Raw genomic sequence first — 144,179 nt, 5'->3', positions numbered from 1 at the left:
AGTCCACTGAATAGCATCTATCTATGACTCTTTTTGTTGCTGCATTTTGGTCTACTGTTTGTTATGAAATAAGAATCCATTGCACACCTTCTGTCTGAGCTGAATACCAGAAGTCAGTTTCCAGGAGCATCAGTCAACTTCTTTGGTTTATTCCAGGAGATGCATAGGCCCCTCTAGCAACCACCTTTGAGATCCTTAGGTCGAGAACCAGTTCAAGACTGTGTGTGATTCACACTGCTAAATATGTTTTCATCATTCCGTGTTCAGTTGAAGACACCTTGAATTGCCTCCTATGTCCTTTTGATATTAACATTATCATTCTATTCTGAACATTTACCTTGCAGGATTCTTGCCTTGATTTCTGCATTGTCAACAGTTACTCTTTTTCACTTGCAAACATTATGTTGACTTCTCAGAACATGATACTCCATGGCAGATGAACCTGAGCTAATATACTGATTGTCATTATCCTAGTACAGTAAGTAATAGTATTTTTGCTTAACCTCAAATAAAACTTGAGAGGCAGATTCTATGTATCACTTCCTTGTGCTTAAAACTGCTGACAAACAAATCAACTGAGAGTCATTTGGCTGTGAAATAGGTACTTATTTTTTCCCTTGCATTGATGTGCTTTATTATAAAGAGGTGGAATAGAGCCAAAAGAAGGGAGAATGCTGTTTCCCTGAGTCACACTATGTAATGTGTTTCAGATAGGGAGATAGGAAATCTTGTATCAAAGTAAGTGACAGATAAGTGAGAAATAATGGAAGATATATTAGATATCTATAGACAGACAGACCAACAGACAGGCAAACAAATAATGAATATATGAGTATAAAAATGCAGTTAACACTTATTTCTCATAGCAACATTAGGAGAGAATCTTGTCTCTAGTTTTACAAAAGAGGAAAATGAAATTATATAATATTTAGAAAGCGGACACTGCAGGATCTATTGTTATCTACACTATTGCATCCAAAGTTCAAACATAAACTAGTTTTCATTTTACAGAGAAGGAAGCTGTGCTTCAGGTGCACTCATGTTTGCCTGAAGCCTATCATTTTACTATACTGCTTTCATTAATTCACTGAAATTTTCATATCACGTATTTTGTTCATATTCCAAGATCTATCTCTTCTCCTTATGACCCTCCACTTCACACTCTCAGATTTTTGTGAAAGGTTTATTTATTGTATGTATGTGAGTACACTGTAGCTGTCTTCAGGCACACCAGAAAGGGGCATCAGATCTCATTACAGATGGTTTTGAGCCACCATGTGGTTGCCGGGATTTGAACTCAGGACCTCTCAAGAGCAGTCAGTGCTCTAACTGCTGAGCCATCTCTCCAGCCCTCATTCTCAGATTTTTATCTGAGATACCACTTTCACCCCCCTTCTCGAGGTTCTGTGACTTACACTATCAGATACAGTTTTCTTTCTTAAATTATACATTGTTTTGAAATGCTCCTTAATAAATCTCTTCTTTCTTGTAGATTACATATTCTTGACTTTATTTCTGGATATTAGAATTTTATAATAACTTCTCTAATTATTTTTTATCTTTGAATGCTGTCTTATTTATTCATTTTGAGCTTTCATTTTTAATATGTTGCTTTCTCCTAAACTTTAATAATTGACTTTGTATGTAATGGGATATCAACTTTTTTCTGATGATCTGTTATACATGATGAAGACAAGCTAATAATGTTACTAATGTGAGTTTTCTTTGTACCAACAGTTCTCCAGTGTTCACTGAGAGTGGCAGGAACACAGTAGCTTGTGCTTACATGAGAAAAGTCCTCTTAAGGTTAAATGAGGTAGTTTTCAAAGTCTTTCACTAGAAGTCCCAGATTTTCCTGGACAGATGGCCCAGTTTCTTTTGAGAACAGTTGTCCAGCTCCTGCCCGGGGGTAAATGCAGGACAGTCAGTTGCTCTGGGGAAAGGGTGAGAGAGAGGATAGGGGGATGACAGAAGCAGCTGCTCTGGAAATGGTCCTTCAATAAATCACTTTGCTTTCTTCGCTCTGCCCACCCCTTATCTCTGTGTTTGTGGAAGAAAACCCTCAGTCCTCTTGGAGGTTTTATTGGACAGCTTTGCTGTGCTTATGTGGAAAGACTTAGGACTTCAGCATCCTCCATTTTTATTACACGGTGACTCATTCGCATCCGTTTGACTTTGGAGAGGGAACTTTCCCACCCTACTTGTAGCTGTGGTTTCTACCCCAGATTTATCTATTTTCCTAATGTATTTCCTTCTGAATTTCTTACCACTGTTTCTGTGGTTCTTTCGAAGGAGAGGAGTAAGACCTTGAGATTATCTTCATCTTTATTTTAAACTAAGGTAAAATTGGGAGATTAGGATGGATGAAATGTATTAATCATTAAGAGGAAAAAGGCTCATCTTCCGTGTGTGTGTGTGTGTGTGTGTGTGTGTGTGTGTGTGTGTGTGTGTGTTGTCATGTCCTCTTTTGACATAAGTTCTCATTGTTACCCCAGGTTAGCTTGGAATTTAGTGTAGCCTAGGCTGCCCTCACCCTTGTGTCAAACCTTATGTCAATCCTCATGGCTCAGCTCTTAAATACTAGGATTACTGGTATGAGCTATTAGATCAGGCTATTATAAATCAAGTTAAAATACAAAAAAATTCGCAGAATTTGTTGTGTATCTCCTAAGGTTATATTTGAATATTAAAATAAAAAAAAATCACTGACTTTGGAATAAGACATTTAAATGTGATAACATTTCAAGTTAATTTATATTATTAGAATATTTTTTCATCCAAGATGTTTGAAAATTATTAAAAGATATAGTTTAATTAATATCTTCTTCCTAAATTTGTTGTGTCTTTTATCTCATTTGTTGCATCTCCTTTGGAAACATCAATATCCCTCAAGACAGACATGAATGCTATATATTGCTACATAACCATTCACAAGACCCCTGAGCACTGAACCACCTGTGCCTGGGAATGCTCTAGCTGGTGAGTCTGTAGCACTTGACTAGAGAAAGTCCCAATAAACACCCAGTCTGCACTGTGGGAGGAGCACATACAATAATTGTATGGTCTCCATATCTTAATACTACATGGAACACATGCTGGGAAGACAAATAGAAAGAAAATAGAAAAATACATGAACTTCTTCATTGTTTTCTTTCTACCAATTGGTCAAAGTCAGCTTCTATTTCTCAAAATGTGCTATGTTTTTTCATTGTATTTTATATGCCTTTGCTAATATTTAAAAAGTGCATTTAACATGAAAACTAGTCCCTTTCAGTTTCCTGTGTGAATTCCTCAGTTCATTTCACATTAAACAAAGGGTCTCGTCTCCTTACCATGATGTGCCAACTCTCCACAGCTTTGATACTACTCACTGCAGTTCATGGTCCGTATTTCTATCATGAACACAACTTTCTAGCCACTACCTAAGCTTCTATTGTAAATATGCATTGGCTTTTCATAACTTTGATCATGTTGAATTAAAATATGAGCTAATAACACTCTTTACTTTAATCACTATGGAGATTACCCTGACCCTTTAATCTACCTGATGCTTCTTCAACTTTTTTTTCCTCCACGAAGCCTTCTGTGGCCTCCCCACCATACAGTGGTCATTTTCTAATACAATATACATCAATATTATAGGCTTCCATCTTACTCGATGATATTTTCTGTCACTCCATTTGTCATATTACATGACAGCAATTACTTTTGAGATTCATTTACTCCTAAGGTGAACTTTCTATGACCTGGGGCATTGTTTCTTTTGTTATGTTTTTCAGTGCCTTGCCCAGTATACCTGGCCTATATTAGGTGTGCAAGGTATATTCATTAAGTGAATGAATGTATGAGTGAATGAATCAGTAACATCCTAAGGATTTATTGTTCTTATATTATATGAATAATGAATACATATACTATAATGTAATAACACACAAATAAACAAACACAAACACACACACATATATATGTGTATATATATATATATATGTATTCTTTCTATACTATAGGCTGTTGTCCAAGAAAGAGCATAGGAAGACTGAAAAATGAAAATAAACAACAACAATAAACCACTCAGAAATCCTGAGAAGCCATAAATAATAAGTGTCTACAGATAATAGGTAGGAAGTATGAATTAAGGAAAATTGATGCCAAGCACGGGTATTTCAACTACTGAATGCCAAATATACATTTCAATTAAAGTTATGGAACAGCATATGTATAGAGGATTTTTAACATAATGCAAATGTTAGGAGATATAGCCCACCTAAGGCTAGAATGAGAGATGGAAACTGAGTAGGGTTAGTGACAACCAAACATAGTGGGGCTGTGATAGAAGGATGTTCTACTTGAGAACAAGCACAGTGGCAAGGGCTGAAGGAAGGAATTCTATAGCATAACAGTAAACCTGTTGAGCAGGTATTACTGTAGTAAGATACTTTGGGTGGATGCCCATGCATGGTATTGCTGGACCAATTTCTAGAAATATTTCTTTGAGGAATTTCCATGCTGATTTTCCTAGTGTATCTACCAGTTTACACTTCTGTCAGCAGAGAATGAACTTTTTTTCTCAAACAACCATGCCAACATTTCTCATCAAGCCTTAGCCCATCTGACAAGGTTAAGATGACATTTTAAATCAGTTTCAATTTTCACTTTTCCTGTTGGTTAAATATGTTTAAGATTTATTTAGACTGTTCTCAGACATTTTTATTTTATCTTTTGAGAGCTGTATTTAGTTGCATGCCCAATTTTCTCCTTAGGTTGTTTGTTTCCTTGAATTTTTCATATACTTGTTATGAATATTCTATCAGATGTATAGCATGAAAATATTTCCCCCAGTTTTATGGGCTTTTAAGAAATGGTAACAATGTACACCAACAGACAAAAATAGAAATGTTGTATATTTGCACAAAGGAATATCTCTCAAATGTTAATAAAAATTAAAATTCAAAATTCACAGATAAATGTATAACAACAGAAATAATCTGGAGAGCTAACTCAACTTATAAAATCATATACTGTGTGGATGTCAGTTTTGAAACTGATGATATGTGTGTAGGTCAATGTCAAGGTGATACATGATTGGACAGTAGAGAGGTAGGTGGGAAAGGGTTTAGAAAAATAGAAGAGGAGGTGGCAGGCAGAAATTCACAGAGAAAGAAGAAGAAAGCAGATGTGGATGTATCTCTTGGCAAATCTTTATAAGAATAAGCTTGTTATAAATGTTTTATAAGGGATGGAATTGTACATGATCATTTGACTTATCTAGGTGGGCAAATTGTATCCTTTTTCACTGGTTGTATGGGTATTGTGAAAAGGGTTTGTAGATAGCGTTTAACATATAAACCTGTTTTGTAAGTTAATGGTTGTGGAGTCATGACTGTAGCAGGCGGTGGAGTGAAAACAACACGCAGGAGTAATGGAATGAGCCATACCTGAGTTCTTAGAGGTGGTATAGAATTACTAAGTTAGAGATACTCTGTGGGCATGTGGGAACAGGCCATAGCATGGGATAAAAGGTGCCTTCTTTCTCATATTTTCCACATATGTGTGTTTCATATGGAATGTCCAAAGAGGTTCCTAAATTACCAAGGTGCTGTAGGAATTGGATTTCAAGTGAGGGGAGCTAGAACATATTAACATGCATGATTTTAAATGATTAATGGAGCTACTATGTTTAATGGGGGTGGTGAAGGGAGGTTAGGTAGAAGATGGAGTACTAGGGTATATAAATAACACTAAATTTATTAGTAGAAGTACCTAAAGCTATGTGTGCATGTATACACACATAAGCATGCATGTACATGTGCACACACAGAGATGCAAGGGTTATATTCAAGTTACCCTATAATGAGTCAACAATTCTCCTCCTGAACTCTAGAGACTAATTAATTAAAAGACGTCAATAATATGTAAGGTTCCATATTTTTGAGGTCTCATAACCACAAACATTACAGATTACTGTCCATGATCTTGGTTACCCTCTAAAACTTGACACGAAGATCCTATCACTGAAGATCTCACATACTCTAATCATAAAACACTGAGAAATAAAACTGGTATGAACCTGAAGGCTTCATCCCTACTGGCGAGCTTTCACAGGGATGTAAGTTATTATGTATACTATCAGAGGAGAAAAGTAATCAATGGACTTGTTTAATTGGCCACCCTAAAAGCTGCAGTATCTCTCCTACAAAGACATGCACAATGGTGCAATAATTGTGTGAACAGTATGAGAATAACTGATCATTTTCTCATTATGTAAGACCTATTCCACAAGATGAACCCACATCTGATACCTGTTAAGCCAAGTACTTTTGAATAGACAGGTCATAGGCCCTAGGTTTGACCTGCTAACATCATTTTGCTAAGTGGACATAGTGTTAAACCAAAGCCTAATGGTCTGTTATTATATCCATGATTTAATGCATAGTTAAGCCCTCATTTATGGAATTTGTATTTTAAGTAGATGGTGATTGACATAGAGACCCACAACTGCTCAAGACATAGAATAAAAGATAGTGAAGACTGCTCAACTCTAGATGAAACATATATAACACACTCTTTTCTACGAAGTCTGAGGAATAAAAATGGGAAAAAGCTCTGAAATATGGTAAGACCCAGAGAGCAATGGATGACTATAAGTTTCTTCTGGAAATATCAATGTTGTTAGTTTGTATGAACTATGAACATATGAATCCATAGTAGATGTTGACAGTATGCACAAGACATATGCAAGTTCAAGAAGACCAAATCCCATTATGGAGAAGAGGATTGGACACCAAGTTCAGGCCCAAGAATAAAATGTATAGGCAATTGTTAGCTACTGGAAGTTGGAGACACAGTTTTCTTTAGGAATACGACAGCACTCCTTTGGAAAACCAAACGTCAAAGAATATTTGGGAAGTACAAATTGTTCGTGATGCATTTTGTTTTGAAAAAAAGAAACCAAGAAACCAATTTGGGAGGGGTAAAAAAAGTTGATCTGGAAACATATAGAAGATGATGGGTAAGTATGATCAAAACATTTACAAACTTCCCAATTAAAAATTTTTTAAAGAAGTTTAATAAGTTGTAGCAAAAACCAAATAAATCACACAAAGCAAAATAACCAAGAAGAAAGAAATTATTATGTAGAAATAGAAAAAGGTACAAACTAAAAAATATTTTTTCATTAATTATTATTACACACACACATACACACATGTCTGTGCAGTGTCACTTGTGCGTGGTTTTCTTAGCTCATCATTTGATTTGGCTAAACAACTGAAGTTCTTCACTGTCGGAGAGTATTCCTCACACCCTCAGTGGTCCTTTGTTGCCTGGAGTACTTTGTGTTATGAAAAGGCTTTTTCAACTTTTATTATTATTATTATTATTATTATTATTATTATTATTATTATTATTACCCTTGTTAAGCACCTGTTTAGTTAGTCATGTTTCTGAAACTTTATTGGATTAGTTTCTGTCTTTACCAAGTGAAAAATTTGCAAGAGAGGAAAGAGGGATGTATCATGGGAGATTTGAGGGAGGAAAATAAAGGGAGAAATTATGTAATTGTACTAAAATCTCAAAAATAAGAGAAAATGGACAAACATTTTAAAAAACTATTTTGACTCATTTCATAATTTTAAAATATCTAAAATTTTACACTGAAACTGTTTACAAATAAAAATTCCACAGTAATATACCAAGAAAAATATTTAGAAACTAAGCATTTTTCCCAAGACAACCAAGTCAGTACCTCCATAAACAACTATCAGAAACAATGACTTTATGAAATTCTTTTTTATTGAAGAACTTTATTTTAAAAGACAAAGATAAATGTACAAATTTTAAGTATTTTTGCATAAAAGTATAAGAATACATTTTTGTCAATGATTGGCTTTTTTTTAAGGTTTGATAGTGTGCATTAAGATCTTACTAGTTACACTGATCATAAAGTACATGTAAAACAGGATGTAACCTAGAATTAGTCAAAGTTTTCTTGGTGTGTAAGGAATAAACATAATGGGTTTTTCTTTTCTTTTTTCTTGAACTTCACACAGTCTGTGAGTTGTTTCTGGGGTGTTCAGAGCTTTCTGGGGTTAGCATCCAATTCTCAGTGACTGCATTTTATGTCTGTTCTTTTGTGAATGGGTTATCTCAGAATGATATTCTCTAGATGCATCCATTTTCTTAAGAATTTCATAAAGTCATTGTTTCTGATAGCTGAGTAGTACTCCATTGTGTAAATATACCACAATTTTTTTATCCATTCATCTACTGAAGGACATTTGTGTTCTTTCCAGTTTCTGGCTATTATAAATACAGCTGCAATGAACATTGAGGTGCATGTATCTTTGCTGAATATTGGAGCATCTCTGGGGTATATGCCCAGAAATGGAATAACTGGGTCTTCAGGTAGTACTACGTCAAATTATCTGAGGAATAACCAGGCTGATTTCCAGAGTGGTTGTACCAGTTTACAACCCCACCAAGAGTGGAGACTTTATGAAATTCTTAAGAAAATGGATGCATCTAGAGAATATCATCCTGAGTGAGGTAACCCAGTCACAAAAGAACAGACATAATATGCAGTCACTGAGAATTGGATACTAACCCCAGAAAGCTCTGAACACCCCAGAAACCACTCACAGACTATATGAAGTTCAGGAAAAACAAAGGCCAAAAAAAAAGAAAGTAAATGAAAAAGCACTATGCTTAATCTTTACACACCAAGAAAACTTTGACCATTTCCAAGTTACATCTTGTTTTACATGTACTTTAAGCTCATTGTAACTAGTAAGATTTTAATGCACACTATCAAACCTTTAAAACAAATCAAGTACTGATAAAAATGTATTCATATACTTTTTTGCAAAAATGCTTAAAATCTGTACATTTATCTTTGTTTTTTAAAATAAAGTTGTTCGATATAAAAAATAAATAAAGAAAGAAGAAACCAACAAATCCCTTAAAGAAATAGAGGAAAACATAGTAAATACGTAAATGAAAGCTGGAGTAGCTATTCTAATTTCTAATGAAATAGTCTTTCAACCAACTTTAATAAAAAAAAGAGCAAAAGAACACTTAATATTCATTAAAGGAACAATACACCAAGATGATGGCTCAATTTTATTGTTTTTTCCTTTTTTATTGAGTATATTTTATTTACATTTCAAATGATTTCCTTTCTCCTGGTTTCCCCTTTATAAACCCCTATCCCATCCTCCTTCACCCTGCTTCTATGAAGGTGCTCACCCACCTACCCAGCCCCCTGCCTCCCCTCTCTGACATTCTCTTACACTGGAGCATCTAGCCTTGGCAGGAACAAGGGCCTCTCCTCCCACTGATACCCAACAAGGCCATTCTGCTACATATGCAGTTGGAGCCATGGGTCTGTTCACGTGTACTCTTTGGATATTGGTTTAGTTCCTGGGAGCTCTGGTTGGTTGGTATTTTAGCTCTTATGGGGTTGCAAAATGCTTCAGCTCTTTAGTCCTTTCTCTAACTCCTTCATTGGGAATCCTATTCTCAGTTCAATGGTTAGCTGAGGCATTTACATTTGTGAAAGAAACATTACTAAAACTTAAATCACATATCAAAGCCCATACATTCATAGCAGGAGCTTTCAGTACCCCACTCTTACCAATGGACAGGTTATTGAGACAGAACTAGAAAGAGGAACAATTAAATAAACAGATGTTAGGAATCAAATGAATCTAACGAATATCTATAGAATATTTCACTCTAACACTAAAGAATATATCTTCTTCTCTTTGTTTCACTGAACCCTCTCCAAAACTGACCATGTAGTTGGTCACAAAGCAAACCTCAAGAGACACAACAAAACTGAAATCTCACTTTGTATTGCATCAGACCACCATAGATTAAAGCTGGATTCAACAACAGAAACAACAGAAAGCCTACAAACTCATGGAAACTGCACAATTTTCTTAACAATGATCAGTGGGTCGGGAAGAAATTAAAGATTTTCTAGAATTTGATGAAAATAAAGGCACAACATACCTAAAACTTACGGGAAAGCAGTGTTGAGGAGGATCGCAGTGCTAAGTGGCTTCATAATGAAATTAGAATGTTCTTATACTAGCAAGTTAAAACTATCCCTGAAAGCACCAGGAAAAAATAAATCAAACACATCCAAAGGAAGTAAATAGGAAGTTCAGCTTCCACACCCACATTTCATGGCTCACAATTTCCCATAACTCCAGCTTGAGAGAACCCGGTATCTTATCTGTGTGGGTACTCCCATACATACAGAAACACATACACATACACACACACACACACACACACACACACACACACACACACACACATATATATATACACACACACACAAACACACAAATAAATAGTGGAAACAAATTATCCTGGTTACACTGTATCATTAGCTTGTAAGGAAAAAATGGATATTTATATTTAACTATACTATATCTACACATTTTTATTTCAATATATAAAAATCTTTACATTTGTAATACAAATTTCACAATTCCTTTTATGAAGTAATGCTTTTCACCTAAGAAACAATTCTATTTTCATTGGTACTTTTATGAATCAAGAGTTTGAAAATGCATGTTAAATTCTCTAAGTCCTGCCAGCACCTGCCAGCCCAGCAAATGGTTAGAAAGCTGAGTGTTATTGCAGCCGCCTGGCAATTGATACCAATCATCACAGCTGACTTTTCCACCTAGCAATCTGTGCCAATTGTTAACATGGGTGAAGTGAGCCAATTGCTTGAGACCAGGTCTTATTAATTTATATTAAAATTTAGCCTTAAACAGACGTATTGGGAAATTAAGAAAAGAGAAAGGACCAACTAAAAATGCCCGAAGGAATTTAGAATATTTTCAAGCCAGAGCTTTCATTTCAAAATATAATCCTTTATTCTGAGTGATTGGAAATCAAAAGCCTATTGAGAGAACATCATTTCTGGCAATTGTATAATTCATAAATAGACAAATGGCTTAAGAAACATGGTGAAAAAATGTACTCACAAGGAGGTATCATCTATGCCAAGTTTACTGCTGAGATCATAAACCAGTGACAATAGGGGTTAATAATAGAAATGTTGGTAGTCCTCTACTTACAATAGAGAGAACAGTGCTGCTGTAATTACAATTTTCTTTTTATCCCTGTTATATAAAAATGAATCAATATCCAAGTAGAGAGAGGATGAAAATGTCTTCGATAATTTGCTCTGCTCTTCAAAAGAATTGGCTTCTTAGGTCTGCATGTCAATTGGATCATTCAAAATTATTACAAGGCCATTTATCAAATAGTTTAAATTAAAATTTGTTTGGACTTATTGAAGGCTATTTTGTGTTATTTTCATGCACTATTTTCTCTTCTGTACCAAGTTATGTCAGAAAAAAATCAATATGTTATTTCAGTGGATGTTTAGAAAAATCAACTCTTGGGTAATTTCTTGCTAGTTATGGCAATATCAAGACTATTATATATGAATTTCCCTTGCCTTAGCTTGCTATTAATTAAGTCTAAGGAAACATTTAATCAGCAGCTAAAGCAAAATCTAATGTATCTTAAATGGATCATTATTATTCTTAAGAAGAGCAATAGTCAATTTGATTGGTCTTTAGTAAAGTAGTGGATAAGAAAAGTAAATACATTAAACTGTGGTCCTAGGCAGTGAAAAATGAGTCCACATATCCAAGACTTTTATTTGTTTGAAAAAAAAATGGCTCATGAGTCGAATCCCAGCACTCAGGACGGTAAAGTAAAGAGAGCTCTGTGAGTTCAATGTCAGCCAAGTCTACATAGTGAGATTTTTCAGGATAGCCTATAGAAATGTCCTGTTTCAATCAATCAATCAATCAATCAATCAATCAATAAATATTAAAAAACAAAAGAACAAACATTTGCCTGTTTCATATAAAATTGAAACATACAATCTATCTTAAGTCAAGAGTGACTCTATAATTTTATGTAGTCTTTTGTTTTTATTCTTATTTATTTCATCGAGAATCTATATGTAAAAGATATAGCTAGAAGAAATGTTACTGACTTTTTGTACCCAGCAAGTCTTTTTCAGAGGTGAAACTGAATTTTCAAGGTTAGTTAAACTAATTAGATCAAATAAAGATGAAATACAGTTAAAAAGGGAAGCAAATCAGAATTTTTATAGCAATACATTTTGAAGATTGTTGTTCAATGATGACATGCTTTGCTCTGTGGGTTTTGTCCTTCCCTTATTGCTCTATTGGGCTGAGGTCCTTGGCTGTCAATCTTTATTCACCCTACCCTCTATTCCTCCCACTTTCTGACCACAAATTACTTGTATAAGAGCTTTACCCCTGACTTCTAACAGCTTCATCATTATAGGCATGGAATTTCATCTGTGTGGTATTTATAAGACCCTAACAATAATGGTGTTTCTCAAATAAATATAAAAAAAATCTCAAAATACTATAAAGTTCGGCTTTGCTTGCCAGTAATATCATAACTCTGTGGCTGATAAGACAAAAGGTAAAGTAAAGAATGCTGGTGGCGCCGTGTTCTCTTGTGTTTCATCTGCCTCCATTCCCTTGAACTTCACATAGTCTTATGAAGCAAGTGCAATCTCTATTTGTATTTTAGGGATGCATAAACTGTGATCATCAAAGGCTAAGCACTGTATTAAAGTGTTTGTATTCTTTGAAGTTCACCTACTTATCTCTATGTAGAAACTTGTTTTCCAGTTTACTCATTCAACAAAATGAATGCAGAGTTGACACACTTTTCAGTGTTGGGAATAACTGGCTTTTTGTTCTTTTCAAGAACCTACCTATATAGAATAATTAATGCATGCATTGTCTACTTCTTCATGGTATAAATGTTTTTTTTTAAAGCTTTAGGTTTTATTCTCTTGTGGAAGGCATTCAACTTTCCCAAGTTGACCTTGGCATCTCTCTAAGTGACATGTTCTATTTATGGTCTCATGCAAAATATACTGTTTTGCTAATTCTCAAGTTAGACTCTGGAAAATATCATTCTAGCATTCTCTCCTAGCTTCTCTTTAAATATGTTTGAACGGCTGAAAGAGTGTCTGACCTTTGGAATGTACCCCACTGATTCTCACTACTAAGCTATAGGCGTGAGTTTCTTCTTTCATGGTATCCTGCACCAAATTCTTATAGGTGCTTCTTGAAATTGCTAGTATTTATTTATTGGACTCCACATTTAATCTGTTTTTATATTGCTTGTATACTTAACAACTTCCACTCTTCTACATGTTGATAAAAACTCTTGAGACTGATGTTTTGACACCTACTTATTTCATTAAGACCCAATACCATAAGTATTGGACTTTTCAAGTGGGTGTTGTTGTACTTAATATTTTGTACTTTATTTCCATGAAGCTGCTTTACATTTTAGGATCCTTTGGGCATGTTTTCATGTTTTCATTGTAAGTCATAGTAGCTAATATTGACTTCTGGAGAAGTTAGGTAGTAAGGCCTGAAGAGTTATTATTAATTCTTTAATTCAATGTCTTTATATAAACTGAGTGGGAGTTGCATGTGTATGTGGATGGAATGATAACAATCGTTTAGTCATTGTATATATGTGATTTCTAAACTACATACTCCAGCTACTTAAAAATATCATCTTAATTCTTTATCTGTCAGTAGAGTGCTTGTGCCCTGTTATTAACAGATAAAAGAGCTGGAGTAGGGTCTCGTGGATTTCCCTTAATGACTGCAGTTAGTGGTGTGAGGTGGATTCAAATTCATTTTGCCTGGCCCTAAATCCTATCATGCTCCATTACATCACGTTGGTGATATACATTATACCTTTTCCTAGCAAGTTTAAGGCCAGGCCACAGTATTTGAAGCGGTCAGTTCTTTCAAGTCATTCCATCAATATCAAATGAGAGATTAATCTTCCAGCTGAAAGAAGGAGATGAAACTCTTAAGACTATATTGCCATGTCTAGATGCAAATCATCAACATTTTGGATCTAAGTGATTCAAATATTCTACTTATATGTTCTTTGAATCTTGGTAGATGAGTCAATGCATAATGGGAACTTGCCATCATGCCTGATGACCTGAATTTGATATCAAGAACACACACACACACACACACACACACACACACACACACACCCTTTGATTTCTACAGGCTGTACACTGTATATGCATAAGCACACACATACACATACACACACACACACACGCATACACACAAATACTGTAATTAGAATGTATTTATTATATATATAAAATATATAATTGAAATATATATATAATTGAAATTTGTTTTTGTTTGACTGGCTTGGGAGGACATTACATGCTTCAGGAAATAAAAACATTCTGGGACAGTTGCTGTACAGGTATATTGAATAAAGAATTTGAGAATTAAATCTGGACATATCTCTAACTGTTAGTTATGAAAACATCTTGGCGTTGATGTTAAATTTTTTTCAACTTTTTATGTATAAAAAATGTTCTGAGCAGAGATTTACCAGGATAATTTTTCCAAAACAATTTACCATGTGCCTTTTCTTTTTGTTTCTAAGAATGAGGGTCAGAATGTATTTGTTCCATTAGTTAATAATTAATTCACATTACTACCCTTTTATAATCCCATCTTTGTTCTCATTCTCCTCTCACAGGCATTTTTCCCTTCCCCACTGCTTTACCTCTGAGAAGGAGGAAGTTCCCCTGGGTACCAACCCACCCTGGCACTTCCAGCAGGAATAGTTACATCCTCTCTCCCTTTGAGCCCTGACAAAGCAACACAGAAGAACAGGAACTGCAGGCAGGCAACAAAATCGGGCTAAGTCCCCGTTGCTGTAGTGATTCTCGTTAAAACTACCACAGTTTTCCTCAGAAGACTTCACATTAATTGATATTCTACTAAGTGGAGAATGGATGTTTCTACATATTTAGCAAAGGCAAAAATAATTAGAGATCATGTTTTATTAAGACTTCCAGAGCATTACTGAGGAATCTACACTGACTGCTTATAAATTCTTGTACACAGTTCATTACCCACTCATTACTTTTTTCTTTTGAATCATCTTGTCTTCAAATGCTCCCAGTGTCTGCGTCAAGTGAAGGTCATTCTCAGTGACTTAGAGACATAGAGGTAAATTAACCCATCTCCCTGTCCCTGTCCCTGTCCCTCTCCCTCTCCCTCTCCCTCTCCCTCGCCGTGTCCCTGTTCCTGTCCATCTCCCTCTCTCTCGTCCCCTCTCTGTCTCTTCAACTCTATTTATTTATTTATTTATTTATTTATTTATTTATTTATTTATTTATTTTCTTATTTGCTTTTCCTTTTGGTTTTCTACACGTTGTCATAAATAGACACTTACTCATTGAAAAGAGTATCTCAAATATCTGGATCTTACACTAGGTTCTCAAATCTACTATATCAGGACACCAATGGTTGCACCACATAGTTCAGATTCTCTGCACCCTTACCTTAGTCTAGACCACTTTAAGGTCTATTTTATTAATACAACCTCACAAATACCTGCTTATTTTGATTTGTCTCACAGAACGGAGTGTGTATGACAAAGCCTGCAGTATAAAAAGAACAGCCTTCTCCCTATCTTCACAGAAACAGCTAGGTATGAGAAACTCATTTTCCTCCAAATTGAACTGGCCCTCAATAATGCTCTGATATTTAACACTATAGAGTGGGTTTACTTTTCTTACTCCAAATGTTGCTTCCCAGACCTCCTATTCTTATTCTTCCATTGTATCTGAGCAGACACTGATGACTTCATTTATATTTTATTCAGAAAATAGAAGTAGAAAGTACTTCCCACATCTCCTGTTATGACTATACTGAGATCTATGATACCTGTCTTCCTTACTCCTAGTATTTGTCTAGTATAATTTAGATACTCACCCATGATTTTCTTTGTACTCTTCTATTTTGTAATTCATTCTTTTTCTGAGAACTTCTTATGCTTCTTGTTGGATTTGTTATTTCCCCTCTCCCTTCTAGTAGAGTTTCCCTACCAGTGGAAAAAAACCTTCCAGAGTCTCCCATCATAAATAAGACTGCATCCCTTTTCTTCACCTCCTGCTTCATTTCTGTGTCCTTTCAAACTTAAATGTTCAAAAGAGTTGAATACATGAGCTATTTATGTACTTCAACCTCCCATATCTCAACCCATGACACAGTGATTTCCATCTTAACATTCCACTAAAACAATTCTTATCAAAACCACAACTACTCCTAGTAACCTATTGCAATAGAACATGATCTGATTTATGTCACCGAAACTTCCAGCGATGTACACTGGAGTCAGTGACTCCCTCTTTCTTGAAATACTGTCTTCCTTTAACATCAGCAGCAGCCCTCTCCTGGCTTTCTTCAGCCAGAAGGCATCTACTTTTCTTTTACTTTGGCTTTATTTTTCTTTTCGCTTCTACAGAGTGGAAATCCTCAGTGCTCAGTATTTAATCCTGTTCATGTGTTCCTACTTTGGAGATGTGATCTATCATCAAGAATTTAAATGTTATTTTAGTGCTAGGAAAAATAGCTAAATAAACAAAATATGTTTTATGGGGTGTATATAAGTGATATAAAACAACATAGAGAAGATTGAGGAAGTTTAACAGGAACCGGGATAAGTATGATAGGTGACATTTAGAAGGCCAGTTAGCACCAAAGTGTGTGAGAAATGGGGCACACGCTGGGTACAATGGGAAGAAATCATTGATGGAATAAAAATCAGAGTCAGAGAGGTAAAAAATAAATTTGCTATCTGGAAAAAAAATACCCTAAGAAATTGTCTAGACCAATTTTTCTGTTTTGTGAGAGAACATTGTAGAGCTAGTGTTAATGGATAAAGTTAGTATATTCCCAGTTAAGTTCATAGTTAATGCAAGAGAGAGAGAGAAAGAAAGCAGAGTTGTGCTCAGATTGACTCAAGACATAGAGTAGTAACAGAGAACATGTAAACCATGGATCCAAAGAACAATAATCAAGGTTCAGCAAGTTGTGGTCTGTAGACATAAGGGGTAGTCAAACTTGGTTTAGACAGTGAAGTTGGAAGGCTAGGAATTGGAGGCTCTATTGATCAAAATATTGGGAAAAACAGTGGAATAAATGGGTTTTAGGTTGGTTAACTGGTGGTTTTGATCAGGTACAATTGGCCAATTACTTTTGAGAAACTGTCTATAATAGAATTCATATTGATATATACTTCATGGAGTGAGATGAGGAGAGAGGGCTCGCTTGAATGTAACACACACACAGACACACACACAGAAACACGCAATTTATTTATTCATTTATAAATTTTATATTTATATAGTTTACATATATTTATAAGGTTGCACATTTATATCTTTATTTATTTATAAAATCTTTTTTCATTTGCTGAATACACATTTTGGTCCATGTATATCAGAACTGTCACTTGAAGGAGTCAGATGACAACATGTATATAGCAAACAGGAGAAACCTTAAATTTTCAGATCCATTGATGTGAACTATCACAAATCTAGAACAGTAAAGCTGACGTTTACCTTTCTCCATTTAAATTATATGTTCCTTGGCAAAAATAAATTCACGAAACAGGAAATGTGTGATGCTGTTTTTTCTTTATTTTGATATTTGTCTTTTATTTGGACTTCAAATATGTAAATTTTAATAACTCTGTTATAATTTACTTTGAAATAAAATCCTTTTGCATTAGTAAAGTTATGTCAATTCGTATGCAAGAAATGAAAGAGGAAACAATTAGTAGGAAACATCAGCTGTAGGATTGTCTTATGCTTGTCCTCTTTTCATCACCTTTGCTGTAACAGTAGCAGATTTCTTTAGGTGTTAACAACATGTTCATGACATCCCTTAGAAAGTATGTACTCACTGGTTAGGAATGACAAAATAGTATAAAATGGAAAGAATGTTTGTAATAAAGGCAAAATGAGAACTTGAGTAATGATTCTCATTTGCAAATATACCATTATTTTACTTTATATGATTTATACAAATCATTTCCTTAAAAACCCCAATAAATAAAAACTAATGTCATGGGTTTAGCTTGTTAATCCCTATTTCTACCTTTGTAGCAAAATGGTTTGATTCTCAGAGTCTTGCGCTATTGGCCGTTTGTAACTATTGAATGATACAGTCTCCACCCTTGTGGTCTATGGCCCATCTCTTTCCTGGCATTAGTTAAATACTGAGGTATCAGAGGAAACAGATTTATTTACTTAGATGACAATTATAATAAAACTGTTTTTTAAATAGTCATATGATCATATACATAGGTCAGCTTATCAATGACAATGAAGTCTGCCTTGTGGCATTATTATGTCACCATTTTCAGATACTTTCAAATGAAAGAAAAGTTGTAGTATAATAAAATATTGATTTAAAATTCTAGTTCATTTTTATTTCCAGTTTCACTTTTTGTTTGGTTATTTGGTAAGAGTTTGGCAGATCTGATGTTTTTTTTTTTTTTTTTTTTTTTAAAACAGTAATGTGTAGTTCAATCCATAAAATAGGAACCAGTTGTGAAACACAACCATACTTTTCTGAACTTTTAAACTTTCCTGTTATATAAACAAACCGAATAGAAATTGAAACCATTATGAAATGTCTAACAAAATCCTGAAAACAGAGCAAGCACTTCGATCTTACTCTCTAAGAGTGACACAAAAGAGACCTTGCTAGCAATGGGAGAAGGCACTAGGTGCCCAGATCACTAGCAGCCAGCATCCCACAGGTTTATTTACTGCCTAGTATTTCATCCATAACGATGAAGATGAAATCTCACTAGTAAGGAGTTAAAGATGAATCACCCCTAACATACTCTATTCATTAATAAAAGTATACGGAGTGTAAGAAATATGATTTGTTGCTTAGCTACGGAGGGGATTTGCATTTGAGGAATCTTTATGGTATTACAGTTGGGGAGGATGTGGAACAATACGGGGTTAAAATGAAAGAAGGCATGAAGGACTGGAAATGAGTTCAATTAATTTTCACTTATAAGATCAACAGATATGGATTTAAATTGGCCAGGAACACATGCAATTGCCCAATCAGTCATGCACTTGGTAGCGGCAACCCAGAACACAGCTTTGCTTGTTTGTGTCTAAGAGAAGGACATGAGTGATGTATCTGTCATCATTTCTTTGCTGTTTGTTTAGTCACATTCATAAAAGGCCACAGAGGCTTTATTTATTTATTTAGAATTCACTTATACAGTCATTTTTTCCCATAAGAAATATCTTTATACTAAAATCTAACTAAAATTTGAAAAGACACAAGAAGTACATCACAATTTTAGAAAAATCCCATATATCATATTCTTGTTTCTCTGAAGTGATTGTTATATAAAAAAGAGAACAAAGGCAGAAGATAAACGTTGGTCATAACTATATCGAGCTTGGAGTGATATATTGCTTTATTTTCAGAAACAGATTCAATCTTCTCCTTCTAGATTAAAAATTCATCGTTTTCATCTTCCTGACCTTGGATATTACTGACTTGAAAGTTCTCTAAAATAGTATTCAGTACAGTGAAAGTTTTTATTACTTTTATTTTGAATTTTATTTGCAAGTACATGATGTAGCATTGTTTATTAATGTTTCGTTTATGTTTTATTTTGCAGCTGTTAGTTTTAGGAGCATTAATTCTGAGAGAATAAATTTTGGCAATACCATGTTGGGAAAATTTTAAATAAGACACCTTTTTTGATATCATGCTATTATTGATCAATTAGTTAAAACAGCAAATCCACAAATATATAAAAAAAAAAAACAATTACAGAGAATGTAAGTTCAGGGCAAATTATGCAATTGATTTTTTTTTTTGATATGACAAAAATTTCAAAATAGTAAATGTCATTTACAGGAATCGAGAATGGGCCTTGTCTCTTTATGCAACCCTCATTCTTGCCAGTGGTGAAATGTGGAATCATTATCTAGTATAAAAGATTACCCTACACCTAAATACATACCACTCAGCAAAGAGACTTACCAGGCATTGTTTCTCCTATCAGAGTGCCTGCATGGTCACCACTGTTCAGCTTAGCTATAGCTGTGAATTTGCAAATAGAGAAAAGAAGATGTTTAGATTGAGTCAATGTCTCTTTTTATAAAGTCATGGTGATCTAGTATGCTTTTCTTCTGTACTCTGAAATTAGCATATTTAAAGGAGTGATGGGCAGCTATAATGCCAGCACACTTATTTCAAGTGTGTCTTATTTGTGTTCACAGACACCTGCATTTTTGGAGTGTTTGCTATTTGAGTTTCCTGGCTATTACTCTGCCCTCATGTTCCCATCATACATTAGAATATCGTTCTCAGAATTACGAGAATTGAGTTTCTATAATTTCTATGTCTTATAGATATTGCTTATTGATGTCCCTTAAGCAACTTTTGAACTTTGTGACTAAACTTTGATAACTGCTAACTTTTCCCATGAAATGTTAATATGAGGAATGTGGAACAGATACAAAGAAAGAAGGAGGGGAAGATTCTGAGATAAGATTAAAAGAGTAGATGACAGAGTCTACCAAGTCACTTTAAACTATTCTTAAGTCTTCTGCTTTAATTCTCAAATTTAGTACATCATTCTTAAATTCTTTCAGAATAGAAGACACATACTTCAGACCCGTCTGTGATTTTTGCAGTCTTTGAACTTGGGATGAGGAGGCAGTTCAGGAGTAGAACACTTTTAGATCATGTACAGTGTTGGATTTCCAGTGCTTGGAAAATAAACAATGAAAAGATGCAATATTGTGTTTACCACAGGGCTCATGTCTAGCTTAACTTGAGTTTGACTTGGTTTGAATAACAGGTTGGAATAATATGTCCAAATATGGTAAAAAGTCAAGATAATTGTTTTTCAAAATTAGATAACGTTATGTCACAGAAACTGTCAATATAACAATCATACTAATGGTAACTGATACATTTACTCAAAGTCTATTATGAAATATACCATTGATGTCTGTCTCTCACATCTGTCATGTCCTTTCTTTTGATAATACATATATGAGGTCTGCCCATTTCCCCCAGACTCATGGCAACTTCTGACCTCTTTCCTTAAATTCTATACTTCTGGAGTCTTATTTTCTCCTTAGACATCCTTTCTAAGGAGAAAATAATCACCCTGTCTAAGGAGGGTGAAAATAATCATGACAGGATGAAAATAATCATCCTGTCTAAGGAGAAAAGATGACTCTGGAATCAGTCACCCTGATTCCAGAGTCATCTTTTCGCCTCAGAATTCTTATAGGTCAGGAAAGGGTGGTATTTCAAATTAAAATGCAAGGCTAAAATTTAGGTGAGAGGTGGTGAAGAGACTAGTGGTACAACCGCTGTGGGAGCTAAGTTGAAGCACTGAGTCATAAACACTCCTCACCATAAAAATAGATAAAGATGGGACTAAAAATAGAGGCAACATTCTGTGGGTTATCTATATTTATAAGCACATTTCGGCATTTTAGAAAAAGATACTGAAAAAATCTGTGAGAAAGAGACAATAAGCTAGGATTGGTTTTAGGTGATTAAAACATGTTTTAGGACATTTTATTCCTGTGGTTCAACATATATTTAAAAATTATTTAATCACAAGTCCAAAGTGTGTTAAATAATATGTAATATATTAACGTTCACAAAACTCTCCAACTGTTTTATATGTAGTGCACACATGTAGCTCTAGCTGTTGGGGTAGCAGAGATGAAGAATTCTTGAGTTTCAAATATTGGTGTTTGGGCAGAGAAATTAGTAAACATCACTGGAGATTATGTTTCTAAACTAGCCTGTGTGTGCATGTGTGTGTGGTCTTTGTATATTAAATAATGTGTAGAGTTTTTAAGACATATTGCTAATATCAAATTTTCTCCAGTTTACATAAACCCATTTAAAGGTGTTATCATTAAAATATTAATACCAGTATTATTTTAAAAAGCCACAAACAATCTAGAATTACAAAATAAGAAAACAGTAACACTATAACAACACATTACAACATAAAATATCAAACAAGCTGATTTGGATGATGTATATATACTTGCAGGAAATTATGGAGTCATACTAGCAGTTGGATCACAAGTTTAATGTCATCCTGAGTGTAAAGCTTAGTGTCAGAGTTTACATGGTGTCCATCCCTAATACTAGTGAAAATCCACAAAAATAATAATAAAGTTTAACAACAAAAAAAACAATACCTCATCTATCCTAGGCTCTTACTGATTTGTTCTGTGAAGTGTGTTTTTTTCTTTTATGTCTGCCGTACCATCATCTGAAGCTGTTCAGAAGGCTCTCAAATTCCTTCCTGACTCTGCCAACTGTCTAGCCCTGCTTCAAGAGCATGTATGTCTTCCATTATGCAAATCATGTGGAAACTTCTGGATCTTCCTTTTTTCAGTATACCGCTCTGGTGTTTTCAGCAGGGATGCCTAATAGCTTCAACTTCTCTATGGCTAGCCCAGGAAACAAGCATTTTCTCTGATCCTCATACTCTGGGCTTAGAAGCCTAACATCTCAGTTTCTTTAACATCTCTTTCTTTTTGTCTTACATCTTTTCTCTAACCTTGTAATCATATCAAGTTTAAGTATTTTTTTTCTCCAAAACTGGAAAACAACAAAAATTATAAAAACAAAGTTTCTATTTCTCATAATAGTATTAGATAAATGTGCCTTTTCCTCCAGTTTCCAGGCCTGCATTCTGGTTCCTGGTCTTTTTCTTACTTCCTAGTTCCTAAGTTTGATGGAGCTGCTATGAATTCCTATGAATTCCTATTTCCTGCTTCTGTAGACACGACATCTTAACTTTGCCTATTCTCTGCTTTTTCCAAGTATCCTCATGCACCTGTTTGTCTATTGGCTGCATGACTGAAAATGGCCTTCATTTTCATGCACTTAAAACTCTGATCTATGTGACTCTTGTGTTTTATATTTTGGACTCTTCCATTGGAATAACTTTATTGGTGATGGTTTCAAGTATAATTTATAAGAGGATGGAGTAAAACTTTAACTCTAGTTTTAATGGGATCTCTCTTCAACATGTAAGCTACATGTCCAGCTGTCTGGTGAATACTTGAAAGAATGTGTTCTTGGAGAACCTCTGCTAAACCCTCACTTTCTAGTCCCTTCTATTTACCCAAACAAAATTTGATGATAGATATATTTAAGTTAGAAGTTGTAGGGATATTTTTCTGTTTGTTCCTTAATCTAACATTCCATTGACCACAATTCCTGCACCTAAATATTTCATCTATATCTCCATCTCATCTGGATTGCTAATACCAGATACAAGCGACATCTTCAGAGCAGTCTTTTCTGCATCTTCTATGGGTGGGAGGTAGAAATGTTTTTAATAAATCATCTCTCCTTAAAAGAAAATAGAAGAAAAACTCAAATTTGTAGCTTTTTCATTTTCATTGTAGGAAGTGCCCACATTATGGCTGATTTTCATCTACCATCCCAATGTCACTTGCCGATCAATAGGTGAAGACAAGTGATGTTGACATGTCACTCTCTTCAGTTTTTGAACTTGTTCCACAATACTACACTTTCTTAGCAAGAATCTCGCCATTTTTTCTGTACTGTACACCAAAGTACTTATGTGTACATACCCTTCAACATGCTGTTTTCAATGTTTAATTTTCCTGGGATGAATATGAGATACTATTATAGTTTTTGAAATTCTCAAATATTTCTAATTTTTAAGAGTGTTGGTGTCAACAGATAGAAGAGAAAAATTTAGGGGCAAGAAGATACCACAGAAAACACTGATAAAACAGTGAAAGAAAATGAAAAATGCAAAAAGATCCTAACCTAAAACATCAAGGAAATCCAGGACACAATGAGAAGACCAAACCTAAAAATAATAGGCATAGAAGAGAGCAAAGATTCTCAACTTAAAGATCCAGTAAATATCTTCAACAAAATTATAGAAAAAAACCTCCTTAACTGAAAGAAAGCGATGCCTTTAAACATACATAAAGCCTATGTAACCCCAAATATGCTGGACAAGAAAAGAATTTCTTCCCATCACATAATAGTCAAAACACCAATTGCACAAAACAAGGAAATAATATTTAGAGCAGCAATAAAAAAAGGTCACATAACATATGAATGCAGACCTATTAGAATTACACCAGACTTTTCAACTAAGACCGTGAAAGTTAGATAATCCTGGATAGATGTCATTTAGACCCTACAAGAACACAAATGCAGTCTAGGCTATTATACCCAGCAAAACTTTCAATTACCACAGATGGAGAAACCAAGATATTCTATTAAAAAAATTACACAATATTGTTCCACAAATCCAGCCCTACAAAGGATGGTAGTTGGCAATCTCCAACATAAAGAAAGAAACTACACCCTAGAAAAATGAGAAAATAATAATCTTCGACAAACTCAGAAGAAGATATACACAAACATAATTTCACCTCTAAAAACAAGAACAACAGGAAAAAAACAATCACTATTCCTTAATATCTCTTAACATCAATTCCCCAATAAAAAGACATAGACTAACAAACTGGATAGGTAAAAATTACCCAGCATTTTGCTACATACAAGAAATGCACCTCATTGACAAAAACAGACACTGTCTCAGAGTAAAAGACTGAAAATCAATTTTTCAAGCAACAAGCTGGAGTAGCCATTCTAATATCGAATAAAATTGACTTTTAACCAAACGTTATCCAAAAAGCAAGGACACTTCAACTCATCAAAGGAAAAGATAAACTCTCAAGTCTTAACATCTATGATGTAAATGCAAGGGCACCCACATTCATAAAAGAAACTTTACTAAAGCTCAAAGCATATATTACAGCACACACAATAATAGTGAGAGACTTCAACATCCCTCTCTCTTCAATAGACAAATTATGGATACAGGACCTGAACAGAGACACAGTTAAAGTAACCAACAATATGAACCAAATGGATTCAACAGGTATCTCTTGAACACTGCATCCTAAAACAGAAGAATCTACCTTCTTCTCAACACTTCATGCTACCTTCCCCAAATTTAACCATATAATTGGTCACAAAACAGCCCTCAACAGATACAGGAAGACTGAAATAATCTCATGCATCCTATCAGATCACCATGGACTAAGGCTTATCTTCAATAAAAGCAAAAACAACAGGAAGGCCACACACACATAGAAGCTGAAAAACGCTCTACTCAATGATAACTTGGTAAAGGAAGAAATAAAAAAGAAATTGAAAAATTTTCAGAATCTAATGAAAATAAAAGCACAACACACCAAAACTTATGAAAAGCCACAAAAGCAGCGCTAACAGGAAAACTTACAGCTCTGAGCGCCTCCAAAAAGAAGATGGAGAAAGCATATGCTAGCAGCTTAACAGAACACTTGAGAGCTCTGGAACAAAAAGAATCAAACACACTCAATAGGAGTAGAAGGTAGGAAATAATCAAACACAGGGCCAAAATCAAACTAATAGAAACAAAAAGAATTATATAAAGAATCAACAAAACCAGGAGCTTTTTATTTTAAATCAAGATAGATAAATTGCTAGCCAACTAATCAGAGTGCACAGGGGCAGTATCCAAATTAACAAAATCAGAATTGAAAAGGGAAACAACAGAAACTGAGGAAATTCGAAAATATCAGATCCTACTACAAAAGCCTATACTTAACAAAACTGAAAAATGTGGATGAAATGGACAATTTTTCAGACAGATACTAGATACCAAATTTAAATCTAGATCAGATAAACCATCTCAACAGTTCCATAACCCCTAAAGAAATAGAAGTCATCAAAATTCTTCCAATCCAAAAAAAAAAAAAAAAAAAAAATCCCAGGACCAGATGGAATTAGTGTAGAATTCTATCATACCTTTATAAACAACCTAATAACAATACTCTCCAAACTATTTCACAAAATATAAACAGAAGAAACACTACCCAATTCATTTTATGAAGCCACAATTACACTTATACATAAACCACAAAAGACACAACAACGAAAAAGAACTTCAGACCAATCTCCCTTATGAACATAGATGCAAAAATATTCAATAAGATTTTCACAAACTGAATCCAAGAATACATCAAAATGATCATCCATCATAATTGAGTAAGCTTTATGTAGAAGACAGGAGACCAAAGTGTGGACGCTTCAGTCCTTCTGAACAAGGGGAACAAAATGTTCATAGGAGGAAATACAGAGTCAAAGTTTGGAGCAGAGAATGAAGGAAAGGTCAGCCAGAAACTGTCCCATCCAGGGATCCATCCCCTATACAGTCAACAAATCCAAACAACATTGTGGATGCCAAGAAGTACATGCTGACAGGACCCTGATATGGCTGTCTCCTGAGAGGTTCTCCCAGAGCTAGAGAAATACAGAGTCAGATGCTCTCAGCTAACCTTTGGACTGAGAATGGGGTCCCCTGTGGAGGATTTAGAAATAGGTCTGAAGAAGCTTAAGGGGTATTCACCAGGCAGAAAGAACCACAATATCAACCATCCAGATCCCCCCTCTCTAAGCTATCAGAGACTAAAACAGCAACCAAAGAGCACACATCGAGGGACCCAATGCTCCAGCAGCATATGTAGCAGAGGATGACCTTATCAGGAATCAAGGAGAGGAGATTGCCCTGTGAAGGCTCAATGGCCCAGTGTAGGAGAATGCCAGGGCAGGGAGATGGGGGGGGGACGGGTGGGTGGGGAACACTCTCATAGAGGCAGGGGGAGGAGAGATAGGATAGGGCATTCCAGAAGGGACACTGGGAAAGGGGATAGCATTTAAAATGTAAGTAAAGAAAATGTCCAATAAAAGCAATAAAACCTATTATTTTAACTAAAAACGGTGTTAGTATCAATTTTTAAGATGATATTTTATTGATTCTTTGAGACTCTTGTAGATATATCCTATGTATTCTGATCATCAAAATATGTTTTACTATCTCTTATAAAGTCAAGTCTGAGCTGGATGTATAGCTCCGCCAAGCCCCACCATTCCCACTCACACTCAAGCCACTAAATTGCCTTCAAAGTAACATCTAACTTCTTGAAAAACTACACTCTTTTTTTTCTCTCTTACAACTTTATTTTTTAAAAAAGAGTGATACATATACAGATTTTTAAAGGCATTTTGGCATAACACTATATGAATATTTTTGTCAGTACTTAATTCTTTTAGAGGTTTTGATAGCATGTATTGAAATCCCACTAGTTACCACAAGCATAAAGTATATGTAGGACAGAATGTAACATGGAAACAGTCAGTTTTCTTGGTGAGTATAGATTAACAATAATGATCTTTGAATACCAAAAATTGCCACAAGGCTATATTCTTAGCTCTTGGATTATTAATGATTTAAGGTCAGTCCAGGTATACCACACTCTGAGAAGGTGCTATACATTTATTTTTTTCCTAAGAAGGACTGAGGTTTTCAGTTTTTGGCCTCTGTTTTTCTTGAGCTTCATATGGCCTGTGAGTTGTTTCTGGGGTGCTCAGAGCTTTCTGGGGTTAGTATCCAGGTATCAGTGACTGCATATGATGTCTGTTCTTTTGTGACTGGGTAACTACACTCTTAAAATTTAGTGTTAAATATATTTTACTCATGAAGTGTGTCAATGCAGTCTTTTAAGATCCTGTTAGATTATGAAGTAAACATAATATATGTAAAAATCAAGCTGAACAGTCTCTCAGTTTGTACAGAAGCCTTAATAAGATGTCTGACTGACTTAAAGGTCAGATTGAGGGTCACGCATGCACATATTATATATTGCCCTTAAAGTATAGGATACTGGGTAGATACAAAGCCTTTTAAGGATAATAAACATTTTTTACTTTAAAACAAATAAAAATTACAATAAATCTAAACTTGCAAAGAAAAAGTTAAGAATCCTTTTAAAGCACTGCTATAGCTTAGTTTCTAATCAGGATCAATGACATTTCCTTTATTTTATACATGTGCCAACATTTATACAATGTTTGATTTCTTTTTTATTTTATTTTATTTTTTAATTGAACAACTTTATTTTAAAAAACAAAGATAAATGTACAGATTTTAAGCATTTTTGCATAAAAGTATGCAAATACATTTTTGTCAGTACTTGTTTTTTTTTAAAGGTTTGATAGTGTGCATTAAGGTCTTACTAGTTACAAGAAACATAAAGTACATGCAAAAGAAGATGTTTGATTTCTTTCCATTATATTGAGCAGATTGAGCAATGATGTGTTCTTATTTCTCTCTTTACAACCCACTGCATAGTTCTGCATACGTTAAAATATACACATGGGCTTTCTGCGCTCTCGCTGAGTCGGTGAACAGAGATGGCCTCAGCATACAGAACGACACCAGCGAGTTTGTGCACCTGTACGTGCAGCGGAATTGCTCCGCGAGCAACTGTATCATTTCATGCCAAAGACCAGGCATCCATCCAGATGAATGTGGCTGAGGTTGACAGGTGCACAGGCCGGTTTAATGTCCAGTTCAAAACCAATAGCATCTGCGGGGCCATTCGCAGGATGGACGAGTCAGATGATTCTACTCTCTGATTGGCTAAGGCTGATGGAATTGTCTCGAAGAACTTTTGAACAGAAGAAATCGGGAATAATTTGTTATAAATAAAAATAAGTACCTATGGGGGATATACATATGGAACTCTTTAGATATTTTAGAAGCTGTGACTTCAAATGACTAGAGAGTTAGACATTTCTTTTCATACATGTCTTATACAGGGAACAAAAGAGAAAGAGGTTTACTTAAATTTTATATCATTTATTGAACAAGGGATCCCTGAGGCAGTGTTCCGAAATTTTTAGTAATCAACCTGTCTGTCACTGATGCACCAGGGTGAGACATTTTGCTCAGAGTTGGTCATGCTTATCTTTGATCTAATCATTACAATATTAGGGCCACATGTTGACATTTTTAGAAATATGCAACATGGGCTGAAATATTAAAAGCCTTATGACGCAGGCTTACTATTGTTATTTTCAATATGTTTTACTTATCTTTTAGAATCTTATAAATATATATGGTGTATTTTGATCATCAAACTACATTTCATTGTTCTTTATGAAGGTAAATCTAATCTGGAGGCATAGCTCAACCTAGCTTGCCCATATCGGTGCTCTTTGTTTCCAACAATACAGTCAACAGAGCCATTTGATTCCTTTAAAAATAACAGGCAAATGTCGGCTGTTATTTGGGGATCACCAAAGATGAACCTGGTTATAGGAGGAATCGGTCTCTTCACAGATGTACCATAGCCCTGTATGTATCTTGAAGCAAATGTCTTGTGTCTTAATTTCTTCAACCCATGGCCAGGATTGTTTGATTTATCTCTGCATCCCAAGAACCTGGAATTTGTAAAATTTCAATGAAAAAAAAAAGAGTAAAGTATAACTAACTCTCATGTCCTTATTGTAAATATTATGTTAAACATAAAACTATAAGAGGATTAGAAAATATGAACAGCAGTCACGTACAGCTTGATTTTCTCCAAAGATAGTCACCTAGAAAAATATTTTGTATAGATTTTCAATATTTTTGAGGCAAAAATAATGAAATATTTTTATATATTACATGTTATAGTCATTATTCCTTATAACTAGCCTGATTATGTGAACTTCTTTATGTAAAGAAAATTACATTAGATTATAAAACATAGAAATTCGTTCTTCTCCAGAAACTGCCCACCTGCGGATCCATCCCAAATGTAGCCACCAAACCTGGTCACTGTTGTTAATGCCAAAATGTGCTTGCTGACAGGAGCCTGATATAAATATCTCTTGAGAGGCTTTGCCAGAGCCTGACAAATTCAGAGGCGGATGCTCCCAGCCAACCATTGGACTGAGAACAGGGTCCCAAATGGAGGAGTTAGATAAAGGACTGAAGGAGCTGAAGGGGTTTGTAATCCCATAGGAAGAACAACAATATCCACCAACCAGACTCCCCAGATCCCCCAGGAACTAAGCCACCAACCCAAGAGTACACATGAAGGTACCCATGGCTCCAGCCACATATGTAGAAGAGGATGGCCTTGACTGGCATCAATGGGAGGAGAAGCCCTTGGTCCTATGAAGGCCAAATGCCCCAGTGTAGGGGAATGCAAGGGTGGTGAGTTTGGAGAGGTTGGGTAAGAGGGGGAGCATCCTCATAGAAGCAAGAGGAGGGGGCATGGGAGAGGTGGGGATCAGAAAGTGGATAACATTTGAAATGTAAATACATAAGATATCCAAAAAGGGAAAAATTAAAATTAACAAAGGAATTTTTTCTCAGTCCCATTCTGCTCTGCCTTGCTTTGAAATTAGTGTGACATTGTATGAAGAACTGAGTTCGAATCTACATCTTCTCAGTTCTTATTTAAAACTTATGCATCTCACTTTTTCTCACTGTAGAGATAATTATGTATCTTTTAGGGAAATACACAGTATAATAATAATAATAATAATAATAATAATAATAACAGTTTAATATAGCCTTGGAATTCAACAACACTTAATGCTACACAGTCTCTAGCATAATCAGACTGAGAAACAACACTGAGCTTTGCAGAAGAAATATCAATCACACAGCCCTTCCAGAGTGTAGCTTCCTAAAAGATGAGGGTGAAAGACAGATTTCAAGGACTTAAAAGAACCTGTAGTCCATAAAAGCTGACTTACTACTCTCAAAACACACACACACACACACACACACACACACACACACACACACACACACAAAGGAGAGAAATATGTGGTATCTGGAGGGGGCAGCAAAGTCAAGCAAATTTCTCAAGTAAGTCAGTAAGGAAGGCAGTGTGTGGGAGAGTTTGGCGGATTCCCAAACTGTGAAGCAAGCTCTAAGAAACTGCAGATCCTTGCCTGACTAGTGTTAGACTTAGTAACAGCACTCTACCATTAGCACAAACCTTTGATTTCGGATTTAGCAAGTCCATATTAACTGAGTACTATTTGTGTTTTTAGCCACTGTATTTCTCCCTGAGAACCAAATCCTAAGAAACATATCTAGTAGGAGTAAGAGCTCATGGCAAGGAATGTCAGGGAATGAATGTTAATGTGTCAAGTTGCTGGCAATTAACATCTGTGTTGTCCTTGTATTTTAATCATTCAGGAAGTCTGAGAAAAAGATGGAAACTAGATTGAAAATAACTGAATGTATTTGACTCAAAATCTTTAGATCTTTTTTTGTCAAAAGATGAAGGGAAGTCAAGGCCAAGGCCAAAAGAATTTGAGCAATGAACATTCTTAAAATAGTCCTCATGGCATGAAGATGGATTCATTTCACATACATATAATAAAACATAGATTAATTAAACATTTTTATTTTATTTATGTGTTTGCTCATGTGCATTTTGGTACTGTAGGATGTCAGAGAAGATTGTCACATCCCTTGGACCTGGAGTTCCAAATATTGTGGTCTATGCAAGGTGAGTCCTGGGGAGAATTCAGGTCCTCTGGAGGAGAAAAAAAGAGAGAGAAAGAGAGAGAGAAATTATTTTCTTTATTATGTTTCAAATGTTAGTCTGTTTCCGAGTTTCTCCTCTGGAATCCCCCTATTCCATCCTCTTGCCCATTTCATCCAAGATACTGCTCCCCCACTCCCTCCCTTCCATCTTCCTGCCCTCACATTCCCACACACTGGGGTACTGAGCCCCTACAGGGCCAAGGACCCCTCCTCCTGCCTACGCCTTACAAGGCCATCCTCTTTTATATATGCTGCTAGAACCATGGGTTCTTCCATGTGCACTCCCTGGTTGGTTCAGTCTCTGAGAACTCCAGGGGTCCGGTTTGTTGGCAATGGTGTTTCTCCACTGAGGTTGCAACCCCCCTCAGTTCCTCTAGTCCTTCCTCCAACTCCTCCATCCAGAACTCATTTTTAGTCCTATGGTTGGTTGAGAACATCTGACTCTGTGTTTCTCGGGCTCTGGTAGAGCCTATCAGGAGACAGCTATGACAGGCACCTGCCAGCATCCATAATTTTTCCTGGACTTAGTGGCATCATATGGGATGGATCCCTGTAGTCTCTGGATGACCCCTCACTTAGTCTCCACTCCAAACTCTGCCTCTGCATTTCCTCCTGTGAATTCCATGTTCCCTTCCAAAATAACTGAAGCATCTCCCCCTTTGGTCTTCCAACTTCTTGAGCTTCATGTAGTCTGTGTAGCTGGAGCTATTGGTCCTTCCATTTGTACTCTTTGGATAGTGGTTTAGTTCTTGGGAGCTCTGGTTGGTTGGTATTGTTGTGCTTATGGAGTTGCAAACCCCTTAAGCTTCTTCAGTTCTTTCTCTAATTCTTTCATTGGGGACCTCATTCTTAGTTCAATGAGTGGCTGTGAGTTTTGTGTCATGATCAATGCCATTTTTCTGAAATCGATATTAAAGGATAGGTAGTCAGGATAGCCAGGTGACTATTCTACAAGTAATAAACCTTATTATACAAATTGTATTACAGCTGTGTGACTTAAAACTGAGGAACATAGAAAGCCAAAGTAAACTAGAGTCCAAGACCAAAGTGAAGAGTGACCAGAACTTGTCCAATGAAGTAGTACAGAGCATGCCATGATAACAAACAATGTTGGAGCCAATGGTTTTCTGTAAGGAACGAATAATTATCATCTCCCTAAAAACCCACAAGATGAAATAAGTTCAGGTGCTCATTTTTGAGTTATGAGAAAGAACTTTAAAAACATAAGATGACAACATAGAAGAACGCCTTTATTTTTAGTAAGACAGAATTCCATAAGAAATATACAACAGGATGACTTATATTTATTCATATCAAAATAAAAATAACACCATAAACAAAGTTTAGTGGTGGTTTCTATGCTGTAATTGATGGGACTAAGGTCCCCACAAAATCACACCATGTGACAGGTCTCCATTAGGTAGGTTTTTATTGCAGGGGAGAGAGAGAGCACAGAGGCAGCTCTGGGAAACATGAAAGAAGAGTGGATGAAGGGAGGGCAACTTTTATTGGGGCCTTGACACGTGCACAAGGAGACATGCAACAGGGGCAACTGAAAATAATGATGTTTCTTGCTGGTCCCTCAAAAGCTGGCTCTAAAGATGCCTGATTGTCACTACCAGCTGTCCATGGATGTGCCTGACCAATAACATAAAGACATTTATAAAGGGTATAGTTGACATTCAGGAAAGAGAAAGAAAGAAAAGCTGGAGAGAGAGAGAGAGAGAGAGAGAGAGAGAGAGAGAGAGAGAGAGAGAGAGAGAGAGAGAGAGAGGGAGAGGGAGAGGGAGGGAGGGAGGAAGGAGGAGGAGGGAGGGAGGGAGGGAGGGAGGGAGGGAGAGGAGAGAGGGAGGGAGAGAGTGAGAGGAGAGAGGAGGGAAGGAGGGAGGTGGGGGAAGAGGAAAAAGGAGGAGAGGAGAGGAGGAGGAGAAAAAGAAAGTAGAGGAGAAAAAATACTTAAGCTAAAGAGTAAATTGTTGAAGTTTAATAGAAGTCACTTCAGATTTAAAAAAAAAAAAAATGCCTGAATGGCCAACAAGAAATTGAAGCATCTCATCAAAATTCAGAAGATGTTAGATGAAACCATGCTGTTCCTTCACAACCATCATATTACCAACTAAAAGAATTAAGTTCTACAAAACTAGCCTTTGTGAAGGTGTGCAGTAATGGTGGCATGCAAGCTTTGCAAGCCATGCGTTGATGCAACGACTCCAGAAAAAACTGTCAGTCTACTGCTGGTGATTGTATGGCAAGCATTTATGATCCAGAAAGTAGAAACCATGAAAGATTCACAGCAACAAACCCTTAGGTGTGTATTTGTAATAAAGAAACAAAATTGAGCATCAATATGAAAGCGTGTCAAAGCCTATAGCACGAGCAACAGTTGTAAGCTAACTGCTGTGTGTGTGTTTGTGTGTTCCCACTTATTTCCATAGATGTGTGCATATATATGCATACACACATATATCTATGAAATTAAAAATATTGTCAGGTAGCTTACTGCCTGGCACATACATACAAACCTATACAAAACAGCAGCAATATATTTCTATTAAGTTATATTTTCTAAACTGTTTCATTTTGTGGCCCAGGGAGCATTGAATTCATAATCTTCCTGCTTTAGCCTCTTGAGTACTGGGATATAGTCATGAGCAAACATGTTTGCGATATATCATATACGTGTGTGTGTGCGTACTTGTGTGTGTATGTACATGAGTGTGTATGTCTGTGTAATTTGAACACAAAACAATATAACATATTGCCAGTATATTCCTATACATATGTGTGTAGAGTAGACTGACTTGGAGGCAGCATGCCACCATCTTACATCACTATCTTGTCATATTTATGGTTAGGATGAAAGTGCATAGCAAACGTGAAGACATGACTAAAGAGGATCTTTGTTTCCTGTAATTCTGCATTAAACAACACAGGATGTACATATATGTTAATGCCCATGCCTCTCTGTATGTATTTTTCTTTTAAATCTGAGTTTGAAAGTACAAAGCGTATGACATTTACTATTCTGTGGTATTAACTTCTGTATATATTTCCTTCTTGGTGTTAAGTATCTCAAACCATAAGAGTGAACCAGCCTGCTGTTTATGATAATCTGAGGCCAAAAGTCTAACAGAGGCATTAGAATCCTAAGGAGAAGGCCTGAAAAAACAAAGTATATCAAAAATGGTAATTTACCTGCCCCTTTCAAGAGGCAGCCAAAGGCAGTGTGAAGTCCCTGCTGTGTTGCTAGTTAACAGTGCGGCTCCAGCTGGCTCTGGAGTGTTGCTTTGAGAACACAGAGGCAGGGGAGCAGCCAAGGTCTTCTAGGGAAATGAGGCTGAGCATAAGGTAAGGTGCAGAAGTGACTTCTCCTGGGGATGGGGTAGGGGGAGGGTCAGCAAAGCAAAACAAACAAAAACCTGAAAAGCTGTGGACAGAAGACACACTTCCCACTTGAGGACTCCTGAGGCTGCTGAGGGTTTTTATTTAGATCATTCTCTGCCCTGCTTGCTTTGTCTCAGGCCTGCCTTTCCCCTCCTGGTCCCTCACCACCCCACCTATCAAGAGACGTTACACGCCACTTTAAAGATCAATACGAGGCTACATTTCCTATTTTTGTGAACTTTCAGGAGTTTTACATGCCCTTTCTTTTTTGCCCTAAACAAATGCAAATTACCAACCACCTCTCAAACATAAAATAGGAACACACAGTAAACTTGGTTATATGCCTTACATGTAAATAGCATGTTGTAATCACTATGTGCCCTGTGTGTTCAGTGTAAAACTCACAGGTAACCTACTAATATTTACTTTTAATGTACTAATAAAAAAATAGTATAAAATGACTTATATAAAACGTTGAATTAAAGGGCTGTCCTTCCTTATTTCTTTTCATTTTGTGCATTTTATTGAATATTTATGTATTTACATTTCAAATCTTATCCCCTTTCCTGTTTCCCCCCTCTCCCATTCCTATTATTCTAACTGTAACCTGGTACTAGGTTGAGCTATGTCTGTTTCTACAATGAGAAATGACATTGAAATAGGATGTGTCACTTAGATGCTGGGAAGCTACATTAGAGACCAATAATAATGTGTACCCAAGGAAGATAAAAGTATTTCTATTTACAAACTTCTGTATTGTTCATTTATGAACATTTAAATAAGTTTTGTTCTATTGTGTAGTTATTGAAAAAAACCATGATGTAACTGGATATAAATAAAATGGCTTAAAACACTTGTAATCTACCCAATCACACAGAAGTTAATTCTAGATAAATTATCTCACTTTAGTTTGTGGCTTATAAACAAAGGGCTGAAATAAAGCCAAATCTAAATCTACTGTGAAATTTGTGTTACCAAGTTATCTGGCTACCTCTCATTCTATCTTGTTATCACTCTGGGTGAGAAAATCTTATAATTTTTGTTTAATTGAGAATTGTTCCTCTTTATGAAGATCAAATTTGCTAGCTAAAATGGACAAAGGGAGCTCTCTGGTTTGCAGCTGGAGGCTCCTGGGCTGACCTAAAATCATTTTGTCTTTCTGATTCTTTTTGTCTTATGTCTCCATACCTGGTTTATGCCAATGTCCTCTATTTCCATCGTAATCTTTTCTCCTTCTAACAATACCAGAAGCAATTGTTCTGCAGTTGGGATGTCTCTGAGTGTTGAAGCACGTGGTTGAAGCTCTAGAGAAAGTACAGTGTGAGAACCAGCTGCCTTTAAGAATACAACAGTGCTTCTATTTACAACTGAAAATGTGTACAAGCTGGTGTACATTGATAAATCTGCCAGTGGACTTAAGCTAAACATACACACATCCCTGCTGCCATTTTATGATGCTGAGAATAAGTAAATGTGACTTATTAATATACTCTCCTGAAAGATTATATTTAATTCATTTGGAGTATGGGTTGTTCATACCCTTACCTGAAAGAACATATTTAGTTCCTTGGGTAGTGTGTATTTTAAATTATTAAGGTAAAGCAACAGCATCACAATTTATTTAGCAGGTAATAACCAATTAAAAAACTCCCACAGTTTATCAAATCTATCATTCTATATCATTATCTATAAAGATAGGCTTGACCCAATGGCAAAGTCAGATATTCAGTTCAGCTTAAAAATTCTACTTTAAGTAGAATATGATTTTCTCTCTCTTGCTTTCGTCTTTTTCTTTCTTTTTTCATTTTTTTTTAAAAACAATTAACAAGCATGGCATAGTAATGGTTCTCAATGAAAGATCTATTAGTCATGGTTCAACCCATTCCCTTTGAACTCATCCAGTTTTAGGGACATCAAGTATTGGGACTGTAACCATAATTGAGACATCTACAACCTTAATATCTGTGTTTGCCCCATTACTTGAATGGTTGAAAAGGGGGAATAAAGATTCTTCAGGCAGACACTGCTGCCAATCTTGGAGACTTCAAACAACCTATTGTGTAAGAGGCATGTAGTTACTGCCATTACTGTGGGTTCAGTTTTCAGGTAGAGAAATGGAGCAAGCAAAAACCATACACACCATGTAAGGATCCAGAAGGAATCTCAGGAGCAGAAGAGAGCCAATGCTGTTTAAGCAGATATGACACATGACCATATTTGCATATTAAACATCAACAGTCAAAAGGAGTTGGGTTGTTTGGTTGAGATGGTATTATCAAAATTGTCATATCTCTCCAGAGGGAGTAAGCAGTTGAATGATTTGTAAGAAGTTGAGAAGTGTCCAGAAGCTAAGATCAAGAGTGGTTGGAGACCTGCCATTAAACAGAAATGTAAGAGAGGATGATGAGGTTCTAATTGTACCCAGACTTCTAGCGTGAGGGATAAGAAAGTGCAAATAACCATGAGAGGAAGAAATTTAAGAGAATCTATTCCTTTGGAGATTGCTGGCATGGAGAGTAATGGGTTTAGTTTGAGAAACTGCTATAATGGTGTAGATGGTCCTGTATGGGAGGGGTGGGCATGCGGTTGGAAATTAGGAAAAGGGGGCTGTAATTTTGTATATAAAGCCATAAACAGAAAGAAAATTGATTGGAGAGAGACAGTGGAATAAGCTCAAATGTGGTTATTGGAAGAAGTTCACAACGAAGCCAAGAAATGAACATGCAAATTAAACTACAGAAGTCAGAAAACAGAAGACTGCTTTGTCAACAAATAGTTTTGTTTCACAAATAGGACTATTGTGATTTCTTATGGAAAAGATATGTCTATGACTTTGTAGAATTCCATCATATGTGTGAATATACTCATATGAATGTATATATTATGATAAAAAACCTAATGCACATATTTAAATCATATAATATATAGATATATAAACATTTATATATGACAAAATGATTATATAAACATTAATTTGCATTATATTTATGTATATATATACATATATACACATATATACATATATACATATATATATATATACACCATACATGCATGTGTGTATACATGCAGTGAGTCTATTCTTAGTATTTTTTACACGTGGAAATAAAAACACCTATCTTCTATAATTCTCTCCCCCCTTTTCTCTCTCTGCCTCTCTCTCTCTCTCTCTCTCACACACACACAGAAACAATAATTTACACATGCTATAATTATAGAATGAAAATAGCCGAGAGAGGTATATGTCCAGTGTAAATGACATATGTGTAAACACAAATAAATTATAAAATTCATTAACAGAATATACACAGTGTCTGGTAAGAATGAAAAATTGAATTTCTTAGTCAATGTTAATAATAAATTACTATTGATCATTTTAAAAGTGGATTTAAAGTGGTTTACAGTGTGAAATTAAAAATAATAGAATGAATAAAGGGTAGAAAGTAAGTTCGAGTAAATAATTTATCAATAGAAAATATATGGTCTAGTCCTGGTAGCGCATGTTTGTAATCCTAGTACTCTGAGAGTTTTAGGCAGCAGGAGCGAGAGTTGGAAACAAGCCTGGGTCCCACAGTGAGATCCCATGTTAAACCAATAAGCAAAAGTAGTGGAGAAAGAATACATCCTGTAAAGTCTGAAACATTCTGTAACAGGCTCTGTGCTCATATGCTTTCCAGTTGAAAGGTAAACATGAGAACACAGTCAATTATATTACCTCATTACCTCCAAAGAAAGGCAAAGTGGTGTCATTTGCTGTAATAAAATTAAGTTTTCCTTAGTCGAAAAGGGGAACATTGCACATCTTCAACAATAGTCTGTGATTCTGTGCATTAAGAGGGCTTTATGGGGCTCTTTCTTACAGTAGCTGTTAGCACAGGCCAATATGACATAATGCCAAATCACATTCATTAAAAGCATGTTGCATGAGACCATTTACAAAAGACCACATATGGTCCAGATATGTGGCTTTTTATTCCAAGGAAAGATTTCCTTTGGAAATCTATAAGATATCTATAGGAGCACATGGACTATATTTCCTTCAGTCAATTCTTTGTAGATTTTTGTTGCACAATCAAGTATTTGATTAAGTGTAAGTAGTACTGACTTCAATAACTGAGGCTTTGACAATCACTCAGGGTACAGTTATTTTGGACTAACTGGTTAAATGATAGACATTCACATCTTTCTCTACAAATTTCTATAAAGATACCACAGAATCTTCAAGTCGGAGACATTTTGTTTGCTTTGGGGGTAGCGAGCGCTAAGTGTAGGGAAGTTGTTTAGCTGTGTTGCTCAGCCTAGCCTTGATCCCACAATCCTTCTGCTTGAGCCTACTGAGTAACACAGCACCTCTCCTACCTAGCAGCCATATTTTTACTGTGGTAAAATAACACGTTTTTAAAAATTTGCTAGCATGGTGATTTTTAAATGTGCAATTCAGGCTTTGTCTGACGGTACCTGTCTGCAAGCACCACGTGTTGGGGAATGGAGCCGTATGATCTTGAGTTCATGGTCATCTAGGCTACATGGCATGGCACTCCCCCAAAGAAGAAAAAACAGTGCACATACAGATTGGCAGCTAGTATAATGCTCAGTTGGTAAGATGCTTGTTGCGCAGTGTGCTACAAGAAGACACCATTTCATTTCAAACAAAGATGACTTTTATAAAAGAAGTCACCTTTCTCATGAACTTGATTATTTTGTAAAGACAAAAGCACTCTGTCATTGAAATGATGGGAAAGGCATCTAGAGGGTAAACTGCAGTTAACATTCTAAATTTTGATTATAATGTAGATAATGTGGATATCGTATATACTTATAATTATACATCATAATGCATATAATCAATCCTTATGAGGGGTTGAAGTTTGCTTGAGGATCCCAACACTTCAATTGCAGATTCTATTGACTTGATATCATAGTCACATGACGTACTGAAAGTGATGTGCTTCAAACTAACAGAACACTCATTCATTTTTTGCCAAGTTAGTTTCCATGCTTTGTTATGATGTTTGATTCCCAGGCCTTCAAGCCCGATGCACGTGAACAGAAAAATGTGTGTAAAATACTACAGTGATTCTTCTGTTGGCATTACAGAGTTGTGGAGAGTACGTACCTTTGTATTTTATTTTTACATAGAGTTTCCAAGTTATTATTGAGATCAAGTGTAATGCCAGACTGTCCTGAAACCCTCCTGTTTAGTTTATCAGGCAAGTAAGTATAAGCATAATTTACTTCTGTGTCATTGTCCTTAAATCCCTTTCCAAGTAATTGCGTATCAAAAAATCAGGATCCATGAAAATATTTGCCAAGGAAAGGAAAGCAAGTAAAGAAATTCCAGTGGAAATCTCTTTTTTTTATCCACACATAGTCCTTGAAAAGAATAATGGGTTTTGTCATAACATTTTCACACATATAGACAATATTCTTCAATAGGCCTATTACTTTAAAATACATGCCAGGACAGTTTATCCAAGGGTTCTCACATGATTCCAAAGCGAAAAGGAAGCTGATGGAATGCATAAAAATGTTATAAGCACATAATGAAGAATACAGATCCCAGCTCCTATTTCTCCATGCTGAAAAGTCTCCCCCATCATTTCTCCACTTAACCTGCATTACACAACCTGGTTAGGGACACTTGTACCACTGTAGTCTCAGACTCTTGCTTGTGTTTCCATGGGAAGTGCTGGAAAAGTCTGTTTCTTTTATATCTCTTTTTATATATTTTTTTATTTATGAAGTATGTGAATGTAGTGCCCATGGAGGCCAGAGGAAAACTCAGTTGCCTGATGTGGGTACTTGGAGCTGAACTCAGATCTTCTGAAAGAAGAAAACCTATTTTCGACTACTAAACCATTTCTCTAACCCTGGAATATATTTTACATATATATGGATATATGTAAAATTTGTACACATATGTAAAATACAAGTGAATTTATAATTAACATACATGGGGGAGAAATAGACGTCTAAAACCTTTAGGTGGATGCCGGGGGTCACTGAGCTGGAACCCAGGGTGGAGCAGAAGCTCAGGTTTCGGTCCCTTTTCTCAGGGTTTACTCCATCTCCCACCCCCCTCTGTGCTGTGTCTACAGGTTTCTGATGCTAAGCAGAAATGGGGTTATTTGGGGGAAGGTTAAAGAAACTGCAAAGCTGGGGCTGCAGGCCAGGGGGAGTATAGGCAGACAGCGATGAGCAAGGTACATTGATATATAGTATGTATGAAAAAACGTATAAACATATTATTTTGTATGTTGACTAAAATTAATACCAAAATAATTATTTTGTATTAAAGTAAATATGAGGTTTTGATAGACTTTTAGGACTGTGTTTAGATACACAAAGACTTTCTCATCAAAATTGTATTTAGAAGCTGCAGTATTCTCCTGCTCTCTCTCTGTGGACTAAGCTCTGTGCTCAAACAGTAGCCTCTTACCCCATTTCCCTTATTCCATTGTCTATAGACCTAACTTCCTCTTATCCATGAGTCAAGAAGCATGTTGAGTGTATATGAGACAGAAAAGCAGAAGGAGAAAGTGTGGAAAGAGGAGAGAGAGAGTTGGAGGAGACAAAAGATGGCAAAACGCTTGGTATAAAAAATGTTTTAATCAAACTTGTCATTTCACAACCTCAACATGGTCCAAAAAAAGTAATTTTAAAAGAAACGCTTGGATTGTGTTTCCTCTTCTGCTAACAAACTTAGCTTACAAGTTTTAGCATGTGCTCCATAGATACTAAAAGGAATTATCCTCATTAAGATTGGCCTTCATTTGTTTGTCTTTGTGTCATCATAAAAATTATAACCGCTCTCTATAGAAGTTGACACAGAGTATCAGAGACATGCGAATTTTATTCTTTGGTTCAACTCCCAAGTTTGATTTTCATGCTAAACTTTTATAAATTCGACAAGGAAAATATAATGCTCTAATGGGCTCGAATCAATCTCCAAAATTATAAAAAAATTACGAAATAGAGGAATATTTTATTTTTTAAATTAAGAAGAGCAAAGAGGTTTTTGGTTGTTCAATTTCTCACAAAAGAGCTACCACATTTATTGTAAGTGTAATTAGGTTAAAATGAAATTAACCTAATTGAATCATACAACTATGACCTTTTACCTTTATTTTCATGGTAATTTGCTAAATCAATTAAAATTTTAAAATAAAATTTCCTGATGAAAGGTAGAATAAAACTGAATTTTGCCCAAACTGAGGCCCGTAAGCTTTAAAAGTACTTAGCTTTCATTATCTTAGTGTGTAAGAAGATTAGTGTTAAGATACAATAAAATAGGTCCAAATTTTGTTTATCGAATTGCTGGTGAGACATGTTTTACACTGAATAAACAGTTGTTCCCTAGTACAAAAATATGTATAATAGCTTTACTATACAATAACTCATTCTGCTGGTCATTAATTTCAGAAAAAATAAACAACAACAACAACAACAACAAAAAAAAAAAACAAAAAGAAAACGCTCAAAAGAGTCTTAAAGGGCTTTGGTGATATTTTAAAACCAACTAACATCAAGTAAACACTTGCTGTTGAGGCTGCCCATTTCCGCTACTGAAAAACAAACAAAAAAAAAACAAAAAAAAAAAAAAAAAAAAAAAAGCCGAATTAAATCCAACACACATTGCAAATTACTTCTGCCTCTTCCTTTTAGGATAGCTGTTGAAAGGGAAAATAACCAGTCAGCCTTATCTTAGGTGAGACTGTTTGGGCTCAGAAGGAAACAAAGCTCGCTCTCGATGAGATAGGTTCATTTCATATTTGTGTAATACCCTGGAAGAAACTAGGTTTCAATAAAGTCCATTTTTGTCGCTGCATGGAGCAATGAATATCACACCCAGCAGGGCACAGTGGCACCTGGCAGTCCAGACCCCAGTGTACCACAAACCATCTGGGGGTAATTACAACAAGGTATTCTTTAAGGACCAGATGGGACCAAGGAACAGAAGCGCCTATCCCTCCCCGCCATTCACAACGTAATTCCTTTCAATGATATACTTAATCCTCCCCCCAGCCATGCTTTTCAGCTTGCTGTTGTCAGTGTTCCTTTATGTTAATTCAGTAGCAAGACAGAGAAAAAGAGGGGGAGTGAGAGTACAAGAGAAAAAAAGGGGGCAGGGGGAGGAGAGGGTGCTGGAGAGAGAGCCACCAGCGCCGCTAGGGACCAAAAGAAATTATTCATCCCGAAATTGTTTCCACCACACCAAGTACAGTAACAATTTTTTTTAAAGGGGGGTGAAATTACCCTAAAGGAGGCCAGTGTGACAGCCCTGTGTGGCACCAGCTGAGGTTTCCTCAGCCACCTGTTAGCTAGAAAGCACTCTGCACTCGCTTAGGATGCATTTAACCAGTTTAAAGGGTCTTTATTGACAGGCCGGTCACCTCCATTCAGCAGCCCTAGCCATAGGCCCGCTTTGTGGTCATATGCGGCACACAAGCCCTAATTCAATTACGCTGTAAGCCTATCCAATCTGCACCGCTGCCCTTTCACTTTCGGACTTGTTTGTCTCCTCCGCTCTAAAGAATTTTATTTTAAAGAGGGAAAGGCACCCTACAACCCAGTGGTCTTTATTTTTCATTTAAGGTTTCTGCCGCAGGTGCGCCTCTACCTCTCAGCTCCTGAGAGGCATTCTTCTTGGAGTGATGGTTCAGACACAAGCTCTGGGCATTGTTTGGTAACAATGCTTTCCTCGAGTCCTGAATTATTATTATTATTATTATTATTATTATTATTATTATTATTATTAATTAGGGAGTGTATGCTTAAAATCTCTGTGGACACATCTCCAAATATACATGTTAAACATAGAAAGGAAGAAATACAAAAGGAAAACATGGAAACGGCAGGCGTTAGCTTTGTCCTTCCATCTTTTTTATTTTAAAATGAAAAGGGAGAATATATTTTGTAGAAAATGCAATATTTTTCGTCTTTCTTACATGTACAGAACACGAAATTTGGTTTACATGAATGAGGATCATTCACTACTACAATAGTTGCTGGAAAAACATGAATTTCAGTATGAGTCATTACATACAACGACTCTGGTCATACTGTCTACATTTTTGGAATTTTCAAATTTTCATTGTGTTGAGTCAATGCACACCACTGTCAGCTGTCCGAAGTTTCCCTTGTACTTTGTGGACAGATAAAAAAGATGAAGACGGGTTTCTAGGAGTCAGTGCCAATTTCATTTTCAAAGTCAGAGCTTTGTAAAGTTGAGAGTTCATCTCTTTGAAGAAAGTTGTGAACAATCCATGACCATCCATAACCTACACCCTGGGCCCGGTACATGTTTTAGTGGTGTGGATCATTCCATATCAGTGTTTCTACAAGTTATTAAATGATTTGTCACAGGAATTGAAGAACTTTCAAAGGAAGGAGAGACAAATCTTTGGTAGAATATGCTTATTTTCTGTCCAATCAGGATGCTCCGAGAAAGCTCCGAGACTAACCAGTATTATTTAGCAAATGTTAACTTTTAGTCAATAGTTTCAGGGCATGTTTATATAAAACCCACCATCTCCCTTAAACCATTGACACAAAGGCACGAAGACACAGTAGAAAGAAATGGCATTTTAATTGAGAAGTAAAAAGGTTTGTATATGATTTACAAGATAAATAGGATTTTAATATCTACTTGTATATTCAGGTAAAGTATATCTCTCAGTAAAATTATGTGCATTTTCTTTATACTTTTCTATAAAGTCATTTTTTTGTAAATGAGGAAAAGACAAACTGTGGTCAGCAGTAGAAGCTAAGTGTCTTGCCTGGATACTTGAAATCCTTCTGATTTCTAATAAGACACCTGGAGCTACCACTCTATAACTACTTCATACACTGAGATTTGCACAGTTTAATATGTATACATATGCAGACTACATCCTTATCAACATACTTTAAAATAGGAACAACAACGTAAGTTCTAAAAACCTAGAATCACATTAAACAGTGAGAAAAATGAACCTAGGCTTCTTCCATTAAAGAAATGCTAAGCTAAAAGCGTATATATTTTTTCTTATAACCCCTTTTTACAGACTTAGAAGAAAATAGCCACAGAGACTTGTCATTTCAAACTATGCAACTGACATGTATTTGCATTTTAATCTCTATAATACCAAATGGTTGTGTTTTGTGAAGACATGAGAATCCTGAAAGTTATGTTGAATATCCAAAAGCATTTTTATATGAAATCTAGGAGCCCAACAGTGTATACATTAAAATATTCTAAAAGTATATAAAGCGAGTTTCCTCTTAGAAATGAATCTGTTTCTAGTGTTTTACTATCCTGAGTAGTTACAGTTTTGCAGGGGTAGGATAGAGACAGACAGAACCACTGGCTTGCTGACTAGCCAACCTGGATGAAACACTATGTAGTGTATCTAGTTAGGTCCTCTGTCTCAAAGAATATGGTGCACAGTGATATCAAAAGACACCCAAAGTCAGGCTCTGGCTCTCACATTTACACACATGTAGGGGACTGTGTGTGTGCATACAACCACATACCAGGCATGCACATCAGAGACAGAGTGCAGGGGGAGGGGGAGAGAGAGAGAGAACACGTTGGTTTAAATTTCAAAAGCCACATAGAAGGACAGGAGAAAAATGAACTCATTCACTCTTTTTCTAGACAGTGTAGCCTCATTTTGGCAAGTCCCAAGCCAATGAGAAATTTTATTCAACAGTGGTGGAAAACGTTTCTGAGGATGGTACCTGAGATTCTCCTTCAGCCTTCACAGCCATGCTAAACCCACATAGGGTACAGACCTTACAAAACTAGGGAAGAATAAAGGTTTGCTCATTATTAGAGTGAAAGGTTGTTAACAGATTACAATAAGAACAAATATGTGTAATCATAGAATTATGTGTTTGGGCAAGTGTGCTTGCACACACATTTGTTTGTGTTTGTGTGTGTGTGTGTGTGTGTGTGTGTGTGTTTTGATGCTGGCATTCTGGAGAGTGTTTGAGTGTGTTGATTACATGCATAAAAATAAAATTTGCATGCATCTACATAAGTAGGAGTATACAAGTATACATTACTTCCAGATGTCAGTGATGTTGGTTTAATATATTATTTTCAGACCCAAAGCTTATTGACAGTCATGTAGCCAAAATCATTTTACATTTAATGCCTCTAAAGTATTTTATGAACTTAGAAAATGCACCTAGAAAATTCAGTAATTTACCCAATATCACTTTGACAATAATGTTAAAGATGATTTTTGAATACAAAGGTATCTTGTTTCCTGAAATTATTAACCACCATATTATGCATGCATTAATAACATATAGTTGCTAAGAGTTAATCCTGTGATCAGCAGTCACTATATAGCATTTTTCTTCTGGTGTCTTTTCAAGTTCTTTTTTCTTTCCAGTTATTTTGACCATCATTGGAAGCAGTTGTGAGGTCTGGAAATCATTAGTAGGGTTCTACATGGACAGAAGGGGAGATGATTATCTGTGGCTCTGAATCTCCCAAGCCTCTCCCACATTGTGTGAAATGCTACCTAATATAAATTAACCTGCTCCCACTGCCGCAGTATAAATATCTTTTGTAGTCAGCTTCTTGATTGCAGCCAAGTACACTATACCTGGAACACAAGTAGTCTTTCTACAAATATTTTTTTTAATGTTTACTAAATGGGTGTACGAAATGTTAATGTAATTATATTGTTTCTTTTAATACTTATAAATGAAAAGACTGTTACAAAGATAGAGTTTCAGAGAATAAGAAAGTTGAGGAAGGGTATGCTAAATGGAATATTCACATGATTACTCAAGATGATATTATATATAGACACATGAGAGATGATCAAGGGACGCAGCAAACTGCAGCTTCCTAGGAAACTGGGGATGAACAATGATAGTTCTTTCTTTCCCCTCCCTCCCTCCCTCTCTCCCTCCTCCTCCTCCTGCTCCTCCTCCTCCTCCTCCTCTTCCTCCTCCTCCTCCTCCTCCTCCTCCTCCTCCTCTTCTTCTCTCTCTCTCTCTCTCTCTCTCTCTCTCTCTCTCTCTCTCTCTCTCTCTCTCTTTCTCTCCTCCTTCCTTCTCTCCCTTTGTTCATTTCTACATTCCCAAATGTTTCCTAGCCTATGGTGAAATCTCTGGCAATTGCAGAGATCCTAGAGAGCACATGAACATCTGTAGAATCCTATAAGCAGGCATATCTATTGGAGATGTCAGCAAATATTGCAGAGTGCAGTACGGGCTTAGCTCTTCTTTTTACCAACATTTCTGTCCTTTCTTGATTAAGGGAAAAACCTCCTGTCCTCTGGCTGCAGGCTTTTCTACACACTATTGGTGTTTAGCGTGTTCTCCTCTTGCTTCACTTGGCATCCCGAGTGCTCACTATGTGGCAGGCATTCTGTTAGCACTGTCAGCACTAGAATCCAAGTCATCTGACTCCAGAAGTATACTCAGAACAACTCTGCCAAGTGAGATGTCCATGTGTTTACTCAAAACTCAGTATTTAACAAACCTTTGCAACTTACTAAATCTTTTTATATTTCTCAGAATGACGCTGAGATTATGAAAGTTCCCCCAAATGAATGGCAGCAGTAACTTTAACCACACAGAGAAAACAATTGTTTCTGCCGATGCTTATCTGAACTTCTTTGCAAACAATCTACTCAACCGAGAAGAGTTAGAGCAACAAACAAAATGTGGACTTGAAGAAAACAGTTCTCAGCTGGTGATCCTGGGCACCCAGAGCAGAGAGTCTGAGTCTCCCTCACAATTTCCTTCAACTGAAGCACTTTGTACTTCTTCCAGTGGGAACTATTTACTGTCCAAGACACCTTTAAATCTTCCCTTCAGCAGGTCTCACCACTGACATGGAGTTTTGCCTCCATAGCTTCCTCCCTACACCTAATCTGGTTAATATTATGATTGCTTCTAGACTCATTTCATTCTCTCCCCTTAGTAGCCCAAGCATCATTCCGTCCCTTCCACATTACCCTCCTTGTTACAGGTCCTCAGTTCCATGACTAGTCCTAAACCCCAACTCTTTACTATTTGATAATATACTTCACTCACACCGAGTTCTTTTCATTTTTTCTCTTCAAGTTCTTTTAAGAGATATCACTTCACCATCAGTTGCACCTAGTGGTTCCCAGCATGATATCAGAGCACCCACCTCCTCAAAGTCCCAGTTAAATTCTGTGCCAAGATGACCTGCTGACTTTCCTGTAACTCCAGCTACACCGGAGGCTCAGGTAGAGTAGGTAGTGACAGGGTCTTCCATGGTTTTGTGAAATAGCCTGATTGAACAAATGGTTTGTTGACTTCGGGTGTTCTTCAAGGAAAGAGCCTAGGAATGATGGGTGGGAAATGAGGTGCTATCAGATAAAGGGTTCTGTCAGGCTGAGGAATTCCACTCCCCTCCTATCTTATCTGAGCCACCTCCATTTGGGACCATTTTAACCCTGATATTTAAGGAGGTTAGCCAGGACAGTGACAAACAGGGTATTGCCCAGATACCTTTTAGTACCTGTCAGCATTCCCAGATTGAATTTCCCATCCTAGAGTTTCCGAGTTTGCTGGGAAATGCCTGCATGACATCTTCCAGTCACTGAGAAGTGAGCCCACCCTGGTGTCGTATTCAAACAACTGGTTTCAATCGTCTGTGCTATGTGTATCCTGCAGAATGAGGTCATATCTTTAAGCCTCAAAGCTTATAATCCAGCAGTTACATAAAAATGTCCTCATTCTCTGCAGCCCAATTTTATTATCTTTACAACAGGGGTTACTTGTCATTTTGCCTATTCAATTTCTTCCACTTGCATCACATCCTAATGGAAGGGCCCACTCTCTTCACTAAATTCAGATATAAGTAAGGTAAGTCTCTCTCACACACTCCCACATACAAATCCTTTGAAACACAGTGTCCATAATGCAATCATGAAGACAGCTTATGACTTTGGGCAAGTTACATATTTAATCTCTTTCTCCCTCAGTTTCCTTATCTATAAACATGAGAAGAAAGAGAATACCTACCTTATGGCTCTTCCATGCAGATTAGAGATGCCAGTTTGAGAAGAATGCTCAGAACTAAGCCAGGCACATAAAACATGCCAACCATGTGCTGTGTGTTTCCCAGTACAGCGCTGTTAAGAACTTAAAGTTGCTCTGCTTCTTCCCTGCATGAAGCCATGGCTGGTGACTTTCCCCTTCAGTTGTCAACCTTACTCCAATTTCCTACCACAGGGAAAGAAATCATCTGCAGTCAGTTGAGTCAGCCAGAAACCACCAAATAGCTGGCTCATTCCACACACTGTAGGCTTTTTTCTACCCCAGAGTGTTTATTAGACCACAGAGAGCAATAACTTTTTACTGTGAATGGTGCCATCACCTAGAACAGCAATAGTGGTGCCTTGTATGCAGAAATACAAGTTTGGGGAACTGTACGACCAGCTACATGAGTAATAACATGACTGGCGTCTCTAAGGCTCTACCACAGTTTTTCCTTTATGGAATTCCTATGTGGAATTCGGACGTAAGAATACCAGGATGCCAGCTTACCACCAGACATTCACGTTCCCAGGAAGGAAGCTGCTGCAGGAGGGAGAAGGCTTTGACAAGGACCTGTGCTTTAGTCTCTATCTTACAATGGACCACCCACGGAACCCCCATAGACAGCCCAGTGTTCATGTATTTGGAGAAAAGGGAGGAAGCACTTCTTATGGAGAATTAGAACAAGTTATCTGATCACAGTATACCCTCAGCTACAGAACACATTATGTGACCAGAGTAGACATTCGCTCAGCTAAAGAACAAATTACATGATCGTAGTGGGCACTCCACTCAGATATAGAACAAAGGCATGGTCACAATCAACACTCAGTTACTGGTTTTTATATTTAAAAGCATTCTTTGAAAGTGTTAGTTCCTCAACAGAAGGAAAAGGAAATTAAACTTTCAATAAAAGTAAGTCATTTATATAGGAATATGTAATTTGATCTCACAAGACATGAAAATAAATCCTAGTAGTTAAAGAAAAACTGAAAGTAAAGGAGACAGAAAACATAAAATTTTGGCTTTAACTTTTTGAATGATACTATTTTATTATCATCATATACCTAAATACATTGTAATTTCTCTGTAGTCATTATTGATTCAGTAATGATTACCCAGCATGTATTTCCTTTTACAATTTTTACTGGTTCTTTGTGAATTTCACATCATGAACCCAAATGTCACTCATCTTCTCCTCCCCTTGTACCTGCATACTTGCCACATCACTACTGTACTGGCTGCTTTTCTGTGTCAACTTGACACAAGCTGGAGTTATCACAGAGAAAGGAGCCTCCCTTAAGGAAATGCCTCCATAGATCCAGCTGTGAGGCATTTTCTCATTTAGTGATCAAGTGTCAGAGGGCTCATTGTGGTTGATACCATCCCTGGACTGGTAGACCTGGGTTCTATAAGAAAGAAAGCTGAGCAAGCCAAAAGAATTAAGCCAATAAACAGAATAGATCCACAGCTTCTGCATCAGCTCCTGGCTGTAGGTTCTTACCCTGTGTGAGTTCCTGTCCTGACTTCCTTTGTTGATGAACAGCAATAAGAAAATGTAAGCTGAATAAACCATTTCCTCCCCAACTTGCTTTTTGGTCATGATGTTTTGTGCAGGAATACAGAAACTGACTAAGACACCTGACCACAGAGGGAAAAACATCTCATTTGGAAGATGTGTGGTTTCACAGTATGTCATACAATATACGATATGTCCTTTCTTCATTGCTTGTAAATGTTCATTGCAATGATGTGTTGATCTGGTTTGAGGCCTCTGGCTTCTGCTACTCTGGGACTTCACAAGAATCTTCTCAGATACCATGTTGTTGCCCTGTGTCATGAAGCTCCTGTAGTTTTGGATATGCAAGACTTGTTCCTTTCTATATGACAGCTCAATGATTGGATAGAAGTTGGGATGGACCAGTTTAAAGCCCTAGTTCTGGGCCTGAGAGGTATCTGTGTTAGTAGTCAGCATTCTGGCTTTCTTGATCTCACACCCTCATGCCAGTTCACTAACAATCCCTTCCACCAGGGCCAGTCAAGGTACAGGATCCTTTCTCCTGATTGATGCAGTTAGTGAAGGATATGGTCAGTTCTTCCATCTGCCACTGACTGCAAGCTGAAGAGAAAGAGGAGGACAGCATCTCTCGCTTGTCTCCATCCTGACTCAATAGACAAGAAGTATTGTAATGCTCAGGCCAGATGGGTGCTACAGCAGGTGAGGGGCAGGGCCAGCTCTCCCTTGCTCATGACTGCAGGGCCAGCTCACCCATGACTCTGCAAGCAGATTCAGATCTACTGGGCAATCCTGGTGAGGTGCAGAACCCAGTCTCCTGAGTGCTGAAACAGTTGAGGGGCAGTACCCATTCTTCTGCTTTCTTTACTTCACAGCCAGATCTCCTGCTTGCAGCAGGTAGTAAGAGATGGGAAGATGGTATTTCTTCCTAGTCCAAGCCATAGCAGAGAAGACAAATGGTAGGGCCCGCTCTCCCATGCTAGTAGATGAGCGCTGGCTCACTCATGCATACTGCGTCTCATGCTCCTGGGGCCAGCTCTTCCATGATGTCCATGTGAGAGGTGGAGCCCGTTCTACCCTTAGAAATCAACACATCCCTGGGCAGCAGCTCAGACCAGAAATGTTCACCTGGATTTTTTTTTAACATATTTTACTTGTGTGTTCTGTTATTTTATATTATACTCAATGAGTTGTCTAAGAATGTCTGCAGGAAAACCATTTGTTGAGAACAGCTTATGTCCCATTGCCATTAGGAACATATTTTGTTAATGGAACATATTTTTAATAAATTTTCTCTTATATTTTTGACTTGTTTGAATAGTACTTATACTTGGTTATATTATTGTTAAATGACAGATGTATAACAAACACTTGAGGAAGACTGGGAAACTAATAAATCACAACAATGACGTATAATGTAGATTTAAAAATTCGAATAGTTGGAATTATACACAATTCTATTTTTAATTCTTATTAGTATGTTGCTATCTATTAGTATAAATAAAGGTAGACATGATGACACCTTTTGATTCTAGTATATCATTGCCTTTTAAATTTAAATTAATAAATTATGAACATGTTTAAGTCTCATATTCTAGCAGCAATTTTCAACCTGTATATTTTGCTATTAAATAGATATTGGGGCTGTTTATGGTTTTAGAGTTTGAGGCCTTCATTTAAATTATTTTAAATAACTTAATAGTTTAAATAGCATTAATAAAATAATGCTATTATAAAACCAGTGGTAAAAATTTAGACTGGCGCTTTGTTGGTAAACAGAAATTATTCAGCACTAGACCTACAAAATAGGCCTTAGACATTAGTAGTTATTGCATTATTTATACAGTGGAAATTCTTGGAGATCAAAAGAACGTGGAGTCATAGTAATAGACATGATTCTGATAATCGTAGCCAAACCCAGTTTTAATTCACACGTAAACACAATACATAGATTTGTGTATTTATCATGCTACCTAATATTTCTCAATTTGAGTGAAGTTCTATTGTTGCCATAATACAACTTATTCTGAAAATCAATTTGCAATAACTTACTGATACCCAAAGGCCAAAGCTCACATTACTGCTTATGCTAGAGAAGCACGTACTGTTGGTAATATCTGTGCTCACATACACAGGTTTGAAAGAGAATAGAAGGGATGCTCACCCTACACATTGATGACAGAGAGGACAAAATCCTTCTTTGGGTGCCAAACAATTAGGTAGCATTTGGGTTAGTTATAAGGTGATGGGAAATGAGCACAAAGGGCGTTCTGGAAAAATGTGCAGCAGTAACAAAGGCCTAGAGGTAGATGAGACGTACAAATATCTTCCGGTGTGAAGACTACAGGGTATGTACCGAGATTAAGGACTTCAGTGGATAAGAGCTTTGATGGATTCCATATTTCTTTTACAGTTGGCTTTCAAAATGGCATGGCGCTAAGATGTATTATTCAGAAAAATTTATTCTCCAAGTAGTAATGTAACAAGTATTCAATAATACAAGCATGAGAAGAGTTATGTCTTTGTCAGAAATTACAATTTAGTGTGGAAGACAGATATTTATTTATAGAGAAATGAGAAACAAATGAAATATTACACACGGAGTCTTCTGGATGTGTATGGGGGACTTGAATGTGTTGAGGGTCCAGGACATCTTTTTTAGTTAGATGTGTAAGGATTGTTAATAACAAGGGAGAAGAGCTAAAGCTGCAGAGATAGGAGCAGATCAGAATAACATCATGGAAAACATAGAATATACCAATTTCCTGAACCAAACAGACATGTGAGGAGCTCTAAGCACCATGGTATGATCTGGTTCATGCTTTGTGAGAAACTGATGTGAAGAGTAAAAGAACACTCCCCATAGTAACCTGACAGGGTGTTGGTTATGAGAGGCAGGGATGGAGAACTGATGAGAAGATCATAAACATAAAGCCTGATTGATTATGGATGGAGGTTTAGGAAAAGAAGAAAAGTGGAGATTTTTACTATTTGGCTTCTACATGGCCTCTATATCATAAGATCTTTAGTATATGCTTTCTTACTTTTTAGATATTTGGAATATAAGTGTATACAAAGCTCTCTCTCTCTCTCTTTCTCTCTCTCTGTGTGTGTGTGTGTGTGTGTGTGTGTGTGTGTGTGGGTGTGGGTGTGTGTGTGGGTGTATGTGTGTAATATCACTGAAATAAATCCAACTTTGTGGTTTTTAACAGAAAAAAAATTATTTTACCAAAATAGCCAAATATCATATTCTAATGAACCTGTATGGGAAATAACTTTTAACTCTCCTATTCTTATATTTAAGACAGAGACTTATGTAGCTAGAATGGCCTTGAACTCATTACAAAGCTAAGGATGGTCTTAAACTACTAATTCTCTTGTTTGTACATACCAAGTTTAGCATCAGAGGCATGATCCATCACCTGAAATTGGCTTTTAGATTTTTTATTGCATATTTTCTTGTGTGAAAATATGACTTGTATTTTCCTCAAATTTTTACTAGTCCATATTTGAAATTATAACTATTGCCTGTTAGTGAGTAGCTGCCTCATCTTTCTGAATTTGAATGTGAGGTAGTGAACCCATACTATATTCTGCAAGTAATTACTGACAATTTTTTTTAGTTAGAGAAAGATGCTACTAACTCATTAGAATTTAACTATTTTATCTAAATAATCATTTGAAAATAGGAAAAGCAGGTCTAAACACCATGCAGTACTGTTTCTAAAAGAAAAAAAGTCTATTGAGCATCTTTTAAAGAAGAAAAACTAGCCAGTTTGGCCGAAACTGGGATTTCAATTAACTGAAAATGGAATTGATAAAGTGAGCATACAATTATTAGAATGTAAGGGTAATTCCAAGGACATTTCTTAGTGTCTTATATATTGTTAATTTCAGGTAATCAATTTGTGAATAAATTGTCTGAATTTCCATTGGAGTACATGGATTACAATATTTACAAAGGGTTCTTTAGAATAGAATGTTAAACAGGAGAAATATTTGTAGAGTTATGATTTGGATCTTTTACCACTCAGGTTTTGTAAAGTTTTTTTCATATATTAAATACACACAATTTTTGGATCAAATATATTTGTGTTGAACACTGGACAGCCAATTTACAATAGAAAGAAATTTTAACATGAAAATATGGCTTAAATAGAAAATACTCCAGAATTTGACTTTGATAACTCTGGAATAAGTCCAATAGTGCATTTTGCATCTGCATGCTGTCTGTTGCCTACTAAGAAGACATGTCAAGTGCCATTACAAGGATTTCTTCACAGAAGCAATGACTACAGATATTTCAGCCCATTTGAGAGACACCTTACTGAATTGAACTCAAATAATGAAGAATAACATATAAACTCAAACTCAAAATCTAATTTAAGTTATTTTCTCAAACAAGTAAATTCCATTCATGCTGTTACTCCCCACCCCAAAGTTATTTTTTATGGCAACAGAAGTTCAATTTCTATTAAATTTGGTGCAAATAATTCAGAGAAAATTCTCATATATCTCTTTTCTTCAATATTGTCTAATATGTAACTCATACTTATACTTTCAAAGCTTTTTGTTAGTTGTGTATTTATATGTGTAAATATTAAAGTAGCAAAAGAGATATCATCATGGAATTGTGGTTAATCACTTTTTAAATGATATAAACTTATTTCTGATTTAGTCATTGTGGGCATACTAGTAAAGCATAGCAAGGTAGATACAATTCAAGGAGTCATTCCTTAAATTAAATATAGCTTAATATAAATAAACTAAATATAGCTTAAATTAAATAAACTAAATATAGCTGTAGTTTAGGTCTTCCCTAGTAGTAAATTTTTTTAGAAAACTCAGCTGAGTTACTTTGAGAACCATAGCTTCTCTAAGGTATGCAATAATTCCTTTCTTACTCTCCTAATACCAACAAACTGCATGCCTCTTGTAAGATTATAGCCAACTGTTAAACAGTTTTATTCAAACATTTGAGTTTCTCTGTCATACACTAGGATGCTAATTGATCTGGCTTCATTAGGAGTTAACCTGTCTCCAGATTCTTTATACCCTAGCCTTCATGGCCATGCATTCAGCCACATACTCAACACCCCCATCAGTTAAATCTGGGTGCTCACTGACTTACATGTGTCTGTGTTTGAATTTCTTGTTAGTTCATGTTTTATGTGATTTATTCTTGTTTAATAAATTTTCCCCAATTGTTTCATTTCTATACCTTCTGAAATCATATCTGTAAATCAAGACTCATGCTATAAATAACCTTGATATTTCTAAATAAATGTTGTATCATTTTCCTTTGACTAAAAGCACATTTAGTACCTATATAATGCACTATTGTGTGACATCGTGGTTCAGATACTTGTCTTATCTCATTTCCATATTTGTCTTTGTCCATTAAATCATCTGACAGCATTAAGATCACAATGGCATCCTAAAACATGTATTTGTAAGTATCTACCTGTCAGTTTAAGAAGATCTGACAAGTAATGTTATCATTTAGTTTCAAGATATATAACATTATTGGTATCACACTATACAGAAGTTTTCTAAAAAGATAAAATGTTAGAGTAGCAATAAGAGCCCATTATGAAAAAGACTTCTGGTCAACAAATAGGATGTGGGTTTCCAAGTCTTATTTTCCAGTTTGGTCATGTCAGTTGTCTATCCAAGAGACCACACCTCAGCAGGCTGTTCATGATTAACCATGCTAATATATAGACTAACCACTTTTTAAATAAAACACTGGAGTTTTCATTCACAGACTTCCTGGTTTCTGGAATAGTCCCTATGAGTGACTATATGGTTCAGTTGGGTCTGCCTTCCTTTCTGAGACCTGAGTATAAATGTGTGATGTATAATGTTTTTGGTTCTGTATTTTACTAATGGTTGATGACCAGAAGTTACTTAATGCTTTTTCTGGGTTTTTTTGCTGCTTCTCTAAAATTCTGCTATCCTTCAAGAAGCTGACTTCCATGCCAACTTAACTGGAATGGCTTTTACTTCCATCTTCTCATCTGGGTGGACTTATTGCTGGCCTGTTCTGCAAGTTTCTCTTTTTATCACTAATAATATTATCCCTGAGCTCTCTGTCTGAGTCCATGTTTAAATCTGAGACTAAGAACCCCAAGAGGGGGACCTGCTATTCTGGTATCCAAAACAGAAGTATTCCTATTGAATATCTTATTTTAAAGATGAGATCTTAATTACAGGTACCTAATTATTCATGTTAGATGCACACTTTTATGCTAACGCTTTGAAAACTTACTACAAAGCATTATTTTATTGTGAAAGAATAGATTGGAGTTCTCATTATTTTAGAGTACATCTTTATCAGCTGGGTGTAATTTTTCTCATAGTAAGAACACACATACACAGAGAGATACACATACATGTACACAAAAACCTGAAATCAAGACACTGTTAACCTTAAAATACCACACATATGATAATAAATTATTATAATTAATTTAGTAGTGGTCTAGTGATTAACAGCTATGATTCAAGTGGCTTACTGATTGTGTGGAGCAGAAATTACTCTAAGCATAAAATATAGAAGATAAGTAGTAAATACTGTGGTGAGATGAATATGTAGATATTGCACATAACACCTAAAATTATCTGTATCCTGTGATTTTTTTTCAGTTCCATAAATAATAGGTGTGTGCAGGGTAGTATGATTTCTTGCAGGTTGGGATACATTTTATTGTACTTCTAGAGAAAGAATACAAAGATTAAAACTTTGTTCATTTACATATTCCTTCTCATGCTTCATATATCTGGCACGTAACTTATTTTCAACAGTTCATATTGAGCACTGGTTATATGCTCCATACAGTGTCAGCTAGCAAATGACATAGATCACACACCATCTTGAATACTTAAGATTTGTAGATATGCAACCGAGAACACAGGCTGCTTGAATTGATTCTATACTGACTGACTGTGATTCAAAATGGACCTGAAGCCATAGTCTATAATTTTGCTAGAATGGGATTAAGTAGTTCTATAAGGTTAGATTTTTATAAATCAATAGATGAAGAAGTATTTGCTAAAGACATGGCTCTGTATTTGGGCACATATATGTAAATCAATATTTAGTTACTTGCCGTGGACTACCATAGCAAATAGCTTAAGTGGTTTAAATGTCCCTCTTACAGGAATAGTGTTTAACAATGGCACTTTCAAACTCACCATCTCTGTGATCAGAATATTTATCTCTGTTTATGACAATCCATTCTATGTGTTATGATGAGGTTTTCATTCTAGTTCCGTTGTTTCTGGCTGTCTTAAACAAAATAGGGCATTTCTTACATTCTCTAACGATGCTAAATTTGGCCATCAAGTTCTTTTACTCTGCCTTCTTAGTGTTTTACTTGACAGTGGTTAAGTTTGTAATTTCCAGAAAACTTTCCAGAAATAAATGGTAGAAAACAATAAATATTGCTTTGTTTCCAATCCAGAAAAACTTGTGTGTTCAAAAGTGTTCACAGTAGACCCAAAGAAGTGTCCAAGCTTTTGTGAATGCTTGCAGCTATGGTAATTAAGATTCTGTGGTTTGCCCACATGTGTAATGTTTAGAAAGATGTTGCAACAATGGAACATCTGTTTAAAACAACAGACGTATTAAAAGAAAGTAGGTAGATTATTGAAAGAATATTCAAAAAGAGAAGTCTCAGATATCAATTTCATATGTAAATATGTAAAACTCTAAAAAGAAAATATGCATATGCTTTTTTATATTAAGTCTTATTGGATCTTCTTATTAATACTTGCCTCCTAAGCTTTGAGAGCACCCTTTCTGACATTGGAAAAGTGCTATCTCTACACTAGGGGGAAGAAAACTACAAAGAGGCAATAAATTATTGCTGTAATGACATGCTAATTAAAATTTTGCTTGTAACTCATGTAAGTGTTTGAAGCCCAGCAAATTTCTCTTTTCATTTGTGGAGTGTGGAGGTAAATTGCCCAGTGACAGTGGGACATCGCTAACAAGAACAAATTGAATAACATGCTATCTTGCTCTATTAGCCCTGACTAGCATGTCTGAATTAGATATTCAGCACACTCCCCATTGTAGGGCTGATTGATAAATGCTAAGGAGAATTTGTCAAAACAACAGGGGCTACACCCAGTGGGACATCAATATGCTCCATTTAGTCACCCCCCATAGCACTTCCTACATAGGATTGTCACATAAAATTAAGACTAGCCGCTAACCAGCCATCAAGCTTGCAGAAGACGTCAGGCAGCCTGTGTTCTGTATGCATATTAGTCACATGCTTAACAATTTGGGCTGTCAGGACAGAAGCATGCAGTGACCTCCAGAGCAGAGGTTGAATTTTCCAACTACACTGAAGCATCATGCTCAGCTGTTCAAGATTTTAGACCATTTCCTGCCAGATCTGGGCACAGATGCAGTGCCCTAAGCTATAATCTGTGGCAGCATCCAAATGACAAATGGCACCAGGAAGATTATTGCATTATATATTAAGTACCACAAGTCTGTAAATTATAAGTAAACTACTGTTCAGACTGTCTCCTCCAGCTTTCAAGATATTTTCCCTCTCCATTCTTTCAAAAAAAATAAACCTAATAAATATTGGGTGAACCAGAGATCAAAGCCCAGAGTTTGAATTAGACATCTCCATTGCTAATTAGCTGCTTGAATATCAAACAGTTTTGGACCAGCTGTAATTTAATAAGCCATGATTGAGGTTTGCCTGATTTTATTTCCCCCATTGAAAATTCTTCTCAGGTGCAAGTTTGTATGATTTCTAGGATTCTTGCTGATATTTTGTTTGTGATATTTCCTTTATCAACATAATTAGCCAGAAATGCAGAGTAAAAAAATTATAAAATATCATCCATATCTGACAGATGCTCCATTTAGAATTATTTTTTTCCATTGCATTGTGATAAAGAACTTTATATATGAGGTTATCTACTCATAAAATAAAGCCTCCAGAAGAAACAATGTTGCCATTAGTTTGAAATAAAATGTACTCCCTATGTTATCTCTTTCCATGATATTAGGTTCTACTATACATTGAGCAACTGAAAATGTGACCATTCATAATGTGATCATACCACTTGGTATAAAAATTAGGACTATTTTTGGAAATAAATTGCTTAACTTTTTTGGATATGATAAATGTGTTCTTAGAATGTATCAAAGAGAATATGTCACATTTAAAAAATTTTTAAAACCAGGTATATGAAGAAAACATATTCTAACTTCAACTCATAAACACTTAGCCAGCTTTATTCTACATATGGTGTGAAACGCTTGGTTTTATTCTGAGATTAATAGTAGAATTATTTAAAACTCATAAGGCATACATTTTTCTAGTGCTTTCACAGAATTCAGTTCTTAAAAATACAGTCTTGATTTAAAAAAAAATACACTGTTGAGTAGCACAACATCTCTTTCCCTAACATCAAAATGCCAACATTTAATCAACTACCACTAGTTTACGTTTTTCATTTAAAATAACAACCCAAAAACACTGCATTATCTTTTTTTTCATTTTCTAGAATCCTTACATACAAGAGTTTTAATTTTTTAAGGGTGTTGATAGCTGTGGGTATGGTAGTTTATGTTATAAATTTAAACACTGGATTCCTTTCAGAAAATATTGACATTTCCATGAAAATAAATTACTTTAATGTGTAAAACGGTGAATTTCATAGGAATATTTAATTTTTAAATTGTTGCTCTCTATATATTGATTAGTTCTTGTTGAACTGTAAAGCTGAATGCTACATGCAGAGACTGTAACACACAACTGTCCAAGCAGGGGAGGGAGGGCCACAACAGCACTAAAGGTCACTCAACGTGAGACATTACAGGGAAAGAGTGTAGTTTCATACTTTGTGGGACTAATGACTGCCCCTGTGCAGATACAAACTTTTTCCGTTCAAGTATTTTCTTAACATTTAAAGCTATCCTGGTGAGATGAGCCTAAAGCCTTAGTCCTACATTCAGGCAAAGTTTTTAACCTAAACTTTTAAGTTAAGATGAATTATACAAATTCCCCTTTCTGGGACTCCCTTCCACCAGTCCCTGCAGTTTGAACTAACAAAGGACAGCGGGTCCTGTTGCCTGAGGCAACAGTCTGCTCAGAGATAATATAGCAGCTGAATTGCTCCCCATTCACATTCTAAACCCTCTCTCCTAATTGTCATCAGTATCATCAGTGTCACTTTCTGAGACCACAGCCACAATTCTACAGTCCTTTGGAGCAATATTGCCTTGGCTTTTTCTCCTGGGGCGAGCTTCTTGCCTGGTGCAATCTGTGGAGCCACTTAGCACAGGCTCTTTGCTGACTGATAACAGGTACCAGATGATGCATCCAGACCTCCAGCCTATCTTTATTCTCTTATGGCTGGCGTGCCTGCCACTGGTGTGTGTGTGCACAGATGTCAGATATAGATGATGCTTCTGCTGCCATTTTCATGAAAGAGCTTCAGGTTGGTGGGGGAAAAAGTAATGTTGCTCTTGTTGTTAATATAATATGGTGTTTAAAATATCTAGATCATAATCTCAGCAATCACACTGATATTCCCGTTTCACTATGGTATATGCTGCTTGGAAAAGCTTATGAGATTGCCTACCTATCCCACCAATTTCTTTGTTGTTTTCTTCACAATGTAGAACAAATTTAATTATATATATACATATATGTATATATACATATATACACATGTATATCTGTGTAGGTCTCACTTAAAAGTTCTATATACATAGAAGGGACTACTATGTATTCCATGTTAGTATTTTATATAATAAAAGTTAAAAATAACAGCATTGCTCTTCTGGTACCTAACATATACTTTCTTTTCCCATAAACTTATATGAATGTTTCCTTGGAAGGATGATGTACTAAAATATTGATCCACGAGCAAAGATGTAGAAACACAACTTGAAATTTGTTCTATATAGTAGTAAAATGTGTAATAAATTATATATAATAAATTTAACATTTCACATAATACACATAATTCACAATTTGTCTTCTATCGAAACAAGTATGATTGCTTTTATAAAATAGATTCATATATAATCATCATGCCCATGTTTTCTGTCATTGAAGTTGTATGCTTATGTCTTCTATTTGTGCTTTCCTTTAAGTAATTTTATTAATCATTCTCTTCCTTTCTACTATGCAGTCTTTAAATAATGTCACCCATTTTTGCGAAGTGTCTAACAAAGTTCTCCCATTCACTGTGAGACTGTCACTAACACAGGACAAGCAGGCTAGTACATACTTGAGTGTATAAAATGAGCTAACTGGTGCATAAATAAATATAAAAGTTATTGGAAAATCATTAGCCCATGGAAGGGAAACAACAAATTGGAAGCAAGAATGGGGATAATCCTAAATGACCCACGGTGCCTTTACTCGTTAGTTAGGACATGGTACAGCCTTCGGGAGTGTTAGCATTGTTTCAAGTGCTTCAAAACTTTGGATCCCACCAGGATCAAAAGAATTTTATCTTCTAGTTATGGCGCCTGAACCACAGAATAAATAAGATGATAAATAAAATAAAAACATTCACTCATTCACTGGATGTCTTACTCTTCAGGAGGGAGTCTGGTAACTTCCCCCACTCGTACTGGAAACTGGTAATTTTGGTATAAGAAATAGGTTTTGGTAAATCATTTTTTCTTCTCAAAATATACCAAAAATGACATTGTGAACAGAATTTTTATTATTTGTAAGAAATATAGCAATACTGTCTTGCCCATGTTTGGAAGGAAAGTTAGGAAAAAAACCAACATTTTTCTTTCCTCCTTCCATGATGATTTGCTGAACAGATTGGATTACAGTAATGCTTCTGCCAAAGCCTTCCCCTGAGGACCACCCAAGAGATTTCCTTACTGCAAATGGCATACGCTGCGACTTTAGTGTGTTTTCGCCTAAAGCTTACAGTTCCTATAAAATATAAGGGAGCCCAGGCTTGCAGCTCAAATATCATGAAATAAATCATTTGAAATGATTTCAAAAGCTTTCTCTACAGTGTTGAGTAAGAGGCTTTTGCCTTTTAATCAACTGAACCCGATGTCAGTGGAATCTGTGGCTGTGTGTGCTCACGATATTCACCTTCCCCAATACCTTTCTGTGTCTGATCTTGGTCACTCTGCTCCCTTTTCTATTTAAACAAAACAACTACAACCTTCCCAAAACAAACCCAAACAAACCACACAACTAAAAACTATCAGTTTGTCTCATTGCATTTTCCAAAGACTTGTATTTGCATATGATGAAGAATCCAGATTTAAGCTGGGTGCCGTGATACTACATATTACCTGTGAATTTTGTCTTGTAAATAGGAATTTCAAAATGCTTTTATCTATAAGCTCTTTTAGATGCTTGGTGTAGTTAAAAGTAATGCAATTTATCACCAGATTAATGGATTTTTACATATATTAATATAGTTAACATGTCTCTATATCTATATCTGTGGTTATTGATAGATAGATAGATAGATAGAGAGAGAGAGAGAGAGAGAGAGAGAGAGAGAGAGAGAGAGAGAGAGAGAGAGATGTTTTTTGCATGGCTGGAATTAAAACCTAGGCTCTCCTGAATTAGTACCATCTACTCAGAACTGATGGTTTATGATTTTATATTCAAAATATATTTCTAGAATAATAATTTTATATTATTCTATAGTCTCTATATTTATATAAGGTTTAGCTTTTACATGCAAATATGTTTAAAATGTTAAAAATGTTTTCAGTCTCCTTTTACTGAAAGGGAAGGTAAATATTTTACATACATGCATAAGTACACTGATTTTTCCATGGAAAACGGTAGTGAATAGATAAGAACTATTAATTTCCAACACATAGCCCAAATCCGTAATTCAATTGCAAAATCTAATTGAAACTGGAGGCCATACCATTAAAATTGGAATTCACATCATCTTCACACATTGATCAAAGCAACAAAATAATCATCTCAAGCTAGAATTACCTTGTGTTTTTTTTTTTTAATGTAACTAGGCCAAACAAAATTCTTCTATATAATGTCAATTTCAAATCACTGCCAACAGAATAAAATCTGTAACTAACAAAATTACTCACTGTTTTTACTTTCTTATTTTATTCAGTCACTACTGTGAGAATTCCCATCATCTTGAGAACCTTCAGTAATCTTTGGGAACTCCCTCCTCCCTAACTGCTGCAGAAGTTGAAATAAGACAGACCCTGAGTTAAAAGTACTGAAAATAATTCTATCACAATTCTCTTAAACGCTTTGCCTCTGCTGGTTTCAACCCTTAGCTTCTCTCTCAGGTCCCCACTTCCTCTATCTACCCAGCCTTTCAGCAGCCTCCTCAAAACTCCTGTTATTCCTGTTTACCAATCTCATACCTGTATCCGGAGTGCTCATGTAAATATTTCCCCACTTTATTATTAATTTTGTAAGAAACAGTTCCCTCTTGATTAATTAAATCTAATTCAGTGCCTGAAAGTATGCACATTGAAAGGATACCACATATTTAAAAATGTTTAAATCATGATTATACTATCCATCTCCTCAGCCTTGGTGATTTTGTTGTGGTGATGGATGTCCATGGAAAAGATACTATATCTGAATTGCTGTGTGAGCTTTCTAAGCCCTTAAAATTTTTACATGAAACTCTGATCATCAGGATCCCCTGTGTGCCATTCAAAGTTTCAACTCAACTTGTTATTCTGTGAATACTTCAACGTGGTTTCTTCTACAAACCCTCCGCCACTTCCCACACTCAAAAGAGATACTTCCTTCTAATTGCTAAAGAATCCTGAGCCTCTCAGGGCAGCCTTTCCACTTTCTCTACCCCGTCAGTCCTCCAAGACCTTTTCTTACTCCTCACACCCTTATTTTTAGAAAAGGCTTAGTGCTAGTTCTATGTTACCCTATATTGGTATCGAGTTCATGACTGTGTAGGATTGATGCACATGCTTACACACTCCTCGGAGCTTTAACCTGGGATCTTATTTCCCATTCTCTAAGCACTATATACCCATCAAAAGGCTGGAGTCCACAAATGGCCAATAAGCCAAGTAAGTTTTAAAAATGAAACTCTGCATAAATACGGTCTGTCTTATCAGAAAACAAAATATTTCTTCAAGCACTTATTTTACACTAAATGTTCTTATATTACAATGTGTATTGAAGTTATGAACCCATAACTTCAGAATGAAAATTAATCTAGCAAAATAAAATTTATGTATTTATATGTGTATATATATATATATATATGTATGTATGTATATGTGTGTGTATAAGGAATAAGGAAATTGCCAAAATGTCATTATAGATAGATAAATAAGCTCGTTGCAACATAAAAGATTTTTATTCAAACTTAATAGCCAAGTATTTGGTAAAAAAAACACACCAAAATCAACCGGTCCCCAAATCTATATATCTCAGTGTAATTTCATGTAAGTCAGAATAGCCATTGTGAAGCTGAGACCTTCAAAGAGAGTTTTCATTTCCATTATCTGATATGTATTTCTTGCACTTACCTACCACAAAAGAAGAATGATAAGAAAACTCCATGATAGAGATGAAACTCTCAAAACTCTTTACATCATTTCATGGCTCAAGAGTGCTTTATCTGCACCCTATTCTCGCTCAGCATTCTCCTCAGTTTTATTCTCTATTTTACAAGTTATACTACAATACACATATGTTTGTTTGGTGTGTGTGTGTGTGTGTGTGTGTGTGTGTGTGTGTGTGTGTGTGTGTATTCTTAAAGTAAAAACCAAAGTCAATAATGATGAGTAATTATGAGATATTAAAACTATACAAGGTACATACTGTGTCTGTTCCCATGTGCGAGCACTTTATTTGGAAAGCTCTTTCTTCCTTAAGATCAATAGCTATAGGAAATTTGATTTGTAGGGGATTTTCTTGTTGATTTTGATGACTCTTAAAAGCCTAAAATATCCTTCTTCTTTGCAGATTTGGGCTGAGAAGTACTGAAAGCTGACAGGGAACTTACATGTACAGGAAATACGTTTTGGGTCAGTGCATGATTTTATGCAACTCAAGAAAATTCATTTTATAAATTTCTTGTCCTGGCAAAGCTTGTTGGTCGGTCTGTCTTAACCTTGGAGAGACAAAAGCAGCACATATGTCTTTCCATAATGTAGAGTTGCAACATCACTTTTGATTGAAAGGCACAGAGTGAAAAATTAAGAGAGGAAAATTATGAAAGTAATCTTAACATTATTTTTGGCTTTCTCAAAGAATCTCAAGTATAAGCATTTTTATAATTATATATTCTATTAGATATATTTATATGCCTTGATATATATGATACATAAATATAAAGATATGATTATATAGGTATATAGATATATAGATATATAAACATATATATGTTAGAAGTAAAACATAAATGATTTATTTAATGTTATATAAACATGCATACATATTTATTTACATGTTCGTATATCTATGGATCTATACAGTTGATGATTTTTTCAAGTAAGTGATGGGAGTGAAAACAGATAATCACAGTTAAAATTTTTTAAATTTATAATTCAAATTAATTTTGTTGGTAAGCATAACCTTAACTTTCTGCCACATGAACCCTATAGTTTTAAAATAAAATTTACATGAGAAACACATTTTGTGTCCCAAAGTTCTTGTAAATAGACTACACAATCCTTTAGAATTGGATCAAGAACATGATAGCTGGATTGATTTCTTAAGAGCATTTTGCTGTTATTGACAAGGAAATCCAACCTATAAATATTTGACAAACCATAGGATCATTATTAGAATACATAAAAATAATTTTTTGGCAACTTTATAAAGAGAAACATTTAAAAAATATCTTAAATCATAAGTTCTTTTGCATGTGTGTGTCTGTGAATTTAAAATAAAACTGCTTCATTTTCACAGTACTAAGAACACTGTTGAAATTAAAAGCTACTATGTTGTGACTTGGTGGAAAGCAACACTAGTTCTTGAGCAGGAACTCTAGTTCATGCCAATGAGTCAAAAGATGAATTCCTTGTACAACACAAACATAATGCATATACGTTGTGATCTCTGTCCCATTTTCTAGAGAGTATAAATGACATAGACCAAGATAGAGAGAAAGCCTAACCTTCTATTAGTCCAATGATCTGTTTCATATCACTGAGATACTTAGTTCTTTTGGGGAATGAATAGCAGTCAGATTTTTGAGGGACAAAGTACAAAGTATTTTAGCATATATTAATAAAATTTTTAAAAACTAAATGTAAAGGCTCCATTAAGGAAGACGGAGAGTTATATAAAGGTGTATGATCCAAAGACATAAAGTTCAAGGGCAATTCAAAGCTATAGGAGACATTTTTATTGATAGTGACCATGAACTAGCTGGATGTGGTTATGTGTGCCCTTAATTCCAGTATCCAGTAGGAGAAATAAGTAGGTCTGGGTGAGGTCAAGGCCAGCCTGGTCTATATGGTGAGTCATTATCTTAAAAATAGCAATAAAACAAACAAAAATAAAACAACAAACAAAACACCACACCAAGTCATTAATTTAAAATCCAAATGTTATTTTTAGTTTTAAAGTATGACTGACTGTTGGTTTAGCAAATTACAATACTGTCTATATTGACCTGACACTAATAACTACACAAACACACACTCACAAGTACACACACACACATTGTCTAATTTTCAACCACATAACACGTATGCAAATTATTTATTTTTTAAACGAATATGTATGCAAATTATCTAATTTTTAGCCTACAAATGGTTGATTGTAGTCAAAGGAAAGAAGTACTGAAAGTAGCCAGGAAGTCATATCTTTAGAAAGAAACATTGCTGCTTTTGAAACCATGTGGTTGAACTACAAAATATGGATGACTTTTTCTGTGACTGGGGTTAAAATGTACACCACCAGTGGAGAGCATGAGGGTTAAACACACTGAGTCTCCATTCCAAACACAGTGAGGCAGCTATAAGTCAAACACAATGACAGTGCTGATTAATTAGATACCCCTACTCCCAGCCCTTCAGAGTGATTTATGAAGACACATCTCTAGTCTAATCCAGTGTGCTGACTGGATTAATGGAGTGAGCTAGAAAAATTCACTGGCTGCAGTATCTGACAGCCCAGCAAAACATTAACCCCTGGAGTTTTCTTATCTAGCCTATTGACAAAATATTAATTATGACAAAACATTCATGCCTCACCTAATTATCTCCTGATAGCTTAGTTTATATTTGATAAATAAATACGAAGGTACATATTGTGTTGAATATTTAGATATATTGAAATTCTTTGCATTAGAAAAAAATTGCATATAAACATTTAAGAACAGTGTTAGATTAAGCTGTGTATCCACTCTGGAAAGAAAGCCAACTCAGCACATCTTTTCCTTCTGAACTATCTGCTGGGAAACATAGATTTATTACAGAGTGGGGAAAAGATAAAACTCTTTTGTAAAAAAAGAACAGTTCCAATTGCATTCAGCTATTAGCATAAAGGCAGCATGGTGGTAGTGAATTCTAAAACAAGCAGTGCTTCTGCTTGTAGCAGAAAAAGATACTTACCTTTTATACACTAACAACTAAATTAGAAGTATTTTGGTATTCAGAACAACAAGCAAGAATTTTACTATTTCTAAATATGTATTGTGTACTGGCTGGTTTTGTGTCAACATGACAAAATCTGGAGTCAACACAGAGAAAAGAGCCTCAGTTGAGGAAATGCCTCCATGAGCTCCAGCTGTAAGGCATTTTCTCCATTACTGATCAATAGGGGAGGGCCTAGCCATTGTGGGTGGTGCCATCCCTGGGCTGGTAGACCTGGGTTCTATAAGAAAGTAAGCTGAGCAAGCCAATGGAAGCAAGACAGTAAGCAACATCCCTCCATGGCCTCTAAGCTCCTGCTTCCTGACCTGCTTGAGTTCCTATCCTGACTTCCTTTGGTGATGAACAGCAATGTGGAAGTGTAAGGTGAATAAACCCTTTCCTCCCCAATTTGCTTCTTGGTCATGATGTTTTGTGCAGGAACAGAAACTCTAAGACACAATGCTACATATTTATGTATCAATGTAGAATTAAGCTATCAGGAGATAGGTAAGGCATGAATGTTTCGCTATAACATTTTGTCAATTGGTTAGATAAAAAAACTCATAAAACTACTTTCAAGTGAATAATATACATATATCAGAATTTCAAAATTAATGAACATCACAGAACTATACCTGTACATCTAAAGTGATATAAAATGAATTAGAAACATATCTAAATTATCACTGTCAATACTAAAATATATGATATTAGTTAGGTTTTAATTATTGTTTGATTATGTAGGAACTGGAAAGATATCTCAGTGGATAAAAGCAATGACTGCCCTTCCTGAGGTCTCAAATCTAGTTTAGAGCATCTACATGGAGGTCATGTCTGCCTGTAACTCCAGCTCTAAGGGATCTGACCACCGTCACTTAGTCATACATGAAGGCAAAATACCAATCACATTTTAAATAAATATTAACTTAAAGCTTTAAAATACTGTAAAGCAAAATTCTGTCTATTAATATAGCAAGTATCAACAATTTTGTCTATATCATAATAGTACTGTGAGATTAAACATACAATGGTTACAAAATGGGGATGATTTCACAAACTGTCTCAATATTACTATGACTCAAAGCTTATGTTTTTAAGACAGAAAATTCTTTTGCACCTGTGAATTTTGCTCATTTTAATAATGTTTAGAAAGAAGATAGGAAACAAAAAAGTGAACAAGTCCAAGTCCATAAATTTTAATTGCTTGGGCCATCAGCATGAGAAATTTAATATCAGTCATTAGCGACTATAGCTGTACAACGCACATCTCATGAAACTAATATGTAAGATCAAAGTCGGTACTCACACTTGTGAGGTTGGAACTTCAGCCTGTTCTACAAAACAAAACAAAACAAAACAAAGCAAGAAAACAAACCAAAAAATAGCCTTCAGTCAATTCTAGTCAACTATGCTCTTGAATGTGACGAGCATTATCAAGAGGCAATGTTGATGGTCCAAAGTAGGAGCTTGATAATGGCTGGTTCCACCATGCTGACAAGCATTCTATAATAAAAAACAACCCCCCCTCAAAAAGCAAGCAGTCCCAAATGTCAGTAATTCTAGATGGAAATATATTTAAACAATTTAATATGTTTTCTGGGGAATTTATTAATGTTGCATATCAACTTTGTAACTGAAAATGAATTGATTATTTGATTATTGCAAAAGGCAATATTGTCTACTTAGGAATCTAAGAACACACTATCATCTAGAGAGATGGATAAAACTGTAATACACTCCAAATATATATCCATCGAAATGTTCTTATGATACTAAATGACCATAAACATGAGCACAGTGGGTCAAGTAAATCTGTTAAAATCTCAGCATATCTTGCTAATAGGGTAAATTTTAGGTTGAAGGTTGTGTGGGTGGGTTGGTTCCCACTCCCTTCATTGGAAGTGCTGCCTGGCTGCAGGAGGTGACCATTTCAGGCTACATTTTCCCTCCTGCTGTTAAGAATCTCAGCTAGGGTCATTCTCATTATTCTTTGAGGAGCCCATGTCCCATGCTATCAAACCTTTAAAAGAATTAATTACTGACAAAAAATTCATATAGTCTTTTGCCAAAATGCCTTTAAAAATCTGTATATGTATTCTTCTTTGTAAAAGTAAAGTTGTAAGAGAGATAAATAAATAAATAAAAAGAAAATAAATCATTTTTATGAAATAAAATACAGTAATTGTATACTTGAAAGAAGGATTCTTTAAAGTAATATCTGGGTAAACTATTTCCCATCCTGCAGCTCTATGTTAGCATTTCCCAGAAAGTGAAGTCTAATACTTAAACATCAGCAGGTCTTCCTTCTCTATAGTTTCTTCTTTCTTTCATTCACTAATTCAAACTGGAACTCTAAACTAAACAGAAGAGCATCATTTAGCTAACAAATCCCACTTTGACACTTCCTGCTCATTGCGAAAGCATTGTCACCTTACTGTGTGTAGTACCTGAGCACCAGTGTCTCTACCATGCACACACACAAACGCACACACATTCATACACACAAACACACACACATACACACAAACACACACATACACAAACACACACACAGAGAAACATACTATGTGATTACAATTTCTCACTTATACTCAGGTTATTTATTCCAGTATTTCTGGCTATACATGTTGGCAGTCTCCTCCCTGTCCATGATGAACTCTCAAGTTGGAGTTAAGACTACATGACCCAATTCATCTCTATGGAAGTTCCATGGGGATCTGTTTGGTCTCTTGCTTTCCAGCTATTTCTAGAAGCCAGCAGTGATCCATGTAAGGGAAAGTGGAGTTTTTTTTCATTTATTTGTATGTATGTATGTATGTATGTGTGTATTGGATATTCTCTCTATTTTCATTTCAAAAACTTTCTTCTTTCCCCAATTCCATCCCCACTTTTCCTCTCATAACCTCAATCAACTCAATCAAGATGTTCCCTCTCCCAACCCCTCTTTCCTACCTCAATACTTTGGCATTCCTCTACACTGGAAAAATGAGCCTTCACTGAACCAAAGGCTTCTTCTCCCACTGATGCCAGAGAATGCTGTCCTCAGCTGCATATGCATCTGGAATCATGGATCTCTCCATGTGTACTCATTGGTTGGTGTTTTAGTCTCTGGGAGCTGTGGTGGGATTGGTTAGTTGATAAATAGGAGCTAAAAATATTCAATGAAAAAGGACAGTATCTTCAACAAATGGTACTGGTTCAACTGGCAGTCAGCATGCAGAAGAATACAAATCGATCCTTTCTTATCTCCTTGTACAAAGTTCAAGCCCAAGTGGATCAAAGACCTCCACATAAAACCAGGTAAACTGAAACTAATAGAACAGAAAGTGCAGAAGATCTTAGAACACATAGGCACAGGGGAAATTTTCCTGAACAGAACACCAATGCTTTATGCTCTAAGATCAAGAACTGACACAAGGAATCTCATGAAATTGCAAAGCTTCTGTAAGGCAAAGGACAGTGTCAAAGGACAAAATGGCAACCAACAGGTTGGGAAAAGATCTTTACCAATCCTACATCTGATAGAGGGCAAGTATCCAATATGTACAAAGAACTCAAGAAATTAGACTCTAGAGAATCAAATAATCCTATTAAAATAAGGTATAGAGCTAATCAAAAAATTCTCACCTGAGGAATATTGAATGTCTGCGAAGCTTACCTAAAGAGATGCTTAACATTCCTAGTCATCAGGGAAATGCAAATCAAAACAACCTTACACTTCCACCTTGCACCAGTTCAGAATGCCTAAAGTCAAAACTCAGGTGACAGCAGATGTTGGTGAAGATGTAGAGAAACATTAGCTTCTTTCTGGAACACTCGTCCAATGTTTGTGGTGTTTGTTGTAAGCTGGTACAATCACTCTGGAAATCAGTCTGGCGATTCCTCACAAAATTGCATATAATACTGCCTAAGGACCCAGTTATACCATTCCTGGGCATATATCCAAAAGAAGTTTCAACATCTAACAAGAACACATGCTCCACCATGTTCATAGCAGCTTTACTTATAATAGTCAGAAGCTGGAAAGAAACCAGATGTCCATCAATAGAGGAATGGATGCAAAAAGTGTGGTACCAATAGGGTACTATTCAGCTATTAGAAACATTGACTTCAGGAGATTGCTAGGCAAATGAATGGAACTAGAGACTATCATCCTGAGTGAGGTAACCCAGTCATAAAAGAACACTCATGTACTCACTGAGAAGCGGATACTAGGCCAAAAACTTCCAGATACCCAAAAAACAATTCAGAGATCTAATGAAGCTCAAAGAAAAGGAAGGGCAGAAAGTAGATGTCTCAGTTCTTCTTAGAAGGGAGAACAAAACACACATGGGAGGAAATAATTGGACAAATAGAGGAGCAAAGATTGGAGAAAAGATTATCCAGAGACTACCTCACCTGGGGATCCATCCAATATGCAACCCCTGAACCCATGTAGAATCACTGATGCCAAGTAGTGCTTACAGGCAGGAACATGATATGGATGCCTTCTCAGAGGTTCTGCCAGAGCCATACTGATACAGAGGAGGATGCTTCAGCTAACCATCAGACTGAACAGGGGGACCCCAATGAAGGAGCTACAGAAAAAACTAAAGGAGCTGAAAGGAATTGCAACCCCATGAGAAGAAACTTAAGTTTCTGTAGATGCTTGTCCAACTTCACAAAGCCCAATAGAATTGGAGAAGGTTAAATAATTAAATAGAAATCCATAGCTGGGCTCCCATTTTTTTGTTTTGATCAAAAGGGCTCTTGAGTTTGTTGTTTAAAGTTTTAATATTTGGGCTCAAGTGTCTTTATTGTCTTAATATCTTTCTTCTGCAAGAAAATTTATTTCACACTGCCAGGAATCCTGTTGATTTACAAGTTTTAACAGTAACAGCCTTATAATGCACTATAATCCCACAACAGCTCACATCTTCCTTAGTAGCTTAACTTTATTTCAATCTTTACATTTTACTCTGTTAAATAGTCATGGGCGATTTGGGAAGTATTATCTCCTGGATGAGAAAATAATTTTAGTAATTCACAGCATTCTTCCATCACACTTACTTTCTCTTAGTTATTTCTTTTCTGAAAATTGTCTTTCTAGCTTTTTCATAGAACTTTTTCAGAAATATAAGCAAACAATGATAACGTATAATTCTAAAATTCAGAGACAATCTTATATAACATTCTGTGGAGTTCCCCTCCCTCTGTTTAATTTATAAGTACAAGGTTATCTAGATGCAGTGGTGCACACTTTTAATCCCAGAACTTTGGAGGCAGAGACAGGCAGATTTCTGAACCCGAGGCTAGCATAATCAACAAAGTGATTTCTGGTACAGCCAAGCTGCACAGAGAAACTCTCTCTTGAAACCGTGTGTGTGTGTGTTTGTGTGTGTGTGTGTGCCTGTGTGTATGTGTATGGAGATAGAGAGGAGAGAGAGAGAGAGAGAGAGAGAGAGAGAGAGAGAGAGAGAGAGAGAGAGAGAGAGAGAGAGAGTAAAGAGAGACTTTCCTAACTAAGATCATAAGGGGCCACATTTCAGATATAAAAGGAAATGCTACATGATACATTATTTTCTGTTCAAATACTTTTAAAGGACCATGCACTTCTCTGAGTATATCCCAAATTAATTTCTTGATTTGCTGTTAATGGTCATTTAGTTTACCTACGATGCTTTATAGATGCTTGTACTTTCAGGAAACAGAGGCAATAGAACCTAGAATCCCGTGTGTTCCTGTGCTAGAGTGAGTTTCTCTGTTCCTTGTTTGTGTAATTTGTCACACACAGCAGTCACTTTGGTATAGCAGCACCACTTAGAAAAACACTATGCCCATACATGAATAACATCATTGCATACAGGGTGGGGCTGGGGGTGTCAGAGTCTTGTTGAATCTTGTGTCTCACAGATAATTGCCATCATGATTAATGGAATGGTGGCAACTCACTTCATTAGTTCAGAGTCCTTTGTTAGGTTCAGTGAAATAGCCAGCCTGAAACTGTCCTCAGGTGGAAACGATGCTGCAGATTCTTTCTCTGTGTTAAAAAGAGCATGGGTGCTTTGGGCACTGCCTGCCTGAGAATCATCATTCTAGATGCACAGGAGATATAATGGTTGCATAGCGATAACCTGGTGTGGTGATGAGACCAATGGCCATGTTAAACTAAATAGGATGCGGAGTTGCAAAGGTGAGCAGGCTGTGCCAGCAGGTTTTCCCCACAACCTGGTGATTTATAGGAAAACCCATTAAAATTTTCACATAATGAGCCTCTCTAGATGGACATATTCTTGGCAAAAAAGGTCAGTATCGTGCGTTTAAGAAAAGTCATTTATGCCAACAATTTGCTTGTACTGTTGATGAGGGGGAAGAAACTCACATAACTCGATTAAATGGCTTTTGCAGCTTGACCTCCCGGAAGAGGAAGAAAGGAAACCAAAGTGCTCTAAAGCCCAATTATTATGTGCTTTAAGAATGAAACACCATTCCTCACTCCAGAGACTGTGTCTCCATTAAGAGATGAGACAAACATTTTCTGTATTAAGGGTACTTTTAAAAAAATGATTTTCTGTCTGCCTTCAAGATACTATAGTTCTTTATCTATAGTCAAGAATTCACAAAAGGCTAAGAAAATTCAAACTCCAATTGTTCATTCAGGCTGGGATTCAAGGACTTTATCTCTTTATTTTTTCTTAAATAGAAACAATAGAAAGAACCTTGATTTTCGTGTAAGCATGTAGATATTCCATGCCTGTGCCACGGTAAGAAAAAGAAACCAAAGCCGGGATGTGAGAAGAAGGGAGCACACAAGGTGCATCAATAGCACCTAGGTCCAGAAAACAGGTGTCTCAAAGGCACTAAGGTAGCTGGGCTCCGGGGTGGTATAGACCAAGCCAATGTAGCCCCATTTTCAGTAGCAGATGGTCAAACAGGCAGACAGGTTTCTGAGAGGGTGTGCCTGGGCCTGTGCCCACATTCCTAATGTACCTGGGGTCACAGATGGCAGCAACAGCTGGCAGGTACCAAAGGACAGCGTTTATGTGCTTTGTTCACTATCATCAATTACAAAGACCAAAGTCTGTCTTACATGTATGAAATCAGTTCTTGACGGAGGCAGGTAGCCACTAACTCCGGATGTATTTGCTTACTTATGGTGAGATCATTTCTTTTCAAACGTGTTTTAGAAATTATGATTTTTTTTTATGTTGCTTGCATAGTCTATAGGGTTCCAACTGACATTTTTCAGCCTGGTGATTGAAGGGAATACAAGATAATTCTCCAAGAAATGAAGAAACAAGTACTTATTTTACTCTAATTTTTTAAATAAAGAAGAAACAGTATGAGGTAAAATTCAATATTTGTTGGACATGCAAAAATGTATTTTAATATAGTTCTCAAATACTGATTTAGTAATCTCATTTATTTATTACCTTAAGTATCATTGTCTAAAAAAATTTGTTTGTATTTTTAATTTCTTTTAATACTTTATTACCTTATTGTATTTTAGCTGTATGCACACTGGTTTGTTCATAAGCATATTAATATAAACACTATCACAACCCATTGTGTTCTTTTATTTCTATGATCTTTACAATGTCTGCATTTTAAAATAAATGGTTGTATACAGTTTGCATTTTCTTTGAGAGTTTAAAAATATGAAACACAAATATTGATGTATAGGAGCATATTACAAGGAAATTACATACAGTAAAATAAAGCTTATGCAAAACAATGAGTTTAGAGAGGCTAGAAAGAACTCTCTGTAGGTAAAGTTCTTTCTGCACCAGTGTGAAGGCCTAAAAACTGAGTGGGGTGACATGTCAATTTGTCAGCCTAAAGCTGGAGAAAAAAAGATTAGTTGAGTGTATCCTAAAGGCCAACACCTGATAATGATAGCCTCCAGCCATGGGTTTGAACACATGGTTGATACACACACACACACACACACACACACACACACTCACACACACACACAGTATTTATAAATACACATGTGCCTGAGTATGTGTGCACGAACACACACATCCACTCATGTACATGTGAAGATACACATGCAAGCACACAGATGAGGAACTGGCAAAGGTCGCCAAATTAGCTGATAGTCTTGTGATTAATAACTAGTTGCAAGGATCAAAACTGAGTCACATTCTCGCTTTCCTGGAGATCAGATTTTGTCATCCTAAATTGCATACCAACAGTAGTGTACTTCATGTGTGCCAGGACATCGTTTGTTGTATAGATGCATGCAATGTATCTGAGTTCCAAGAGAGTGATTTTTGCTCATGTGATCATATTTGGAAAAACATTATTTGGCATTAATGACAATTCATGTATACTAAATACTCTAATGAACTGGAACAACTCCTGCAACTAAGCTAGCCACCGCCAAACAGTACCAAACAGTTGAGAAACACACTTTTTATCCCCACGTAGACGTGCGAGTGGTCAAGGCAAACACTGACTGGTGATTTAGAATATAAGTGACCGTACTGTTTCATAATGACATATGTGCTTTAAATTATAGTACTTTAAAAATAAATTCCAAATCCCTCTCACTTGATTGGCAGTGTTTGAATCAACTTTCAAACTCTGCTTCAGAACAGATTGTCCTTCTGGTCAGGTAGGTCTCATTACAGTCTTCCAAATAGGCTGCCTTTTAAAAATCCCAGCATTATATTTTTCAGGTTTAGACTGTAATGATTCTTTCTTTTACACACTTCAGTCTATTATAGTAGTTTATATCTTCTGAACGTTTATTAAGATGCTTTAAAAGGCTAAACCTGTGTGTACTTCTTATCTCACCCATATGAATTAGAATACATTGTTGGCCTTTTGTTGTTCAATGCCTGTTTAACTAGACCTCATGGTTCTGTGAAAAAAGCCATAATTCTTGGTCTATATACCTTTTAAAGACCCACACATACAGTAAGTATTCATTAGACATCACTGTTTCATTCAATTATTTCTTAGAAATGCTAGGACAATGAAGACCTATATAAGGCTAGGAGAAGCATAAAACTAATCAAACAGGACTTGAGGTAAGCTAAAAGATTTTTTAAATTAATGTTTCAGTATTTTACATTTATTTATTTTATTTGATGTATATAAATGTTTTTCCTGCTTATATGTTTGTCCATAATGGGTGTACCTGATGCCTGAAGAGGTCAAAAGAGGTCATTTGGTATCATGGGACTATGGGTGGTCAAGAGCCACTATGTGGGTGCTGGGGACTGAACAGAGGTGCTCTACAAAACCAGCAAAGGTTTTTAACCTTGGGTCATTCACATCCCACCGTTAAAAGTGTTTAGCAAACTTCGCTTGCATTCCTTCCTGAATATAATCCATTTCTATTTTCACCCATCAGTATCTGTTACCTAAGAGTAGGGAAAACTGTTAAAGTTTTCTGAGAATTAATAGTTGAGCAATAAACTCTCATTTTTTTGTACTCTATGTGCCCAGGTCTAGCTGACTTTTCTGGGTCGCCCACTTATTAACTGTGACATTAGGGAAGTTTTCTGGCTCAGAACAGTTCATCTGTTACACAAGGATATTAAAAGTCCTGATTTCGGATAGCCATTACTATGAATAAACGAGATAATCGATGTGACAGGCTTAGTGTAATGCCAGGCAAAAGGGAGAGGGCTCAGCCAATGCTGGATAGGCTCATTACTAAAAGCATATTCTAATCCTGTGATCCCCCCCAGATCGTGTCTGTTAACATGACCTTAGATCTGTAGTCTTCAAATCATCTTAGCATTTCAAACACATACTATAATGTTCTGTAATGAAATTATTTTATTCCTGAATTACTCAGGAAGTAACACTTTAGGGTCTGCTCTTTTCATATTGGGCAGATTCACTGCACTCTCAAATATTTTCCTTTCTTAATACGTGTAACCCTAGAATAGAGAGAAAAAAATGATCTTCCTTTTACATTCTATAAATCTGCATTTGTGTGTTCATAAACACTGGGTTCATGGTGAAATAAATTAGCGCTGTAAAGTACACACATGTCAACAATTACTGAGTGCAGTAATTTAAGGCCCAGAACACTAACCTTTCCTTTGGCCAATACATTACTCTTGCACAAGAAATGTGATTTAAGGGGCAAAAAGGGCAGAATTCTAAATGTTGTACCAACTCCATGTTTTATATCCCAAAGTGCTCTATTATTAATATTATTTCCTACGTTTATGGTATAGCCTTTTAGCTTCCTTCTACAAGCATTTATTAATACCATCAAATTTTTTTCTGGATTAATACTGGTTTATAAATAATTATGCTTGTTGAAAGCTTAGCAGAAGTGCTTGAATGCCAGGTAAGAAAAATGTGTAGATTTTAGTTTATCAAACCTTGTAAGGGGTATTAGTGAGAAAAATTCACCTTCACAACAAGTGGCAAATGCCTTTAGGTTTGGCCTCTTGATTTAGAAGATCAATTAATTAAGAACCCACTCTCTGTTTTTTATGCGTGAGACTTTATTCACAATACTGATGCTCAGTGGTGTGACCTGAAGCTTATCAGCATGAATGAGCACCCTACTTCTTAAAGTTGAACTTTAACTCTTTCATTCTTAATTTGCAGAAACTCCTTTAAACCTATGACTGTAAGAAAAAGCACCTCTGCATCGGGCACAAATAGCACACGAATTTTGCACATTATGAAAGTGAACCGCATCTAGACCATGTAACTACAGTCCAGGCTAACGAGTATTTGGAACAAGCCTTTTTCAACATCCAAGATAATGGATTTTATAGACATTCTTCTTCCTTGCACAAAGTAAACAAGCAAATACATGTACAAAAACAACAGCAGAGAAAAGTCAGGAAATAAAATGGCTAGAAGCATGTGGAACGTGTTTAGTTCTTTACTCCCTGGGAAATTGGAGAGTCTAGTTTAACACTCAAAACAGACCAGCAAATATATATTAATTCATGTCTGCTCTTAATAAGTATAAGCAATTGCAGTGGCCTCTTTATTTGTGGACTTTCCCTGCCTCTAGTCTACGCAATATATTTCTCCTACATTGTTTTCCCTAGAAATGTTCGTTGACTTTCCTTCTTTGTTCTGCTTCTGAGTATTCAGGTTTTTTTTTTTTTTTTTTTTTTTTTTTTCATGGCTTGTTACCTTATATATGTTTGAATTAGTTGCTTTTCCTGATGCTCAGTGTCCTTATTTGAAAAAAGTACTTTAAAGGTCTTTAATGAGATAATGTATGAAACCATAATACAAAATAAGCAAATGTGAGCCTAATATAAATCTGTAGTATTTTGGTCAAGAAATATATTACAGTGACTCAGCAGAAAATTAATTTGGCAAAAATCCAATATCATTTGAATAAAGTAAATTGTGCTGTATCTTAATGGACTTTTGGTGATCTCTTTCTTCAGATTTTTCAATACCTGTGACCTTAGTATTATAGACAGAATTCTTGAGCAATGTTTCAAAAGATGCAACTTTATTCTCTGGCTTGATTTTGCTCAAAAACAAGGTGACACCCATCAGTTTCCCTCCAAATACTACCAGCCATAAATCAAATTTCCCAACCCCTGATTTCTACAGCAACCCATTGCATGGATAAATTAGCAGCTCCCAAATGGTAAATGTTTTCTTATCTTAAATTTGGGGTATTCCCTCTATACTAAGTGGAGTTTCTGAAATTCTATTAAAGAAATACTCCAGCGCTGGAAATAGCTTTTAAATAGATCAACTGAAACTGTAACTTTCAATCAATTGAGACTGAATCAGAAAGAACAGATCAAGTTATCAATGAGCCATTTTGTACTTGTGTAGAACTGTTTCAGACTTTGTTTACTGTCATATACATAAGAAATATGGAAATTATGAAATCTAATTTCATTAAGAATTGCAGTTAGGAAACACACACACATACACAAAACTTTAGCTTTTGAGCAAACTACTAATTTTATTAACATTACTTAAAATATTTAGGTGCTAAAAAGAACTACATAAAAGGAAGCAAACAACAGAAATGTTTTAAAATACAAAATAAAATTTAAAATATAAGAAGTCTGGTACGATTATCCCTTCACCAGGATGCTGTGACACGACTTGTCCACAGTGATCAAATATAAAAACTGAGTTTAAACTGAAAATTAAGCTAAAACGTATTGCTCAAATCAATTACAGAGGGTCTTTCTGGAATCTTCCAGGAGTCTTGCCTTCACAAGAAGTGTGAAGTACTGGAAGTGTGAGTACATTTGGGAGTGGCTGTATGGATGGTCACTCCAGCAGTTCTTACAAAGTCTGCTTTGCTTTCTGTAATTAGCTGCAGAGATCTGTGCCCCTTGGTGAAGGAGCAAGTGAATGCATGAACGATGGTTGCCATTCTGAGAAGCAGTGACTTGATTATTACTCTTACATGTAGCTCACGGGTATTTATAATTAAATCCAGAATTCTTCTTCCCTATGGTAACTTTATTTTCAAGGGCTGGATTTAGTCATCCAGCTTGCACCAAGTGCCAGATATAAAGTTAAGTACCAGAGATGAAAATGAACAAAACAAAGTCCTTGCCTAAGGAGTTCACAGTCAAGTGAAAAAAAAAAAAAAAAAAAAAAAAAAAAAAAAGCAAGGTTTAAGATTTACAAGGGAGTTGTCTGAGGAAGTAATCAATCAGAACAGACATTCTGTTGAAGTTAAGACAATACAGAATGGAGATTTTTGCTAGAAGAAAACTTCAAGATCATGTCGCATTGAAGTACTTCAACTAAGATCTATTGATATTAACATTTTTTCCCTTGTAACTATTTTTTTTCTCTTGCAGGGTTTGGCTAGTTTAACAATTATTATTTTAATATGGTAACTTCTGACAGTCTCCCATCACATGAATTGAAATTTTCCTATTTTCAGTTCATTCATTACTGATCCATAAAAGTGAATCAGGTGTGAATGTTTAAAAAAAAAATCTCTTCTCATGTTTAAGGTACTATATAAAACTGATGATCTAAGGTTGTTATAATTGAGATCTTTAGCTTACTTACATATTGAAAATTATCTTTTATGAAGAATATCTTTAATAATCAATGTGTTCCTGGATAGGTAGAATGCTCAATCATCAGTGTGTTTGCTAAGTCAGTTAAGGACCTGAGTTCAGATCTCCAGTATGTACCTAGTAGCTAGTAAAACTGATAGTGCCTACAATCCTGACACTTGGGAGGCAGAGACAAAAGAATGTCTGGGGCTTATAAACAGTCCCTTTGAATTGGTAAGTTCCATAGTCAGAGAAAAACCTTGTCTCAAAGAATTAGGTGGAGAATGAATAAGGAAGGCACCTCTGTCAACAGCATACATGTGTGCACATAGGCAAGCATCCTGACCACATGAAAACACACACACACACACACACACACACACACACACACACACACACACACACAAAGAGTGAGATGAATTCTCATCTCAGGGGATCTGGAAGAATCAAAAGATGAAAAAAAATTAAGGTTTTTTTTATTCGTTTTTCATTCTGTATTTTAAAATAACAATTACATAATTTTTATAACTCAGTACGAAACTCAACTTCAAATGAATCAAAGACCTCAACATGAAACTAGATACACTTAATCTAATAGAACACAAAGTGTGGAATACTCTTGCTCTACTGGCATAGGAGAAGACTTTCTGGACAGAACATCTTTAGTGCAGGCACTAAGATTGACAATAAATGAAACCTCAAGGAACCGAAAAGCTTCTGCAAGAAAAGGAACCATTAGTAAGACAAAGCAGCAGCCTATAGAATGGGACAAGACTCTTCTCAATAATACATCCAATATGGTGCTAATAGCCAAAATTTATAAAGAACTCAAGAAGCCATAAATCCAAAATTTTTTTTATATATTTAAAATGGAGTACAGATCTAAACAGAATTCTCAACAGGAGAAACTCAAATGGCTGAGAAACATTTTAAAAAATGATATCAGAGAAATGCAAATCAAAACTACTTTGAGATTTCATCTTTTTCCTGTCAGAATGGCTAAGATCAGTAACAAGAGTGGCAGTGTACGCTTGCAAGGACAAAGAGCAAAAGGAATACGCTTCCATTGCTGGTGTGAGTTCAAATGTGTACAGCCAATTTGGAAGTCAGTATGGAAGATTCTCGGGGTGATAAGAATTGATCTACCTAAAGGCAGATATAACACTCCTGAAAATATACCCAAAGGACACTTAATGCTCAACTCTATCCATTGCTGCTCTATTTATAACAGCCAAGAACTGAAAACAAGCTAGATTTCCATCAACAAAAGAAAGGATAAAAAATTATTAAAGTTTACACAATGAAGTCAGTAAGAAAAATGACAGCAGAAAATATGCAGGCAAATGTTCACAACTAGAAAAAAGACTTGAGTGATGTATCACAGACCCAGAAAGACAAAAATGGTGTATATTAACTTACATATAAATATTAGCTGTTTATCAATATTATCAAGCTACAATCCATATTACCATAGAGGTATGTATAGAGTAAGGAACTGCAGGGAACAGATAGATCTCATTAGGAAAAAGTAAATTGAACAGATAATTTTGAAGGGTGCAGAGCATAGGGCTAGAACAAGAGAAACACGTAGGGAGAGAGAGGGAAGAAGGAAATGAGGAGTGAATAAGGGATAGACAGCTAAACCTAAGGGAAATATGAGGGATAATGTGGAAACCCAATGCAGTAGACACTTGCTAAAATAAATACATACATATTTCTATCTGTCTGTCTGTCTGTCTGTCTACATAAAGTGAAATCTCCAAGTAATAAGAGAGAGTCCCAACTGATCATCTTGTAAACAAATAAAGGTTTTAGTAGCAGGACTGCCTTACATCTAATTGAGTTGTTGGCCAAAGTGGTTTCATGGTAATCCCCTCAAAACTCAGGCTGTTGCCAAGACAGTATGGCACTTTCCACAGTCTATCAGAAATGTCTCATAGCTGAAGACACTACACATCTCATTTAAAAAAGAGGTCTAACTGGTGCCTATATAAAGCCTTCACCACTATATTTTATCATCATCGGTATAGGAAGGTACTCAGCATGCTAGAAGATGGGCAAGGTAAATGGAAACAGAGACCTTCGGCTTAAAATGCTGTCCTGTTTGCAAGACAAAGTAGGACAATGGTAGCACAAAACATGTGAAATTAGCTAACCAATAACATATTTGACTTAAGGCCCACTCCAGGAGATTAAACCCATACCCAACACATCTTTGGTGACCAAGAATATGACACTAGATAGCCCACGGACCTAGAATAAAACTAAACACTATTAGTCTTAAACCAAGCCAAACCAAAAGAAAAGTGATAAATGGAGGCAAATACAGAGAGAGAGAGAGAGAGAGAGAGAGAGAGAGAGAGAGAGAGAGAGAGAGAGAGAAGGAGAGAGAGAGGGAGGGAGGGAGGGAAGGAGGGAGGGAGGGAGGGAGGGAGGAAGGGAGGGAGAAAGAGAACTAACAGTAAGAGAAATTTAAATAATAGTATGAAAACCTAATATAGTAGAAACTTCCTAAAATGCATGCATACACACAGATATATGAATACACACACACACACACACACACACACACACACATATATATATATATATATATACTCATAGATCAGTATAATGTTCAGTCATAATCAGAGAAGCATTCTCCTGTAGCAGAGGAAAGAAATACAGACACCCACATTCAGAAATTATGTAGATAGTGAGAGGCTTGGAAAATTCTCCCCTCCCCCAGGGCTCATGGAACCCCAGAGAATAGAATGTGGAAAAAGTGTAAAAGGCAGAAAGGATGGAGGACACCACAGGAGCCAGGTTTTTTAAATCAACATGAGCAAACCTCCAATGAGCTCACAGAGACTGAAGCAGCAAGCACCGGGTCTGCATGAGTGTGCTCCAGGCCCTTTCAGGGATAGTATAGCGTCCAGTTAAGTCATTTATGGGACATATGATATGCAATCATGTGGGTCTGTTTCATGTGTCTCTCATGGGCTCCTATTATTCTATTGGTTTGTGTTTTCCACCTTTGATGTGATAGTTTTTATTCTACCAGATTATATTTTATTTTGTTACATTTTTGTATAACCTCTTAGAAGCACGTTCATGTTTAAAGAGAGAAAGGCAGTGGATCTGGCTGGGAGACAAGGTCGCAATGAGCTGTGACGGGTACAAGGAGGGAAAGCTGTAATCAAGATATATTATGTAAGACAAGAATCTATTTTCAAAGACAAGAAAAACATGATTACCTAAACTTTTGCACTTAAAATATATTAAAAACTGGAAATAGCCCACATGTGAGAGAATGGTTATTGGTTTGAGGTTAAGCTTTGAAACCATGATTGATTAAGACTCTGATATTAACTCTTCTTGTTAGAACACATGGGGACCAAAAATACTTCAGGAATTTTGAACTGATGACATATGAAAGATGAAACAAAAACAATTGTTGAGTCTGTTCCCCAAACCAACCACTACATCTCTCACTAGCCTAATCAGGTGATTGAGTTAATGATTTTTCAATGTTGGCGTATTCCAACACATTTTACAAATGAGTGTGTGAATGCTTTTCCTCTATGATGAAAGCATTTTATGCAATATCCATGAAGCTTTTCTACTTTTAAATATAAGGAGATATTGCAATTTATATTTTCCATTTAGATCTACAATCCACTGCTGCAATGTGCAGTGTGTGTGTGTGTGTGTGTGTGTGTGTGTGTGTGTGTGTGTGTTTTATTGGAAGAGTCAAGATTGATTTTTTTTTCCATTTCCATTTTCCACATGAAAAGCTGAACTTATTGAGAAGACCATCCCTGCCTTGTGGAAATATGACAGTGTCGTTTTCATATATCACTACCCATGTATGTGCCGTTCTGTTTCTGTTAAAGTCTTCTACAGTGATTGTGGGCTTGTCTGTCTTCTCATTTATATGATTGCAGTTTATATGGAGAAGATATTATTAGACATATTCCTATCCATAGTTGATATTACTTCTACCAAAGTAATACATGTCTTAAAAATGATTTTGTCTGAAAGCAGCAAGAACATAGGAGGAAGAAAAGACACTGTCTTAAATAACTGTTGCTAGGAAAACAGTATAATGACATGTATATATTAGACCTCATTCATATGCAAAACTGAAAATAATCAAACAAAATTTTACAAAAGACAGAAGCACAGAAACCCACACTAAAAATTATTACAATAAAATCTAAAGACTTCTTTTTCCCTAGGCCTGATCCTGAAATTCAAGTAACAAAGGCAGAAATTAACAATGGTATAACATCAAACTGAAAAGTTTTTGTTTAGCAGAGAAATTAATCATCAGATTAAAGAACTAATGTAAAAATCAGGAAAGAGCTTTAATAACTGCATATCAGACAATGTATCAATAATAAAAGTATATATCAAGTAACTTCATATTAAAAATAAACTGTCTTTCCAGTTAAAATGACAAGTGATCTTAATTTGAATTTCTCATAAAACACACAAATAGCCACTCATATAAAAACATCACTATCATAAAGCCAATTAGACTCAAGGTAAAAAGAATCACAATTTCATTTCACTCCATTTGGAATATCTATTATTAAAAACTAAAAATAGATTGAACACTGATTAATATGCAGTGAGAGACAAACTCCACTCACTGCTGAAAGATGAAGTGGAAAGCAAAATCAGTTGTGCCACACGATGTTTTTCTGGAAGCTCTCTTGTGAGATATTGGTTTTGTTGAAGCAGACATTTGAGAGGATGTTTTGCTGAAGCAAAGTCATGAAAGGGTGTGTGATGTTTTGGTTTAATTGGTGCTTAAAAGGTGGCATGACATTTGGAGAGAACATAAATGCAACCCCATCAACAGTGAAAGGCCAGTCTTCCATTTCTACACCATACAACACTTTACTGGTCTTCACTAGTCTTCACTGGTCTTCACTGGTCTTCAATGGTCTTCATTAGTCTTCATTTGTTGTTGCTGGTCTTCACTGGTGCTTAATGGTATTCACTGGTCTTCACTTCCTAGAAAGAAATACAATTAAAAAAAAAAACTTCTCATGGTATTCCAGGGCATTAAGCTTTGCAGTTTCTGCTGGATCTAGCACCTGCTACTTATTTAAGTTTACTGTTTGTTATCATAATGGAATGCTGGTATCCTGACAACAAAGAAAGGAATCATCCAGAAGAACTATTCATGGACAGATCTATACCTCCTTTTCTATTAAGCTTCTTTCTCCCCAACCTCTAGTCAGTGGGTTAGTAGAGAGTTTAAATTGCTCAAGAACCCTAAATAAAGTAGGTTTAGAAAAAATCTAAGCCTACAAATGAAGGTGCAAATTAATATTGCAGCAGAAACTGGAATGGACATTGTGTTGCTATATTTTCAGTGTATCTGAGCCCACTGAGATGCTGGATCTGGAAGCTGTGCAGTTCCCGGTCCCTATCTGAGAATCAATCCTGTTTATGTTGTGTCCTCCAAGGCCCCTCATTACAGATGAGTTGGTCCCCCTAACAAACTGACAAAGCACAAAGAATAGCACAATAGCTTGAGTGAACACATTGTGTCTTTAAAACATCCAGAAGGTAAATCATGTTCAATGGATATTGTTAATGTTTATATTATGATAGAAAAAACTACCTAGAGTAGGAATAAAAAGCCAGATGTTCATCAATGTAAAGATTATTCATATTTAGAGAACTCTAGCTGATTCCCTCCACTTTTCCACGGTTGGTTCCTGCTGGAGGGTTAGTCTGTTTCTGTTTAATATTTCACTTGAAAACCTTGTTGAAGGCCCACCCTGTGCTGCTGAAAACCATATTGGGAACTCTAGCTGAATACACTAAGAGACTTCTCCAGTGGATGATGCTAGATTTTGACTAACCCTTTTGATGGTGTTCTCTCTACCACTTACCTATCTGTTGTTTATTATTCTTTGACTTTGACTGGCTGTGTAAAGTGAATGAGCTAATAAACTCACTCAAAACCAAAACTACAGCAATTGTAGATTATTTTTCTATACTGTACAAAACATAAAATTCCCCAAAAACTAAAACCAGAGCTCCTACACAATCCATAAATCCCATTACCAGGAATATGGATCAGAATATGTTAAGAGAGTATGTCAAAGACATACCTGCACTTGCATGTGTTTTTGCAACACTAGCCTCATAATGGCAAAGATATTCAGTCAACACAAATAAAAAACGTGTAATGCATACATCATCGAAAAGCATTTGTCGATGAAGTGAAGAAATTCAGTAATTTGGAGCCTTATCTGCAGTGCAAGAGACTCCATTATTAAAAACAATAGATAAGGTAAAGAAAGATCAGTCCTAGATGTTCTTGGTTTTAATCTTAAAACAAAAAAATAGTTGAAATAGAAAGTAAGGTGGTGTTTAGGGGATAAAGGAAGAAAAGAAAAAATAAGAATACAATTTGGTAGAGGAAGCAGCTGAAAGACTTTGACAGTGACAGTCACATGTCTGAGAGTGACAATAATTGTATATTCCAAAACATCAGTAAAAAAGACACTTTAGTGTTTTTAAACACAAAGCAATGATCAATATTTGTAATGATATGCAAAAAATTGTCATCATACATTGTATAAAAGTATTGAAATATCACATTTGAGCCCATAAACATGAAAGATAATGGGGAGAGTTGGATGGAGGAGGGGAGGAGGGAATGGAAATGAGCAAATATACATATGTATGTATTTATGAAATTTTCAAAGACCAAATTAAATATTATTTAAAAAGTGAAAATCAGCTGCGTGTTGGTAACACAGACCTCTTGTGCCAGCACTTGGGAGGCAGAGGCAGAGAGATTTCTATGTGTTCAAGGACAGCCCTTTTTTACAGAATAAATTTCAGGCTAGACAAGGCTTCACAGAGAGGCTCTGTCTCAAAAACAAAATTAAACCAAACAAAACATGAAAACAAACAAATAAAACAAAGCAAAATCTAGCAAACCAAAAAGGTTAAAACCTTTTAATAAAGAATTTAAGGCAGTACATTGCTATTAAAATAGCTTCAGAAGTTCCTGTCTCATGCTTACCCACGTTATCTTGCTTTTGACACATACCAGGCAATTCCACTCACAGAACGTTCCAATTCTAGGTTATGAACCTTAGTTCACTATATTTCAGTCCAATAAGAATAATTACTAATGTTTCATTTTTTGAATAATAAAGTCATGTTTGCTATGAATATGGTCCTTATTTTATGTTCTGGATATCTGTTCATCTGTGACCATTTTCTTTCTAACTCACAAACACCCTGTTCTGTTGTCTTCTAATGCTCAGGATTTCTGGAAAATCCTGTTGTCAACCTTAGAGACTTTCGGAAAGTCAGATTTTTTTCCTCTGTAATTATTTTTACGATTTCTCTGCAATTTTTATTCATAGTTGTTTGGCAGATGTGCCTATGTTAGTATTCTTTGCATAGTTCTTACTTGGGCCTTGTAGAGGTTTTAAATATATGCTTTTATGAATTCAATTAACTTACAAAGTTTTGTTATATTTCTGTCCTTGCTTCTCTAGAACTCTCACTATATTGTCAAGTAAAAGTTTCAATTGACCTCATATATCTCTTTATCCTTTTCTAAATTTCTCGATATATTTACTCAGGTATTTTGTCCCACATACTCTTAGATAACGCCTTTCAGCCTACTTAGACTATTTTCTGCTCAATCTATTCTATTGCACTACTTGTGAATTCTTAACACTATATATTATTTAAATTAATAACCCTGGTTTTTATAGTTGCTTGTAGTGTACCTGAATTAAGGTTGCTAATCTTGTGTGACCTTATGACTTCTGGAGGTCCTGTTCTGTTCTTTTATTTTTAGAAGTAATTTAATAGTGCAACTCAAAACTTTGGAAGAAAATCTAAACTTGAATCCAATAATGTAGGAAAAATAAAATAAGAACAGAAATTAATAAAGCAGAAACAATAAATAATATGAAGAATCAATAAGTCTTAAAGAGATATATAAGAATGATACTGAATTCTGCTAATCAAAAGAAAAAATGAAACTTTTATTACTAAAATCAAAGGTGGATAAGGAAATATTACAGTAGACACCAAAGAGATTCATAACATTTATTTTTATTGTCAGTGGCTATACTACTGAAGATTGTGATTACGTTTTAAATTTGTGCAGATGAGTGTGAAACTAAGCAACACTTAAATCTAATGATGAGTTCTTCACTTGCAGTATAAGCTTTATTAAACTAGAGATATTTGCTTTTATTATTGAGTTACATTTTAATGGTTAACCAAAATACATCTATGATTTGAAGGATGGAGTTACGTCAAAGTCACAGAAATACAATTTGATGCTGTTTTGAAAATAAGAGTAGGGACCAAACCATAAAGTAAATATTAAAATATGCCCCAGACTATAATAGAACCCAAAATTCTAAAAGTAGACAATTGTACAAATGAACAATAACAATGGTGGAGAATCATATCCCTGGGCATTTCGGCTCTTTTAGGTGTCCCATCTACCTTTCATTTCCATATTTGCTTGGTCTGAAGACTCTGTGACAGTGACAGTGACAGTGGGGTCTCATAAAAGTCGTGCAAACTGTCAAATTTTCGGGAATTTGACTGTTTTATAATATTCAGTTTTCTGGACTCACTCTCCCACATAGATCATAACACCACAGTTCTGTGTTAATATTTAGGAGTTATCAACACATTTAGATCTAATTATTGCTAAGATCATGAAAGAGAAGCAGTAACTTTCAATTTATTGTTGCCTTGCTGAGTGATTATGTGTCAGTGATTGTATATTCTCATCTAAACATGATAAAATTGTTTTGTTACAAGGAAAACCAAGATGCATGTATTTATTTTATATATACATTTCCAAATTTACTTAAGTAGAAATGAGTGAATTTATTTTGAAGTATTTAACCTGAATTTATTCACAGTATCCTACTGAATGTAAAGGGGACAAGAAAAACAATGATTTAATTTTATTTTTAATCTAGAATAGTTTTAGGTGATTTACCTCTAGGTGATGGTCTTTACCTACCTATAATAAGTACACAGCCATTTTCTGCTTTTTCTAAGCCAGACGATGACTAATACTATGGCAGGATTTCTCAAGAGCAGTTACCATTTCGTGAGCTTCAAGCTACATCTCATTGTCTTGCTTCCAGACCTCACTAAAAACGTTTCCCCAGCGCTTTCTTCAGTGGTATGAACACTGGGCAAGCAGCCAGCGGCGTTAGTTCATGAAGGCCAGGTAGCTGTCAGAAGGGCTGTGGCAGCATGTCTAATTTTGCTGTATTAGACCTGTCACACAATGTTAAGTAAGAGATTACGGGAAGTATGCATAGAACGCATGCTTTATAACTTAATAAACGTGTAGTGCTGGGAACAAGCTAAAGCCTCTCTCTTTTATCTTCTCGTCTATTTGGCTTCATCCAGCTTTTTAAGCCACTGCTCAATGAGTGAGTGAAACTGTAAAAAATTTTCATGGGTCCTAGAAAAGTCTCTCTTAAGGACTAGCCATACCAACTGCCTACAAATGCCCAAGAAGCTAATCACAGCTTCCTGTTTAAGTCACACTAATACTTACATTTCGTTCCATAGAATATGGTAAAACATACACACACACACACACACACACACACACACACACACACATACACACACACACACACACACCATGGATACACACACACAGAGAGAGACACACACATATACACACACAGGTACACACACACTTTATTGAGACAGGTAATTCCTGTCACACTCAGGATGCCCATATACTTGTCCTGCATTAGCCTCTAAAGTGCCAGGATTACAGAAATTGAAAATGCTAGCCAGCTGTTGTTGCTTGTGCCCTGGACGACACTGGGGCTGGAGGTGAGATGGTGCAGAGTCAATGACATAGACTCCAGGAGCAGGTGACATACACTGGTTCCAAGAAAGAATCCCTTCTAAACAGCAGACTGTGATTGGCTGGCATTGTCTGTGCCAACAATCCTTGGTCTCTCAGGCAGTCCTCCATCAGGTCCTCCAGAAGGAGATGCTTTGGCTTTGGCTGAGTCCCCTACCCCAGGCATTTACATAGAGGTGGCCATACTGTACCTGCTACAGGTGTTAAAATATATTTTTATATCCAGTAAGTAATGTTGATTTATTATTTAATTCTGAGTTAAGAAGTTTGCACATGCATACAGTGATTTGATCAAATCTGCTTTCCCACGCCGTTCATTCTGATTCCCTCTCTATTCCCCAACTTTCCGCTCTAACTTCATGTGCTCCCTCTCTCTCATTTTTGAGATTATAATTTCGACCTTTATTCCTCCTCTTTCCTACCTCTAAACCCTCCCATATACATTTTCCTTGCTTTCTTTCAAATCTGCGGCCTTATTTATCAGGAATTGCTACAGCATGTATATATGTATATCCATATATATTTCTAAATATAACCCACTCAGTCTGTGTAATTGCAGAATGTATGTTTTCAGTGATTATCATTTGAGTCTGTTTGGTAATAGCTGTGCATGTCTTGGTATGGACCATCTACTAGAGCATGGGTCGGCTTTGAGTGGTCACATTCCTGAAGAAAATAATGGTGTCTCACTTAGAAGTAAAGCCCCGTGAGCTACTCATCTGTCCTTGCTTGGACGTTGCTTGGCTTGAAACATTGCAGGCCTAGTGCATGAACTCATAGCCACGGTGAGTTCAATAGTGAAACAGCCCTGCCATGGCCAGCAAATGCTATTTCACAGCAGACGTTCCCTTCAATTGGCTTTTCTAATTTCTGCCTCATTTTCTTTAAAATCCCTGAACCTTGAAGAGACAGTTTTGGAGCTGAACACTCCACACCCCCTCATTCTCAATTTATTGATTAAGTTTAGCACCAATATGAAAACATAAAAATAGTGTCTCCTTTGGAGAATATGAGTTATCTACCTCCCCTCATTTCCCCTTAAAACAGAATAACCTTATGGTCTGACAGGAGAAGAATGTATCCAAAGGATTCTGTATCCTACTACAGAGATACTTGCTCAGCCTTGTCCAATGCTCATCTATTCACAATAACTAGAAAGAAATGGAAACAAATAACCTTAAGCTTGTGAATAAATAACTTTGGTATGTTTGCACCAAGAAATATGATTCAACTGTTAACAGTATAGAATTTGTTGGCAAAGGAATGAAATTAGAAGTAATCACACTGGAAGAACTTATCTAGACCCAAAAAGACAAAACACTACACATTTTGTCATATGTAGATGCTAGGTTTGAAAACTCTGGGTAAGTGCATTTAAAATGGAGTATAGGAGGATACAGATGTAAGAGTTAGAAAGGCAGTGATGGATTTCTGTATGGACACAGAGAAAGATGGCTAGTAATCAGGTAGTGGGAAGGTAAACAATGAAATGGTAACCTTTGAAAATGCAATGGGAAGCCTGCTAGTGTGTGTGTGTGTGTGTGTGTAAAGCACATTTGAGTGGAGTTAGCCTATAACAAGAATGGTGGGACAGTACTTCACACAAACATCATAAGCTATCAGATAAAAGGCTCCTTGTCGGGCATGGATTATCTTTTTTTATTGCTCAATACACTCTCATATGTACCCTCTTTCTCTCCCACATTGCAGCCCACTGTCCTTGTTCTTGGCTCCTCCTGAACATGATGGCAGGACCTTATTGTTAAAAACAAGATATACTTTTGTAATAAGACATAGACAAATCATATAGTGATATATATTTTGCTAAGACCAAAAGATATTTCAACGTGTATTTTTATGATGGATGATACTAGTGTCTTTAAATCTAGATAATATTTGTTAATATCCCTCCTTTCTCCAGTTGTTTTATCTTTCTGTTTAAGACGTTGTCTCAGGTAACCTAGGCTGGCCTTATACTCCCTGTATAGCTGAGTATCACCTTGAGTTTCTGATCCTCTTGCTTCTGCTGCTGGCAGGTGATTCTGAACCTGGATCACCCTTCTTGGCTCATGCAGTACTGAGAGTAGAACCTAAACATTCTGGGTAAGCACTTTATTATATCCCAAGGTCTTCTAGGATAATTCTTGCAACTCTGTTATCTTGCAATGACACAGAGATAGAGACCAGCTCTGAGCATTAAATTCAGTTCAGTTCACATTTCAGCACAGTTTATCCTTACCATGCTATTGAGTGCCTTTCTTGAGAGATAATATTCTAGTGACTATACTGGGGTGTGTTTCATATTTATACTTTCCAAGTAAATGCAAAGTCCAAGGCTGAAAAAAATTTATCTTTGTGAAATAAGAACTTGGCATTTTGAATGATTTTTTAACTTTTACTTGTCTTGCTTGTGTGTGTATGTTTGCGTGTGTGAGTGTGTGTGTGTGTGTGTGTGTGTGAGAGAGAGAGAGAGAGAGAGAGAGAGAGAGAGAGAGAGAAAGAGAGAGAGAGAGAGAGAGAAGGAGGGGGAGGGAGTGAGAGAGGAAGGGAGGGCGGGAGAGAGAATTGAAGTTTTATGGCAGTATAAAATTTATCACTAAATATCCAGACACAGTGGCACAGAAAGTCCCATTGTAATAACAACTCAGTTTTCTTGCAGTGGCACTGCGATGGAAATTGGGCCACTGAACTATTGAGGAAAGATATTCTCTGTGCTAAAAAGCAAAGCAGACCCTGTGGAACCCATAAATTAACATCCGGAATAAGATCAACGAATCATAATCTCACTCCACTTTAGAAATCCAAACCTCTAGCTCATGTTGAGACAAAATAAAATAACGAAGGCCCAAAAACCCCCACTCTTTCTTGGGCACAGAAGTCTATGGTGCTGTTTGTTATTTTATACAAAAATGTCTTCGTGGTGAGGTTGTGAGCTGTGTGTAAGGGGCAAGAAGTGAATTACATGCTTTGAATACAGTTGGATGTCTTCAAATTATGGGTATCTGCACATTGGAAGTCTTAGCATTTCAAATGTGAACTGTGAGCTCAGATTCCAAGGAATAGTCCTCTTACATTTTTTTTTTCAATCATGTTTAATGGGGGAAAATAATGCAAACCTACAGTGAAAACTGCCCTGGAATTTTTGAAGGAAGATGAGTTTTCTAGTAATCATCAAATATCAAATATTATACTCCTTATGCCTATACATTGTGGGGCTCTAGAAAACAAGGATATGTTTGCAATGTTTTGTTTCTTGGGACCTCAGTGTGGTGTACAAAAGTGCATTGCTTCAGTAAAGGAGGCATGGTGGCTGTCTTGTTAATGATTGTGATGACACCAATTCGTTTGACCATTGGTTATAACTGCTTTTGGGTGAGTTATTTCAGTTACTACAATTCTATAAGAAGATACTTCAACACTTATTACAGAAAGCACACTCTGGCGATTAAAGCATTTATATAGTTTCCAGGAACCCACAAAGTGACCAAGGCAGAATTCAGTCTCAGGCTACAACAATGCATCCATTGTTCATGAATGTCTTAATATCTATCATGTGAATATACATCATCTCTTCTGTCACCTGTTATATGAAGCTAAACTATGATAGCAATAAATGTCCTCAATATACCAATATAGTCATAACTGCTATACATAAAGGCATTTCAGTGATTGGGACAAAATTATAGTTTTTACCAAGATGAATGGAGATCCAGAATATGAAAGTGTATAAACATTTGTGATTAAAATTAAGCAACATAAATGTTTTCCAGGGTTGGAAGATACACAGAGTGCCTACACCTGCTCAGAAAAATAAGGAGGGAGTGTAGTAAGAATCCTGGGAAGGGTTGACTGGGAGGAGGACATTGAGTGGATGTAAAGTGAATGAGTAAAAAGAAAGCCATAATAATGAAAACACTGAAAACGTAAACTGCACTATAACTGGGCAGATCCTGGTGTGTTCTATCCTGACTATGCAGGCTGGCCTGCTTCCCAGCTATTGGCTGTTACCTACCATCTCAGTTTTGCCCTGACTGATCCTGATCCATTCATCTGCCCATGACTACTCTCTCCTAGATTTCTCTCACAGAGACCCAACTCCTTCCTCTCTACTGGACCGATCACAGAGATGGAAAGTCCCATTGATCTCCCCCCCTCAGTTATAGGCTTATCAGCTTTTTATTAACCAGTCAGAGGTGACAGAAAATAATGCTTTACAAAATGATGACATACCAAGGTCAGACTACAACCAGATACAGAACTCAGCATATGAATACACAGTGCACAAAACATTTCCCCATCAACTAATATCTACATAAAAGTGAATACATAACATCTTTTATGTTTTGGATATAGAATACCACTATATGGACTTTTTTTTCTAGTTCTACTCATTTACCTGCAAATTTCACAGTTTAATTTCATTAATGGCTGAGTAATATTTTTTTGTGTAAATATACCATAATTTCCTTATCCTTTCTTTTATTGGAGGTCATGTAGGTTGTTTGCAATTTCGGGATATTATGACTAGAGCAGCAATGAATGTGGTTGAGCAAGTGTCTCTGTGGTAGGAGTAGTGTTCTTTGGCTCTCTGTATATCAGTAATCATTGTATAGCTGGATCTTCAGGTAGATAGATTACCACCTTCCTGAGGAACCACCACACTGACTTTCTCCTTTAAATATTTATTTATTTTAATTGAATATTTTCTTTACTTACATTTGAAATGTTATCCCCTTTCCCAGTTTCCCCTCTGGAATGCCCCTATTTCATCCCTCTCCCTCCAACCCTATGAGAGTGCTCACTCACTCACCCCCCACTCCCTCCCACCTCCCCACCCTGCCATTCCCCTACACTGGTGCATCAAGCCTTCACATTGATGCCTGAGAAGGCCATCCTCTCCTACATATGCAGATATAGCAATGGGTTCCTCCATGTGTACTCCTTGGTTGATGGTTTAGTCTCTGGGAGTTCTGAGGTTTCTGGTTGATTGATATTGTTGTTCTTCCTATAGGGTTGAAAACCCCCACAGCTCCTCAGTTCTTGGTTCCCTGTGCTCAGTCCTATGACTGGTTGAGAGCCTCTACTTCTGTATTTGTCGGGCTCTGGTAGAGCCTCTCAAGAGACAGCTATATCAGGCTCCTGTCAGGATTCACTTCTTGGTATCCACAATATTGTGTAGACTTGGTGACTGTATATGGGATGGAACTAGAAAATATCATCCTGAGTGAGGTAACACAATTACAAAAGAACACACATGGTATGCACTCACTCATAAGTAGATGTTAGCCAAAAAGCTTGGAATACCTAAGATACAATCTACAGACCACATGAAGCTCAAGAAGAATAAGGACCAAAATGTGGGTGCCTTAGTCTTTCTTAGAAGGGAAACAAACAAAATGCAGGAGGAAATATGAAGACGAAGTGTGGAACAGAGACTGAAGAAAAGGCCAACCAGAGACTGCCCCACCTGGGGAACTACACCGATTTTCATAGTGGCTATATAAATTTTCACTTCTGCCAACAATGGAAAAGTGTTACTCCTTTGCCACATTCTTCCCAGCATGAGCTGGCACTTGTTTACTTAATCTTAACTCCTGACAGGTGTGAGATAGAATCTCAAAGTAGTTTTAATTTGCATTTCCATTTTGTCCAACTATGTCTAACATTTTTGAAGTTTCTCTTTAGTCATTCTTTTCATAATTTTTAAGGTTATCTCTTTAGAAGGTGTGTAGTTCGTTGGTAAAGGTCTTGTCACATTGTAGGCTACAGTGGTATTTGAATGTTAAGTCATTTGTCATGCACAAGTTTTTCAGGTTTATGATATCCTAGTAATAATTGTTGATTTTAGTGCCTATGTTAATGGTGTTCTGTCAGAAAGATATTTCCTATAATATTAAGTGTAAAGTTATTTCCTACTTTTTCCTCAATTAGGGTCAGTATATCTGGTATTATGTTGAAGTCTGATTTATTTAGGGTTGAGTTTTGGGCAGGATGCTAAATATGGATCCATTTGGATTCTTCTACATGCAGACATCCAGTTTGACAGGCACTATTTGTGAAAGATGTTGCCTTACTGCCAGTGTGTATTTCTGGTATACATACAAAATCAAGTATCTATGGTTGTGTGTACTTCTAACTGGGTCTTCATTTTAATTCCTCTATTAATATATCCATTTTTATGCCAATACCATCCATTAATTACTATAACTGTAGTGGAACTTGACATCAGGGTGAGTGGTGAAGAATTTCTACAATGTGATATTATGATAATGACAAGTGATGAATTAATATATAATTAATTTTTAAAAATGTAACAAAACAGTCCTTTCAATAAGGAGGTATAGAATTTTGAGAATTCTATTATTATTAATAAAATTAACACAATCAGAAATTAAACTGTTCATTAGAAATTAAATATAATAAGTCTTAAGTTTTTGAAATGACATCTAATTCACGTGTTTAGGAAAATTATATAAATATATTTGTGTTTTAGTTTATATATTTTTAAAAATTGTACTTGTGCTTTGCAGTGAACATTATTAAGTGGTACAAATCTTTCATGCATGAAAAAATTGAAACTCTGTAAATAGTAACGAGCGGCCATGTGACACATTTATCTTTCTCTTGTGGATCAAGCATGGGCCCCCTGTTTCCTTGTAATGTGGATCAGAGCCCGGGCCCATTACTATCTCTGTATGAGGTTACCATTTTCTCACTGAAGACATTTTATTCAATCATGTGTGTTTAATAATTTCATTTCTTACCGTCTCTTCTAATCTTGAGGCCACAGAAGAGTCTTCATTAATATCTGCAATTTAGTTTGATTTCACAGGAGGAATCACCTGACATTTTGTTAACTGTAGCTCATTAGGTTAATATCATTTTCTAATAACAGGTTTTCCAAAATATATAAACCCTGGTAAAACGTGATGAATTTAAATAGCTCTGTTAAGCAATGTTCACACAGTCAAATTATGATGAACACACATGAAAGTTGAAAGGTTTGAAACAAATACAAGGAGAGATTACAGGATAATAGACACTTTTAAATTCCAATACATCTTTACTATCCATGAGTGTGATCCTTTAATCACTTAATGGACAATAATAAACATTGTAAAGTTTGGATTGTTATACATCTAGCTGTGTCTGCTAGAAGACGGCAGTCCTGTCTTCCTTATGTTGCTTTACGGAAACCTGGGGTAGACCCTCAAAACCAATGCTAGTCTTCAGATGAAGTTTTCATTTTGGATAGTTATTAAAGAGTCATTTTTGTTATTTTCTGTGTATGTGTGTATAGCAGTGCATAGGTGTGTTTGCAATAATGCAAGTATTCTTGGGGGTCAGAGGGTCCTTTGAAACTAGAGTTACAACTGCTGAGCCACCTAACTTGGGGATTAAAACTGAACTCAATTCCCCTGGAAGAACAGTAAATTCTCATAACTAATGAAACATCTTTCTTTCTCTGAAGGATATTCTTTCTTTCTTATTACTATTTTCAAAAAAAAGTCTATTTCCAAAAGTTTCATTTGTCTGTAAAAATAAAGAGGAAGTAAATATCTTTTGCTATAACAGAAATGAGCCATAAAGACTCTAATGTTTTCATAGAAAAACTGAACATGTGAGGTGGAATCTCAGAGGTGTTTTGATTTGCATTGCCCTGATGACTAGGGATGTTGAGAATTTCTTTAGGTGCTTCTCAGCCATTTGATATTCCTCAGTTGAGAATTCTTTGTTTAGCTCTGTAAGCCACTTTTTATAGGATTATTTGATTCTCTAGAGTCGAACTTCTTGAGTTCTTTGTATATATTGGATACTAGCCCTCTGTCAGATGTAGGATTGGTAAAGGTCTTTTCCCAATCTGTTGGTTGCCATATTATCTTCTTGACAGTGTCCTTGGCCTTACAGAAGCTTTGCAGTTTCATGAGGTCCCATTTGTTGATTCTTGATCTTATAGCATAAACCACTGGTGTTCTGTTCAGAAAATTTTTCCCTGTGCCTATGTGTTCTAAGCTCTATTCCACTTTCTGTTCTATTATTTTCAGTGTACCTGGTTTTTTGTGGAGGTCTTTGATCCACTTGGACTTGAGCTTTGTACAAAGAGATAAGAAAAGATCAATTTGCACTCTTCTGTATGCTGATTGCCAGTTGAACCAGTATCATTTGTTGAAGGGGCTGTTATTTTTCCATTGAATGTTTGTAGCTCCTTTGTCAAAGATCAAATGGCCATAGGTGTGTGGGTTTATTTCTGGGTCTGAGATACTACTCTATTGATCTACCTGGCTGTCCTGCTTGTCTCAGTATCAATATTATGCAGATATTATCACGATTCATCTGTAATACAGTTTGAGGTCAGTAATGGTGATTTCCCTGGAGGTTTTTTTATTGTTGAGAATGGTTTTTGCTATCCTGGCTTTTTTTTATTATTTCAAATGAATGACTAAGTTAAAAAAATCTCAGGTGTCATCAGATAATGGCAAGGATGTGGAGAAAGAGGAACACTCATACACTGCTGGTAAGACTGTAAACTGATACGACCACTCTGGAAATCAGTCGGGCAGTTCCTCAGAAAATTAGACATGGTATTACCTGAAGACCCAGCTTCACCATTCTTGGGCATACACCCAAAAGAAGGTCCAACATCTAACAAGGACAAATGCACTACCATGTTCATAGCAGCCTTATTTATAATAGCCAGAAGCTGAAAAGAACCCAGGTGTCCTTCAACATAGGAATGGAAACAGAAATTGTGGTACATTTACACAATGGGATACCACTCAGCTATTAGAAACAATGACTTCATCAAATTCCCAGACAATAGGATGGAACTTGAAACTATCATCCTGAGTGAAGTAACCCAGTTACAAAAGAACACACTTATTATGTACTGACTTATAAGTAGATACTAGCCCAAAAAGATTGAAATACCCAAGGAACAGAGAATTTATGAAGCTCAAACAGAAGGAAGGCCAGAAAGTAGATGTCTCAGTCTTTCTTAAATGGAAGAACAAAACATTTATGGGAGGAAATAAATGGACAAATAAAGAAGCAGGAATTGGACAAAAGATCATCCAGAGACTGCCTCACCTGGGGATACACCCCCATATGTGCCCAATAAACCCAAGCATGATTGCTGATTCCATGTTGTGCTTACTGGAAAGAACCTGATATGGATGCCTCCTCAGAGGCTGTGCCAGAGCCATACTGATACAAATGAGGTTGCTTGCAGCTAACCATCAGACTGAACAGGAAGACCCCAATGAAGAAGCTAGAGAAAGAACTGATGGAGCTGCAAAGGTCTACAACCCCATGGGAAGAACAAAATTATCAACTAACCAAACCCACCACATCTCACAGGTACTAAAACAACAACCAATGATTTTGCATGGAAAGACCCATGGCCCGAGGTACATATTCAGCAGAGGATAGTATTTTCTGACATCAATGGGAGGAGAGGCCTTTAGTCCAGCAAAGGCTTGTTTTCCCAGTGTAGAGAAACACCAAGGTGCTGAGGTGGGAGAGGGTGATTGGGAGAGGAAGCACCTTCATGGAGGCAGTGGGAGAGGGAGTGGGGATGGAATTTTGGAAAAGGGATAACATCTGAAATATAAATACAGAAAATTTCCACTCAAAAGTAAAAAAAGAAAAACTGAACATTTTATTGTATTGGTGGGGGGATAGCTCTGTGTTTATAAACATATACAGCACTTGAAAAGGGCATAACTTTGGTTTCCAGCACCTGTGTTGTGAAACTAATAACCACGTACAGTCCAGCTATATAAGTCCTTTACTGTCTTCCGTCTTGCATGGGCAATTATACTTATGTGCATTTAGATTCCCCCCCATGCACACATGATATAACTTAAAATGATATAAAGTAAATTTGTAACTGTGGAATATAAGCACTCAGTAGGTAAGAACTGAAGAAAAGTTTCCTAGGAATAATGAATTAATAATTTTTATTTGTCAATTAAGCAACCAAAAAGTTTATACTTTTAGTGAGCCTACAGTGATGAGCTGCATACTGCCCACTGAATTGTGCTCTACCTTTAACTCTATCCCTGCCATCCTGAGGAGCCCTATGGGATCCCAGGAATATCCGAATTAGACACCTCTGAATCCAATCCCTTGCCTGCCATGTCCACTTGGGCATAGCCCACACTGTTGAGGAGACTGCTCTTTTCTTAGCTCTATTGTCAGGCCCAAGGCTCTGCCTGATTCCCTAAGGTTTTCTACCATCATCAGGAATATCCAGCCAACACCAGGGATAAGCACTTGGCAAAAGGACAGTTTAAGAATATAATGAAAAGAACCAGGTTAATATGGCACTACCAGAGATCAGCTAATGTACTACAGAAAGAACTGATGTCCTAATACAACTGAAGCACAAGAAGGTGACCTTAAATCCAATCTTATGAAGATGATAGAGGCCTTTAAAAATAAATTACTAAATCCCTTAAAGAAATACAAGAAAAGACAAGCAGATGAAGGAAATAAGTAAAACTTTCAAGATTTAAGAGTGTAAATAGAACAATTAAAAAATCCACAAACTGAGGGAATCCTGGAGATGGATAATCTAGGGACGACAGCAGGAACTACAGATGCAAAAATAATCTACAGAATACAAGAGATAAGAGAGAATCTCAGCCTTTGAAAAGAGATTGAGACCAGGAACAGCTGTATCCAGAGACACAGGCCTTGTGAGACTGTGCTGTGAGTAGCTGGGGTGCAGAGAGATCTGAGCCGAGCACCTGGAAGGCACCCCCCCTCCATTGGTTCAGGGGAGCAGAAACTCTGCCGTAAAGACTCGGTTTCCAACCAGAGGACCTGTGCCTGCACTCAGGCCATCTGCCACCAGGAACAGCTGAGACCCAGGGACACAGGCCAGGTGAGACTGCACTGAGAGTAACCAGGGCTCAGATAGGTCTGGGCCAAGCGCCCGGAAAGCATCCCCCCCAACACTGGTTAAGGAGAGCAGGCACTCTGCCATAGGGACTCGGTTTCCACCTGGAGGGCTCTTGTGTGCAGAAATAATGCTCAGGCCATCTGCCACTGGGAACAATGGAGATCCAGGGACAAAGGCCAGGTACACAGGAGAGACAGGAAACAATCACCGACAACAATACCACATATAATCACAGACAACAAGATGGCAAGAGGAAAGCAAAAGAACTTACCCTAGGGAAACCAAGACAATCTGGCAACACCAGAACCCAGTTCTCCCATCACAGCAAACAGTAGAATGCCAAACACTCCAGAAAAAGAAGACTCAGACCAGAAATCATACCTCAAGAAGATGATAGAGATCCTTAAAAAGAATGGGGGGAAAAAAGGATAAAGAAAGGCAAGTTTTAAAGAGGAAACAAAAAGCATTCAAAGAAATCAAAGAACTAGAGGAAAACAGAACCAAAGAGATGAAGGAATTGAAGAAAGAATTTAAAATGGAAATGGAAACGATAAGAAAGCAATAAAAGAGACAACTCTGTAGGTGGAAAACTTAAAAAAAGAAATCAGGAGTCACAGATGCAAGCACCTTCCACAGACTACAAGAGATGGAAGAGAGAATGTCGGGGCCGAAGACTACATTAAAACAGAGACAAAACAGTCAGAGAAGACGTAAAAGTCAAAAACCTCCTAACCAAATTTGTCCAGGCGATCCAGGACACAATGAGAAGACCAAACATAGGGATAATAGGAATAGAAGAGAGCAAAGAATATCAACTAAGAGGCACAGAAAATATCTTCAACCAAATCGTAGAAAAAAATTTCCCTACCCTTAAGAATAAGATGACCACAAGCATAAAACAAGCCTACAGAATATCAAACCTTAAAAAAAAGAAAAAAAAAAAAAAAGCCAAGCACTGACACAATTGTATTTGTATACATTTATGCAAAAAATGTTTAAAATTTTTTTAATCTTTGTTTTTTTAAAATAAAGTTTAAAAAAAAAAGAACTCCAAATAGATTGGGCCAGAAAAGAAATTTCTCCCGACACATAATAGTCAACATGCCAAGTGCCCAAAGCAAAGAAAGAATACTAAAAGCAGTAAGGGAAAATAGGACATGTAACATATAAAGGCAGAACAATCAGAATCACACCCGAATTCTCAACAGAGACTATGAAATTTAGAAGATCCTGGACAGACATCATACTGACCTAAGAGAACACAAGTGTCAGACCAAACTGCTATACCCAGCAAAACTCTCAATCACTATACATGGAGAGAAAAAGATATACCTGGACAAAACTAAATTTACAAAATATCTGACCCCAAACTCAGCATTACAAGGAAATAGGTGGAAAACCCAGTACAAGGAGGAAAACTACATTTTAGAAAAAACAAGAATATACCTAAGCAAGAAAACCAAAAGAAGAAAGACACACAGGCAAAATTCTAACTCTAAAAGCAAAAATAGCAGGAAACAGCAACCACTATTCCTTGATATCTGTTAACATAAAGGAACGCAATCCCCCAATAAAAAGATATAGGCTATCAGACTGGATACATAGACAGAATCCAGCATTTAGTTGCATATAGGAAACTCTTCTCAGAGACAAAAACAGACACTATCTCAGAGTAAAATGTTGGAAAAAAAAAAACTTCCAAGCAAATGGTTTCAAGCTGGAGTGACCATTCTAATATCGATTAAAGTAGATTTCCAACCAAATGTTATCAAAAAAGATAAGGAAGGACACTTTTTACACATTACAGGGACAATTTGTCAGGAGGAACTCAATCCAAAGCATATATGCTCCAAATAGAAGAGCACCCATATTGATAAAAAGAAACTCTACTAAAGCTCAAAAAATACATTGCACCACAAACAATAATAGTGAGAGACCTCAAAACCCCACCCTAATTAATGGACAGATCATGGAAACAAAAACTGAACAATGAAACTGTGAAACTAACAGAGGTTATGAAATGAAATTAAGAGACATCTACAGAAAATTTCATCTTAAAACAAAAGAATACACCTTCTCAGCACCTCATGCCACCTTCTCCAAATTGGTCACAAAACAAGCCTCAGTAATCCACAATATAAAGAAACTCAAGGAAAAAAAACACATGGACATCTCACTAGATGCTCAGAAAGCATTTGACAAAACTCAACACCCCTTCATGTTAAAGTCTTGGAAAGAACAGGAATCCAAGGCCCATACCTAAACATAATAAAAGCAATATACAGCAAACCAACAGCCAGCATCAAACTTAATGGTGGGAAACTTGAAACAATCCCACTAAAATCAGGGACTCGACAAGGCTGCCCACTCTCCCCCTACCTATTCAACATAGTACTGGAAGTCCTAGCCGGAGCAATTAGACAGCAAAAGGAAATCAAAGGGGTACAGATTGGAAAGGAAGAAGTAAAAACATCACACTTTGCAGATGACATGATAGTGTACTTAAGTGACCCCACAAATTCCACCAGAGAACTCCTACAGCTGATAAACAAGTTCAGGAAAGTGGCCGGATATAAAATTAACTCAAACAAATCAGAAAATTGGACATAGCACTACCTGAAGACCCTGTTATTCCATTTCTGGGCATATACTCCCGAGAAGCTCCAACATACAACAAAGATACATGCACCACAATGTTCATAGCAACTCTATTTATAATAGTTAGAAGCTGGAAATAACCCAGATGTCCTTCAGTAGATGAATGGATACAATAATTGTGGTATATTTACACAATGGAGTACTACTCAGCTATCAGAAACAATGACTTAACGAAATTCTTAAGAAAATGGATGCATCTAGAGAATATCATCCTGAGTGAGATAACCCAGTGACAAAAAAAAAAAAAACAGACATAATATGCAGTCAGTGATAATTGGATACTAACCCCAGAAAGCTCTGAACACCCCAGAAACAACTACAGACCACAAGAAGTTCAAGAAAAGAAAAAAAATGAAAATAAAAAACCATTAAGCTTAATCCTTAGACACCAAGAAAAGTTTGACTACTTCAGGTTACATCTTGTTTTACCTGTACTTTATCCTCATCATAACTAGTAAGATCATAATGCATACTATCATACTTAAAAAAAATTCAAGTACTGTCAAAAATGTATTCATATGCTTTTATGCAAAAATGCTTAAAATCTGTACATTTATCTCTGTTTTTTTAAAATAAAGTTGTTCAATTTATAAAGAAGGAAGAAAAGAGAAGGAAAGAATGAATGAATGAAAGAAAAAAGAAAGAAAGAACGAAAAAAAGAAAGAAAGAAAGAAAGAAAGAAAGAAAGAAAGAAAGAAAGAAAGAAAGAAAGGAAGAAAGAAAATAGATTGAATATGCTGGTGCAACAACTCTGGAAATCAGTCTGGCGGTTTCTCAGAAAATTGGACATAGTAATGCCTGAAGGCCCAGTAATTCCACTTCTGGGCATATACCCCAAAGATGCCCCAACGTACAGTAAAGACACATGCACTACAATGTTCATAGCAGCCCTATTTATAATAGCCAGAAGTTGGAAAGAACCCAGATGTCCTTCAGTAGATGAATGGATACAAAAATTGTGGTATATTTGTACAATGGAGTACTACTCAGCTATTAGAAACAATTTCCTTATGAAATTCCTAGGAAAATGGAAGTATCTAGAGAATATCATCCTAAATGAGATAACACAGTCACAAAACAACAGACATAATATGCAGTCACTGATAACTGGATACTAGCCACAGAAAGCTCTGAATAACCTAGAATCTACTCACAGGTCATATGAAGCTCAAAAAAATGAAAGGCCAAAAAGTGGAATCCTCAATCTTTCTTAGAACAAAAAATAAGTGTATAGCACCCTCTCAGAGTGGGGTATACCTAGACCTTAAATCATCAATATCTAAAGAGTTTAGAATATAGCCTTGTGGCAAATTTTGTTATTTAAAAATCATTGTTTTATTTATACACACCAAGAAACTTTGATTATTTCCATGTTACATTTTGTTTTACATGTATGCACATTGTAACTACTAAGATTTCAATGCATACTATCAAACCTTTAAAAAAAATCAAGTGGTGACAAAAACATATTTATATAGTTTCATTCCAAATTGTTTTTAAAAATATGTACTTACAGAAAAAGAAAATAGATTGAAGAAATAGAAACATCACTCAAAGAAACTATTAAATTTAAAATTTTCTGACACAAAATATCTATGAGAAATGGAGATACCATGAAAAAACCAAATATAAGAATAATAAAAATTAAAGAAAAAGAGGCTCAGTTTCAAAGCCCAGAAATTAATTTCAACAAAATCATAAACAAAAATTCCCTCAACCTAAAAAAGAGATGTTTATAAATATGTAAGATGATTACAGAGCACCAAATAGATTATACCAGAATATAAAATATTCCTGCTTCATAATAATCAAGACACTAAATGTATGGCACAAAAAAATAATTACATTAAAATCTGTAAGGGAAAATGTCCAAGTAAAATATATCAGCAGAACTATCAGAATTACACCAGATTTCTTACAGATACTATAAAATACTGAAGAAATAATGAAGATGTCTTAGAGACTGTAGAAAACCACAGTTGTCAACTGAGAATGGGATACCCAGAAAAACTTTTAATCACCAGAGATGGAGAAAACAAGATATTCTATGAAAAAATTATAGTCAAAATATATCTATTCGTAAAACCAGCAGTGTGTGTGTGTGTGTGTGTGTGTGTGTGTGTGTAATTCATGTATTTTCAAATAGCTTACTATGAACCCATTTCATTTAGTGCTATCTTACTACTACAGACAGAATTTCTATGTAGTTTATAAATAAAAATTCAGATTACACAAGAAAAAAAGATATTAGAGGGATAACTCCAACCTAAGGAGTCTAACTGCACTCAAAAAACCACAAGCTATAAATAAACCCACATCAGCAAAACCAAAAGAAGGGAAGCCTGCGTGCACACACACACACACACACACACACACACACACACACACACACATACACACATACACACACAAACACACAAACTCATACACACACACATACCACCAATGTCAAAATAACAGAAAATAGCAATCACTGATCATTATTTCTAAACATCAATGGACTCAATCTACCCTCAAAGGACACAAGATAACAGAATGGATATGAAATCAAAACAGACCATTCTGCTGAATACATGATACACACCTCAACAATAAAGGTAGACATTACCTCTGAGTAAATGACTAGAAAAATTTTCCAAACAAATGGACCCAAGAAACAAGCTGAAGTAATTATTCTAATACTTAGTAAAATAATCTTTCAACAAAAATTAATTATAGAGACTGGGAAGAACACTTCATACTCTACCAAAATCATCTATCAAGATGATATCTCCATTCTGAACATCTGTGCCCCAAACACAAGAGCACTTATCATTTTTTAAAAATCATTTTATTTGCTATCATTTCAAATGACAACCCCTTCCATTTTACCCCACCACAAAATCCCCATCCAATCCTACCTCTGTTCCTCTCCTTTGCCTTTATGAGGGTAGCACCCATATCTGTAAATGAAATATTGCTAAAGCTTAAATTGAGCACATTTAACAGAGGGAGACTTTAATACCCCACTATCATCAACTGACAATTTGTTCAGACAAAAACTAAAAAGAAATAATGAAACTAATCAATGTTATCAATCAAATAAATATAAGAGGTGTCTATAGAACATTTCACCCAAACACAAAAGAATATGTCTTTTCATCACCTTATGAAGCTTTTATCAAGTTGATCATATAGTCAGTCACAAAGCAAACCTCAATAGATACAAGAAAATTTAAATAATCCCTTGCATCTTATCAAACCATAATAGACTAATGATGTACTTCAACAACAGAAACAATAAAAAGCCTACAAACTAGGGGAACTTAAACAATTCTTTACTCAATGACCACTATTTCAGAAAAGAGATAAAGAAAGAATTTAAAGACCTGATGACGTTCATTCAAATTGGAGGAAGAACATATACAAAGGTATGGGACACAGTAAGAGCAGCGCCAAGAGGAAAGTTCCAAGCACTGAATGCCTTCATAACAAAACTGAAGAAATTTCATACTAGCAATTTGAAAGGACGCCTAAAAGCTCTAGAACAACAAGCAGAAGTAAACACACCCTAGAGTAGTAGACAGCAGGAAACGACCAAACTCGGGGCTGAAATTGGTACATTAAAACCAAGGAGAACAATGCAAAGAAGCAACAACACTAAGAGCTGGTTCTTTGAGAAAATCTGGAAGATAGAAAAATGCTTCACCAAACTAAAAGGCAGAAAGTATCCAAATCAACAAAATCAAATGAAAAAAGGGGCATAATAACAGGCAGTAAGGATATCCAAAGCACCATGGTGTCTTACCTCAAAAACCTGTATTCCACAAAATTCAAAAATCTTAACTAAATGGATGCTTTTATCAATAGATACAATTTACCAACTACACCAACACCAACAGCAACGCCACCACCACCACCACCAACAACAACAACAACAAAAAAGCCCATGGCCTGGTGATTTTAGCCTAGAATTCTAACAGACCATTAAAGATGTGGTAATACTAATACCTCTCAAACTATTCCACAAAAGAGAAACAGAGGAAACATTGCCAACCTTCTTCTATGAGGCTATAGACATCACAATCCCTAAACCACAGAAAGACTCAACAAAGAAAGAGAATTTCACATGAATTTCCTTCATGAACATTGATGCAAAAGTACTCAATAGAAAAATACTTTTAAACTGAATCCAAGAACACATCATTTACCATAACCATGTAGGCTTTATCCTAGGGATGCAAGGAGAATTCACTGTCCAAATACTCATCAACGTAAACCTCCACAGGAACAAACTGGAAAACAAACAGACATACAATCATCTCATTAAAGGAACCTACTTTATTAGGTTAGACTCTACTGAGAAGGTTGATTTAAAATGTAGTGTCCAACTACCCTGTAAAATGATAGCAGTGTTTGAACTGTATAGAGTTTCCAGAGTTTGCACCTCACTCAGCTCTGCTCCCCAAAGGCAAATACCCACTTGGTGTTTGATTTGTAGACTATGAAAATGTCTGGCATTAATGGTTTTAAATGTTCGAAAGGCTTCTGATCCATGATGAGCTGCTTTTAGTACATATGGAGATATTAAGATTGTTCTGATTGGATATACGTTGAAATTATATCTTTTAGGAATTCTTATTTTTTCCATGATTGGTCTACATTTGAACCATGCCTCAGATTCTGTAGCTGCTTCACTGTAACATCCTGAAGATTGGTGTGGGAATTTCTGATTTCACACGGCTACTCATCTGTTTATATGAGACAGAGAAGGGTTGTAAGGATGTCCATAATGACGTAGAGATTAAGGTGGAGGAATATTTGAGAGTATGGAGTAGTACCTCTTCTCCTTAAGAAAGTTCTGTCTTTTACAAATCAATGGCAAATCTCCATGTGAATAATGAATTTTGATCCCTCTGAACTCCCTTTAAAGGTTTCATACTCTGTTCTATGGTTTCTAATTGTTAAACATCAAATGTGTCTTTCTCTGTCCTGAACTTTGTGAATATAAAAAAAAGGTAAAAACTATGTAAATTTCAGCCAAGGTCTACTTCTTTAGAAAAATGAATACAGTGTTGAATTTTTTATACAGGACTAAACTGCTTTGCCTCTGGTTGAGGTATAAGGCATAAATGAAGATCGGTACAGATTCTACTTCTCTCAGGTAGATGGTTCCTGTACCCATCTCTGAGCATCCAGCGTTCATCTAATGACATCAGCATCATTTGAAGCTGAATGTCAAGAACAGTCTAATAAATTTCAAGGAATGGATGCCCCACAATTTAAAAAAATCAAGTATGGTTTTTATCTTGGCAATATATTTATTGTACTGGTTTGTTTGTAAAGTATGAAAGGATGCCCTGGTGGAGCTCTTGGGGGCTGAAAACTTCTGACTGTTGTTTAGTTTTAAAATATCATCTGGATTTTTATCTATTTTACCATCTTGCTTAGCTAGTTCAAAGCAAATGTTGTGGGAGCTGGGGAGATAGCTTATCAGTTAAGGATACTGTCTGCTTTTCCAGAGTTCCTGAGATCAAGTCTTAGCACCCACAATGGCAGCTCAGAAACATTTATAAATGTAGTCCCATACAACAGAAAGAGAGAAAGAAAAATGACAAAAAGAAAGCGAGAGAGCAAGAGAGAGTGAACAAGAGACAAAGACATGGAGAAAAGGGGTGGGGAGGGGAGAGAGAGAGAGAGAGAGAGAGAGAGAGAGAGAGAGAGAGAGAGAGAGAGAGAGAGAGAGAGAGAGAGAATTGATTTAACAAAAATAAACTAAATGTACTCTGTCTTCTTGGTGCAAACACTCTGATTCTGTGCGATACCCATGACCCAATGTGAATCCGTATCATTAAGACAACGGTGTTTGAACAAAACAAAATGGGGCACAAGTAGCTTCCAGTTTATGATCACTTGGTTTATGAGTGAATTTGCATTTTAATGGAGACAGTGTTCATTGCACGGAAGTTGCATGTTAACAATTGGAGTTTTGTCTTTTCTTTAAGTATAGCAATATATCGGATAGTATGGAATCTTTTCCAAGCAATATTAGCTAGCCATGGCTTCCAGCTGCTCTATGACCACAAAGGTAAACAAGCAATACTAAACCTGCAGTGCATAGTAGTCAATGAATTACATGAGGAATGCAATACTTCCTGTGAAATCTAATTTCTATTAGATTATATTGGTCAACTAAAACTCAACTAAGTGTTTTAAGAAGATCTAAAGAAGTCTTGACTCATCCACAATCTGTAGTAAGTGAATTAAATTTATTTTCTGTTTCAAATATTCTCCACTTTCAGTCCATTCATCTTCACATAACTCTATCATAAATGAAGGAGTTACATAGATTTGACATGGTATCTTATATGATGGCATAAGAACTTAGAATCATAGATGCTCAAGGCTGAGCATCAACTTATAAATCCTAAACATCATATACTCACAGAGACGATCAAACTCCCTGTTTGTTGTTCTTCTTGATAACCTTCTATTGTCAAACCTTCCCCGTGGAAAACGACAGTGATGTATTCTATTTACAAAATGTTCTTTGGAATGACACTAGGAATATTTATCCAAGGCTTTGCTTAAGTTAAGTATTTGAATATAGGATGAGGGTGCTTTCGATAAATTTTAGTCTTCAGACTAAATGTCTTTAGTCCCTTAGACTCTTCAAATAAAATAGAGCAGTGGTTTAGAGGCTTGTTTTTGATGTGTGAATGTGTATGACTGTGTCTGTAGCAGGAGAGAGGGCTGGGATAGGTTTCCAGAGGAGAGACCGGAAGGGGGATAACATTTGAAATGCAAATAAATTAAATATCTGATTTAAAAACAAACAAAAACAGAAACAAACAAACAAAAAACTTGAACAGGCAAGATGGCTCAGAGGCAAGGGGAAAAGTGATCAGACTTAGGTTCCTGGAGTCCAAGTAAAGGTGGAAGGGAAAACCTCATCTCACAAAGCTGTTTTCTGACCTCCACATATACATTGTCATGAACAGCCACAAATACATATCATTCACACATACAGAAAAAAATAAATTAACAGTCTTTTCTTATTCTTTGTTCTATTCTGGCTCATGAAGAGCATTCAGCTGATATGTGTTTCACAAATAGAGGGATCAACAATTGGAAATGAGTAACTCAGTAAATGCCTTATCTTTTGTACCTATAAAAAAAACCCAGACTTTTAGCTCCCTTCAGAACTGCTTTTTTTAAGGGACAGATTCCCATTTATCTACATATGCGCCTTTTAAAGTTGCACATGTAAATCTGAGTTTGCACATAAACCTCTTGGTTGAGTAACTACCGTGGCATGACTATTATTTCCTTGCTTTCAGAGACCTTCCCTTCAGAATCTGTGAGTTAATAACTTTGAGCCAGGAAGCTCATTTAATATTAATAATCTGATGATAAATGCTCATCAAGACCCTGATCCCTAGTTTCAAGATCATCTCACACCTGATCCTTTCTTTAAAATGTTGCTATTAAACCCCTCCACAGTAATAGCCAAATCAAAATGCCACGACACAGGCATATTCAAAGGTTTTTTGAAGCCACATTTATGAATGGGGCATTTCTTGGGATACACAAATACGCATACATAACTACAACCTATGACACAAACACAGAAAACTACATTGATACTGTTCGATATCAGCAGTTAACATAAGATGGTTAAGATTAGAAAAGCACTTAATGATGCTTGGTGCTGTAAACATACGTTAATGCTTTTATTAGTTTGTTCATTGTCTTGTACAATCCTCCCTGGAAAAACAGATTATTTCAGTTTAAGTGAACTTACAGTCCTCCCCAACTATGGCCATGAGCAGAACAGCTTTGGCTGCTCTCACAGACCCAGGCACCATTCTACCTTTCATTGCCTTAGGAGCCGTATAGAGGATAATCAGAATGTGAGCTGTGGACATTCTTTTCTAGAAGTTCAACATCTATCTCGGGATTAGAAAAATAAAATCAAAGAATAGTATGAAGACAATGGTATATAAAAGACTAAAACCAGAGCCTCACACAGGACCGTGGTGTATATATTCTGAAGAAGAAAAGACAATTCTGAATCTGTACCCACAAGGTAACTAATAGGTAAGTTGGGCACTAAATGTTGCTTACATCTATGTTTATGTTGAGTTTTGGTTAAATGTCTAGTGGTAGACCATGGGATGAGGACATTGAAGGCAAATTGCTAGTCAACCATGTATAACTTCACACACATTGTATTGTGGAAAAGCCACAATTACAGCATGTCTCTAACTTCATCATATGTTTATAATCAATAAGCCATATGTTTCTTAGACCTTCAGACCCTCTGGGTTCAGTTTAAGTCACAGTTTCTTCAAATATCTTTCCAAACAATGTCTGTTAGCAGCATTCTCTCCCATTCTTGCATTCACCTGGGATTTGCCATGACTGCTTTATCCACATTTCCTGAAAAACGTAATTCACTACGTTCTCAGATAGAAACTTTCCTGAGTGGTTGGTGAGAATTCTGGAGAGTAGAGAGAGCCACGTGAACACAAAGACAGCATGTAAAGATGGATGCAGTGTGGGATGATCCCCGGGGTGACCGCGGAGGATACCTGGTTCAACACAGGACCAGTGACTGTCTATGTTTCCTACTTACGCGTTCTTAATGGTGTACTTTCGATGTCCCATGATCAGAGTTTTAAATGATTGCTTTCAGAGAAAGAATGATTGATAAACATTTGTGAAAATAAAATAGGTTCTGTAGGATTCCTTTGCTTTTCTGTCTGTCTTTCTCTCTTTCTTTCTTTCTTCCTGCCTTTCTTCTGCATGTGTGTGTGTGTATGTGTGTGTGTGTGTGTGTGTGTGTGTGTGTGTGAGCACGCGTTTGTAATGAGCGCTGGTAACATCCTCTGAGTGCCAGGATAGCCCCCACCTGAGGAAGAGAGGTGCTCCCATGGGAACTGTCTATTTCACACAGTGGGAACATGTCCTGTAAGGAAGACACCTTATATGATCGAATCGCCAATGAAAGGCTCTTTGTTTCGTTTGTGGTTTTCACAGCTCATCTTATTATGTCTGCATTTGTCACAAACATCTTTGCTTCCTGAGTGTGGCCAGTTGCATAAAGAGCAAGCAAGAAGTAAAAGTCGTCAGGACCATTCTAACTGCTGGGAGGAGTGGAGCCAGGCTGCCTGCTAAAAGCTGTTAATTGCAGTTTACAAAGGAGAAATCCCTTATCTTTGAAAGTTCCTCTGCTTGATTGACTCATTCTTCCTGGGAGGGATTAATGCTTAATTAGAAAAAGATGCTAAACAATCCGTGTGCTTCCTGAATGAAAAACCTCACCTTAGTCTTAAAGATTCTTAACAAGGTAGCGTGCTAATTGTTTAATGAACGATTCGCACAGAGAACGAGACTTGTGTGGTAAAAAGCATTGCTTATCGCGATTGGCGTAGCTCCCAGAAATCTGTCCACTTGCTGTTCTAGGACCCAGTGCCAAGACTGTTTGTGTTGTGCTTTGGTGTTTGCTTTTGTTTCCCCCACTCTGCGAGTAAACACCTTGGTCAAGGTACACTGTTGGGCTAGGAAGCCGAGGGGCAAAGGGAGGGGAGGACAGGTGGTGACATAGTTGGGGGTAGGGTGGAGACGAGGCTGTCAGAGTTCCCTCTATCTTATGTTGGGGGTGAAATTGCATTTTATTGAGTAATACTGAGCATGCCTGAATTTCGTCCTTGGTGTAGGATATTAGGAAGTGAGAGTCGCATGTACTTGTCAATGATGGGCACACGGCTTCGCAAGCCCAACTTCACACTTTGCCTGGCTGTCAAAGAGCTCGCTCCTTCACAACAATACCCCAATGTTTTCTTAGACTGGCTCCAGTTCACTTCCTTAAGTGAGGAAGCACGGGTGGAATGCCAGGTATGTCTACAGAGCACAGCAGAGCAGGCAGGCTGACGCCAGGAGAGAATAGGCAGGTACCGATTGAGTTACAGGGGTTCTACAAACCTAATCCCCGCGTAACATGAGACTTTTTACAGAGCCAGCCTCTACTAGGGCTGTGAAGTCTGAGGATATGAACAGTTTTGGGAGCAACGACCCCAGTTAACCCACTGCAACCCAGCTTCTGTTGACCGAAATGAACAGCCTCGAATACTCTAATAATGGTGATTAGAAGTCAGTTCCTAATTGCAGGAACAAAGAAACCTTACTGATCAGAGATGCTGAACACACGATACAGCTACACCCTTCGAGGGCCGTTTAAAGAAATTTTCTCCTTAATGTCTGACACTGGATAGTCTATACATTACAAATGATAAGTATGTATAATTTATGGGGCAGTTCTTGCATGTGACAAGCTTGTTATGAAAATTTAAAGTTGTGTGGTTATTTATTACCATCTCAAAAGCATCTACTTAAGGGAAGCATTTATTTTCTGGAACATTGTCATTAATTATCATAATAAGCTGATGCTATATTTATTAAATTCATGCAATCAAAATAGCTAACCTAAACAGGAAAAAAAAACCAAGAATCAGTCTCGTATATCTATGTTGCTGTTTACTATTCTGATCGTCCACTAAAAAGCATCATCACAGGAAAGTAGGTAGAATAAATGGAGCTATTCCTGCACTTAATATTTAATATAAAACTCTTTACATTAAATTTGCTAAATTTACACATTTACAAAGATGACTGTCTTTAAGCCAGTCTCAAGTTATACAGCAAGAAAGGCAAGAAATTGTCATTATTTTGGCAATAGATTGTGACAAGGCTTCTGCCCTAACTCAGAAGCCCGCAGTATGAATTTTTGTGTCTGTTTTGCAGCATTATAGATCAAACCCAGGACTTTGAGCCTGTGAGCAAAGGCTCTGATTCTGAACTACATTCCAAGTCCTGGAGAATAATCGTGAGCCTTATTCTAGTTCCTATCCTTCAACCTCAGACTCAACAAATGGCACACAGTTCCACATTGCCCCCGTGCTTCTGACATATTAATACTCTCCCTTTAGATATTTCTATTGATTACTATACCTAGACTTCTTGAATACATGCATCAGCAGCATCTGCTTCTGGAGTTTTGTTTGTTACTACAAAGCTACCGAATTTGAGGATATATAAATCTATCCCTGATAACAGACTGGCTGTCACCCTTCCATGCAGTCTGCTTAAACTTTAGAAGTTCTTAGTGTTCATCTGAGGAATCCGAGGTTCATGCCATGTCTTCACTAAGTAAGAACTGACCAGTTAGGGTGGAGTTACACTGGAAGAAAAGCTAAGGTTGAGGCAAATCTGAAACTTCTGTTTTTCAAGCTCTGCAAATGGTTCTGCTACTTCCTAGCTCCCAAGATAACAAATCATTGAGATTCCATGTGTCCCCTTCTGCTTGTCTTTAAATAGGGACATAAAACTTGCTTTAAACAGGGGAATAAAATCCATATCATAATGCTTGGCTGAGAGTTTACTATGATGTAACAGCATTGAACACAGTTCTTACCTCTTCCAGTGGGCAATACCACTAAAGAACGCCACGGCAGTGTCCACATGTTTTGCCCTGAGGACTGTGCCATGGCTCACACACTACCCTGAAAAGTTATACTCCGTGTAAACATTTGCCTGAATAGGAGAGAGCTCTAAACAGGCCATTTCCCAGCTTCTGGCTGAACTGCAGAACTCAGGCAGAATTTACTGAAGGAGTTGCCCCTGAGTACTGTTACAAGTTAGCTTTTAAGTTAATTTGTGACTTTAAAGTCAACCCAGTCCTAAATTTGCTCACTCCCCTGTTCAACTTCTTGCTTTCAAGCTGTTGCCAAATTCATCCCTGGTTCACCTTTGCGGTAGATAAGCCGATGGCATTAAATCTTGGACTACTGATACAGGCTCTTGAAAATAGCAGTCCGTATCCAAGAACACCAAGTGGGAAGATATTCTAAGCAGTTTCTCAAGACTCAAAAACATTGATCAAAACTAGAAAAAAAAGAAAACATTAACAAAACTACATCTTATTTTAATGGTATTCCAAAACTCCAGCCTCCTGGTATCTATAATGCTTGGTAAAGTATGACACTCCCCCACCCCCGCTGACTGATTTTACTGGGTAAAAGTATTTGATATTGGTTGTTGCTTTGACTTTGGTTTTTAACATCACATGAAAAATATTTTTTAGACCAGGCACATATTTGAAATAGCAAATGTATCTCTCTCGGGAGACACATTTCCACACTGTGGAGGTGCTACTCTTAAGACTCACAAAGAAACTTGCTTTAAAAAGATTTGCTTGTATTATAGAAAAATTAGAATAAATGCTTATCAATAATTGTTTAATTTTAAAAAATCATTTATATGTGTATAAGTGTTTTGCCTGCCTGGTTTTCTCTGCATCAACAGAGTTACAGGGGATTGTGAGTTACCATATAGAGGCTCTGAATTAAACGTACATTGTCTGGAACAGCAGCCAGTGCTCTTAACTCCTGAGCACTCTCTCTAACCCCTATAAATTAAAATGTTAAAAGTTATATGAAGATTTAAAAACAAAGATTGGGTAGGATCTAGCCCAATAATAGGCTTAGCATGAGCCATAGGTGAGAACTTCAGTATCAACACAAAAATAAACATGAAGTTTAAAACATGTTTTTAATTGTTTTGTTTCAGAACAATAAGAGTACTTTAAAATATGATTTGTTTAGAATTGTTAAAAATTCAATATCTTAGGATCACATGATGTCAGTGTCTGAAAGCACTTGTCGAACAATCCTCACAGCCTGAATTTAATCCCATGAATCTCATGATTAAGGAAAGAACAGATTCCCAAAATGTAGTGCTTGAATTCCACACCTGTGCCAAGATGGAGATACACTCATGCGAGCATGTGCTCACACATGCGCACAATCGCACACATTAAATAAAACGAAAAGTAATCAAGTTACTTTTGATGAAATATTCTGAACTATTTATATTCTATTGCTTCTGGGTAGAGTGGTTGGCAAACAGTAATCCTCCATCTTGTATTCTTTCTGAGGCCATTTTAAGTTTAACTCGAAATTGATCACCTTAATGGGAAGACCAACGGAAAATTATTCAACACCATTCAAAGAGCCTGAGGTCAAGACGTCCCTTCTGTTAAACCACCTGTCTGCAAAACTTACCTTCCAGCTAACTGCTTGCCCTAGGTTTCTGAACAGCTTCTTTGTAAAGAACTTCCACTTGCAGCTGGTTAGGGAGATACCATGGTGTCATTTACCTCTTTAAAAACTCTTTACCCTAAACACTCAGTGCACTTGAATCCTGTACACACAAGTGCATTCCCAGACATCTGAGATGAAGGCCCTGAATTGACTCTAGACACTTTGTGAGTACTCTTCTCTGGTGGGTGCCTCCTAACATGGTCTGCTTATTCTCTCCAGTGCTGAGAGAGCCTGAAACTCACACCACTGGGTTTGAATCTAACTCTTTTCACTTCTGTAGTAGCTCCGGTTGAGCTGTTTGGATTTCCATGAGTTGACACGTTCTTCATAATAAAATCCCCACATCAACCCTGACAAAGGTCATTACTGTAGAATCTATTTCTTCCTAAATGCATCCACCCTTTCTTTCGTTTCTTTTCTTTCTTTCTTTCTTTCTTTCTTTCTTTCTTTATTTATTTATTTATGTATTTTTAGGTTCAGAGATTAGTAAAAACTAATTCTACTCCCCTAAAGCTAATCTTTGTGTATCTTCACAATTAAATTTATTTCTGGTAAAACTGATAGAGCTTGTTTTTTTCCAGTTATTTAAACTATTTTCAGTCTGGCCATTAATTACAAAATTGCTTTACAAATGTCATAATTCTGTTAGTTTTTAATATATTTCATCATTTGCTCTTTTTTTTTGTTTTATGGCTCACTTTAGGTATTTTTGATGCTATCTCACTTCCTTTGTTTGTTTACTAATTATAACTCTTGTCACCCGACTTCTTAAAGACTATGTTACACGTTTTAAACTTATTCCTGTCTGCCCTTAAGTGATATTACAATATAACCCACCTACGATTCTCTCTTCACAGCCTTTGTAGTTTTGGTGTGGAGTTTTTATAATAACCCCCAATATATTTTATTGCCTTTATTTAATTATGACAGTTGTAGGTTGCTGGGGTAGAAGAGGCAGATTTTGTTTTGTTTTGTTTTGTTTTGTTTTGTTTTGTTTTGTTTTGTTTGAGGAAGTAGTCAGTGGTAGGTTACTCATGGCCCAGTAGTTGGCTCAACATGCATGTATATACAAACAGTGATTGGACTGAGGGTGTTATGAAAGACAGACCTGAAATGAGGAGGGAGACTTGGACAAGGATGGCTACAAAGAACTGGAGAAAACAGGGGATTGACATAAAAATACTCAACGAATGATTAAATGAGACTCTCTCCTTTTTATAATCAATTTTATGAATAGGTTTGTCTTAATGTTGCTTTTGTCCCCTCATTTCCAGGATTTAGAGTTTATTGACTTTCATAGACTGAAGGATGGTTATTATTTATATTAGATTCAGATTGTTTTTTACTATTATTTTTTAATTGTTTTTGGCCTCATTCTTGTCCTTGGGGACTCTAAGCATGAACATGTTAAATCATTGGAAATTGTCCTTACACTGAAGCTTTGTTTATGTTTTTAAAGCATCTTTATAATATTCCTTTATGTCTTCCTTGTCTACGCTTAATTTACAAACACACACAACACAGTTGACACAACTATTTTAATGTTCTTTCTGATAATTGCAGCACTTTCTCCTTTCTGTGTCTGTTTCAGTTGACTCTTCTCATCTTTGGTTCTGTTTTCCTTCTTGGCTTTTCTACCTCTTGAGTAGATTCCAGACATTGGGAAACTTATCTTGTTAGGTGAGGGAGACTTTGTGCTTTTGAACTTTGTTCTTGGCTGCTAAGTTTACTTGGAAGTGGTTCAATCACTTTGGTGATGATTTATGATTTTTGAGGTGTTTCTGAGCAGTGCATATCTCAGTCCTAATTGATCTTTACCTTGAAATAGACTGTTCTGAGTCCTCTACTAAATATTCCACAAATTTCTCTAATCTAGATGGTAGAAAGAAGCTCTCTTTTATTAATAACACTGTACCTTGAATCATCTCAGGAGTTCTCCTTGCAAATTCACACAGGACCTTCATAAGCATGTGCTGATCAACATTCTTAAGAATGTTTGAAAGGATCTTTTATAGATATCTTTTGTGGACTGTTTACTTTCTAGTACTCCAGGAAACCCCAACCATCTTGATTTTTTTCAAGCATTTTCTCTGACTTTTGTTGTTGTTGTTGTTTTTTTATTAATATTATCATTAATTAATTATTTTATTTATTTACATTCCAAATGTTGCCCTTCCTCCTTGTCCCCCTAAATGGAGTTCTTTCCCTTTCTACCTCCTCTTTGACTCTGAGAGGGTACCCCCCACCCCCGCCCAACATCTAGTTTCTATAGGATTTTTCTTTTACAAGGCCATCCCCTGTTATATATGTGCTGGGGGCTCTGACCAGCCTTGGTTGGTGGCTTAGTGTCTGGGATCACCCTAGGGTCCAGGTTAGCTGAAATTGTTACTCTTTGTATGGGGTTGCCTTCCCTTTCGGCTCCTTCAATTCTTATTTTAACTCTTCCATGGGGGTCCCTGGTTTCAGTCCAATGCTTGGCTATAAGTATCTCAGTCAGCTGCGTGAAAAACCTCTCAGAGGACAGCCATGCTAGGTTCCTATCACGCATATCCTTTTGGGTCTGGGTTGCTTCACTTAGGATGAAAGTTTCTAGTTCCATTCATTTGGAGGAAAGCCTAGACTTCAAGTAAAAGGTCTAAGCTACCTTCTTGCATCCTACACCTTCTAGCATGCGGCCTTTTTGAAGGTAGAAAACTGGAAAGTCATTAACCTGACATTGTTAATGTCTTTCTCTTAGCATTAAGTGTCTTATGTGGTATTGTGAAAAACACCAATTTATTTCATGTTTTTGTTTTTATTTTCTCAGCCTTGTGGGAAATTCCATTCCACATATTCATCTTGGTAAGAGAAAATAAAACTCAACGTATAAGTCAGGCATAAAAATTCATAGATTCTAGGAATGTCTATACCAATGACTATCTCCTTATTGAAAAGTTGAGGATATTGATGCATACAAAATTAAATAACTTCTATAGTGTCACATAGAATTATTAACATTTTCTATGTTGTTACTATTATGTTTTATTTAGTATAAATAATGTCTTTTTATTCCTATTTTCTAGAATTTTTCATTCTTTGTTTTTTTAATACATAAATTTGAAAGGAATCTTTACTAGAGTTAATTCTTTAATTTTGGTCTACAAAGCAGAAGTTGAGGCCTCATTATTTTATTTGGAACCTGGAGGAATCTATGGATTTGAAGAAACAAAAAAAGAATTAGGTTGACATCAGTTGTTTCCATTCTCCACTTCCTGAAATTCTACTCAACAGACAGCAGAAGAATCAAATGGTTGCCTTAGAAAATGACCCACTCTTTCAAAATCCATATTATAGTTAACAACTGTGAGAGCGTCAAAAGAGAGAAGACATGAGATGGATAGAGAGATTGATTGATGGATAAATTGATGGATGGATGGATGGATGGATCGATGGATCAATGGATGGAAGGAAGAATGAATAAATAGATGGATGGGAAGATAGATAGATGATAGACAGATAAATAGATAGATAGATAGATAGATAGATAGATAGATAGATAGATAGATAGATAGATCGATGGATGGAAGGAAGGATGAATGAATGGATGGATGGATGGGAAGATAGATAGATGATAGATAGATATATAGATAGATAGATAGATAGATAGATAGATAGATAGATAGATAGATAGATGAATGGATGGATAGACGTGAAGCTGGATAGTCAGACAGATGGGTGGAGAGTCAAACAGAAACAGAAAGATAAGAACAAAAACTTGTATACAAAAAGAAAACACAAGTGACTAGCTTCAGTATATTTGAATGTCAAAAAAAAAAAAATCCCCGTGGAATTGTAGAAAATACATCTGTTGTTACTGTGCTTAAGATAGTCAATATTATTTTCAGTCATAGACACACAATACTTATCTTTAAAAAGTGCCAGATAAATGTAAGTTGAGCAAGAGAAGAAAGAACATGTGGGCAGTGGTCATGTTTTACAATGACTTGTATTAACTTGGTGTTTCTTCTGGCTTTGTTTCTATGGAATCAGTGAGGTAAGAAAAATTCAAAGACACTGTTTTATACAACAATTTCTATGTCTACTGGAGGCCACTTTGTTCAACATTTATTCTTACAGGGTAAAGCTTGGTCAGTCTAAGGCAGCATTTGGAACATGTATGTTCCAAACTCCACAACCATGGCTGTGAAACAGCAACAAAAACAAACAAATGCCCTAAAATAAATGTGTGCCTTCTTGAAATCAAATATTTTTCTTTTCTCTTATTTGTCCATATGCCCCTCCTTATTCTTTTTCCACTTTATGGTCTTTTTCTCCAGGGACTGTTGTTACATATGTACGTACACACATATATATGTACATATGTGTATATGAATACATATTGTGTGTAAATATAATACATGTTTTGAATGTATATAATTATATATTCTTGAATATATAATAAGTACAACCTGCAAAGTCTATATAGTATTGCTCTAATATGTGTTTTTATTCAACATTTGGTACTGGATAACTTATTGGTGTGCTCTTACCAAGGGAAGACTCTCTGGCACTCAGCCATCATCAGAAGCCTTTAGTTCTTTGTTTGGGGTTGAACCCTCCTGGGCTTCTCTCCTCTGTCCCAAACCATATCCATGTTACTATCTCTTTTGTAGAAAAAAAGAAAGAAGGAAAAACATAACAAAATTAACAATCTCTTGGCCCAATTAACTCAAAAAGAAGGCTGGGGGAAATATAGAAATTAAGAGAGTCAGAAATTGACAGGGAAACATTACAACAGATACTAAAGAAATTCAGAATATTATAAGAGGATACGTTCAAGACCTAAAAGCAGGGCATGAGCTTGTATGTTCAAAGTTGTGTCATGTGAAAGGATACCTTTAAGACCTTATGATGTTTAATGATGGTAGTTCTTCAAAGGCAGTCTTATGTATTTGCCAAGTGAGTAGTTTGAGACCTATTTTTCTAAGAGCCATTCCTGCACACTATATGAAAGTGACAGAAATTAATAGAAAATCCTTACTCATGCAGGAAATACTCCCAGTAAGTAAGAAAACACCGACATTGTATTTTAGGGGACAAAGAACAGAAGCTTGATATGGGTGGTACAAGGAAGAATTAACGATTCATTTTTGTTTCCTTCTAAAATTACTGCATAAGGATCATTTTATTCCATCAGGAAGTACACTTAGCAATGGCCTTCTTGACTTTTGCTATTCACTTTATTAACGCTTTGGGCAGACTTAAAACTGTGCAGTGGTATTAATATCTGAGAAGAAAAACCTTTATTGTTCATAAATTACCAACTCACTATCTCAATTGCAGTTGAGTTTTTTAACGTTTCCTTTCTAGAAAGGCCCTAGTACTTGGTCTTCAGGGGGCAATGTCATAGTCTCTGGGGAATAGACTGAATGGCTTAATGTGTCGTTCCAGCTTTAATTTCTGTAATTCAGGAAAGCCTCATAAAGTACAAGCTTCCTTTATGAATTAAATTTTTTTTCAGAAACTATTTAAGCCACTTTCTTCTCTTTGGAAATACTTAAGAGTATTTAACAATATTAAAGATATTTACTGAACCCATATTGAAAAATAACTGCTAAATTAATCTTAATGGTCTGGTGTAATTCTTCAAAACGATGTGATGTCTTCACCTCCTTTCCGGTTCAAGGAAGCCATCCTTCACAACAACTAGCAATACATAAGGAGAAAATGTTTTGTGGGGAGGGAAAAAAAAGAACAAGTGAAGCTAACAATTAGTTACTGGCTACGGAAAAGTGAGGGGTTAACGCATCACAGTTAAAGGGACAAAGCATTTACAGACAATACTAAAATGTGTCATTCAGTTTGCAAAGGCAGTATTACACATAGCGAAGAATCTGATAAAAATCTAATATGTGCCAGAAAGAGTAAAATCCTTCTCCTAATTTTGAGGAAACAAACAAAAAAAAAAATCTTACTGTCATGGGATAATTAGCTAAAACATGGTGAGTCATGAATTTTAAGCTTAAAGTGCTGCTGGAATTTCAAGGCTGGTAGTATGAATCACAAAGAACTAAGGAGCCCTTTGGAGCCCCTGTTTATAGCTCCTGGAACTACTGGTTAATTAGCACTCAGCTAAAACAAAGTACTCATTGAAATACTATACAGCATTGCTAAATAATATGCTACCTTTGCAAACTAAACTTTAATAGAAACAGATCAGAGGTGTTTTTCAGTGCCTTTGGCATCTGCACAGTACCATCTACAATATTATATGTGTGTGCTTTTGTGTCTTTGCACATTGCTAGAGATTAGCAACAGGCATAGCTGCTGGTAACAAACATTTAAGATGGGTAGACATAATTTTTATGCCTATAATTCTAAACCAGCCTAAATTTTCATTTAGATATTAGTTATGACATTGAAAATTAAAATTATTTAATATTTCTAATGAATTCACAGGTTTCCCGTTTTGTGATTTCTTCAGGTGTGAATCGATTGCCAGTCACCTATTAATTGTAATATCGTTTGATAGCAGTGAACCATGTAATTTATTTTTAGTATAGTTCTACCCAAACTTCATATATAAAGCTATGAAGCTCCATAATAAAGAAACAATAATTGTAACATGAGTTTTAAAATGATGTAATATCAGAAAATGGTATTTTCAGATTTCAAAAGTATCCTGGAATACAGCACCTCAAGCTTCCTTTGTTAATTAATTTTTCTTAGAAGGTACTCAAGCCCCTTTCTGAACCAAGAGACTGACAATAGAAAACAGTAATTGAAAAACAGTTCATGAATGAAATACAATATCATGCATAAAAGAGATGAAGTTCTGCTGTGTGCCATCACACAGACGGATCTTAGAGAAATTGGTAAACTAAGCAAGACCCAAGAAGATATGAATAACTTGATTTCATGTAAGAAATGTATAGAATAGTTGAACTATAGATATGGCAAATAAATTAAAGGTAGCTTGACACTAGAACAAGTGTAAATTAAGGGGTTGTTACTTAATTTCTACAGTGAATCAACAGGATAAAACATTTTAAAAGAATAAAAAGTGGTTGGGGGTGTACATCATCATGAACACATTAAATGTACACCAAAAAATGGTTATGATGATGTACTTTACATTTTACCAAATTCAAAATATTGTGAAACTGCTTCTTTCTTATGCATTTTCTTTGGCATAAGGAAGATTATAATTTTAATACCCCATCCTGGTAGGCTAGAAGGTCATAAAACATTTGAAAGCCACCTACTTTATGGCCAGAGGCCAAGTTGCTGTTCAGTAGTCTAAATTTTAATAAAGCAAGAAAAAAATAATGAACAGGATGTAAACCTCAGTGGGAAATGACATGAAGGACAGGCAAGTCAGAGACTAGTGTGGGAGGAGAGCGACATACAATGTTTTCCGAGGAACTGGGTGTCCCAGGAAAGGCACACACCGTAGGCAGTGCTGAAGGAAGCGTCTCAAAAGCAGAGTTTGCATTCTGAAACTGGGTTTTGTTGCCTTCACAGAATTCTTGAACCTGTTTTCTTCAGTTCTTCTTCTCACAGCTATAAATAATATCGGGGCTTGAGAAATATCATTCGGGTAGATCACAGGGGTGATTGGCTTATGACATTGTGATTCAATGGTGAGTTCCTTAGGAAACCCAGATGTTCAACTGAAATGTGATAACTTTTATAAAACTACTGACGATCTTGTTATCAAGAACAATTTTATTGTCTAGGAATTTGATACCATCATTAGGTTTTCATAAGTTAATATTTTTTGTATACATTCATTTCAGAATTAAAACATGCGTTGGCGATTCTGTCACGATACAAATAAAATCCTTCCCACCCTATCCTTCCAAAAACCACACTGCAGCATTTCAGTTTAGAAACGATTTGATGGCCAGGTGGTTATCGTTTGACCATGAAGTGTCTTTTCCAAAAGCTTGTGTTCTCAAGTATTGACTCACTGCTGTAAATGTAAAAGATGTAAAAGAAAGACAATTAGATGCACTGATAAACCTATAGACAGTAGTTCACTAGGAGTTTGACTCTAATTAAAGAAAGCATGGCCTGGAGGATATTTATTTTATAATTTTTTTTCCCTAGCTCTTTGTAGTCTGTCCTTGTTAACTAGCTGTATCAGACACTCGCAACTACAGGTGAGTCTTAGTCTGTGATCTACGGTATCTACTTTCCTTAAATTCACTACATGTACAATCTGACCAGAGACCAGTTTGTGCAGATTTATCTTTATTCATGGCACAGGATAGACTCGGGTCTACAGTGTGAACTGAATCTACTGTCTAAGAATCTCTCCATTCCATCCAGAACCAGAGCTTTTCTTTTCCTTGTTCCTTAGATATATAAAACCCACTAGACCAGCAAATACCTCCTGTGATGGATTTAATTTGCCATTTTCTCTGAGAAGTCTCTATGATAATATGACTTACAGAACTACAGGTATATGCCATAGTGGGTGAACTTTGCTTTGTCCAAGCTACAATCCTAAATCCTATTAATGAACACAACAATTCTCCCACCAGTGCAGGCATTATGCAGTGTGTTAGGAAGTGGTAAATAAGATATGAAGACTGGCATTGTGACACGGTGGAGAGAATAAAAATGTACATCCACACTACAATGTTGTGCAGTAATAGAGGAAATTCTACATGAATATATCATGGCGAGCTACATTTTCCCATCAGGCTGTTTATTAAATGGAGAAAAATGACAGGTGTTTTAATGCTAAATATTCAGTATTTTAAACTGCTTGGTATGAGAATGTGTTTGCAAGTTCTTCATACAAAAAAAAAAAAGCAAAATATATCCGGGAACAATCTGTATTCAGCCATTTTATGAGATGTTCATCGAAATGATTTGTTCTCACTTGTGTGAAAAGGAAAAGAACTTTATCGTTTGCAGCCACATAATAAATATCGTCCTGGTTTAGTAAGTTAGGGCTACATGTATCAACTTTCAAGAATGTCCAAGGAGTGTTAAAGGAAAGGCCAGCTTTCTGCTGTGTGATAGCTAAGCATCGCTTTCTGAAGAGTGCTTATTGGTGGAAGAGCGGACTCACTTTCTGGTCTTCCAGCTTCATGTTCATTCCCAACACCAGTCAGCGATCATCACAGCCGGCTCTGACATCTCCCGTGCCCATCTCTGGAGTTCCTGATTCTCCCAAAATAACCCTTCAAATATCTTATGAACTATAGCAATTTTATATATTTTTCTTCACCCATTACATAATAAACAATGATGATAGTCCTTAAGTTTTCTTTGATAATCATATATATGTATATATATATGTATATATATATATATATATATAATGAGAAATTTGTACGTTAGTGTGCCTGGTGGAACAGAAACAGAGAGGGAGATAACTTAGAAGTAGATATCCGGAATGGCGGTTAAAATGTATTTAAATACGCCAGACATATTTTATTTTAAAATGCCTGTCATCTACACTCACGATGCCATTAGAGGGCATTTCTACTTAGTAGATCAATTTTCATGGCCAAACTGCATTTCTGGTGATATCATGTGCAAGGATTTCCCAGAAAAAAAAAAAAGATGAAAAGATATTCATTTAAAAAAATAAATATGGTTTTTCAGTGGCCCTCTATTGAGTCTTACGTTAAAGAATGAGCAACTGTGTAAAATTTCAGATTTGTCTTAAACTAAAATACTCAGCCGTAATCAGCTTACATGTGATTCATAAGTCTAAGGTGCAGGGAGGAAAAGGCCCAGGATAGCAGATTCGTCTTGTTCTGAATCCAGATCGCCATTCCAGCCAGCTTTCTCATAAAGTCCTCATCCCTTAATGTGTAAAGGCACGATCTGAAAAGCCCTCTGGATCCAGTTCATAAAAATATAAGAAGAAGGCACATGGTTGGCCACGGGCAGCACTAAATGCAGTCCTTATAGCTTGTCCTTGTTCCTGTGACCATTGTCTCAGCCACCCAGCAAGGAGGGGGCAATGGTTGGTGAATGGAATTCACGTTTAAGATTCATCTATGTCCTTAGCCCAGTGCCAATGAACTGATGTTCTTTGATGCTTGATCGTTATTGTACCAATTATAAAGGTGAAGAGTCCTTAGGAAAATGAAGACTTTCTTGGGTAGGAGACAGATCTCATCCTGAGAAATTGAATGATTTGTTTAAGAGTTTTCCTTTGGTTACACCAATGGGGCTTGGATGTTGGAGATTATGAAATGTAAAACTATACAGCAGGATGGTTCCGAGAGTAGGAATGGTTTCTGAGCAGGCTGATGACCAGAGGTCAGACTTGAGACTCCAAATCTACAAAGTTCACATCTGACATCCCTAGTCATGTCCTAGATGTGCACACCTATGTAAACACGTGCTCACTTCCTCACATACACAAACAGATAAACAAGCAAATATGTAATTTTTGAATGCATAATGCATTGTTTTATTAACTTTTAAAACTAGTGTTTGCTTCATCTTTATATGATTTTCAAAGGGAATGAAAATTCTAACATATTTCGAAATTGGTGTTTTTTTCAGGATTTAATCACTAGTGGGGTCTATATTGAGTAATTCCTCAGAAACTTGGATTTTGATCTATTGCTGTTATCCTTATGTTCTTTCAGATAATACTGTCCTGGCTAGTTCTGGATTCTTGATTTAGAGAACCCTTGATGTATAGAGCTAGAAAGAGGGGTCAATTAACTTTAAAAAATTATAAAAGTATTTAATATAGCATATTTAAAGCTATCCCTATATCCTTGAGCCTCCCACTCATCCTGTGAATTATATAGTTTGTTTTATTTTACAACTTAACATACTGAGATCAGAAATAGCTTTCTATGATGACACACCAGCTACCCCTACATATCAATCACAAGAGTATTCTATTATTTTTGATAGACATGCTCTAAATTCTAACAGAGAACAACACTGCTCATCTCTGTATATGCTCAGCCCTTGGTAAAATTTCTTCCACTTTCCAAATGCTGAGCTCTCGAATAGAAAAGCAAAAACCAGAAGGCATGTAAGCTTGTGAAGAGCCATGGAGTGATGACATTATTTTGTTCATCTGCCACTGAGATAGATGAATTGAAACCATAACTGCTTTGTTTTCAAATACCGTAATTCTTAGTTTGTTTGTCCCATGTTAGCGTGTGACAAGTGGCCCTAAAGTCCTGTTGCTCACTGAGTGAAGTTCAGTCAGTGTCTAGTCACTTGTGAATTTTTTGATGCAGATAAAGGTTCAAATTTTAATAATATAACAAAGGTAATAACCATTTATAATTATTCTGTAGTTTGTCATTTTTTCCTGATGAATGTGTCCTGCGTGTGGATTTTGGAGCAGTTTAATAAAGCCATACTGATATCTTTCCAAATTCTTCTGTTTCCATCAGGTATACGTTCTTTTAGTTTTGTGGTTCTGATAATTCAAGATGACTAAAATGTTATATTTATATAATATATGTATATATGCACACATTATGTTCACTTTTCACAATAATATGAATTAAGTGCAAAATTTTCCTTTATAATGGAACAAAAATTTACATATGTTAGAGATTCAGAATCCTCTGGATTCATTTTGAGCTCTTTTATGTTCTTGAGAAACTGGCAACTTTTGTTTGGTATCATATCTGTGTAATTGGTGCATTTTGTGTCTGGTAAATATCTGCGAGTAATAGTAAGCCAATAAGCACATGAATGAATAAATGAATAAACGAATGAATGAATGGTTCAGCTCCTACTTGGTAGTATAGCAGTTTACTCATTACTGAATTCTGTTAAGCACTAGTTAATACATAACTAGCACTCTGTTAAAATTTGATGAAAAAAATGTATAAAAGGTCAACACAAATGTATTTACTCTACAGACAACAACGTCAAAATATAACTAGTCAAGGCATTTGTGTCTATTGTAGTAAATTTTCAACTCCTAATTCAGACAATACTTTATAAAGTATACCAGAGATTATCACTTAGTTTTGCATTTGAGAATGCACAATCATATAAGCACTGCATTCGTGGAATAACTAACAAATAACTAACTAACTTACATCCCTTTTTCATTTAAAGATTCTAGAATATGCAAAAACCGTGGCGACCCACGCATCACATTGTTGACAGAGTAAGTGTTTTCAGATCATTTCTAGCTGGTTTCCTTAAGTTGAAGGATATCTTTAAACCACGCACTTAATTAATATACTTGCTTATAACATCCCAACTCTTTCAAGCAGAGAGGAATCACATTATCTACACTCTGAGTTAGGCAGCCAAGATGTGTGTCTATTTGGTCTGGACAGTGTGTGGCGGCGTGTGTCACACTGAAGAGGTATCTGCCGCTCCGCCACAGGAAGTGAGGGCTCTAAGATGCATCCGCTGAAAATAGCAATAGTAAGTAAAGAGCTCAAAGGACATGTGTGGGGGCTGATACTGGAGACTGACATTATACCGCTTAACCTTGCATTGATATTTTGACATGGGGGTCCCTCTAGCATGGTCACATGACAGTCACTCTGTAGCCCAGGTGGATCAGTAACTTGCAACTTATAATCTTCTAGTCTAAGGCTTCCAAGTAGCTAGATTTCAGGTCTGGGTCATCAAGTCTTGGCCTGAGGTCCCATCTTCCCCTCATATATATACTCTTTCCCTGACATTTATTTAATACAGCTATTTCATTCAGCATAGCTAATTATGAAAACTTCAATTAATAGGTGCATTTTTTTTCAGCATAAATAAAGTATCCATCTTTAAATCATCCAGTGCATGGATAACGGCTACCACGATTGAGCCCAAGTGCCTTCCATGTTATTTAATACACATTTCAGTTGGTGCTACGTTTTCTTCACTGTGCTTTATATGGAAGTGATGTTAAGCACCACCCTGCAAGTCAGCATGGATCTTCTCATTCCTCTTACATCCCCTGACAATCACTGCTCCCATCATCTGGAACTGCCTTTGTTTCTTTTTCTTTCTTTCTTTTTTTTTAATAAGGACAGATCATTGTCATGAAAGAATCAGGCTTTAAAAGTATTTCCTCTTCAGACTTTGTTCTGACTGCTTCCATAGCAATGGAAGGCAGGTGATGCTCCTAGCCCAATCCAGCCTTACGTTTCCAGTTTGCAACAGGGTAGCAGTGAGCTGTTCATTTGTGCATCTCCAGATAGACCACATCCCTGGGATCAAAGCCTGTGCTTCTTTTCCTTGTCTTATTTTCTGCATAGTATATGTAGCTACTATACTCCCCCACTATGTCCTTCACTAAACCCTAGCTGACTGATTCTGTTTCCGGGTAAATACTGTGACTCTCTCGGAATTTTCGACATTTTCAGTCTTCCTGCCTTGTCATTATACCTAAGTGAGCTTTTATTCTAAAATGCCACGTGCTAAAAATGGGTAAAAAGTCACGATATTTTCATCAGGTTCTGTGAGTAATCTTTGGCTTTGCAAACTTTCAAGGCAACAAATAATGAATCTGACGGGATTTCTTCTTTTGCGGCTTTTATCATTAATCTCTCACCAAAGCGATGAGATGTCTTGGTCCGGTCAAGACAAATCATTTGATATGGAAGTTCTGTTGTATTGATGTAACTACATCATAGCTAATGGACCATTATAATAAGTTTACAACAACAACAAAAAAAAACCAAAACCCAACTTTTCATCATAAAAAGAGCCATTTGGTGCCACCTTATAAGAAGTACACTCCTTTCGTCTCCTCTATTCTTGTGTCCCTTCTTCAGTAAGTATGAATTATCCTAAGAATGCCCCTGGTCCTGTGGAGGCTGGATGACCCAGCTCAGGGGAATGCTAGGGCACTAAGCAGGGAGTGGGTGGGTGAGTGGGGGAGCACTCTCATAGAAGAAGGGGAAGGGAAGAGGATAGGGGGTTTTTGGAGGGGAAACTGCAAAGGAGGGGGGTCACATTTGAAATTTAAATAAACGAAACAACTACTCACAGAAAGAACGTAGAAGCATGGTATTAGTTTCTAATCTAATGTCAGAGTTATCAGATTTTTATTTCACTTAAGCTTTTCCGAAGAAATCAGACATCATTTTTGTTTTCAATTAGAACATGACTGCATCACAACTGTCTTCCTGTTCCTCCTTTCTGTTCCTTGAGCTCCCTTCCCTGGAGCTCGTACTATGTCCTCACCCCTGTCTTCTTAACCGATAGACACTTCTTTTTTTATTATTATTGTAACATAAATATATGTTTCACTACACACACACACACACACACACACACACATACACACCTTTTTGAGTCTAGATTCCTTGTTTTTCTGTGCACGGTTTCAGGGCTGATCATTGTCCATTAAACAATCAATAAGGGAGCTCATTTCTGGGAGAGGCTAATTATCCATTTCCCAGCAGTCGTTAGTTTAAAGGCTTAGAGAAGTTTCATTTGCATAAAATATTCTTTTATAAAATTGAGATCAAAATTATACACCTTTAATGTAAATGTATTGAATGGCTACGGATGTTTACATACAACTTTGAAACCATCATAATCAAGGTAAGAGGAGGATCCTCCAACCATGAGAAGTGTGAGCTTCACCTTAGGTTTGTTTTATCTTGTTCCTTCCTGGTAAGATGGTAAATGTGAGAAATGCCTAGCTGATAGATGTTAAAGTAGCTATTGTGGCATTTTTTATTGTAAGTACTAAATTGTATCAATGGGTGTATAGTATGCATTTACCTAGCCAAACACAGACTGCACCAATGTAAAAATACCTACTTTCTTCCTGTTTCACTGCTTAGGCTTATCATTCTACTTTCTGCTTTCCTATGTGTCATTATTTTGGAAGTCTCCTGTCACTGGCTTCATGTTCCACAGGTCTCTCTGTGACCAGCTTGGACTCTAGGTTCATTCATACTCTCGGAAGTGACAGTATTTCTTTCTTTTGTAATATCACATATGTACCTCATTTTTGCCATCTGTCAATGGGCTTGGGTTCTTTCTTCCTTTTATAATAAATTAATTTATTTATTCACTTTATATTCCAACTGTATCCTACCTCCACCTCATCCCTTCCCTCTTCTCCTCTGAGTTCCAGTTCCACACTGCAAATCCCCCCCCATTACTCTCTCGCCTTCTCCTCAGAGAAGGGGGAACCCTCCCATGAGTTATTTTTAAATCTCATTACTGTGTAAATGAGGCTTAACAAACCCACATATGAGCCTCCGCATTCACATTTATTGATTATTAAAAATGAATCTTTAAAATAACCAGGTAATTCCTTTTGGTTATTCAAGTGTAAAAGTGCCTTTCGTATTCTTGAGGTAAGTGATCTCCATCAAATACATGACTGGCAAGTTTTTTCTCTCGGTCTTCCCATCTTCAGTTCTAGCCTTTGACTTGTGTGCAAAGTACTCAGTTCAGCAGGGCTCTTTACTGTCTGTCTAATGCTTGTTTTGTTGTGTTTTTTTCTGATGTCAAACCCAACAAATGCCACCGAGATCAGAACCTTAGACATTTTTTTCCATGGTTCATTCCAGGAATTTATAGCCATGAGATGTTTAAACCTTGAGTCCATTGTGAGTTAATTTTCAGGCATAAAGGTTCAATTTCATTCTTTTTTATGTGGATAAATTATTTTTGAAATGTTCATTATTGGAGAAAATTTGTGTTTTTCCATTGTATCAGCTTGGTAAACTTGTTAAAAATCAGTTGATTTTAAACTAAATATGTGTGGGATTATTTCGAGAAAAATCTGTTCAGGACCCTTAGTCTTCATGTCTAGTTTTATATTGATGCCAAATTATCTTAATTACTGTAGCTTTAGTACAGATTTTAAAAGAGAAGTATGACTTTTCTACTTACTTGCATCTTTGATTTTCCTCATCAGTGTTTGGTCATTTTTCTTTCCTTGGCCTGGCTTTTTCCTATATTAAACAGTTTGTTTCCTTGAGTACAAAATGTGCCTGGTTTTTGTACCCTGGCTTTAGTTCCTGTATTTTCATTGAAGATCATGGCCTTATACTTGCTTGAGACCTACTTCTGCAAAACCTTCATATATATATATATACATGCATATGTGTTAGGTGATAACAAAAGAATCAAATGAGAAGATGATGTGCACTTAGAGAAGTCCCCCTGAGCACTGTACCACTCCATGCTGCTATTCTATGCAGCTAACACTTTCAGTAAATGGTTTCAGTAACATTTGCTTATTTTGTTTTCTTTGGAAAGTTGGCTTTAGTGAGAGACACAAAAATTCATTCACCATCATGAAATTACAAAATCTCCCATATCCCATATTCATCTGATTATGCAGACTCTTTCTGGAGTCTATTTATAGTTCTTTTGTGCCTCTGTTTTGAATCTAACTCTGATGATTCTCTTCAAATTATAATTATGCTTGCTCTCTTGATGACTTATCAAGAAGTTTGTTTTCCCTTTAATTAAAGAAATAAGTGGAATGAAATCTTTATATCTTAGGAAAGAAGCCCATTTAAAAGCAACATCCATAGATAAATAAAAGTATTTTCTGATACATGGTATTGACTTTCTAGGATAACTCATAACTCTTTGTAGATGATTCTGTATCAATAATTTAATCTCATGCTTCAGTTACAACCTGAATACCAGCGGCACTGATGTAAGAGACCTACTGTTCTAGTTATAAACAAGAACTTATTCTTAACTTCAGGGCTTCATGTATGTGTTGATTAAAATTTTTCACACAGTAAAAATCATCATAGAAGTTTTTTGCATATAGTACCTATAGAAATTATGTTCTCAGTAGTCCACGCCTCAGAGGCATTAAACTGACTAAACAGCACACCTAAGACAGCTTGTTCTCAGAATTATGAAAACATACTACTTCCTTACCCAGAGTTACGTAATGGTCCTCTGACCAGTTAAGAACTTTGGAATGTTTTTACTTAAAAAAAAAGTAATAAATCAAGCTTTTGGCCTTCCTGGTAAGAGAAAGGAAGGAAAAGAGCACCCTTTGACGATAATTTAGCATTTTCACTGCTTACTTACATATTGGAATTTTTTTAGTATCTGAACGAGGAAGACAGACTGTTTCCTTGCTTGTGTTAAATTACACATCTTCATGCATTTTCAGAGTTTGCTTAAGATCTAATCTGCACTTTAGTTTTACACCTAAAGATATTTTTGTTAATGTAAAAAATATAAGGACAGTCAATATATATATCCCAGTAGAGCATAGTTCTTGGTTTCTAGAAGAATTCACGTATGGGGACCCAAAATCCCTCTTTGTCCCTCAGCACAGACCCCTCTTGTTAGTCCTCTGGACTTAGGTTGGTTCTTCCCACATTTCACTAGCAGCTTTCGCCCAGCCTTCCACCAGTGACTGCAAATATCGTTCTGTGCTTGGCTTAGAATCCAATCTGAGAGAAGGATTACTGTCTTCTCTCTCTCTCTCTCTCTTTCTCTCTCTCTCTCTCTCTCTCTCTCTCTCTCTCTCTCTCTCTCTGTCTGTCTCTCTTCTGTCTCTCTGTCTGTCTGTCTCGGTCTGTCTGTCTCTCTCCTCTCTCCTGTCACTTTGTCTCTTCTGTCTCTCTGTCTCTGTCTGTTTCTGTCTGTCTGTCTGTCTCTGTGTCTCTCTGTCTCTTTCTCTCCTGTCTTTCTGTCTGTTTTTTTCTGTTTGTCTGTCTCCTCTCTCTCTTCTGTCTTTCGGTCTCTCTGTCTCTCTCTCTCTCTCTCTCTCTCTCTCTCTCTCTCTCTCTCTCTCTCTCTCTCCTCACTCGTGCACATGCGGGGGGGGGATGCATGTATGCACGTATATGAGTGTTCATGTGTTTGTATGTGATATCTAATGAGGTCAGGGAAAGGCTTCAGTGAGAAATATCTTCAACATCCACAAATTTTAGCGTTTGGCTAACAAGATAAGCCAGAAACCAAAGGAACGGTAAAGTGGAATTAGTCAATAAATAATTGCTAGGATTAAAAAAAAGCCAATTTTATCATTTTAAATCAGTATTTGAGGGATACTTTCATTTGATTTCTTATTTTATTTCATCCATGTAACTTTTCTGCCTTGCTAACTTTCTACTTTAAGTTTTGTTACTTGGCATTTTTTTGATACAATAACCTTTTCTGAACTGAAATTAAAAAGATATCGTATTGTACTATTGCTTAATAAACATGCTCTTCTTATTAGAAGCAGACGCAGTTTATCGGTTGCTTTAATGAAACATATTTATGGGCAAAAAATATCATAAGAACAAATATAAGTCTCATTAAAACTTTTTGTTTCTCCCAACCTCTGGTTATTCAGACAGACCAGGCACATTTGCACAACTTCAGCCCATGAACTGGCTTGCTGTACAGAGTTGAGGGGAAGAGTGGGCTTCTAAAGAACAGTGCCTTGATCTGACTGGGAGCTTCCACACTGACCTGTAAATAGAATAACAAGATTTCTCACTCCACAATGACAAAGTAAAATCATATTCTTCATAGCTTTAAATGTAACAATCATGGATTTGAAAAGAGAATGTAGAAACAGTCTTTGACAAAATTTAATGTTCTTTCATAAGAAAAGTCATAAAGACTAGAGAAAATATACTTCAGTGTAATGAAAGCTCAGTTTTGAGGGGCCTACAGTCAATATCACCTTCAATGGATACATAAAAGTAACATAAAATAGGTGGGGCAGGCTGTGTTTATTATTTATGTATTTAGGTATAAGTATGTCACAATATGCATATGATGACAATTAATTTTAAAAGGACATGAATTTTAAAGAAAGTAAGGGTGATAGATAAGGGGTTTGGAGGGAAGAAAAGATGGAAGAAATTGTGTAACTACATTACAGTCTCAAATAGTTAAAGAAGTGTTTAAAAATAAGCAAACCTTGTAAAACAAGCCAGGAAGTAGCACTCCTCCTTTTCTGCTTGGGTTCCTGTCTGCCGTGAGTTCTCTGAATAGAGGACTGTGGCTCAGAAAAGGAAGCCCTGCTTCCCACCCCCAGTCTGCTTTACTCAGTACTGTAGCTCAGACGAAAAGTAAACTAGTACAATTTCTAATGTCCTTAGTTTGGACTTTATCCTTCCAGTAACTTTATTGCAACAGACAACATCTATCTATCCTAGAGGTCCCTTAAAGATGGTAGGAAATAGTGCACTACACCACACTTGCTTCATTCATGACACCAAACACATAGGATGCTTATAAATTGTTTATTGCATTGTTTCTGCATGTGGCTGTCTTCTCTATTGTTCTCCCTTTCTCTTTCTGGTTGTTTTTGTTTTTACGGTCTCATACAGAATTCTACATCTCCCAAATCCCCATTGTGTGCTCTAGTTTTGACTTATATTCAGAGGTTCTTTTGGAAAGAGTCTTAAAGATGAAATCTGTCTTCTAACTTTCACAAACACATATAAAGATAGACGATGCAAAGCTCACAGGATAGACAGATAAACGGAGACGCAGCAGCACCTCCTTTGTACCTCTCGTGTATTCATGTTATTGCCTCAAACTAAAAAGGCATCGCCACAGAGACATACAATGAGCACTCCACTTAGGAAACTGTGGCCATGTCTTTTCTGAACAATTCATTATCATATAAATGAAAGCTGAAGGGAGTGTTTGCTAGTGCATGACATATTCATTATGAATAGGAAATCTTTGAAGGCATTTTTTGCAATGTTTTAAATAAAAATGTGATGCTTAAAGTTTTCTTAGTGTCAGTGTAATGGAGAACCACGGGCCATATAGGTGGCTAGTTCAACAGGCTCCTACCTGTGCACACATTCTGTATGAAGATTATCACAAGATCAGCAGTATAGCATCCACAAAAATTTCCACGTTGCTGTGATATTATTAGCAGATGTTATCTTGAGAGGAATGCCATAAGGATCGCTGCTGTATTTCATAAGAGGATACCATCCTATTGCTGTAGCACAAGACATAAAAACACAGCAGTGGTTTATTTTTCCCAACAGAATATGAATTTTACGTTGTCTCTGGCAACTTCTAAGCATCTCTCATTTCAACAGAGAGTGCTATTGTTGAAAAGCTACTTGCAACAAATGAGTCAAACTAAAAACCACGAATTCTGCAGATGGTGGAATAATTCAGCGGGATAATCTGCATAAGCAGATTCATGTTTTCTATGAAAACATTTTAATTTAATGTTTGGCTTTTATCACAAGCTTACTGAACATCCATAATTTTTTTCATCTAGTTCCCACCTTCTTCTTAATTAAAAATCGTACAGTGATTAGGGATTAATCTTTTTCCTAGTGGCGATGTGATTATTCTGTGCTGTGTTCTGTGGTACAGATTTTCCATTGTTGTGATTTCACTCAGATACAAATCTCCATGTCATCAGCTTCTTCAGTGAGAAGATGCCCCATGGTAGGGGTAGGTACATGTGAGGCGGAGCAGTGTGAGCTTGTGCCTTAGTTACCTATGAAGAAAAAGGTATCAAAGTTTCCTCTGACTTCTCATTTTAGACATATTTATTTCTTCCAAGCAAATCCACATGGTATCCAATATCAAGATCTACTATATAGGTTAATTCATCCTTTCACTTGGAATTTAAAGTTTTCTCTGATTCTATACAAGTTGAAGCTCCTCAAACTTAATAGACATAAGGGCCAGTGGACCTTTTCTACTCAGATTAACTTTTGCATCAGATGGTACAGGAACAAAGAAGAAGCTAATGTGTCAGAGATCCTGGAAATGAACGCTGAGTCAAATAAAAATGACTTGACTATACTTTGGTTTTCTGCAGCAATGACAATCAAGTTCAAGGCTAGTCTAAATGGTGTGTTCTGAGGGAGTTTGTTATAGTGGCCAGCATTTTATTTTTATTCCATGCTACTCCTTTATATTTCTTAGGAAGGCTTTTATTAGTTGGTTGCCAAAAAGTTTCCATACTGATAAATAATGTTATTTGTGTTTAATATTTGGGGGAGTTCATTCTTATTAGCATTCACTTACTTGTCTTTCAGTTTTACAGTCCTAGATTACAGACTTGAAATAATCAGTAAAAAGCATAGAATTATTTTCTGCTACCATGTGGAAATAGAAATGGGAAATAATTGGAATCTATTAGGACACATTTTTAAAGTCTTTTACTCTGCTAAGAACGGGGGGGGGCTATATTTCTACGTTAAAAGAACTAGAATGGACCTAGACCACCCAACAAGCAGCTGCTCCCACACCAGTGTTTGATCTGTTTGGGTGGTACATCTTTTGACCTCAAGGGAAAGATAGGGTTTAAAAAGAGAGTTGCTTAGGTTGAAATAGTGAGTGATATATCTTCTGTCACTTCGCTGGACAAAGCTGAGCTTCTTAAATTCTAAGGTGTACCACATTGGCCTAAGGGATATGCGTTGTTGCACATGTTACAACTCTCAGCCTCAGAGAGAAGATTCAGTAGCTCTTGGAGGAAGCGAAGCTCATGAACTTGCCTCTCTCACTAGCTTCCTGGAGAGACTAACAGTGCTATTCAAGAAGACATCCAGGAGAGAAGAGGTCACCAAGTAAATGAGTACATGACTTATGATGTGTTAATTGCCATTGCCTATTCCAGCATAGGTCCTAGAGACCTGTCTATATGAGTAACTCTTAGTGTAATAATCAATCTTATGGAAAAGAGACCATAACATGGCTTAGTAAAATCTGTACATAAAAGAATATGTAGATACTGAACAACAACTAAAGTATATCTGTCTGTCTGTCTGTCAACTATCTATTTTGCAGTAATAAGAATCAAACCTCAGGGCACTGCACATCTAAGGCAACTGTGGCCAGATTGAGTTACGTCCTCAGCCCTTGTTTGAGCCTCAATCTATTCTCTTCTCTTTCTTCAGATGATGGGAATGTGTGATGATTTCCATATGCTTGGCCCAAGCAGTGGCTCTAGTAGAAGGTGTGGCCTTGTTGGAGGAAGTGTGTCACTCTGGGGATGGGCTTGGAGATACTCCTCCTAGCTGCCTCAGGATGCCCAGTCTGTTCCTGGCTTCCTTTGGATGAAGATGTCTAACTCTCAGATTCTCCTGCACCATGTCTGCCTTGATGCTGCCATGCTTTTGCCTTGATACTTGACTGAACTTCTGAACCTGTAAACCAGCCTCAACTAAATGTTTTTATTTGCCTTGGTCATGGTGTCTGTTCACAGCTATAAAACCCTAACTAAGACAGAATGACAATGGCTACCAAAAGTATACTTTTTTTTCTCTATAGACTGAGAATGACACCCATCTCCGACAGCTGTTAGGACTATGAAATGGGTTAAAGCATATGTCTTAAAAACAGAAAACCATCTACAAATGTAATTCATTGTAATGATTGAAGTTAGAGCAGTTTTACTAGGACTTTTTATACCTCTATGAGTAATAATTTATACAGAATATATCATAGCAGGTGAGTTTGGTTGACTCAAGATGACTTAATTTCTTAGGCGATATCTTCATATATCTATATCCAATGTTTGTACCTATATCTACAGATAGATGTGTGTACACATATATTCGGATATATGAATACATAAACAAGGTTGTAAAAATTGTCAGCTTTATTATTAAGTGTCCTCTGTTCACAATTTATTTCAAATATTAAGTGCCAGATATAATTCTCAATTCTATCTAGATGCTACGCTTTGAATTTGAATTCCACATGAATATAGTTAAATTTGTAGTTTAAACTCAGTAGTATAATCAAAGTGTTTGAAATAAACATAAAAATCACAAAGTAATTTGGGAGTAGAGGCCTACATTCATAATCCCAGATCTCTGAAGGCAGAGACAGAGCTCAAAACTTGTATGTGTTGTGTAGTGAGAGGAGGAGGGGGTCAAGGAAGATGGGGAAGTGGGAGAGGGGAGAGAGAGGAGATGGGAGAGAGGGAGGGGGAGAAGGGTGTGGGGAGAGAAAAGAGAGGAGAAGGGAGAGGGGAGGGGGTAGGAGGAGAGGAGAGAAGAGAAAGGAATGAGGAGAGAGAGGGGAAGAAGGAAGGGAAATGCAAGAAAGAGAAATCATAAGGCAAAAATATATATTGATGAAACTTACTGAAGTCTGTAGACTGAAGCAGTAGATTAGCAGTAAAGAGATTACTTAGCATGTGAGGTGCTGGGTTTGCACTGCATACCACCCCACCCCACCCCCACTCCACCCTACCCCCACCCCACTCCACCCTACCCCACCCCACTCCACCCACACCCCCACCCCACCCCCACCCCACCCCCACCCACACTCAGCGTCATTATATACAGCATATCTAAGGGAACAAAGGAGCACAATCAGAGTTGGTGGCGATTAAATGTGTGAAGAATAGAGGGGACAGAAGGACCATTTCACTCTATCCCGTTCATCTCATTCAGCATTGTTTACACCCTACAGCAAGAATCATTTACACAGCAATTTTGTGTGTGAAGTGATTCGAAAGGAAGCGACAATTGTATTTTGAAGAAGACATCACCGGTAGAGTGGCAGGACTTTTCTGTTTGGATAGCAGTATTCACCAAAATTCTGAGTTTGTGTTTCATTTCTTAAACATCGGCCTATGAATGAGCCCTCCTCTTCCTGCCCAAGCTGAAACAGAATCCCAGCCCATGTCTGTAATTTTTCCCTTCAGATCCAGCTCACGTGGTCCTTGTGTTCTGTGTCACAATGTGCCACTGCTGAGCACTGGGCTTCCCTTTGAGTGGTCAGTGAAAGTGATGTCTAATCAAGAATACCTTTCACTGCAGGTCTCCTTCCTGTAATTTACTTCCCACTGGTTCTCTGGGAGGTGATCCCGCAGCCAGATGCGGTGGTTGTTTAATCAGTTCTCTTGATTTCTTTCTGAAATCCATAAGAAGATAGTTTGAGATAACACCCATCTCTGGGAGGCTTTAACACCTTCAGGCACTTTGTCAACAAGCTTCTCTTAGCAGATCTCTGCTCTAGGCACTGGATAAATGGAAAGAAAAATACCTGCATAGAATGTGGTGCTCACACTGTGTCCAAACCTAGATCACCCAGAAAGAGAAATTCATTTTTGTATTACATGAAGGATCAGAATCGAGCAGAACATAGCTAGAGAAACCAGCACGTGAATGCTGTGTCTTTCTTTGTTTTCCCCTGGCTTTCTGGCTTCTTGACTGCCAGCGGCTGTACAGTGACTGTCATGTTACCAAGTAATAGAAGAAAGGGACAAAGCTCTTTTGAGCCAGACCTGACTGCGCAAGAATGATTTGGATTTGCACAACCACCCATTACAACAGAAAGTAATGAACCCAATTTTAACGGTTTTTTGGTGACATAAAATTAAGAAGGTGACAAATTCTCTAAGACTGTCTTGATGGCAGAATTCTGCTCCACAGAGCAAGCAGAGACATGCTAGTCTGCATCTACTTTCCTGCCCATTCCTGCTCGGCCACTGAGAACACTCCTATGTGCTCTGTCTGATGTACTTCTAATGAATGAGAACTCCTAAGACAGTATGAAAATGAGCAGTAGTGACATTCAGAGTTCTTTTTGAAATAGATCTTGAATACTGCTATATTAGGACGTTTGCAGTTGCCTATTATTATTTATAATACTTCATATTGCTGCCTTCTCTCAGTCCCATTTTTAACATGTCTTTCTGACATACCCTTTTATAACTTTTACTCATATTGGCATCCGAAAAAAAAATTGTCCTAGTGTCCTTATCAATACAGTGACTTGTGGAGCCCTGGCTCTCTTCCTATGTTACATGTTTAACATGGGTGAAGAACGAAGAAAGAATATGAAGGATATGGGAAGTAATTTGTCAAGGAACTGGTGTGGGGGTGGAACTCTGAAAAAAAAGATTGCTGCCAATATATTTTGTTTGTTTGTTTGTTTTTGTGAGTCAGAGAAAATCACTATGATTTTGCTTCCTTTGTGAGATTCTTTCTCTACACATTGATTGCCATGGTAGCATGTAATAGAAGAGAGAAGCCATTTTAGGGCAGACCTGGCTGTGTCAATGTGGTTTGGAGAACATAAGGAACTCTAGGTACACTTGCTACAATATGAGCAAGGAAACCTGACAGGCAGAAAGAAAGAAAGAAATAGAAAGATCAACCACTCCAGACAGGATCAGGCCTGATAAGCAGATATCAGATCAAAGCCCAGGAAGTTCAGGCTGGCATTTGGGCCAGAAGAGAAAAGCAATTAGAGTAGGTGAGTTGACTTTATAGAGGATTATATTTCTACATACATTCTAGTTTGTACTCTGAGAAGTAAATAGTCATTCTTTAGGCCTAAGTCATATATCCTCATAGAAACCTTACCTTACAAAATCTAAGGGTTGTGATTTTTTTTTTCCTGTATTCTGAGTTTTCCGGCTGAACAGCCACAAAACAGTCAAAAGTGCCATCTGTGCTGATTGTTTTTTATATACATCAACAGTTCCTGTTGGATTGCAAACTATTTTTTGAAGCTTCTACATTGTTGTTACATAGCAAATAACTGCAGGAGGAATAACAATATTATGTGAACTTTTGGTGGCATAGACGTTCCTAATGAATCTAACATGTTGCCATTACTATTTAAGTCCAAAAGAAAAAAACCTCTGCATTCTAGCTGTTTGCTAAGAACAAAGGTCACCCAGAGACTGTCCCACCTGGGTACCCATTCCGTACGCAGCAACCAAACCCAGTCACTGTTGCTGTTGCCAAAAAGTGCTTTCTGACAGGACCCTGATATAGATGTCTCCTGAGAGGCTCTTCCAGAGCCTTACTACTACAGATAAGGATGCTTGCATCGGAATAAGCACAGGGTCCCAAGTGGAGGAGTTAGAGAAAGGACTGAAGGAGCTGAAGGGGTTTACAACCCATAGGAAGAACAATATCAACCAATCAGACCTCCCCACTAGAGCTCCCAGGGACTAAACCACCATCCAATGGGTACACATGGAGAGACCCATGGCTTCAGCCACATATGTAGCAGAGGATGGCATTGTCTGCTATCAATAGGAGGAGAAGTCCTTTGTCCTGTGAAGGCTCATTTCCCTAGTGTAAGGGAATGCCAGGATGTTGAGCTGGAAATGGGTGGGAGAAAGTGGGAACATCCTTATAGGAGTAAGGAGAGGGAGAAGGATAAGCAAGCAATGGGAGATTTTCATTGTATGCTTAATGTTATTGGAAGCCATCCTTGTGTTTCTTTTCTTGGTGTCTTCCTCCCCAGTAAATGATAAGCTCTATGTAGAAGATGCTGTCTTCCTACTAAAGCTTCAGAGGAATAAGACTGTGCAAGCTTTTAGGGAACGCCTAGAAAACTGTAAAGTGCTACTGGTTCTAGACATACAATGTGAGGCTACTTAATACCATAGCTTTGACAGGGTCTTTAAAATTAGGATCTGATGGGAGAATGTGCAAAGCATCCATCCATATATAAAATATAATAAAATGTAAAACCAACTGAGCCACAGATTTATATTAAGATTTGAAAACTGTTTCAGGAAATGAATTATGTGGCTTCTCAAAGAACACTATGAAGATTTTCAACCCCTATTTACCTCATTAGTTAATTATTGCCCTTTTTATGACATCCACCATCCTTTATGACCACCCACAAGAATGTTCACGGTGTCTTCATACTCAGGATTTACACCCTGGCCTCTACTGCATTTCAAAGGTATCATGCACACACAGTAGTAGATGGCCAACACAAAGCAAACTTTATCTGCCTTTATAAACATATATCTGCATCTATAGATGTTCATATAGGTACATATAGAGAGTTAGAGACAGAGTTTGAGATAGGTATAGATAATTATGGCTTCAAGCT

The sequence above is a fragment of the Micromys minutus genome (assembly GCF_963924665.1).
Source record: "Micromys minutus genome assembly, chromosome: 20".
In the NCBI taxonomy this organism is placed as follows: Eukaryota; Metazoa; Chordata; class Mammalia; order Rodentia; family Muridae; genus Micromys; species Micromys minutus.
The sequence above is the reverse complement of the archived record's forward strand: the minus strand, read 5'-3'. Positions refer to the sequence as shown.